Source organism: Dipodomys merriami, unplaced genomic scaffold (genome assembly GCF_024711535.1).
Source record: "Dipodomys merriami isolate MVZ:Mamm:240054 unplaced genomic scaffold, mDipMer1.0.p SCAF_29, whole genome shotgun sequence".
NCBI classification, from domain to species: Eukaryota; Metazoa; Chordata; class Mammalia; order Rodentia; family Heteromyidae; genus Dipodomys; species Dipodomys merriami.
In genome coordinates this window covers 5,233,576-5,355,471 of record NW_027204381.1, presented here as the reverse complement: position 1 = coordinate 5,355,471, position 121,896 = coordinate 5,233,576, and the positions used below count along the sequence as shown (strand labels likewise).

Genomic DNA, 121,896 nt, shown 5'->3' with positions numbered 1-121,896 from the left:
TCCAGCTTCCCCTCGCTAAACATGGGCGCTGCAATTAGCCTCTCTCTGAATAAATTGCAATTGAAGTAACCCTCACTTAGTAAGAATATTAGGTGTGATTTACTTAGCAATGGCTCCATCTACAGTTCTCCTGTTTTCTTTTGTTGTTGTTGTTGTTTTCCTGGAAGCAGCTTACTTGCTCATACTTCTGTCTCCAGGCCAGATCCCTTATGACCAACATACTTGGGGTCCTCAGACTATAGAGTCTAGTATTAAATGAATCTGCTATTTAAGACCAAGGTTTTAAAAACCCAAGTGCCCAGATCTTTCCATCTCCCTTGGCTTACTTATACCTTCCTCATGGTGTTGCAGTCATTGTGATGGTAACACTGACTGGAGCATCAGTGGCTTCTTGCCCAGGATCCAAACTTGAAGAGGTAACCGGTGTCTCTATGCCTACCAAGAGCGTAGATGGACAGAGAAGAGATAGAGAGATAGATGCCTTAGTGAGGGGTGGCATGGCTGATTTTTCTCAGAGAACCAATCAGTCCAACAGCATGTGAATGAAAGTCAGCTGACCAAGACTCAAAACTGGGGATCTGTCTTTCATTCATTGGCTGGTGCTCCACCACCTGAACCACACCTCCAGCTTCCAAGGGTTGGTCGTTTCTTTTTGCATTCTTCTGGATAATCTTTAGTATAAAATTGTGCTTACCTGTGTGTGTCTCTGGGTCTTCTGAGCCCCTCTGTTGGTCCCTGTGCTCCCTGTGGAGAAAGAACAAGAGGAAAGTTGGTAGCAACTGTTTTCCTAGCCTTCCCTTGTGGTGAAGACCAAAGTCCTCCCCTAGAGTGACCAGGGCCCCCTACTCACAGGGGAATAAGCAGCTGCCCGAAACCTGCAGGAAGAAAAGGAGAAGAGTTACTTGACAGACTTGACATGGGTCTCATGAGAACGATCCTCCTTTGCCTCCCTGTGGTCTCCATTCCTGGTCTCCAGGAACCAGAAGGAGATGAGCCCAGAACCTGAAGCTGGGGTCCGGAGACCCAGAAGACAGCATCAGCCTTAGGGAAAGGGTCACAGATATTAGGAAGAACCTAATTTCTCCTTTGGGTGTGTGTCTACCAAGGTTTCAGACTCACAGGGGAAAGTCTGTGGGTGCCGCGCTGCATACTGGAACACCAACAGAGAAGCCACTGTCGCCACCACCATTCCTGTACCTGCTGCACCCAACACTGCTGGATAGGCACTGAAAGGAGGGTCCACTGGGGAAGAGAGGGGAGCAGAGCGTGGGTTGCAGGGGTTAGAGCCACACAGGGTGAAGGAGGTGGGTATCCTGATCAGCTTGTCGGCCAGTTGCCATGGGACCCCCAGAGAACCTGGCAGTCAGTTCCCTCCCAAGGGGAGAGGTATTCTGGCTGCCTGGTGCTCCTGATCATTTGAGTCCTCAGCCAAATCCCCTATTTCTGGCCCAGAAAGCAGAAGGCTGCTTGTCTTGGCAGTCTAGCCATAAAATGAGAGTTTCCCAGAACAGAGAGAGAGATCAACAGGAAACTGAGAGTGCTCTACAGCCCAGGAGTGAGACTGAGGCACAGAGTGGGCTTCCTCTCCATAAGAAATCTCCACCGCCTTCCTCCCTTCTCCCATGTTCCTTCTGATTCAAGCTGGGTTGAGTTCTGCCCCTAGGCCTGGATCCTCTTGAATCCCCAGGAAGGGGTTGGAGAGAGTAATAGATACTACCCAAGCACCCCCAAAGAGAGGGCAGAATACAGGACAGACTGAGGTTGGGGAACCCAGCAAGAAGGAAGCAAAGGAATGGAGGGGGGTGGGGGCATTGTGTGGACGAGGGTGGAGAGGAAGATGGCCCAGCTTTGAGGAGGGGGGAAGGTGAGTCCCTCCCTGCCACCAGCCCAGCACCTGGCGTCTTCACCTCGGAGGGATGTCCTGCGGTTCGGTGATTCAGAGCCAGGATTCGGAAGGCATAAAGGACCCCTGGGTCCAAGCCTCCCAGAAGCCGGTCCCTGCTCTCTGGCTCAATGTCTCTAGCTGCTGTCTCCCAAGCCCCTGTTCCTGGGCTGGGGACACTGGCCCTCCGCTGCACCAGAAAGCCAGTCAGGTTCCCAGGGCCCTGAATGGCCCACTGCAGCTGCACCTCTCTCCGGTGCCGCCTGTACATCAGGTGGCTGATGGTAACATTGGGAGGAGCCGGATACCCTGGAGGTGAGTGGGGTGGGAAGAGAGGCGGGAGGGAACACAACCAGCCACATTGGTTCCTGTGGAGAGACTTCCTGCAGTGTGGAAGATGGACTAGATTGGGGATATGCTAGATTGGGGTTCGTACTCCTGAGTAAATCTACCAAGTCCTCTTTCTCCATGAAATGAGGACAAGGAAATGGTTCAGATGGCATGGAATTCTGCATGCCTGTATTCAAGATGGCATGAGATGCAAACTCAGCCTACCCAGGAATCGGCATCCGATTCATGACTCACCTCACCCACCAGGATTGTACTGGCTTGGGAGGAGGGAAAGGGGGTTCTTCTTGAAGCCCGAGGGAGCCCAGGATGTCCAAGTTTTAGAGCAAGGAATTTCTAAGGCTTTCTGCAAAGGACTCTGGGACTGCTAATGTCCCATCATCCTCTTTGCCACCCAAGCACACGCCCGCTGCACTCACTCAGAACCTCTAGCCGCACATCCTGGCTGCTGTTACCCACAGCATTGTGGGCCACACATTGGTAGGTGCCCCTGTGGTGTGCTGGGTCAGCGTCTCGGATTCTGAGGTGCAGTTGGGCACTCATGGAGTAGAGCATGTATCCAGAAGTGCTCTGTTCCACCTGCTGATGCTGAGGTGCCAGCCAGAGGAGCTGGGCAGGGGGCACGCCCCCCTGAAGAGTGCATTCCAGCCAGGCCTCTTGCCCCTCCAACACTGACACCTGGGACTCAGCCACTGCCAGCTGAGGGGCTTCTGCAGGGACAGAAAGTGAGGATGGAACAAGTGATTGTCCCCAGCTCTCCAGAAGGCTTGAGGGAGAAATGTTGGCCAGTAGTAAAAGGAGGTAGAAAGCAGAAGAGAAGATAGAGGTCAATGAAGCATGTGCTGGGCCCGTCCACCCTCCTGCCAAACTCCAAGTCTATACCAAGTGACCTTCACATCTGGTTAGCTGACAATAGCAATGCTTTTTCACCTTCCTGCCCCCTCTCCATGCTTCCCCAGCTCCACTCTTGCAGAGAGGGGGTCTTGCCTTACTCATGTCTACACAAACCCCCCTCTAATACCTGGAAGGGGCCTCCTTCCCCCTTACGCCCTCCCTCGCCTGGCTCCAGGCAGAGTGCTGGGCTAGAGCAGGTGTTCTGTTTTTATGGACAGACGCTTATTAAAGACCCAGACTCTCAGGTGTTGATGAATCTCCTATGATGGAATTTCCGGTCCTGAAACTGAGTAATAGGAAAGGAACTGTTTTGAGTTGAGGACCTCCTTGGAGGTCACCTCCATGCCTCACTCCCCGCCCCCCCCGCCTACCCCCAAAGCATGCTAGTCACAAAGCCTCTGGAGACCAAGAGGTAAATCATTTTGTGAGAGCTGTTGCATGTGCCCACCCCTGTGTTTGCTTTTTCCACATTTAAACATTTCTTAACAAGTAATTTCTTTTTTTTGTCTCCAGTTGCTATTAGAGTAGCTGATCAGATGAAGACAGAAGGAAAAAGACCACAAGCAAAAGAAGGGAGGGAGACCTTTGACATCTGAAATATTAACGTCAGTCAAGAATATAGCAGAAGCACCTCCCTATGCAAAGAGATGTCATTGAGAGATGCAATCGGCATCCCCACACCCACTGTCTAATACCACAGTCACATGTGACCACTGAGAACCTGAAATGGAGCCAGTCCAAACTGTTGTGCTTTTTGTGGGGGTTTTGTTGGTTGGTTTGTGCTGGTCCTGGGGCTTAAACTCAGGGCCTGGGTGTTAGGAGAGGGTTTTTTGCTGAAGACTAGCACTCTACCACTTGAGACGCAACTCCACTTTCAGCTTTTTTTGGTGCTTAATTGGAGATGAGAGTCCCACAGACTTTCCTGCCTGGTGTTGGCCTGGTACAGTGATCCTCAGATCTCAGCCTCCTGAGTAGTTAGGATGACAGAAGTGAGCCACCAACACCCAGCTATATGTTGTGTTTTATTTATCAATACACTGGATTTCAAAAGAGGATGAAAAAAGAGAAAAATAGCTCATAAATATTTTTATTATTGCATGTTAAAATTAGAATACATTGACATTAACAAATTTAATTCAACATATTGAATTAAAATTTTATTGTAACTAAATATTTTAAATATGTTTAATATATAATTAGATATGATTAGTATAAATTAAAATGTATAATTATGTATTTTAAATATATTGTAATATGCATAATAAAAATAATTTTAATTCAATATATTGAATTCTGTTCAATATAGTCCGTTGTCTTTTCTCTGACTTGCTTTTAATGTGGCTTCAAGATAATTTTAAATCACATGTATAGCTTGCATTATCTTCATATTGGACATTGAACCAGACCAATCTCTCTTATTTTAGGGATCAAAAATCTTTAAGACTGCCAGGTGCTGGTAACTCACACTTGTAATTGTAGCTAGTCAGGAAGCTGAGATGTAAGAATTGCAGTTCAAAGCCAGGGAGGAATGTTCTTGAGACTCCTGTCTCCAATTAACTACCAAAAAGCCAGAAACAGAGCGGTGGCTCAAGTGGTAAAGTGCTCGCTAGCCTGTGTGTGAAGCAGCTCAGGGGTAAGGATCACGCCCTGAGTTCAAGCTCCAGGGCAGGCACAAAAAACACCTTTAGTGGAAGGTGAATCAGTTTCTTTCCATTCCAACACAGTCCCCCTGCCCCCAGGTCTGGGTCCTTCGTTCCTAAGCGCTGCCCCTTTTGCCTCAGCCCCAGAACCAGGCTCTAACCCTGGCTGTAACTCACCCAGCTGGATCTGGCAGTGAAGATCTGTGCTCCTGAGGGGATGAGAGCCCCGGCAGGTGAACTCTTTACCAGACAGACCTCCCTGGGCCTTCAGGAGATGGACTGCCAGCGAATCACTGCTGCCACCCAAGGGCTGCTGCTGCCCATCGAGCCAGCTCAGAACAGCAGCAGGGTGACCTCCAGGCCACTCACAGCTCAGCATGATGAACTGGTCGCCTACTGTAGCTGTGGTCCTACAGGTAGGGCTCCAGGGTGGTTCCCCTAGGAAGGGATGGTGGTTCAGCAAGGGCCTATGCGAGGAAGAAGGCCTTAGCAGGCCTTCCTTCCCCCTCCCCTCTCTTCTTTATGCCTTTCACTCATTCCTCCATTACTCTGTCACTCTTTTATTCATCCATTCTAGGGGCCTGGCCATGTAGTAGGATAGTGAGAGTAGACACTAACAAACATTTAAAGAGTGTAAAAAAGCTGGCTGCTAGTAGCTCAGGCCTGTAATCCTAGCTACTCAGGAGACTGAGGATCATGGTTCAAAGCCAGCCTGGGCAGAAAAAAAATCCATGAGATTCTTATCTCCAATTAATCACCAGAACACCAGAAGTGGAGCTGTGGCTCAAAGTGGTAGTGCCCTAGTCTGGAGCCTCAGGGATAGTGTCCAGGCCCTGAGTTCAAGCCCCATGACTGACAAAAAATAAAAAGTGTCAGGCTATAGGTAGAAAGGGCATACGGAGGAGGACTTTGCAGACGGAATCACGTTGGTCTTGGGTATAGAGGGGCAGAAGTGGAGGCAGCAGAGAAAACTTGGAAAGACATTTCCAAACCAACGTGTCATAGAGTATAAGGCTGATGGGCTGTCCATGGAGGCTGGGGAACAGTGAAGAGGGGGGTCACATGGGCTCTATGCATGAACTAAAGAGGTCAGAACATGGCATCAGATGGAACTTGGGGAGCTAGATGCTGAGGGGTGAGTCACTCATATGTTTCATAGCCTGAGATCTGGAATTCCACCCTAGGCCCCATCCAACCCCACACTGCCTGCAGCCTCCCAGCCCCTGGCTGTTTACTTACAGAGCGTGATCCTGCAGAGGGCTGGCTTTCTCAGGGATGGGTGCTGGCCAGTGCAGGTGAAGACACTGTTGTTGGGGAGCCCAGCGGCTACATGACTCCAGGTGACATTGCTGGGGGCTGTAGGACCTGTCCCCTGGGGCCCTTCCCACTGCAGCTGGGCAGCTGGAAGCCCCCCAGGCCAGGTGCAGAGCAAAGTCACAGCCCCAGGGGTGGGGAGCACAGTACAGGAGGGCTGCCTCTCAGGGGGATCTGGGTGGGGGGGGTGAGGAGAGGAGAGGAGGGGCTAGAACCACATCCAGTGCCCTGCAGGCCTGGGCTAGGAAGGGGCTTGAAGGCCTGGGATGTCAAAGGGGGAGAGGCTGGGAGAAGTGGGTGAGTAGAGAAAGACTGGATTTCTCTGAGAGGATGACAAGGAAAAATACTGAGGCCTTACTTAGGTTAAGGAGCAAGAAGAAAAGGGCTGGCAGGAGTCCAAGCTCCTGATGAATACCAGAGGCCTTGTGGGTAGTCCAAATTCCCATTCTCTCCTCACCAGTCTACCAGTCATCAGTCTACCCTTCCCTGTGCCTCAGTTCAGGCCTCTGGACCATGGGAAGAACTATTTAGGGAGGGGTGGTCATTTAAGGTCAAAGACTTCCCCCAGAGGGTTTCACTATGGCCTCATGTGTGCCCTCCCCCACCCCAGCCCCATAAGTCTACCCAGCTCTCCTGATATACCTCCCGCCCTCATACTGCTGCCAGTTTTACCCCACTTCCCACAGCGTGGTGGGGCCTATCAGCGTCCAAGTCTGGGTAGGCTCCGGCTGTGGGTACCCCCGCCCCTGGGTACCCCCGCCCCTCCCGCACACTCACAGTAGATGGTGAGTCGGATGGTGGTCTGGGTGCGGGTGTCCAGGTGCCTGTTTTGGGCCAGGCAAGTGTATAAGCCTGTGTGGGTGCGGCCAGCACTGGCGATGATGTAGACGGGCCCAGTGTGGATCTGAGTGTCATCATGGAGCCACACGTAGTGACTTGGAGGGTTGGATGCAGCCAGGCAACTCAGGGTCACCTCCTGTCTCTCACTGGCCCAAAAGCCCTCGTCGGTGAATCCCAGGGGCTCCACAGTGATCACCGGCTTGTCTGGACCATCTAGAGGCCAAGGAAGACCCATCACACTTCCCCGACCTAAGTCCTCTCACTCACTCATGTCACCTTTGCTGAATCTGTTCATCCATTCCTGGAGCAGATAATTCACCCCCCCATCCTCCAGTTACTCAGAGTCCAAGGGACCATGGGCACAGGGCCATGCAAGGTGAGCAGGGCTGCTGAGGGTGGGTGGCTGACATGGCGGGGCTCAAGAGGCAAGCTGTGAGTCTAGGGACTCCCAAGAGGGACTGCTTGTGTGGGCTCATGGAGAAGGCATGCAAGAGCTTGCTGGACAGAGGAAGAAAAGTAGGGTGGCCAACCCTCCCAGCATGCTCAGGTCTGAGGTTACTTGGGCCCTAGGCTCTTGGTCTCTGATAACTGCAGAGATGGCATGTTGGACAATATGCTGAGCCCTGAAGACAACGCCTTTTATTTGCTGGAGGGCCTGATACCCGAGGAGACTGAAGTCCCTGCCTGCCTTCATCTCACTCCAAGCTCCTTCCTGAGAGATCTCTCGTTCACCTGGCTCTTCCATATCACTTCACAATTTCCTCACACCACCACCATTAAGACAAACAGGCTGCCATTAATGGCTGCTCCTTAAAACCTCTAGTCTAGAGTCTGTGTAAGCTACAGATAGTGTTTTTAATTCTCTAGTAAGCCAAATCTTAGGAAATATGGCCAAATTCAGTTAGACAACAAAAAGTACCAACTGGTTTTAACTTTCTTGAGACATTTCATTTATCCAGAATGTTACTTTAATATAATTTAATGAGAAGTTATTGATATGCTGGGCACATCTCACATCTATAATCCTAGCTACTCAAGAAGCTAAGATCTGATGATCCTAGATTGGAACCAGCCCAGGCCAACAAACCTGAGAGACTCTTCATCTCCAATTAACTAGCAAAATGCAGGATGTTGATGCGGCTTACATGGTAGAGCAACAGCCTTGAGCAAACCAAGAAGCTAAACTAGAGTGAGGATGTGAGTTTAAACCCCAGTACAGGCACACGCTCATTCACACACATCCGTGCACACATACACACACATAATCCATGAGCTATTTTATATTTTCTCTTTATGATTGGGTTTTCAAAATCAAGTGTGCATGTTACACTTAGGGCTCAATTAGCTGTATTTTGAATCATCAAAGACACACGTGTGGCTAGTCTATTTGAACAGTGAGTTCTAGGCCACCCTCCTCTTCATCTTTCTCTTCTGATTTCTGACTTGGGCCTCTCAGTCCCAGCCTTTGCACCAGTTCTATGCCCTCTCTGCCCATGTGGCCTCCCTCTATGTCTCCATCCATGGTTCAGCGATCACTTTGAACCATGCTTGAACGAAAGACTGACTGTGGCCATCCTTGAGCTTATCAGTAAAATCATGGACATTGATGTACTCACAAGAGCTCATGTCCTGAAAAAGTTAAGAACTCTGGTACATTTGGTTCCAATGGGTAATGTACCCAGGGCCTTTTGCCTGTCAGAGTACTCTGGAAGGTTGGGGCACTCTCCTGTAGAATTTGGGGGAGCCCATGCTCAGGTGGGGAGGGGTGTCAGTTCCTTGGGTTCCACTTACACATGACATCCAGGAAGACTCTGTCGCTGCTCAGTGCATTGACGACATTCTGAGCGCTGCACACATACCAACCCAGGTGTGTCCGGTTGACCGGATCCAGCCAGAGCAGGGGCTCTGTGAACCCAATCAGTGTCTCCCCAGGACCTCGGGGTGGCTCATGATACCAGGCAAAAGTCACCGGTTCCGTGCCCTCACGTACAACACACATGGCCTCCACGGAGACGCCTTCTACTGGGGACGGGTCACTCAGCCGCACCTGTGGCTTGTACACGGGCACTGGGCAGAGGAAGGAAAGACCCTGGGTTTGTGCCTGCAGATCCTGTCCCCTCTGGCTGAGCGCTTGCTTGCTCACTCAAGCCCTGAACATCCCTTCTCTGCAAAACCAGGTTTCCAAGGAAAGCCTTGGATCCTTAGATCCGGCGCATGCAAAGAGAATGTGTAGTCCATGCAGCATGCAGATCAGCTGCGGTCAGCGGCCTCCCTGGCTTGGTGTCTTACCCAGCACAGCCAGTGTGAGGTAGGTGTAGGTGGTATGAAGCTGGCCTGGAGATGTGTGCAGAGCCTGGCACAAGAAGTGGCCCTGGGCACCCTCCTGGAGCTCCTCTACTAGCAAGCTGCTGTTCTTCAGACTCACAACCCCCAGAGTGGAAGCCCCAGCCTCCACCTTCCATGAGGCTCCATCAGTGACTGCCACAGGCCGAGGAACCACAGAATCTGTGGGGATAAAGCTCCAGAGGACCACCAATGAGGTAGGCCCAGAACCACAGGACAGCTCTACAGAGCCACCCCGCACTCCTTGGATGGACACAGCCTCTTCCTCTGGGGCATCTTTGGAAGTCAAGTAGGGCTGGCCTAGGGAGAGAAGGAGCAAGAAGAGAAGTCTGAGCTGCTCTGGGCTCAGCACACCTCATGAGCCTCTGCTTACTGTCCTAGAATCTTAGGCAGCCTGGGCTGGGAACTCAGAGCCTAGGAGCTGTTCCTGAGCCTTTTTTTGCTCAAGACTAGTGCTCTATCACTTGAGCCAGAGCTCTACTGCCAGCTTTTTGTAAATTGGAGATAAAAGTCTCATGGACTGTCCTGCTTAGACTGGCTTTTGAACTGCTATCCTCAGATATCAGCCTCCTGAATAGCTAGGATTACAGGCCATGAACCACCAGTGCTCAGCAGAATCTGTATTTTTCATAAACATTCTAAGGTCAATCTGATCAGCCAGATGACAATGACATGCCTGGGAATGCACAAGGTGAACATGGCTACCGGCATGTCAGAGTCTGGAGGTCACTGGGTAAGGATTCCAAGACAGTTCGAGGACCAGAACCCATCTTGTTCCAGTCCTCTGGCAGCCAGGAGGAAAGGACAGCAGCCTGTGCCAGCCTTCCCAGAATTGTTCATTGGTCAATTAAAATGATGGGTTGCCTGGCATCAGGACCACAGGACAACTGAGACCCTGTTCTTGCTGTTACAGAGTGCTTGGGGCCAGATGTTACTAGTCTTCATGTGCAAGTCATTCAGCATGTGCTCCCTGCTCAGAGCCTAGCCTTCAACCCAGTCTCAGCACAGGGACCCTCTTCCCCTACCCTTAGAAGGTGGCCAGCGAGGGGAGGTACTGAAAGGTACTGAGAGCCTCAGTAGGCATGCCCAAGAGCAACTCACATCTCCACTGACCACACACTTCCCTTGTTCTTGCCAGAACCTGGACTGGACTCTTCCCATACTCTATTGACCTTAATTCAGACAACCTCATAAGCAACTTAACATAGGATACAACTTTGAGGAGCTGACTTATGTGGCCAGAACACATACTGTAGGTGGTAGAGCTGGGGTTGAAGCCCTGACTACTCCAGTCTTAGACAACCCAATGCCAGCATCTTCTCCAGAAAAAAAGACAGGCATGGTGTTCGTGGAAAGAGACACAATTTGGATGGATGTCCCATTACTCTAAAAGAAAATGCTTGACCCAGAATCAGAACTGTCTCCTTCCAACCCTCTGGGTATTGCTGTGGCCCAAGCTGCCAGCACATCTCTCTCTCTCTCTCTCTCTCTCTCTCTCTCACTCTCTCTCTCTCTCTCTCTCTCTCTCTCTCTCTCTCTCTCTCTCTCTCTCTCTCTCTCTCTCTCTCTCTCTCTCCCTTCCTCCCTCCATCCCCCTTTTTTTTCTCTTTCGCTCTCTCTCTCTCACTGGGCAGGGACTTTCTGAAACTTAGATCTGATCGTGTCATTCCCAAGCTTTCAGCCTGACAAATGGCCCTTAGGATAATTGCCTCCTCAGGCCATGCAGAAGGCTGTCTCCCGCTTAGCACGGAGTAGGAGCTCAGTGCGTGCTAGCTAAATGTCTAGCTGATGAAAGGCATAGATAGATGTCACTGAGTATCCTGAGTGTCCTTGCAAATGCAAAAGGAAGCTCCATAAGGAATAAAGAGGATCATGGGAAATAATGGGATGGGATTAGGGAATGGACCAGCCGGGAAGGGGATGTTTCACTTACCTGAGTCCCCTTGATGCAGAAGGCAGAGGTATATTAACAGCTGGAGGCTGAATGGTCTGTGCTGGGCCCACGGATCCACCATGATCCCATCTCCCTGATGGTCACCACCTAGGGCTCCTAGCCTCCCCTCTCTCCAGAGCACAGTGGCCCCGGGAGGATGAGGGTCTGCTCAGGTTGCCAACCTCAGCCCTTCCGATACCTCCACCACTCTCCTGTTACCCTCACTGTCCTGATTACTTCTGAATTATTCACCAGATGATGCACTCTATGCAGAGTTGGGAAGGAGGAAGACCCAGGGGAGAAGATGGCCAGCTTCCTATATTTAAATTTGAATGATATTGTGAAATCAGAGTCATTGGATATGAAGAAGTCCTCCAACCTCAAGTCCAACCAACTACAACACAGGGTCCCTGAGCAAAGGGGCCTGAGGTTCAATACCCAGTAAGCACTCTCCTATTTTTCTTGGTTACATTGTGTTTTGTGGCGCCCTGGTGGAATGGTGGTAGGAGCTAGGGAGACAAACATAGATGAAGAACCATGAAACTTCAGGATGTTTGCACACCTCTCAGAGCTCTCATTTCTTTATGGATACATGGCTTAATGGCACTGTTACAGAATATTGTCAATATTAAGTGAAAAAATTTATATTAGTATTATGTGGGTGTTTGCTAATGCTCTACTTATTGATGGCAGACAACAACAATTTTACAACCTTGTTTTGCACACTGGTGTAATTTACACATATGTATGTTTGATTTAATTCATATGTGCATGCACATATACACATAGAGGTGTAATATGCCCTGCTTATAGTAGGTATACTATTTGTCTTCCTGGCTGGATTTGGCCAATAAACTCTGGCCAATAAAGTCTCAATGGAGCCCAGCCTTTCTGTTGTTCAGAACTCTCTGACTCTTCGTGCTATCTATCTCCTACAACGTCCTCCTACTTTAGTTATCTTTGAATGACAGCCTGAGATAGGGTCAGAGTTTTCCATCCTCTGGTGGCAAGGTTGAGGGGAGGGTGAGAATCCTGGACCCGAGTGAGAAGAGGGATCTGATGTCTGGTGTCAAGTTCATTCAGGCTCATCCAGGATTAGAGCTGTCAGAGTTGAGTGTCAGGCAGGCTCCTCCTGGGTTTAGAGGTATTCTCTGTGACATGCTGGCCTCTAACTTGCCCTAGTACAGTGGCCCCATGGACAGTCCCCGTTGTCCTTTCATCCAGCCCATGGCTAAGGCCCACTTCCCCTATTACTCCAAATGGTGACTGGTCTCTGAGAATTAGGCTTTCATGTCTCAATAAAGACGGATTTGACTGACTAACTACAAGTTCATATGGACTACTCTTTTCAGTCCTGCTGTTTTCAAACTAGGAATGTCTTCAGAACTCATTAGATATCCCTTTAGGGACCAAGAGTGAGGAATCAGGCCCTACCATCAGGGTTTTTAGCAGTCATATCTGTAGAGAACAAGATAGAGAGCAAAACTAAGGCAATATGAGTTGGGAGACGTTTAAAGGATGCTTTTACTTTGCAGCAAGGATTGCTGGCCCAGAAGTTACATCTGTGCTGTTTATAGAATCAGTCCCACTGATCTAGGGGTATCAGAATCACAGAAGGGCAATGGAAGAGGCTCCTTAGTCTATCCTTTCTTTTTAGAGTGAAGCAAGAGTCAGGGAGGGAGGAAATATTCATATCTTCTCTGGAGAAAAAGTGCTAATGGTGTGTGTGTGTGTGTGTGTGTGTGTGTGTGTGTGTGTGTGTGTGTGTGTGTCTGTGTGTGTGTGTGTGTGTGTGTGTGTGTGTGTGTGTGTGTGTGTGTGTAGCTAGCTAGGTATTTCTTTTTCAATTTTTAAATTATCCTTTAAATTTTTTGGTCAGGGGGTGGGGGGTGTTGGGAATTGGACCCAGGGCCTCATGCATGCTAGGCAAGTACTCTACCATTGATCTTTATCCCTCAAACCCCTAGAGATTTATTTTAAGGGGTTGGTAGAGCTTTATAAAGAATTGGTAGAGAGTTATTATGAGGAATCGGTTCGTGTGATTATGGAGGCTGACAAGATTGGATGTGTGTAGGCTTGAGACCCAGGAAAGCTATTGTTTTAGACCAATTCCAAAGGCAAGAAGTGGCAGGTATACTGGGTATTTCCAACAACAACTTGAGAAGGTTCTGCTGTGTACATTTTCCCAAAAGGCTCAAATCTTCTCCATTATTCTCATGAAGACGGGAATTCCCACACACCATACTGCTCTCAAGTTCTGGAAATTCTCTAGTTTGGCTCCAGCCCCTCTGACACTGTGGGTCACTGCATCTGATCAAGGGGCTGTGGAACTCCTTCCTTTCAGACAAGAGTACCCAAGATTGTTTTCCAGTTACATATGGTATCTGAGTTTTGTTTATCCATCTAGTTAATATTCTTTGGGTAGCAGTACATCATTTCTTCCTTCCTTTCTTCTTCCTTTTTTCCTCTTTCTTCTTTTCCTTTCTCTTTCTTTATCTTCCTTCCTTCTTTTCCTTCCTTCAGTTCTTCTTTCTCTTTCTTTTCCTTTCTTTCTGTCTTTCATTTTGTACTGTCCTGGTATGAAGGGCCTGACATTCTCCATAAGCATTGTTTCTCAAGGTTAGTGCACTACCACTTGAGCCACAGCTCCACTTCTGGCTTTTTGGTGGTTAATTGCAGACAAGAGTCTCACACACTTTCCTGTCCAGGCTGGCTTTGAAGTGCAATCAGCAGATCTCAGCCTTCTGAGTAGCTAGGATTACAAGTGTGATCCATCAGTGCCTGGCTCAGGGCAACATTTCTCTACTGCTTCTTTAGGCCTTCCCTCGGGCCCATAAAGAATGCTGGGCAGATCTTCTCACCTTAGGAAGAGGCAGTACTTCATACACTTCCCCAACTGATGAGGTAGCCATGGGATTGGCACGGACACCCATATTTCTTACTACTGCCTCCCTCTTCAGGTCCTGTGTCACTGCCAAGTCACTCTTGTCCCTTGGCCTCTTCTTGTCTTACGTTCACCTTTTCCTCTCTGAGGCAATCCACAGGCCTGCTCTTTTGTGCCAGGGATTTGAGGTCAGTTCTAGATTCTTGTAACCATTCAGAATCCTGATTCTGCAATCCCAAGACTTTAGAGAAGCAGAATGTGGACAGAGGAGGGGGACAGCTGGCCTGGAGCAGAGGAAGCAGATGCTCCAGGAAGTAAATGGTTTTTCCATGTGCGTCTTTTGTAGGCCGACCACAGGCCTGAGGGGGGGTCGCCCACAGAGAAGCTGAGGGCTGGAGAAGACATGGGTCAAAAGCTCCCATGTCAGCACATCCCTGACTGGACTCAAGGCCAAAAGGAGGGAGGAGGGCAAAAGGGGCACAGGACCGGCAGGGGTCATTGCTTGTCGCTTTGTAAACTGCTCCTTGGAGACCAGAGAGGAAGTAAAGAAGGCCCTAGATGGCGGGGGCTGGAAAAGGGAGTGAACCTGATCAAGGAAGGAAGGAAAAGGAGGAAGACTGCAATGGAGGGGCTGGCATTCCTGTTGGGGATGTGGGGAAGGAGGCTGGCTTCGGGTGCCAGCTCTAGTTGGCACTGGTCCCCTTCTTCTTGCCTTCCAATAATAGAAGCTTTAGCGCAGTCAGCCCTTCCTGGGCCACTTTGGGCAACACCTTCCATCTCTCCATTTCTCTAGGGTCTGCTTCCTAACCCGTTCCCAATGTGATTGCATGCACCTCCACCCCTGCCAGTGCTGGGACTGTGGATAAGAAAGGAGACCCCCCTGGACAGGCCAGCGAGAGAGGAGGCCTGGGGATCGCACTCAGGTCTATATCTGGGCTCTGTGCCTACTAGCTGAGTGACACGAAAAAACCATCCACTCTGAGTCTTGGTATTTTTCCCTCAAAACATTAGGCTAATTGTTTATTGGAGAATAGACAATTACCATTTGTTTTATCAAGAGAACTAATAGATTTGAGATTATATAATGTTCTATTCCATGTGTGTGTGTGTGTATGTGTGTGTGTGTGTGTGTGTGTGTGTGAACTCAAGGCCATGTATTCTTACTTGGTTTTATTGCTTAAGACTGATGCCCTACCCCTTGAACCACTCCTCCACTTCCAGCTTTTTTTTGTCTGTCATGGGGGCTCAACTCTGGGCCTGGACGCTGTCCCTCAGCTCTTCAACTCAAGGCTAGTGCTCTACCACTTGAGCCACAGCACCACTTCTGGCCTTTTTCTGCTTATGTGGTGCTGGGGAATCGAACCCAGGGCCTCATACATGCAAGCCAAGCACTCTACTACTGAGCCACCTTCCCAGCCCTCCAGCTTTGTTGTTTTTGTTGTTGTTACTGGTGATTTGGAGTTTCACAGACTTTCCTGCTTAGGCTGATTTCAAACTGCGATCCTTTCAACCTCCTGAGTAGCTAGGATTACAGGTGTGAGCACCCCAGTGCCCAGCAATGTTTTTTTTATTATTTTTGTGAATGCCAAGATGTTCAGTGATGAGGTATGATGATGTCTTTCATTTACTCTAAAATACTTCTGCAAAAAATTAAAATCAAAGCCACACATTGGTGGCTCAGTCCTGTAATCCTAGCTACTCAGGAGGCTGAGATCAGAGGATTATGGTTCAAAGCCAGCCTGGGCAGAAAAGTCTGTGAGACTCTTATCTCCAATTAATTACTAATAAGCTGGAAATGGAGCTATGGTTCAGGTGGTAGAGCACCAGCCTTGAGTGAAAGAGCTAGCAGACAGCATCCAAGTCCTGAGTTCAAGCCCCAGTTCCAGAACACACACACGCACACACACACACACACACACACACACACACACACACACAAACACACACATATACATACTAAATAAATAATAAACAAATAGAAAAGCCAATCTTCCAATACTATCACAGCAGCAACATAGCAATAAACTTACTGGATTAATGTGTATCCAGGAGGGCACAGAAGCTCCATGGAATCTTTTTTTTCTTTCTGGCACTGTGGTTTGAACTCAGAGCTTTTTACTTGCTAAGTAGGCATTCTGTGTGTTGAGCCATATCTCTCATCCCTGGACTAAACTCTTGTTTTAATGAAATAAAGGAATATATTTTATTTGGGGACATGTTAAATGTGTGGAGTAAGATTCATATCCATCACACTTCTGTTGTTATTATTATTATTATCAGCATGTCTGGTCCTTTGAACAGATTGGAAGGTGGACTCTAACACTCACTCTTGGTTCAACACATACCAGATGAGCAAAAGGCTCTGATGGCTGAGGTCTCTTCCTAGCCCAGCAAAAGCTACCAGAACCTTCAGCAACCAGGTTTCTCCTTTGCAACGACCCCCCTAGCAACAGGGCTTCTAACCAGGCTTGAAGTGAGAGTACTTAGAGGGACACTTTTCTGTGGCTGAAGGAAGGCCCGAGGCAGATCATGGCTGGATCCAATAGGTAAGTGAACCTGGACGGAGCGGGACACAGAAAGAATGGCGCAACTGTCTCTTATGTGCCTTTGAAGGTTAGATGGCAGCCAAGGTCTGTAGGGAAGCTAAGAGTCCAGAGAAATCTCATCTCCCTTCATCTTCAAGCGGGGTTGGCTTCCCTTTCTCCACTCCCAAAGTCCTTCACCCCAACCTGGCTAGATGCTCCAAGTTCCCTGACTGGGGTTCAGGAAGGAGCGGGGAGTTCCCAGAATGTCTCTGCAGAGCTCCAGGGAAAGGCTTGGCAACTGGAAATCGTCAGCCGTCTCCTTGACAACTAGCAGCCAAATAATTCTGGGAACAGAGGAGGGAGAGGAGCTCCACGCAGGGCAGCCAAGAGAAGCAGCCTTCAGCCCCTAGGACACTTTCATTCCTCATTACCTGTGCCAATCAGGATCCTGTCAGGAGACAGAAACCATGCACGAGCTGAAACAGAGAAGTTAAGATTAAAAATTGATAACTAGAATAAGGTTATTAAGTAGGTGACACGAGAATGAGAAGGCATATGGAGGTCATATCTGCTAGTCCCACTCCTAGGGCTGGAAAAACAAAGGAAGAGTTCCAAGCATCTAAGGAAGGGCTGTAGTTAACCTGTTCTAGCGTCTTGGAGTGCAAACTCATATGCCCAGACCTGTGAAGAAGGGGCTGGTGCTGGGGTGTCCAAGGGCAGGGGTACAGAAGAGATGGGGTATGGGGGTGGATATGAAGCTGTAAGTGTTGCAAAACAACTTCAAACTGGAGTTAGCTGCTTTTGGGGGATGGGGCTGCTGCATCCCGGGTGTAGGAGGGCTGTCAGGGTGCTGCTTAAGGGGAACGCGCAGATGTGAGCAGTCAGAAGCAGGCCTGCCTTCCTCTCAGCCTTCCTTTCTAGCCTGTGGCCTCCCTCTAGTGGTCCTTGTTGTCTGAACCCAACAGGGAGTAGCTAACAAAGCAGACATGGGCTTCTTGTCCATTACAAAGATTTTATAAAGCTGACTATCCTGGATATGAGGTTGGAGTTGAGGAAAAGGAATTTGGAAATAATCATCACTGTATGAACAGAAGTTCTGGCCTTCCAGTTCTATGGTTATTGGAAAGAACAATTCTGAGCTCATAGTAGGTGCTCATTGAATTTAATTGTCTAGCCTCTGGCCTTGGTTGATTCCTGAAAAGACAGGTAGGCATGGGACAGGACCTCCCATTTTCTTCTTGGTCTAATTGGCTCATTTTGAAGGGTTACCACCAGCAAACAGTTAACATTTGAAATACACAAAGGTCCTTACCCACCAATATGACAGAACCTATTAGAGAAATGGGCAAAAGACCTGAACAAGTAATTCATAGAAGAGAAAATCCAAATCATCAATAAACTTATGGAAAGATGCTTCAGCCTCATGAATAGTCCAGGAGATGCAAATTTAAAATAATAAGATAGCGCTAGTCACTTATCGGAACAGTGAGACTGAACAAAGAAAAACCATACCTAGTGCTGGGGAACTTGAAGAAGAAAATAGGTTTTTTAGTTTGTTTTTGTCAGTCATGGGGCTTGAACTCTGGGCCTGGGCACTGTCCCTCAGCTCTTCAGCTCAAGGGTAGTGCTCTACCACTTGAGACACAGCACCACTTCTGGCTTTTTCTGTTTGTGTGGTGCTGAGGAATCGAACCCAGGGCCTCATGCATGTGAGGCAAGCACTCTACCACTGAGCCACCTTCCCAGCTCAGAAATAGTATTCTTGATAGGTGTATTACCATAGACTTTAGAAGAAAGTACATGGCAAGATACACAAAAACTAAAAACATGCATTTCTTTGACCTTTGTAGTTTCCAAGAATTATACTACAGAGAAAAGCAAAATTTGCCAGTTAAGACAATGCAGTAAGCCAGGCACCTGTGGTTCATGCTTGTAATTCTAGCTTCTCAGGAGGCTGAGATCTGAGGATCACGTTTTCAGCCCAGGCAGAAAAGTCTGTGAAACTCTCATCTCCAATTAACCACTCAAAAACCAGAAGTGGGCTGAAGCTCAAGTGGTAGAACACTAGTCTTGAGTAAAAAGAGGCTCAGGGACCTGAGTTCAAGCCCCACAACTAACAACAACAAAAAAGAACATGCATTAAAATTTTATCATGGAGGATTTTTTTTGTTGTTGTTGGTTGTGGGGCTTGAACTCTGGGCCTGGGTGCTGTCCCTGAGCTCTTTAGCTCAAGGCTAGCAGCACCCTACCACTTGAGCCACCGCACTATTTCCAATTTTCTGGTGGTTAATTGGAGATATGAGTCTCACAGACTTTCCTGCCTGGCTGGCTTTGAACCGAGATCCTCAGATCTCAGCCTCCTAAGTAGCTAGGGTTAAAGGTGTAAGCCAGGTCAAGTAGGATTTTTATGTTGGCAAAAATCTAATAATGGTTGAGCAGTACCTCTATATGAATATATGTACTATTATGTAATTTTTAGTAACATCAAGTCACAGAAAGAAAAATGTTGTATGATTTCACTTATAGGAGATCCCTAGAGTCAAAAATCATAGAGACAAAAGTAGAATGAGTTGCCAAGGGTCAGAGAGAAAGGGGTAATGGGGGGATAGTTCAATGTGAAATATATACATATATATAGGTATGTATATGTATATATATATATGTATATATATGCATACACATACTCTGTTTTCTAAGAAGAAAACAATCAGAAGTTGTGTTACACAACAATTGTACAAGTAATAATGTATGATAGCCAAGCACTGGTGGCTCACACCTGTAATCCTAGCTACTCAAGAGACTGAAATCTGAAAATCAAGACTGAAAGCCAGCCAGGAAGTAAAGTCCATAAGACCTGTACCTCCAATTAACCAGCAAAAGCCAGAAGTGGAAGTGTGGCTCAAATAGTACGGCACTAGGCTAGAGTGAAAAAACTAAGCAAGAGTGAGAGGCCATGAGTTCAAGCCCCAATACCAATACCCACCTCCCCCCCCACACATAAACATCTGTAAGATGGTACATTTTACATTATGTACGTAAAGTATCATAAAAGGTAAATTGAAGGGATTTTCATGATGCTTTGTTAGGTGAGAAAAACAACATAGAGAAAGCTATATGGTATCTGTAAAACAACTGATAATAAATGCAAATAAATGCCTGCTTGGTAATCCACACTTGGCAGGCAGTAACCAGAGTTTTCCTGAGTTGGGAGAGTGTTCCATCTTCCTTAGGGCCGAAAGCTCCAGGCAGGAGTGGGTGTGGACCTAAGCTTATTAGCTCTGTCAGCCTTAGGTGCTCGGGCACCCTTTAAACAGGCTGAAATCCTACTATTCCCCCATCTCAGCTCACCTCCCCCAAACACTGGGGCCCCCATCCCCACCCCCAGGCTCCAGCAAGGCCAGCTGAGGCCCACAGCTGTTTCCAATATTCTGCACAAATTTTATTGAAACGAGAAGCCCCGTTTATCATTCCTCAGGCCCCCAGCTCCTCCTGATTAGGTGCAGATGACCCACTAGGCAGTGGGAGGAGTCTGGAATCAAAGAGGAGATTGTTCTGAGTCAGAAGTTGAGGGAGGCCAAGGCTTGGGAGCCCGAAGGAGGCTTCAGCCAACCAGGGGTGGATTCCTAAGCTGAGAGAAGACAGGGAGGGCAGTGAGGAGAAAATCCTTCAAGGGCCATTGCTCTGCTCAACTTCTTGGGCCGTATCTTTTCTCCCTGGTCTCCAAGCCTTCTTCAAGGGGTATTTCCTATGCCAAAAATGTCTCCCATCTCATCTCCAAGCTCAGCCTTGACTTCTTTCTTTCAGTGCTCTGCTCATGAGGCGATTTCTATATGTAATAAAAATAAATAAATACAGGGCATACCCTGGGCCTCCACAATGCCATTCTTCCTGGGGCTATAGAATCGTTAAAGCTCAAATATTGACAATAATGGTGGGCTATCTCCCAAATGAATAGGCTTTCTGATAGCATCCAACCAATGTATAGAGAGTTTATACAAAGACAGGCATTCTGAGCTGTGCTGTTACAAGATGGTAGACGTTGGCCACCTGTGGCCATTTAACATTGTTGAAAATGTCTCTGGCTATTTGGGGTGTCACATAGGAATAAGGTCAGCAACTCGATAGGCAAAGTTTACTTCTGCAGAAGCACATACTACTGATAGGAAACAAAGTAAGCAAGCTCACTGGGCCTTTAATTCATCCAGGTTTTATTTCTAATTCATTACTGCCCTTTGTTCTGATCGGTCAGAACTTAGGTTCACAATCTTGCAGGACTGGCTAGCTTGGAAGGGGTTAAAAGTTTATCAGCAATTAATCAAAACCAGGATACTTGGTCAGAAAAATAATTCTTACTCAGCTGGTGCTCCATTACTTGAGCCATACTTCTAACCACTAGAAAAACAATGCTTTTTTTTGGGGGGGGGTCCGGTCGTGGGGCCTGAACTCTGGGCTTGGGCGCTGTCCCTCAGCTCTTCAGCTCAAGGTTAGTGCTCTACCACTTGAGCCACCGTGCCACTTCTGGCTTTTTTCTTTTTGCTTATGTGATGCTGAGGAATCTAACCCAGGGCCTCATGTATGCAAGGCAAGCGCTGTACCACTGAGCCACCTTCCCAGCCCCTAGAAAAACAATTCTTATAACAAGATATGATTTAATTGAAATAGCTCATATAAGTATATATATATGTATATATATATATATATATATATGTATACACACATATTTATTGGTCATGGAGTTTGAACTTAGGGTCTGGTGACTGCCTCTGGGCTTTCTACTCAACTCTAATGTTCTACCACTTTGAGTCACAGCTCCACTTCTGGTTTTCTGGTGGTTTATTAGAGATAAGAATCTCAGGAACTTTTCTCCCTAGGCTGGTTTTGAACCTCGATCCTCAGATCTCAGCCTCTTGAGTATTTATGGTTACAGGCATGAGCCACCAGCATTCAGTGACTACATACGTATTTTAAGTGCTCAATGTTGCCCTGGGTTGTGATAAGCAATATGTATGTTGAAAACAAACTATACAACTTATGGGTGGAAACAGGAGGGAAAAAGTGGGAGAGAATGAGGGAAAGGGTGACATTGTTCAAAAAGAAATGTACTCATTACCTGACTTAAGTAACTACAACCCCTCTGTACATGACCTTTATAATAACAATAGAGAAATAACAAAATTAAAAAGAAATATGGAAGGGTCTCACATTTCACTCTGCTTTCAAGCTGACAGTTTAGTGTGCCAGTTCCACAGGTGCTGGCAGAAAACATGGGAATTCTAGGAAGAGGAGTGCTCACTTGTTTACTAGGTTTTCTCATCCCTTCTGAATTCTGAGTCAGAAAAACAAGTCTTTTGCAGTTTCTGTGCTACTGTCAAGGAAAAGGTGTGTTTGTCTACATAACATACCCATGAAGAGAGGAGGTAAGTAAGTATAATCCATGCAGGAGCCAAAAGCTTGGACACATCTCCCCAGGTTGGGTTATCAGAGCACGTTGGCTGGAGAGGCTAAGACCCAGAGATCACACAACCAGGACACTTTACAGTGGTCAACACTCCAGCTAAGTGGTTCTCAATAGGTATGAGAATCACCTGGAGGGTCTGGGAAAAGATGGCTAGGTGCTAGCCCCAAAGTTCCAGATTCAGGAGGTTTGTCCTGGGGCAGAGAGTTCTGGATTTCTTTTTTTTTTGGCGGGGGGGGGGGGGTGGGGTCCGGTCGTGGGGCCTGAACTCTGGGCCTGGGCGCTGTCCCTCAGCTCTTCAGCTCAAGGCTAGCGCTCTACCACTTGAGCCACAGTGCCACTTCCAGCTTTTTTCTTTTTGCTTATGTGGTGCTGAGGAATCGAACCCAGGGCCTCATGCATGCAAGGCAAGTGCTCTACCACTGAGCCACCTTCCCAGCCCGAGTTCTGGATTTCTGAGTTTCTACCTGATACTGATGCTACTGGTCTGGAGACCATTGCTTGAATCTGTGGACAGCATGCTAGGTCATTCACAAATTGTTTTTGTTTTAATTTTATGCCGGTCCTGGAGCTTGCATGGTACCAGTGAGCTTTTTCACTCAAAACTAGCATTCTAACCACTTGAGCCACAGCTTCACTTCTGGCCTTTTGGTGGTTAATTGGAATCTCCTGCAATGTCTTGTCCAGCCCGGCCTCCAATTCATTTCTTAGTTCTCAGTCTCCTGAATAGCCAGGATGAAGGCATGAGCCATCAGTGCCCAGCTCTCACAAATAAAGTTTTTAATCTATTGTTTTAATGCCTAAGCTCTCACTAGCACATCAAACTAGTTAAAGTAAAATTAAGTTGAGCTAGGCATCAGTAGCTCACACCTGTAATCCGAGCTACTCAGGGGGCTGAGATCTGAGGATCGCAGTTCAAAGCCAGCCTAAGCAGGAAAAGCCATGAAATCCTTATCTCCAAAAAACCACTAGAAAACCAGATGTGGCACTGTGGCTCAAGTGGTAGAGCACTACCCTTGAGCTGAAGAGCTGAGGGATAGTGCTCAGGCCCAGAGTTCTAGCCCCCTGACTGACAAAAAAAAAAAAAGCTAAATTGATTTCTGATATATTGATATAGTTATATAGGTATGAAGACTACCAAGATGGAAGGTGTTGGACAGAGAGATTGAGATCTGAGTCGTTTTGATACAGGAAAGGTAGGCAGTGGCTGCAGTCTTACCTCTGCTTGAAGGCAAATCACAGCCTTCAAATGATTAAGATGATGATCAGCTCCCTTAGCCTTTCCAGGACAGGTGAGGATCAGGTAACTTGTGCTTCAGGAAGCCGGCACAATCCGTGTGTGTGAATTGCAGAGTCTAGACACATTCATTGTCACTTTGTGTGTGTGTGTGTGTGTGTGTGTGTGTGTGTGTGTGTGTGTGTGTGTGTGTGTGTGTGTGTGTGTGTGTGTGTATTGGTCGTGGGTCTTGAACTCAGAGCCTGGACACTGTCCCTAAGCTTTTCTGCTCAAAGCTAGTGCTCTACCAATTGTGCCACAGCTCCAGTTCCAGTTTTCTGGAAGTTAACTGGAGATAAGAGTTTCATGGATTTTCCTGGCCTGACTGGCTTCGAACCACAATCCTCAGATTTCAGCCTCCGGAGTAGCTAGGATTACGGCCACTATTACTTTTAAAAGCTAGGAACTTATAGAAACTGTCCTTCAGACAGTGATCATCCGTCCACTGCCTCCAGCTGAAGCCCAGAAACTCTGGAAGGGGAACCAGGCCCAGCATTGGGGAGAGAGGAGCATCATACAGCTGTCTCCTGGGATGGGCAGATATAGATCCTGAGCTCCAACATGACTACTTCCCTCTGTTCTTTTGGGGCTTTTCTAACAAAACTTCTAGGTGAATCCTGAGCCTATACTTATAAAGGATAGACCTTGAGACTGGCCCAGAAAAATCCACTAGCTGAAAGGCAGGGGACCCTTGTGCCTTTCTTTTAGAGCAATGGACCCTGTTTGAGGGCCTAGTCCTAAAATAGCTGGGCAGTAGGAAAGAAAAGATAGGGTTTTTCAAGAAGGGCAAAGCCAGATACCTTAGGGATCATGGAGAGACTTTGCTGAAAGGTGCCTCAAAGCTCAGACTCAGAGCAATAGTTCCTGTCCCAGAAACAAGGGGGCGACCAGGCAGGAGAAAGCAGCAGCATTCGAAGAGAGAGAGCCCCTACTTCCATGCCCTTGGCTACATCTTCAGCCCTTCGGCATGGCATTTCCATCACGCCATTCATTCCACAGGTCTCCCTCTGCCCCCTGCCCTCATTTTAATGATCTCAGACAGACATAAAAACGGCTGAGCTCAGCGTAAGTGACTGAGACATGTACATTGCCTCACGTCCCCATGGACCCCAGCTGGGCACCGTGCTGCCCTAGGCTCCCCTTTGACAGGATAAAGTGAACTCATTTATTCAGTTGTTTTAAGTGAGCTAACATGAGGCCGTGCCAGAGGACCAAGACATAAATCTCCCCCAGAACCCAGAGTGCTTGCCAAACACCTTGGATAAAAAACTTTGTGTGCCTATTCAAAATGGTTTTCCCTCCCCTCCAGAAATGAGGAGAGAAAATGTACTTTAAAAAAAAAAAATCCAAGAGACTGGGGGCCAGGGAGGGTGTGAGCAGATTCTGGGAATGACAAATTTGTCAACGCTTTAGCCTCATAAAAATTCTTCCAGTAAGAAAGGAAAACTTCTAAATCAAGAGTTCTTTTTTATTTTCTTGTGGGGCTAGGGATCAAACCCAAGGCCATATGCCTCGTCACCACTTAGCTATACCCCCAGACTCTCAGCAGAAGTTTTTCTTACTGCTCTCAGAGGGTGTGTGGGATATCACTGATCATCTGGTTTGTGGGTTCTCCTGGCTGAGGAACAAGGACTTTTCTTCTGTCTCTGAAGGCTGCATTTGAATCAATGATGGGACAGCTTGTCACATGTCACCCTCTGGGCTGTCGTGGCTGTGCTTCTAAGCTAGAGCAAAAGCCAAGCAGGTGGCTTGAATCTTGAAACTCACCAGCCAGAGACTCCCCCCCCCCCTCCCCATTTCCAGGAATGCAGAGCAGCTCAGAGGAGGGACAATGAACGAATGTTCCTATTCTTTGTGGTTTATAGCAACAAACGTGTGGTAGAAGGTCACTCACAATCCAACTACCCCTATAATATGCCAATTCCCACCTTCCCACTCCCCTACCCTACTGTGGTTTGAATTCAGAGGTTCCTGTTTGCTAAGCAGGTGCTTTATTACTTGAACTATCCCCCACAGCTAGTTTTGTTTTTCCAAGTTTCTTTTTTTTTTTTTTTTTTTTTTGGGTCCGGTCGTGGGGCCTGAACTCTGGGCCTGGGCGCTGTCTCTCAGCTCTTCAGCTCAACGCTAGCACTCTACCACTTGAGCCACAGCGCCACTTCCGGCTTTTTTTTTCTCTGCTTATGTAGTGCTGAGGAATTGAACCCAGGGCCTCATGCATGCAAGGCAAACGCTCTACCACTGAGCCACCTTCCCAGCCCCTCCAAGTTTATCTATATACAATTACATATATGCTTTAAACACAATTATGACAACTATTTTAACTCTTCCTCCCTTTTTTCAGTCAAGAATTCTTCCCTAGATCAGTGCTCTAAAACCTTGTTACTCAAAGCATGGTCTAAAGTCACCAGGCCCACCCAATCTTCTGAACTAGAAACCTGCAGATTTACAGTGAAGTCTGAGGCGTACTGACTCAAACAGAGCTCTTGTACACACTGAGATTGTAATCTGAGTCCCTGACTTGTCTCTTCCCAAGGTTGTGGAACATCAGTAGGGTTGGGTGTTGGTCCCACAGACAGAGAGATTTGTTGGATGTGGTGTGTTGTCTCTAAGCTATCTAGGCTAATCAGAGGCAGAAGTAGTGATGTCAGAGATAAAAGGAGAATTGAGTCCATTTCAGGTGAAAGGCATTTGCAATGGCCAGGGCAGGTTCATGGTGCAAGCAGGTCTTGAATCCTGGCCTCTTGCTCTTCTCCACAGCCACCACTGTCCCATCACATGCACACATTAACCACAAAACCTGCTCCCTGCAGACAAGTGGGCACACAGGCTATGCAGTAATGAAATGGTGACACATCCTGCTGAGACCACCTCCCCTCAAGCACTACCTCCCCAAAGCAATCATAGCTTTTGGGCCCAAGTATCTTCAAGTCTTTGCTCCTAGCATGTCTCCTGACCACTTCCTTGAGATAGCAAAGACCTAGTACTGATCGAAAGTCTTTACGAAGTCAAGGTAAGTGTGGTGGTGCATATCTATGATCCCTGCAACTTTGGTGGCTGAGCTGGAGGATGATGGGTTCAAGGCCAGTCTGGGCCTTGATGAGAACTCATTAAAACCAAATGAAAAAATAAGTCAACACCTCCCCCAAAGTAACTTCTGTGCACAGAATAGTCAGTGCTAAATGGATGAAAATAAAACTCGAGAGTATTTTTTTGGAAATTGATTTTTAAAAATGGTTCTAAAATTAATCTTAAGAATGAGTGTTTTAAAAAAAATACTAAGATACACGGTACTCTTAAACTGATATACTGAATGGAAACCCTTTGTACAACTACCTTAAAATTTTTTAAATACATTATATAACAATAATATTTAAAACTGGTACTCACACGAGAGAAAATAAACTCAATAGATCCCTGGCACCCTATTTATTATATGTGCTTAGGGGTATAAAAATTTAATATGATAAAGGAGACACCAGAAGAAGGGGAACAATAGTGATTTCTCAATAAGAGGTATTGGAATTCTCAGTGATATTTTTTTCCTACCCTGCTGGGGACTGTACCCAAGGCCTATACATGTGAAACAAGCACTCTACCATTGAGCTACAGAGTTATTAACATTTTGAGGAAAAATGCTATTCCCCCTCAAGAGAATTTCTGATGGATTAAAATCAAATGTTATCTTATTGTAACAACATATATTAAAATTGAGTATGGTTTGTAGAGTAGGGCTAACATTTTAGATCCAGTAGACCAAAATGATCAGAAAATTGACACTTGATTACAAAATTAAATTTGTGTGAAACTATAACATAAATACAAAAAGGCAGACACAGTTGGAAATATTTTAAGCAAATGGTTAATATCTTTATTGTATTTAGAAAAAAACAATTCAAACAGATTATTTCACACAACTTGACAAGGAAAACATTTATCTCATGAGATAAATGGGCAAAGGGTACTACTACAGATGTTTTTCAAACAGTGACTCACACACAAAGAAATACTCAGTCTTATTTGTATGAAAAGAAACGTAAACCCAAACAAGTTAGCACACAATCTGAAACTGAAAATATCCCTTGCTGGTAAGATGAGGGACATTACTGGCAGAGCTACAGCCTCAGTCTACTGAAAGCTATAAGAATGCTCCTGGTTTTGGCCTGGTACTCAACTCTCTATTCCTAAGAAATAATTCAAGAAGTTGGTTGTTGTAGTATTACTTATAATGCTGGAAAACTGGTTATCACATAAATGTTGAACAAAGATAGTTATATGCATACTCACCAGGGTAAGATAATCTAGTCTATTATTATTATTATTAATTATTGCTAAGACTATGTAACAGAAAAACACTTGGATATTTCAAGTAAAAGGATATAATAACAAACATGCACTATGACAAGCTATCTTCATATTAAAATGGAATGGACTACATCAAGACAATAATTGTTATGATGAAGTAATGAGATCTCTAACTTGTGCTCCATTTGTTAGCTGTTTTATTGCTCTTGTAATAGAAATATTAAATAAAAAACAATCCACATTCTGTGTAAGCTGACGGAGCGTAGTATAAAGAGATGGTCACATGGGGAAGAAGCCAGTGAATCTGAAAGTTAAGACAGGGTGCAATTAGAAGCTAATCACCCGATTTTCCTTCCATCTGAGAAAGGATCTTCCTCTGTGCACAGGACTCACATTCTTCCACATGTGTAGGGTCATAGAAACATGGTGGCTCAGAGTGGGCAGAGCCCTCAGAGATCAGGTATGCCAACATCTTGCTAAGAACTAGAAGTATAACCCCCATTTCAAGTTAGCTTTGCCTTCTGGTTGAATACTGCCATGAACAGGGAGCTCAGCACCTTCATGAAGTAGCCTGCTCAGTCTGTTCTAATTCATGCTGGAAGCCTTTACACATGACACCTCTGACCTTCACACAAAGCAAGGCTTCCTAGTCAATAGCTTTCTTCCAACCAGGATTTAAAGCCACAAATCACAAACCAAAGGACTGTAGTGAATGGGACTATATTATTCTTTCTAGTAGACCAAATGACATTAAGTTCCAAATAGGAGACTATCTCTATTCATGGTGGAAAAATAGATTCTCAAAATTTGAATGAAGAAATGGATTTTACTGATTTTTTTTAACTGATTAAGATATAGGAGATGGATTCCCCCAAAGAAAGCACAGCTAGTTTGCCACACTTCTCTCTAAAATCTGCAGTCTTGGATTAAAAAACAGAATTTCAGTTCTCCTGAATACAGAAAGAGCTTCTCTGCAGAGATTTAATTAATTAATTTGAGAGTACTAGTGTTTGAACTCAGGGCCTTGGACTTGTTTGGCCCTTGCTTGGACTTGCTACACCCCAGCTCTTTTTGCTCTACGCATTTTTCATTAGAGTCTCATGTATACACCAAGGACAACATAGACCAAAATTCTCCTAATTGTACTTCCTGAATAGCTGGGATGACAAACAGGTACCACCATGTCCAGTGTTTTATTGGTTGAGATGGAGTCTTAGGAACTTTTGGTTGGCTCAGGCTGGCCTAGATCTCCACCTCCTGAGTAGCTAGGATTACAGATGTGAGCCACCACATCCAGCTCATATTTCTTATTCTACTAGTGCTTCTCCTTATTTCTAATCTTGGCAGAATAGGAAGGCTGATGAACTGGTGGTGATGGAGGGCTAGGCAGTTTCAGATATGAACTGCTTGGCTCTTTTATGGGTTGTCTGGACACTTATTTCTCTAGTAAAGAACTTAGTCCATTTTAGGTACATTTGCTGTACTTCATTAGAAGAGAATGCAAGTTGAACTTGGAAGGAATGCACATAAAAATGTACAATAGTGCTTCAGCCTCACACACATTTTGAAAGCAGAAGAAAACTGTGTGGAGATAACAGTCTAACCACATTTTGCAGCTGACACCAGGCAACAAAGTGAAGAGCAAGCAGGGGAGCAGGTCCTAGGCAAGATCGCAGCTCAGCTGCCCTCCTGAGGAACATGAAGGGCATGTCCTTCTCTTAGAAAGTAGAGAAAGCCTTCAGTGAGTGCTGTCGGATTTCTAGAGCAGCCAGCTGGTGTTCCCTAAAGCCTAGAGCAAGTCTGTTTGTGGGCTAATGACTGGAATGAGGGGGTCTTTCGTATGCCTGATTGCTCCCTGAGAGTAGCTGTGGGGTTGGAGTGAGGAGGTTAGAACACAGAGAATCTGGCCCTTTGTTACTCCTCACTGATGGCTTCCAAAAGCAGGCATGGCTGGCTGCACTGGGACAACAAGGCTCCTGGCTCAGAGCACACCTAAGTGGGGGCGCAACTTCCATCTCAACAGCTGGGCTGTCCCTTTGTGTGGGTTTCTTTTTCTAATCTAGGCCCCTACCTGAATCAAGAGGACCCTAAGCCAAACCAAGACTTGGTATAACCGGCCTCTCTGGAAAAGTACCCTATCCCTACCACAGCAATCCTCCAGTAGACAGTTTTCCACTGTTGACCGTATGTGCAGAGACTGGCAGTGACGGCGTGTCAGTGAGGAAGACCAACACTGTCTCCAAGTACAATAACATCTCCTTGAGAAGGAGCTGTCAGACAGCCTACCAGACCACGACCGACTCACTTGACTTTCTTATTATTAACAGCTGCCCACAGCTCATCACGACAGCAGGCCTCAGGCTAGGTGGCCACTCACACTCCCACTACAAATCATAGCCTTGCTCCACGTAGTCGTGAAGTTCAATATGCTAACAGTACTGACCTGGCCAAGATAAACTTAATGGATTTGGCTTAGTTTTTGGTGCCAAGTAATACACAGCTGATTAAGCCAGTTCACAGAGGCACTGAAATAGTCTAGTTATTCCTTGCCCCTATCCTCAGCTAGGCCGTGCTTACATTTCTGAGCAAGGAGCTGTACCCTGCAAAACAGCCTTTGACTTGCCAAAGCAGACAGTTGGTGTTAATACAGCTGTGACCCAGGCAGAAAACACCACAGCTTTCCTGCCCCTTAGGAGGAAAGACAAAGGGAAGTGAGCAAAGGGAAAGGCAGGAGAATGCCCGAGTGTTTGCTGACTGTGGGAACAGTTGCCAAATGGAGCTGAGTGGAGGCATTCCAGGGTAGCTGACAGAGGCCTTACCAGAAACTTGAACGAGAAAGGGAGGTGCGAACTTAGGACAGATACACTAAAGCTGAGTAGAGTAGAAAGATTAAAGCAAATTCTTAGTTACAGAAAAGTATCTTCATATGCACTTCCCACCTTTCCTCATCCTGTGTCATCTTATTAGGATTCAAATCTAGAATGGGAAATGTCAAGGGAAAATGTTAGTGAAGGAGGAAATGGCAAAGAAAAATATTTACTCCATGAAAACAAATATCCATGGAACACCTTCCATGTGCTGGGCCCTACGTCAGGATGGGTCTTCAGTGGAAAAGACTGGCCACCAGCTTCAGTCCAGAGAGGAAGGCAGACAAGGAACTGGAGAGGACATAATCAATTCTCTCTCAGCACCTTTGTCTCCTCCCTAGACAGTGGCCTGGATGACCAATTCCTGTGCGTATGCTGTGAGTGCGCCTCTATGTGTTTCTGAATTCTACCCTCAGAGTCTGGCTCTGCCTGCCCTGGAGAGGCAATCTATAGTTTTCCACCAGACTTTCCAGGTCATGCTTGTGATGAGTTGGGTCTGGGACCCTATCTCTGCTGACTAGAGGAGGAAATTTCTAGGTGGCATGAAGTACACACTGGGAAGGCATTATTGGATATATCCTGGGCTTCTGTCCGAGCCCCTAGGCATCCTCCTTGAAGCTGGCTCAGCATGTGTTAGGGGCTCTCTTCAGTGCGACACTAGTGACCTGAACAATTCTAGATTTTACCATTAGACTCTGAATTCTGAAGTGTTGTTTGCTAGTCATCTCCCATCTCCTGGTTTTGAGTATAAGAATGCACGTACGGCACGTATCTGGGGAGCCTGGAGATTTTTATGTATCTCTGAGCTCGACCCTGGGCTTAATATAGGCAGCATGACATATGAGTTGAACATCTACACAGATATGGCAGAAACCACATCCACATAGAGTGACAAAGACTTGGGCTGGAAAAGACAGAGCTGGAACCTGGCCTCTGGCTGCCAGTTGCATGACTTGCTCTAGCTTAGTGGGAGACTAGTCACTCACCCCATTTTTTCATGCATATGGCCTTACTCTTTTTTTTTTTTTTTTTTTTGGTGATACAGGAGGAGGGCGGGCTGAACTTCGGGCCTCGCACTTGCTAGGCGGGCGTTCTACCACTTGAGCTGTGCCTCCATCCCCTCATAGCTGCATTTTTGAATAGCAAATACAAGACATTTTAAAAGTTTCTCAGTGAGTTTGAAGGAAAATGTCCAGGGTTTTAGATCCACCAATATGTCCTGAAAGCAAAATTCCATGGCTCCCTGAAAATATTGCTTCTTTAATAGAATGAGGGCTTTATTTGATTTTAACTTTCTTCCTATTTTTAAGACATGCCTAGAATAAAGCCATGTTTCCAGGGATTGTGAAAGAACTGATGACAGAATTAATCTCTAACCTAAAGACAGTTAAGAAGCAAAGCAAGAAAGAAGTGACTTGAAATATTTAAAAAGGTCAAGAGCTCTCTCTTCCAAATGTGCTTTTTAAAGGTTTTTCTTCCTACTTTCAACTCAGAACGTGGGTACATGTGGGTGCAGGAGAGGGACAGGAACATTAATCTCTGGAAAAGACAGCCTCTAGGTGAGGCTTAATAAAAACGTGTTTGTTTTTATTCAGTTTGTTCGGCAAGCTCCAATTCCAAACCCAGTAGAGATATACTGCCACCTTGTGGCACTGGCTTACAACAGCCACAAGGCTGCTCCACTTTTACAAACCAAATTCCACATCCCTACAGACCACTCTCAGATTATCCGTAAAAACATCAGAAAGATCCTTAGCTCCCCCCCCTGGGGCGGGGGAGACATGCCTGCGATCCTAACACTTTAATACATCTTATGTCCAACATGAGCGACACATAGTGGGTTTTAAAGGTTCAGGCCAGTCTGGGATAGATAGCTAAACACTGTCTCAAAACGTCATTTAAAAACAAAGGAGGAGGAGGAGGAGGAAAGAATGTTGCTTTCTTATTTAAAGGGATCGTGTGCTTCATGTCATTTTGGTTTCAAAAAGACCTCAGGTTGAAGGGTACCACGACGTTTATTTTGCCATCTGTGACAGGTTCATGTTGCAAGAGTCTAAACATAAAAAATTACCTTCAAAACCTGCCGCAACATTCTCACACAAACTAGGATATCTCACAAACAATAAAGTTCTTTCTTCAATATTCAATCTTTTCAATCTCATCCATGTCTTCAGGGTCCAGCTGCTTAATACTGCTGTCTAAAAGAATAAGAGAAAGAAATCAGTCTTACCCCTGCACTTAAATGGACCTTCATTCCAGCCAACTCTGAACATCTCTGAAAATACATATTCCTGCGGAATCTTGCCTGAGATAGGAACTCGAAGACAGATGGTGACTGAAGAAACCTCCAACACTAACTAAAGTAGCAGCAAAGCTACTAGACCACAGAGCACATACATCCAGCTTCCTTGGGGCAGAAAAAGGCCCCCGTTGCAGACAAGCCTGGGAAGCATGAAGCATTTTCACTTCCCAACAAGACCGGGTCCTCAGCAGCTCACAGTGACACCAGCAGCCTTCATGGTTCCTTCTCCTCTCACACTCTGCAGTTAGCCTAGCACATAGCCAGGCCATAGTGGCAAGGGTGGTGGCATGGCATGCCAGTGAATGGACAGCACGCATCCTGAAAACCTTTTAAAATTATATTCTAAACATCATCTATGTGCTTAGGTGCGCTTCCTGAGAGCATGCCCACTGCTTCCAACAAAGATTAAGCACCACTCCCCTAGAAGGGAGCACTCAATGTTCCTCTTGCCAAGCTCTCTAGGGTCTGAGGTAATCTGAGTAGTGGCCAACCAGGTGAGGTGACCCTTCAGGATCGCCTCAGTCCAGGGCCCCAGCAGGCTAGCCTGAACCCACCTGACTTATCAGATCAGGGGCTACAGATCTCAGAAATTCAGGATGGTTCTGAGAGGTTTTGACAAGAAGAGAGGAACTGAAACTGAAAGAGGAAGTTAAGAAAAAAATAACACTAGAGGAATCTGTTACTTTGATTATGGTACATCTTTATAAGATGTGAAATTTTCCAGACTCCAGAATGAGCTCCTATGAATTCCACTTTAGTATTCATTTATTTGTTTATTTGTCATAGGGCTTGAACTTGGGGCCTGAGCACTGCCCCAAAGCTCTTGTGCTCAAGGCTAGAACTCTACTACTTTGAGCCACAGTGCCACTTCCAGTTTTCTGGTGGTTAATTGAAGGTAAGAGTCCCATGGACTTTCTTGCCCCAGCTGGCTTTGAACTGTGACCCTCAGATCTCAGCCTCCTGAGTAGCTAGGATTACAGGTGTGAGCCACCAGTGCCTGGCTCAGTTTTTTTTTTAAACTATCACATAAGAGTTGTTTAATCGACTGTTCCACAGTAAGACTCTGGACATGTGACTTGGAGGCCCTGTACCATGGCTTCTGCTCCACACTCTCCTGGGCCTCTCCATCTGATCCTCCTGGTACACATGGCTCCATTAGTAAACAGAAGGTCTCAGCCCCAGCTGGGGAAGCAGTGCTACTTACTGAAGTGGTCCTGGATTTTCATGAGCAGGGGCAGCTTTTCCACTTCAATCATGTTGAAGGCAAGGCCTTTTTTCCCAAAGCGTCCTGTCCGCCCTATGCGGTGGAGGTAGGTCTCATAGTCTGGCTCTTCTGCTTGGTTTATGGGGAGATCAAAGTTCACAACAATTGTGACCTGCTTCACATCAATCCCTAGGAGAGGAAAACACTGTAGTCTTGCAATCATCCTCACAGGACACAGCCTCTCAAGAACCACATTTGCCAAAGGAACTGTCATTAATGGAGACAATTTGGAAATCAGACCTGGCTTGATGACACTGTAATAGGTACTTTGGGCCAGGCAGTTGGTACATGCTGTGGTATCTATGGTGCTGCACAGAGTGCCAATAAAGGCAAATTACATGTACAAAGCATGTGTGCATGCTGGAGGCTGGAGGGGGAGGCAGAGGTGCCCTTAACCAAGCCTACAGAGGTCTGTACTTGGGGCTTTTTACCCTTGATGGAATGACTTCTCTGCTCCATTCCGTCATCAAGTCTTTTTTATTCTTTGCCTCAACTGCTCTAACAATCCACATGGGCTTCCCTCCCACCTCTTCCACCATTCCTCTAATCCCTCCTGTGATAATCACTGAAGCAGGGGCTGGTGCGCCTGTGCTCAGTCCCACACACCTGAGCCTGCCTTTAAAAGCTCTCACCTCTACTGTTGCCCAGGAAGACTTCTGTACTCTCCAGACCTTCCATCCACCAACAAACAAGCTGTGTGGGTCATAATCCTTGTCCTGTCCTAAGTCTATCCTAGAGATCTCTGAATTGTCTTTCTTCTAGGGGCTGGTATTGTGCTGTTCAATAGGGTAACCATTAGCTCCATGTGGCTATTTAAATTTACTAATCTAATTCATTAGTCACATTAGCCACATTTCACATGCTCAAGAGCCATAGATGGTAGTGGCTACCAACAGGACAGCACAGAATAGAACACAACAGAACATTTCCACCAGTGCGGAGCCCAGCATCTACTCCCAGCACAGCAGACTGAATTCTATTGGGTGAACTCAGAATGAACCGGGGAACACGACTTGAATGTGGCGTCCAAGAAAGGATATGGAATGGAGGAAGAAAGCAGGAGGCCTAGCTATTAATAAAACAATGACCTTCCTCCCACCAATAGTCAATAGCCTTAAAACGGGAAATACCTCAGAGACATGCCACATTATTATTAGAGAATGAAAATGAGAAGAACAAGGAGATACTACTATATGTCTAGTGGATTGTTAAAGTCATAAACAATGCCATATCAGTTACAAGCAAAGGTGCCTAGCAACAACTCCCTATACTGCCGGGGGAGGCAAAATGATCCAGCCATAGTGGACAAGTTGAATAGCTTTGTATAAGGCTAATCACACTTGTCATATGATCTACAATTCCACTCCTAGGTATTTACCCCAAAGAAACGAAAACATGTCTACACAAAGACCTACACATAAATTTTTATTGCAACTATATTCAAAAGAGCCCAACTGGAAATAATTCAAATATCCAACTGGTGAATGAAGGAACTATCAATGAAACACTATGAGCAATAAAAAGGAATGGACTATTGATATACTGACAATGCTGGCAAAGCTCAAAAGCATTGTTAGGTGGAAAGGCCAGACACAAAGGCTACACAATGTATGATTTAATTTGTGTGGCATTCTCTGAAACAGAGAATAGATACAGAAATCCAAATGGGGATGTGCCAGGGGCCATGTGACAGAAAAGAGACTAACTGCACAGGGGCTTGAGGAAATGATACAATGTTTTGTACTTTGATCACAGCGATAGTTCCATGACTGGTATGTACTTGTCAGAACCTCACTCAACTTCAAGAGTGAATGGCATCCTATGTAAATTATACCTCAACACTTGACTTTAAACACACACACCTCGAGCACAAACATTGGTCGTTATAAGAACCTTCTCTTTCCCATCCCGAAACCTCTGAATGATGGAAGCTCGCTGCTCCACTGTCAACTCCCCGCTTAACAAGGACACCTGGTGGCCATCCTGCATCATCTCCACAGTCAACCACTTGGCATTTCGACGGGTCTAAGTGAAAGACAAAATTGAACACAGTCAAGGCACCCAGATGAGGGGGTGGAGATGGGCTGCAGAGAAACCAGAATGGGGGGGGTGTGCAAAGAAACTAGAATGGAGCTGGGGACACATCTTGCCTGTGCTTCTCAGCATCATACCCTCTTAACCAGTCAACAGGCTTTCCAAGAATGCTCGCCATGAGCCAAGCATCTGGCTAAAATCTTCGCAGGCATTATGGGCATGGCTATCATAACACTTTAACTAAGTAGCTACCCTGAAAAAAATTAAAAAGACAAAACATTTCCATAACATAAGAAATGTTAAGTAGCTTACCCAAGTTTACATGGCTAGCCTGAAGCAGAGCTGAGCTTTCTTTCACTCTATGTTTTCAGTGCTGTCCTTGGGCCTGGCAGGTACCAACCGACTACAGTACACTGGTGGAGGTGGAGGTGAGTGGGAGACGAGGCCCCTCCCACCCCAGGCAGCTTAGAGTAGTCAGATGACAGGGAGAAAATAACTCAAGTAAGCATGACAATGTCAGTCAGCAAAGATAAACAAAAATAAAAATAGACCTGAAAATAAACAGGGTGATGCTACCTACACTAAGGAACATCCTTAAATAAGTGATAAATGGTACCTATAAAAATTATAGTTGGGTGCCAGTGGCTCACACCTGTAGTCCTAGCTACTCAAGAGCCTGAGATCTCAGGAATGTGGCTGGAAGCCAGTCTAGGTGGGAAAATCCAGGAGACTCTTATCTCTAATTAATCACCAGAAAACCTGAAGTAGAGCTGTGGCTCAAAGTGGTAGAGCATTAGCCTTGAGCAAAAAAAGCTCAGGGACAGCACTCAGGCCCTGAATTCAATCCCCATGACTGGCAGCAACAACCAAAAAACTACAGTAACTATCAATCCAAATGGGGATATCAGAAGCAGTCTCTGTAAAATACAGATCTCTGATTAGAGCTACTCTGAAGATGAAGCTAGAGAACATTTAACAAGTGCTGAACACCTCCACCCGAAGGGTACATCTAGGCACAATGAAGACATCCAGCAAGTTTACCTGGCAGAAGATGATGGCCTGGCCAATGGTGATGCTGCCATAAATGTTGCACAGAGCTTGGTATTTATCTGTCCTGTTCTCACACAGCACATAGTACTGTCGGATGTTGTTCAGGGTCAGCTCCTCTTTGCGTAACTTGATAACATTGGGGTCAGGAATGATTCGCTCAGCGAACTGCCACACAGAGTCCTCGAAGGTTGCTGAAAAAAGGAGCATCTGGCATTCGGAGGGCAGGGCTCTGCAGGAGGGAAGGGAAGATGGCTGTCAGCTGCTCCCTACTAACCTGCAGACATGAGATGCTGTCTGCAATGAGAAATTCACCTCTGAATGTCCTGTCCCTCTTTGCTGCCAAGAAAATGCCACAGGGAGCTCAGAACAAAGTTGAGGTACATGTTCTGGAGGGTCTTGAGGCTTCTCATGCCAATTTCCTGCTCAGGTGAGCTGGGGGGAGGGTACAGATGCTCTATGTGGTTATAATTGCACATGAAAGTAAATGGGGGCAATGCTCACATAGACTAGACATTAGATTGCAGATGTTCTTTATCTTGGGAGGGAAAGAACAGCATACACAACAATTGACTTTCAGGAATGGGACAATCAGAAGGGAACCAGTTATGTGCAGTAACTAAAATGTAAAAGGAGCCCAAAATGAATACAGGTACATAAAGTTGAAAAAATGTGAAATGAGCCAGGTGCCAGAGGCTCACACCTATCTACAATTCTAGTTACACAAGAGGCTGAGATCTCGAGATGGCAGTTCAGAGCAAGCCCTGACAGGATATTCCATGAGACTCTTTATCTGCAAGTAACCACCAAAAAGCCAGAAGTGGAGTTGTCTCAATAGTAGAGTGCCAGCCTTTAGTGAAAAAGCTGAAGGACAGCATCAAGGCCGAGTTCAAGACCCCAGAATGCATACACACATATACACATGTGCACATACACATACATACACATGCTATATATATGTATATATATATATATATATATATATATATAGTGCATATATATAGTGTATGTATGTAAAACGGACCCTTGGAGCTAGCAGTCAGGAAGGAGGTTAAGTGTGGGGACATAAAGGGCCAGTGACAGCAGCAACCCTCCAAAGCCTGTGAGGTGCTGTAAATAAAATCCTTTATCTAGGCGTGGTCACACAGCATGGCCACTAGGGGGGATCTCACTGCACCATAGATTGGGGAGTCATATGCATTCTTCTCAACATAGTTTCTACATCAATAAAAATGTCAACGATAGCCAGGTGCTGGTGGCTCACGCCTGTAATCCTAGCAACTCAGGAGGCTGAGATCTGAGAATCACGGTTCAAAGCCAGCCTGGGAAGGAAAGTCTGTGAGACTCTTGTCTCTAATAAACCACTAGAAAACTAGAAGTGGTGCTGTGGCTCAAGTGGTAGAGCGCTCGCCTTGAGCTGAAGTGCGTAGGGACAGCGCCCAAGCCCAGGATTCAAACCCCACGACCGATAAAAAAAAAATGTCAACCATATACAATTTATCTTTAAACTGATACATAAAACATTAAAAAATTATATTAATGGGATACCATGTGAGACCTGTATACACTATATTGTATTTCAATCAGGTTCAACTTAACGATCTCACCATTTTCTTACAGTTGAAAACTTTCAGCATGCTTTTTCCTTTTGAAATGTACAGAAGGTTAGTGCCACCTACAGTCACCAAAAAAGACAGAACTTTTTGGTCCCATCTAGCTATAATTTACCCATTGACCAATATCTTTCCAGCTCTCCCTCCTTGCTATTCTTTCCAGCCTCTGGAAACCACTAGTCTACTCTAATTTTCCATGAGACTGACCTTTTAGTATAGTTACTATGTAGAGCAGTATGGTAGGTCCTCAAAATATTAAAAATCCAACTGTCACATGATCCAGCAATCCCACTACTGTGTGTGTGTGTGTGTGTGTGTGTGTGTGTGTGTGTGTGTGTGTGTGTGTGTGTGTGTGTGTGTGTGTGTGTGTGTGTGTGTGTGTGTGTGTGTGTGTGTGTGTGTGTGTGTGTGTGTGTGTGTGTGTGTGTGTGTACAAAGAAAAAGAAATCTGTCTAAGAGGTATCTATGCTCCCACAGTCACTTCAGCTCTATTTACAACAGCCAAGAAATACAAACAACTAAGTGGCTATCCATGGATGAATCCATCAATTCATCTACTGAGGAAAGGAAGGACAACGTGCTGCACATAACAACGAAATACTAACCATTAAAAGAATGAAGTCCTGTAATTTGTGAAGTAACAAAAATGGTACTGGAGATCATTATGTTAGGTGAAATAACCAGGCATAAAAAGACAGTTATCACATGATCTCACTAAAAGTGCCAATGTCTCAAAACGAAATAAACAAAGGAGTCCAGGGAGAAACTACTTCTTTTGAGACGGAAGAATAAACTACAGCATTATCAGGGAATGAAGAGGTCTATGGTCCACGGATTCCCAAACATTAGTTTAAGGCCTGGGGCACAGATCATCTGGGGGTTTTGAAATAATGATCTGTAAGATCAACTGTGGTAGAGTGTCTATCTATATGCATTATCCTCTCAGCTCCCAACATCTGTTCATGTGATAAAGAGATAAAAAAGACTCTAGTCTACAAAACATGGAAAACACAAGAGGAGAAACTTGTGGACAAGATATTTCAACACATTTTTGGAAGCTGGAAAAGAATGCTAAATGATAAAGAGAGTGAAACAAGAGTATGGGGGGAGGGGGAGTGTAGTTGTGGAGATGGGAGGGAAGGGATGGTAGGGGGGAAAACAAAGGAGGAGGCAACAATGCTTGATAAGAGATGTACTCATTACCTTGCTCATGTGATTGTAACCCCTCTGTACAGCATTTTCACAATAAAAAAACTTATTTTTTAAAAAAAGAGTATGAGAGCTTTAGAGCAGAGAGAGGAAGAAAGGAAGCCAGCAGCTTGCTCAGATGCATGGGGAGTCCTAGAACCTGACACTGCAGAGGCCAGATGACTAGGAGGAAAGGGATGAAAATTAAATACATGTCAGAAGACAGCAAGAAAATTCTGAATACACATTCTGGGACCTCTCAGCCATCTGCTACCTCCTAATTTTCACTGGAAAAAAGATAATAAAGAGCTGGCATTCTAAGGCCTGCCTGGCTAGTTCATTCCAAGGAGATATTTTACACAAATCAACAGAAGGAAAAGAAATATGGGCTATTCTGCAGAACACATTGGACTTGAAGGTTAAGTATGAAAAGTTTAAGACATCTCAATAATTGTTATCAGGCACTTGTTGAAATTTTTGGTCTCTCCATCCCTTCCCCTTTCCCTCCCTCCTTTTCTTGGTGCTGGGGATTGACCCTAGGCCACTGTACGTGCAAGGTAAGGCTCTATCACTGAGGTATTCATTCACAGTGCCGCACCTGCTTCTTTGTAAAATATGGCTATTAGGGTGAGCATTATTAGTACTTAAGGGTAAGGCAGTTAAAAGAGGGTATTTACTTGGGTTGGGCAGGGACTAGTGCTTTTCATGACAAGCATTTCAATACTATTTAGCAGTAGAGACTACTTTATTATAAATAAATGATAGATTCCTAAATTCTCTCCCAGAAATTCTGGTTCAGTGAGTCTGATGTTGGGGCTGGTAATCTTGACAGAGAGGCCTGGGAAAATAATAGGGTTTTCTTACAAATTAGTGGATAAGTCAGGACTAGACCTGATTTCAGTTATTGTGCTATTCTGTTATTCATTACATCCTCAGTAGAACTTTAGAACTTTGCTTAGAATATAAAAGACTACTGGCAAGTGTGGCGCAAACCCACTGAAAATATTTCATCTGTAAGTCTGTGTTGCAAAAATAACAAAGGTAAGATGTAAGCTGAGTAACTGTTATGGGAAGCAGACAAATGAAATTTCCCATAAATTCTGAGAACCCAGGAATAAAGATGAGTCTAAAGGTTACCTTTGAATACGAATGCTCTGATCTGAGAATCCTTGTGTGTCAATCATTACATCGGCTTCATCCAGGACAAACACACGAATCTTAGTCAAATCAATCAATTTTCGCTTGAAACACCAATCTAGGACGGTCCCAGGAGTGCCAATTACAATCTGTTTGGTGACTTCAGTGCCTCTAGGAACTGGGGGAGAAAAGGATTTTTAAGCTCTCTTTTAGATGCAAATAGCTTCTCACAACCAGTTACAGGTCAGGGCAACGCAGTGTGAAGCTTAGAAAGAAGAGCACAGTTCACAGTGACTTTCCAAGTGTAATACCTGAGGTTCACAGGTTGTTTTTGAGTTTTTAAGTTTCAGGATAAATTCCCAAGTTTCTACGATTATGGTAACAGTCCTACATATTCTGCCTACAGTATCAGCTACTCAGGAGGTTTATTTCACAAGTAAGATCTGCCTGGGCACCACAGTGAGATGCATTCTAAAACAAGAAAAATCCACATGCAAGAATTCCACTGGCCCATACTAGCACACCTGTGAAAAGTACAAAATTTTCTCTAAATGGAAAACCAAAATGCCTACCACTCAGTTACATAATTATGGAATATTATGAAATGAAGCCAAGAAGAATGAATAGTGTGAAAAACATTCTGTCATTTTTGTAAACAGTGACACAAACATGTACTTTCTTTTTTCCAGTCCTGGAGCTTGAACTCTGGGCCTGAGAGCTGTCCTTGAGCTTTTGCTCAAGGCTAGCACTCTACCACTTGAGCCACAATGCCACTTCAGCTTTTTCTGATTAGTTTATTGGAGATAAGAGTCTCATGGACTCAGCCTCTTGAGTAACGAGGTTTGCAGGTGTAAACCACCAGTGCCCAGCATTTGTATGTTGTTATATGAGCAAAAGCCAAAGGCTTGCCTGTTTTCAATACTTTTTTCAATACTTTTCGGATTAATTTTTGGGCAAATCAGCACAACTTTCACTTTTGCCTTCTAATCTTCTATCTTTTAGTTTTTCCATAATTATGTAATCCTTTAATTAAAAATAAAAGCATTTCTGCACACATCATGCAAATTTCAAAGGAAAGAATATATAAGGGCATCCTTTTTCAGGGGATAGAAATGACATATCCTTATGTTCCAGGAATGGTGCTCAATGCCTACTCCACCTTGTTTCACTCAAGTCTAACAACTCTACAGTCCAAGTGCCATTAGAGATGAGAAAGCACAGAACTTGTAAAGCCTTATTAGCGGGAAGGCTAGATTTTAAAATCCAGCCAGCATAGGCTTCCTGGCACATACTTCGGTTCCCTCGAATGGCATACATCACTTCAACATCCACGCAGAACTTTCCCATCCGCTCAACTACACGGCCAGTCTGCAGAGCTAATTCGTAAGTAGGAGCAAGGCAGAGGCACTATAAAACAGAGAAGAGGGGAAGAGAAAGTCATAGAAAACACAGTTTCAATTTGAATGACAGTTACAATTTATATAGGGAGAAACTCAAGAGTTGACATTAGAGATTTTGATTGAATAAAATGTTATAAAGTGAATACGATTTAACTGTTCATACAGCTGAGGAAAATGCTGAGAGAAAAGAGTAACTGATGGAGAAAGTCATCTCTTATATATGCCTTCCTAAAGGATTATTTAGAAATGCAAGTTATTCGTTATCCTTTTTACATGGGAAAACAATGGGATATAGAAAGACTGGGACTCAATGAGAGAGAGAAGGAAAGGTAAATCATAGCTTGAGCACAATCCCCATCACCTCTTACCTGCTTTAAGAGCGGAACACTTTCTACTTGATCCAGCCCATTTCTCTCTCCCTCTTTCCCTCCCTCTCTCCCTCCTGGAATAGTATTCCCCAAACTCTCATTTGTTGTTCTATATCCTGTAAAAATGGCAGTGGTTGATGAATGAAGATTCTGATGGGGAAAAAAACCCATTTATGTGCCTCAGCTAGGGACCTGTGTCAAAGTGCAAGTAATACTCTGCACACCAATTTTCCAACATGTGCTCAAGCACAACACATCTGGAATCATTTTGGCTGACAAAATCAAACCTCAGATGCTCAGATATAAATTTCACTACCTTGTCCCCTGGCTTTGACCAGGGACATTTATAGTTTATCTTAGGTACTGGAAATGGAAGTTTTCTGGAAAAGCCCTTGTGTTCCTACAGCCTTAGCATGTATGGGCAATCAGCTTGTGAAATGAATCAGTGAGCACCCTTTGGAAAAAGGGAAGATGACCAGATGTTTTGCATGAGTGGAAGCTAGGTTAGAAAATAACATGCTGAATGCCAGTCTTTGATCAACCAGCTTGACTATGCCACCTCTGGAAAGTGTCAGCTTCCTTGTCTGCTTCAGAGAGGTAGGCTGTGTGACCTTGTGCACCTGGACAGCATCCTTCATGCTTACTTTATGCTAAGCACAAAAATAGGTGCTAAAATACATATTTTTTCTACTGAATCCCAATGATACTTGAAGAAAGCATTCACCCACTCATTCTTTCCTTCAGTGCTTACTGAGTGGTTTCTATTTAGGCACTCTGCTGGGTGTTAAGATTCAAGGACAAACAGATCTACCTTGCCGAATGCCTTCAGACATGCTACATTTGCAGACTAGGAAACAGACTTGCCTAAGCCATTCATCTGGCTGGTCAGTGGAGAGGCTGGGACTGAAACCAGTAAACTATAAAGCCTGTGTCCAATACTCTATGCATTTATGATAAACACCTATTCCACAAACTAATGTATCACATAGTCATCATATACTTGCAATAAGATCACCTGTTACAAAAATCCCATTAACATTACAAGGATTCTCACTTTTCCCACAGCCCTTCCATACCTGGGGGAATAATTCCAAGGCGTTCACTCTGCTTAGCATGGCCAAGACAAAGGCAGCTGTCTTTCCTGTTCCAGACTGGCTCTGTGCTATGAGGTTCTGGGGTCTATACAAAAGAGAAGACCACTGGGCATAAACTGAATACAAGAGCTTGAGCATAAATTGAAGAGACCCAATCAAGTTGAAATACCACTACCCTGGAAACTCACGGATGTGCCAGCATCATAGGGAGAGCCATCTCTTGGATTTTAGATGGCCTATTAAATCCCATTGCATAGATCCCTTTTAGTAACTCTTCCTTTCTGTCAAAAAGAAAAAAGTCAAACTTGAAGCCTATGGTTGGTCATTAATATGCATATTCTAGTAGCCTTCAGAAATACATACTGGAAAGGTGTGAGTCCAACTATGCAACTATAAAAGTAATATTTAGACATACATCATTTAGGTCTGGGAATGTGGCTTGGTGGTAGAATGCTTGCCTAGCGTGCATGAAGCCTTGGGTTCAATTCCTCAGTACCACAGAAACAGAAAAGGCCAGAAGTAGTGCTGTGGCTCAAGTGATATAGTGCTAGCCTTGAGCACAGAGACTCAGGGACAGTGCCCAGGCCCTTAGTTCAAACCCCAGGACTGGCAAAAAAAAAAAAAAAAAAAGAAAAAGAAAAGGAAAGAAGGAAGGAAGGAAGGAAGGAAAGAAAGAAAGAAAGAAAGAAATCATTTATACCTTACAACTTCCAAACATACAATTATGTCTCTACAGCTGGATCATGAAAACAATAAGGCACACTGTGAGCCTAGACTAAAGATAGCAGTAAGGGCCTAAAACTGAATTACTAAATTTTAAAAAAAAAGTCATCTGAAGCTGGGCACTGGTAGCTCACACATGTAAACCTAGCTACTCAGGAGGCTGAAATCTGAGGGTCTCAGTTCTAAGCCAGCCCAGATAAGAAAGTCCATGAAACTCCAATTAACCATCAGAAAACCAGAAGTGGCTCTGTGGCTCAAAGTGATAGAGTGCTATCCTTTAGCAAAAAAGCTCAGGGACAGTGCCTGGCCCAAATTCAAGCTCCTTAATTGACAAAAAAAATCATCTGATAAAAGGAGAATTGTCAGTTTGGCAAAGGAGTTATATTTTCTACATCAGCAGAAAACTAAATGACACTTATGGTTTAATTCCTTTCTAAGAATAACACTGAGCTCTTTAACAGTAATTTTCTGAAAATACAAAATTTTTTTTTTCTTTTTGCTTATGTGGTGCTGAGTAATCGAACCCAGGGCCTCATGCATGCAAGGCAAGCGCTCTACCACTGAGCCACCTTCCCAGCCCCTGAAAATACAAAATTTTATTGAGGTGATTCTTTTATTACTTTTCTCAGACTCATTCATTGTCATATTACCTTATCTTGAGGCAGTAGTATTAAATGTATCTTTCAGTAACTCTGAGAAAAAAGCAGGCAGGACCACTTCTATCTTTAGTGACACACACATGTGGATGTTCCTAAGTTGGTAGATTAACTGGTAGACCAGCAGCTACATTTTAATATAGGTAGGCCACTCCTCTCATTTAAAAAATGGGCATAACGAATTTGGATTTTTACCCTTTTTATAAGTCATATGTTAGCAAAGCAGGGTTTCCTTTTGGGAGTCAAATATTGGGTGTCCCTTCCCCTTGCCAAACTAGGACCCTTGCAATGAAGACCAAGCCTGAGAGAAGGAGAAATAGGAATCAAGTCACTTCTACTATAGTTATCAAATAAGGCATTTGAGACCAGTTCTCTACCGTGAAAATGAACTTATATAACAAAGGTTGGCAGTTGTGAGCTAGGGAAAGTCCTGGGACAAGTAGCCCTGCAGCTGTTTAGACTCATCAACAGGGCCCATGAATCATGGGCAAGAGGTCTGTCTGGACTAATCCCATGGCTGGCTTGCCAAAATATTACTAAATTAGGCTCAACCAGCCCATTGTGCATGATGGACAGAAGGGGTTGATAACACATTTATAACTTTCTCTTTTTGTTAAAATATATTTCTTTAATCCATTTGATAAATTCCCAGAGAATAGAAACACCCTTGCACAAATTACTCGTTTTACTATTATATGAAATAAAGTATCATTAGGAATGTAAAAGCTTCTAACTTATCTACAGAAGGATGAGGGAGGGTGTGTGTGATCGAAGCCACTGAATCTGGAATGGGCTATCGGGAGTTGGCAATATGGCAGTGCCTGACTCAATGTCTTGTTTTACTGCAAGATTAAAATATTTTGACTGTATAAGGAGTGAGAACCAGTGGGAGAGAAGGGTGACAGGAAAAGTATAAGGGTGGAGAATATGAAGTTCCTCATACACATGTATGAAAATCCAGTATCAAAACCTATTAAAATTGTTCATAAAAAGGGGGAGGGAAGAGTAATAGAGGGAGTGAATTTGACCAAAACCCACTATAAGCATGAATGAAAATGCCACAACAAAATCCCTTTATGTATGGTAATAAAATGATTAAAATATTATGTTCTCAATTTGTTAGGAAACTAGGGTAACCTAGTGTCTTTCTTAGCTCTATTTTAATTACATGCAAAACATACACATCCATTTTCATAATGAAGAGTAGAAAACAAGAGATCCTGAGGGCTTTCATTATTAGCATTTACTCACAGCCGCAGCTCTTCAAATGTTTTTACTGAGTAGAGTGGAGAGCTGGGATCTTTTTGCAAGACTTCCACTCGGTGACTGGATTCTATTAAGGACTGGCGGATTAACTTGTTTAAGAGTGAATTCGCTGCTAAATCCACTAGAAAAGCAAAAATAAAAAACAGGGACATCAACCCTCCTGAGTAGCATCTAATGAATTGCCTCTCCTACTCAGTGGTTGCCTATTAAGCTATGGAACCTACTCAAATCTTTCTTCTAGTAAAGGTTCTAGAAAGAATGAGAGTACTTAAAATTCCTTCTTTCATAAAGATCCAGTTTCTAATGTTACTGTACCACACCAGCCACTAACCTTAAGCAAGCGAACATCTATTGCCACCAGACCCAACCATTCCTTGCCAGCTACAAATTTTTAGCCCTCTAGTTCAACTTCCTCTAAAAAAAAGAATATTCCTCTTCTGATTGGACATGACTTCTGATACTACTCACAAACAAGACTTGAAACAACAATAGTTTTTTACTCAATCGAGATATGATTCATTCATATTGCCAAAGGTGATGATAAACTGAAACAGACTGTTAGGAGATACACACAGGTAAATCTGTCTCCTACCTACGTCATCTTCATCATCGTCTTCCGCATTATCAAGAGAGGTATCTAAAAGGATAGAGAAACAATAAATGTAAAGATAAATGCTGATTAGAAATACATACTGCACGCTTCCATTTTTTTTTCTTCCAGATTCTATGGTGTATATAGACAGAGAGTCATCTAGTGCAAGAGTAAAGTGGGAAGATAGGAGAAGGTCATGAATGTAACTTTAAGGGAGCCAAAGGTAGTTCAGCTGGCAGGTACATGATGAAAGTAATGGTTTTTGTTTTTTTTTAAATTAATTGAGGCCAGTCTGCTTTATCCTAACAACACTCACCTATATTTGGGACTGTGGTACTCTTAATACCCCGAAGGTTCTTCCGGGGGTGGATGAGATTTGAAAACTATTAAAAGACACAAATTTCAACCAATATTAGGAAGCAAGCCATCAAGCAGCCCAGTGCTCCCCTGTAACAGGGGCTGGAAGGGGTCAGGGGGGAAAAAAAAAACCAAACACCCCAGAACTTTTTCCTTTGCAATGTTCAGTATTTCCAAATAGGTCTCCTGTATGAATCATATTAATAAAAAAGAAAGAAAGGAGGGGGAAGACTTTCTGTCGTCCCTGCACAAGAAATTCCTCCTTGTAAGGCCTCTAGCTTAAATGAAGGCAGTGCCGGGGGCATGGAGGTGTCTCAGCACCCAGAGGGGTGGCGGCTAGGGAAGCAGCGTTGGCAGACAGGATGGAAGGCCAGCTTTGGTCGAATCGGGTGAACAGAAAACTCCAGTAGAGTCAGGACCAGCAGCTCCTCTCCCTCCCTGGAGGTCCAGGTGTCTCCATTTTCCCCTTTCAAACCCCAAAGGTCTCCTCTCTGGGCATCTCTGCGGCCCTCTCCCCAGCGCCCCCCCCCACCTCCCCACCCCACCATTTAACACCCCCATTCCAAACACTCGCCGGGCTCGCCCTCTCCCAGCACATTCCCCCCGGAGGGTCCCAGGCCCAGCCGTCCTCCCCGCCACCCCCCCAGCCTCCAGCCCCCCTCTCCCCCCCCAACCCCGTCCCCTCTACCCTCCCCTGCTCGGTGGCGGTTACATGGCTGTTCAGCCGCTCGTTCTCCGCCGCCCCGGCGTCGCCTCCCCAAAGTAACGACGCCATAGCTGCTATGCCAGCGCCGCCGCTCCCGCCCCCAGCACGTGCTTCCACCTCAGGCGCGAGGCCGCGCTCGGCCCGGCTCAGCGGCCAATGGGATCGCGCAGGGGGCCGGCTTAAACTCCGCGGCCGCCCACGGCGCGGCGCGCGCAGGCGCAGAGATCCTTCTCCTCCGCGCGGAGGGGGCGGAGGGAGCGGAGAGCGTGGAGGGCACGGGGACGTGCAGGAGCCCCCGCGAGTGCGTGCGGATGGGTCCGCGGGCTTTCGGTTCCGGCAGCTCCTCCCTCTCCCCTCTCCCTCCCCTCTCCATCAGCGGCCGCTGTTTGAGGAAGAGTGCAGCGCTGTCTTCGTGAACCGTTGTCACCTGGTGACCTCTGTGCCAATCCCCCCCCCCCATCCAAGACAGTTCTCCCGGTGCCAAGGCCGCACCCCACTCCCTGCTTCAGGCTTCCCGGCCTCTTCTGTGCGCCGGACATCTTCGGCTTGCACCTTAAGATGCAAGCAAGTCTAGCAAATTGCCTGGGAAAGTGGGACAGCAGCACACACGGACACTAAATTGGGTTTGATCTGACGAACGAACTCGAATGCGAACGTTGCGGAACGAAGGTAGAGCTTAATTTCCGTTCCTGGCCTAGATACTGGGGGTATTTGCCATACACTGGCTTATTTGGATTTCCTCCTGAGATGTGGCCCCGTGTGGAAGCACCCCGAGAAAACTCGTAGGTACAACCTTACTCGATTACATGCATTTATTTACGTCATCCGGGAAGAGCCCTTAGAATTATGCCGAATTTGAGGAAGGAACTTGATTTTTTTGTCTTTGTTTTTAAACTGGAATTTTGAGAGGTCAGTGTTTCTGGAGTTGGGGAGAGAGAGGGGAAAAAAAACCTCAGAAAACAAGAACAGCGGTCATGATCTCTCCGTGGTGCTGAAGTAACAGTTCCCAAGTTCCGTTCCCTCGCAGTCAGGCTCTTGAGCCGTTTGCTTTGAGGCTGTAATGTTTACGTTTAGCCTTTACATTTTACTAGTATGTTTGTCTCTCAATGAGAACATCTAATTAAGCTAGTTATCAAATCAGACCAAGAACTTTAGTCTCTTATAGCAGACATTGGAAAATTACCTCTTTCCCGCTATGTTAACGCAAAACTAGAATTTCTCTTTAAATTTTTGTTGTCGTACTGTCACTGGCTCCAGACTGTGCTTGTCGCGGGGGTGGAGAAAAGGTGGGCGCGATAGGAATCCTCCGGTGCTGTGGGTTACAGGGTCCAGAGGACGCTGGCCTCGAAACTACATTTCCCACAAGCCTCGCTGCATCTCCCGTGAAGCCTTGCGCGCACGCAGGGGACGCTCAGGGAACAGGTTCCGGTGCGGAGCCAGGCAGCGCGGCCGGTCGGGGAGGTGAGTGTGAGAAGTCTGCGGTCTTGGTGGGTGCAGCCGCGGAGCGTTACGGTGGATGAACAGCTGAACGGTTCTCTCCCCGTCCCCTTCCCACCTCCGACACGTTGATTGTTGCAGGAAGTAGATCCTGTGTGTTATTTCTGTTGCGCCTGGTCTTCCGGGACTCCAGGCAGAGAGTTCCCCGCCCGGGCCCCGGTGGGCTCTATCGTGGGAGCCTAGGGGCGCCCCGGGCCTGTGGAGCTCAGGCCGCACTGGTCAGACTCGTTTGTCCGGAAACGTAGCGGAAGGACATGGAGTTTTTGATTCTTTGGGGAGGGGGGAAAGAGGGGATTGTTTCACATGCCACAATTTCAGTATTGATCACGGCGTACATATCCCAGTCCATTGACTTACGAGAAAATATACAAATTTTGCCGATTTCCTTTTAAGGTACCCGTTTTTATCTTCAAAAAACTTCTGAGCGCTTGGTGATGGCTATTGTATAGTGTGCTTAGCACACACAAGAATTCGCGGGGCGGTCCTGGCACGTGTTACATGACTAGGAACTCCTGCTTCACCCTGCTAAGGGTAGGTGTACTGGGGGGCCAAGGAGGTCTGAGTTAGGAGCTGTGAGCTCCTGTTCTTTTTGTTCCATGACTGGACTCGCCCCAGGTTTAATTTTGTTAGCACGTTAGGTTAGGATACTCACTTTTCAGGAATTTTCGACTTTGATAATTTGGACTTTTGAGATTCAGATTAAAAAATCACTTAAACTATTTTAAAAAATTATCTTTGTACTCAGAATTGGGTTTTGTCCCAGTACTTTACGTATGCCTGAGATCATGCTGTATGGATTGCAACCAATTTGCTTCACTTTTAAGTTTACCTTTTCCCATATTAGTTCCCGAGGTAATTCTGTTTTCTCAACAGACATCATTGATGGAGTTTTTAGTTGGAAACATGCCCTGTGCATAAGGTGTCACTGAATACACTTCTAAATGCTTAGTGAAACTGAGTTGAATGCATTATGTAGTCTCAAATACTATATATAAAAGTGTTGGGATGAATCATTCATGTGTCCATTCGTGTCTTCCTAAACAAGCAGACTGTTTATTCTGTCATCCTTAAGACTCCAGATTTTAGATATCCTTCACTACATTAGAAGTAGCAAAAATGGAAGTTCCATTATAAGGAGAGAATTCGTGATTTCATCTCTACCTAGTCTAGATTAATTTTTTTTTTATACATTGTGATGCCAGATATATCTGGAAGGGTTTTGTTTTTTGACAAACTGAGGTGCTAGGCTCATACTCACTAAGCTTGCTTGCTATTTTGAGTCATACCTGTAATCTGGCTTTTTACTCCTTGTTTTGGAGATGTAGTTTCTTTTCTGTATGATGTAGCATCAAGTTATGATCCTCCAGATCTCAGCATCTTGAGTAGCTAGGATTAAAGGTGTAAGCCACCAGTGCCTTCCTGTATTTTAAATTTCTGATGCAGTGTAGGAACAGCCTTTAAGTGATAAGACATAATTCCAAAGAAAATCTGTGGTGAACTATAAAAGATATGGTATTCCAGAAGTGAGAAGTGATAACTATGGTTGAGAATAGAGGGAAATATGTTACTGAAATAATCCTCAAACAAAATGTGGGTAAGAATCTTTCTAATGCTTTGGGGCATCTATTTAAAAGCATTTTACATAATTAACTTGACTTGCTTTAGTTATGGGGGCTGTCCTTTAGGACTGTAAAAAGCAGGGTTTTGTTCTTTCCCCTTGGCTCATTTACATGGTGTGAGTGCAGTGAATAGTCATGCCCTTGTTTTGAAATCATCTTCCTTTGGAATCTGTTTAATAGAAATAAGACTCAAGTTTATTAACTTCTAAAATTCTTTAATAGATGAGCTCATTGCTCACCAACTGTAAAAACACACTGAAAAGCAGTTCTCATTGGCCCATGGTAAAAAGGTTATCAATAGAAATTGTACTTATGAACTAGACAGAATACAAAGACCATGGAGGCTTTTCTTTCTCTAGCATGATTCTCTTGCAATTGCTGTATTTAAGAATGGAAATTCAGAAACTGAGGGATGTCTCATATCTATGTGATAATACAGCTAAGAAAGACCAGTATATAAAATTCTGTGGTTTTTGTTGTTTTCAATTTAAGAGATATTAAGAACCAGGCTATCCTACTCAATCCTGTAGACGGAGAGACAGGTAAAAAAAGACTTAAGAAGGAAAAAGAGGGAAGGGAAGCTTCTTAGGTATAACACCATTTGCAAGATCACAACGCACACCCCAACGAAGTGCAGATCTTTTCTTCTCAGTTGGCACTAAGTAATTGTTTGGAACATATACGTGTTGAGGCTTGGACTGAGGTTCCGTTCTGGAAAGCATCTGTTCTCTGACACCCCAGCGTAGCTCCTTCCTTTGATCTTCACCAGGTAACCGCATTGTGTCCCAGTCCCTTTTGTACTCAAAATATCGGGCTACCCGGTCTATCTTGCTCCGGTTTCGACTTAACTGGTCTAGCTTTGGGAGAATAAAAGACTTAGGTCTGCTGGCAACCATCAGGTCTTGTTCATAAACTGGTGGGCTCATTCCCGCTCTTTGTAAATAGCAAAGCAACTGTTCCTGGGTAATTCCTTCATCTTCATCTGGTAGATTAAGTTTTTGTGAAGTACTATCTTCAGATTCCCTGTCTTCTTGAAATTGCAGATTCATCAACCTTTGTCTTAAGTCCCAGAGATTCAGATCACTTTCTATGCTGCTGGCTGGCACAGAATCACTTTCTGTTTCACTGACAATCGACTCATCTGTCACTTGGACCTCCCCTCCTGGTTTTCTACGTAGCACCTTTCTCTTCATCACTGGCTTTCGGAGCCTTTGAGAGGCCTCTGAGACTGTGTCTGAAGTGACCTCACTTTCTGTGTGTTGGTATTGTGATTGCACAGGAAAAGCAGGTCTCTTTCCTGAAGTTACTGAAGCTTTACTGTAAGGATCATACTGGATAGACTGGGCATCTCTCCCAATATCTCCTTCACCCTGACCTGCACAGATATTGGTAAAAGCTGTAGCAGCTGCTAACATTCGTTCTTCTGGGTCCATATCAGTCCATTTTTGTCCATCAGGTCCCATGAGTTGTTCCATTGCTTCCTTTACACTGTAGGTCTGCCTATAAGATATAACACTTATCAGTTCTGACACATTTCCATTTTACAAATTGCTCATTCTCACCTCAATTTTAAGGAGTCATGCTGAAAAAGAAAGGCCAATGTACTATAAACCCAGTAATCTTTTTTTTTTTTTTTTTTTTTTTTTTTTTTTGGGTCCGGTCGTGGGGCCTGAACTCTGGGCCTGGGCGCTGTCCCTCAGCTCTTCAGCTCAAGGCTAGCGCTCTACCACTTGAGCCACAGTGCCACTTCTGGCTTTTTTCTTTTTGCTTATGTGGTGCTGAGGAATCTAACCCAGGGCCTCTTCTATGCAAGGCAAGTGCTCTACCACTGAGCCACCTTCCCACCCCCCAAACCCAGTAATCTTAACAGATAAAGACAAACAGGATAGTGTGGGAGTTGTTGGTAGGGCATTGATGAGCTCCAGGCAATCAATCTATTACTTGCTTTCATCTTCACTATCTTCTTGCCCATTCCCACTTCCTATTGCTTTGCCACATTTAGTAGCTCTAGAAAGGTAGGTTATGACATAAAAACTTGAGAACATGTGCTGTAGGGCATAATGCTTAATGTACATTATGCAACAGGTGCTTAGAAGGTACTATATGTACCTGGCGTTACTCTGTGTGGTCACAATTGTAGGATGAGATCTTGAGTAAAATAATGCATCAGGGAGCTAAATAACTTGCCCGAAGTTACACAGCCAGTAACTAAGAGAGCTGAAATTTTGACTCAGGCACTTGGGCTTCAGAATGACTTAACCTGAAGAACCATCAAAAAAGGCACTATTATGCTTATACTCACACACAGATGTATACATGCATATTTTTCTGTGCATCATTAATTTTAATATATTCCTATAGTTGCTAAATCTACTCATTCTAGTTACCCTGCCATAGAAATGACTTTTAGTACCCAAATCAAACAGCCAAATACCCAGTGTTAGTTTCATGCCTAGAGCTTAATATCTGCTGCCTGCTATTTTTCTTTTAAAATTAAAAATCCAACATATGCATATAACTTAAAGCAAGGACTTCATGACTATGTTGCACTTAGGATGTCTCTAGAATTTTTCATGTTCATATATACATTTTTATACTAAAAGCAGGAAGGCCATTTGAGCATTAATAACATCATTCTGCAGAGGCAGAAAGCTGGACAGATGACCAGAAGTGTTGGAGAAGCATACATGTCTGTCTAGTCATGTACCAAATGATTTCTCAGTTTTTATATGGCCATGGGCCAAACATTCCCCATTCCTGCTATAAAGGAAAGCAGCACAAAACTCTGAACTCTAAAATGTTTTCAGTTCACAGCTACAGCTGTATCAGCTGGCTTCCAAATATATTGGCACAGGATCTTTTTTTTTTGTCGGTAGTGGGCCTGAACTTGAGCCTGGGTGCTGTCCCTGAGCTCTTCAGCTCAATGCTAGTGCTCTACCACTTGAGCCACATCACCACTTCTGGCTTTTTCTGCTTATGTGGCGCTGAGGAATTGAACCTAGGGGCCTCATACATGTAAGGCAAGTACTCCACCACTGTGCACCACCTTTCTAGCCCCTCAGGATCATTTTAAAGTTGCACTGAATTCCAATACCTGTATAAAAAATTTTAAGTCAGTCCCTTATTAACAGCATTTACGTTTACAATCACTTATTAAAAACTTAAACCAGCTTGTAAATTTTAACATACTTGTGCAAGCACATTGTGAGAATGGGTCAAAAGATGTGTGCTCAGTTTTGACAACTATTGCCAATGTACTTACCTCTAAGGAATAGAACCTACAGTCTATTAACAGCACTCGCTTCTCCATTCCCTCTCTTCATTTTTTTTTTTCTTAAATGGGTGTGCTGGTTCTTTGGTTTGAACTCAGGTTCTGAGCTGTGTCCCACGGGTTCTGGCTTTCTGGTGGTTAATTTTGGAGATATGGATCTCATGGACTTTTCCTGCCTAGGCTGGCTTTGAACTACTTCCTCATATCTCAGCCTCCTAAGTAGCTATAATTACAGGGGTGAGGTCCTGATTCCTGGCCTCATAGTGGTTTTACATCAGACTCTCATCCTTGCTGCCAATTCCATCAAAATTCTCATATACTCTGAATTTATATAACTTCAGTAAACCTTTAGGAAATGGTTGGTCTTTGTCCATTTATCCCAGAGATTGCTGGACTTTGTCTTATTACCCTTTTGTTAAAACAGATTATATATTCATAAATACATATTAAAGCCCTTTGCCACTCATTTTACTTCTCATTCTGTTACTTTTTTTTTTCTTTGAGTAGTGCATGCTAGGCAGGCACTCTACCAATGAGCTATGTGTTTAATTTTGAAAAAAATTTTTTTTTTGGTGGCAGGAGTTTTTCTTTTCAGGTTAAGTCACATTTTGAAAGGGATTCCAGATTTTTAGAGTGCTTTCCATAGAAATATGCTTCCACAAGAAAAAGTTACTGGGGGCTGGGAAGGTGGCTCAGTGGTAGAGCGCTTGCTTTGCATGCTCAAGGCCCTGGGTTCGATTCCTCAGCACCACATAAGCAAAAAGAAAAAAAAGCCGGAAGTGGCGCTGTGGCTCAAGTGGTAGAGCGCTAGCCTTGAGCTGAAGAGCTGAGGGACAGCGCCCAGGCCCAGAGTTCAGGCCCCACGACCGGACCCAAAAAAAAATTATAAAAAAAAAAAAAAAAAAGAAAAAGTTACTGTTTTCTTCCAGTAGTACATGTAAATAGTCTACTCAACATAAACACACAAACTCAAAGGGCAATAACTAAATGACCTACCTAGACACAGATGACCTTGCTTTACAACAGTTGTGGAGATGATCTTCTGTAACTAAGTAACCATCAGTTACAGGTTATCTAGGACTGTTCCACTCTTAAGGATGTTGTATGGTTACTCCTCGATTATTGAAATATACCAGGAATTTTAACATCAATATCCAAATTACATCATTAGACTGACTCTTGGAACTGTTAGAAGTACAGAAATCTTTTATCAAAACATTAAATTTGGCTTTAAAGGGGGAGGGGGAGGGTTGAGGGGGATGAGGGAGGATGATGCAGGAGGTGACAGATCAAAATGCATTGTACTTGTAAACTAATTTTTTGTTTTTTTGTTTTTTTTGGGGGGTCCGGTTGTGGGGCCTGAACTCTGGGCCTGGGCGCTGTCCCTCAGCTCTTCAGCTCAAGGCTAGCGCTCTACCACTTGAGCCACAGTGCCACTTCTGGCTTTTTTCTTTTTGCTTATGTGGTGCTGGGGAATCGAACCCAGGGCCTCAGGCATGCGCAAGGCAAGTACTCTACCACTGAGCCACCTTCCCAGCCCGTAAACTAATTTTTTGAATGGTAACTTTTGTACAGCTGCAAAGATAATTTAAGAAACAAATTTGGCTTTACAAGTTCAGTAATACATAGTTACCTTTTTTCTGTCATCAAAACTTCTTTAAGTACAGCTTGTCTCCAGCCAGGTTCTACTTCCAATGTAAAGTATAATCACTGATAATATTTCTTCAATTAGGCAACTTCTTTTGTGCCACCTCTGAAACAATAAAATATTGGATACTGTAATATGAGCCACTTCATTATCTGGAACACTGGAAAAGAACAGAAACTCAGTAATAGTTCTAAGTAGCCCATAAAAATAACTATTATTAGAAAAATTAGATGGATATGAAAATTCAGAAGGAAATGTGTTACAGGGGGAGAAAGGATCATCTTGGTTAATATAGAGAAATGAAATCTAGATATTTTATCTAATTTTTAAAAGTAAATTTAAAAAACCCCTTATCAACAATAGGTGAATATTTTTCCTTCTCTCCTGTGAACTGGCTACATATAATGTAAAAGAATAATGTCTGGATGATCATCCCACACTTTAGTGCTTGTTTCTAGAATAAGCAAATACTCTGGGCATCAAGTTAAAGATTAGAAGCTACTTGAATATAAGGATACAACACTAAAGAAATGCATACTGAAATGTATTCTTCTGTTCTCTTTTCAGGTAGGGTGGACCTCTATGATTAATTATTCTCGGGGTTGTTCTATCATGGCTGAGAATGACACAGACAGAAACCAGGTTGAGAAACTTCTAAAAAGAGTACAAGAACTGGAGCAGGAAGTACAAAGACTTAAGAAAGACCAGGCCAACAACATCGGAGACTCACACATTAAAGAAAATTCTTTAGGATCTGGAAAGAGTAAGCGTACATTTGACTTCAGTGCACATGGCCGAAGACATGTAGCCCTAAGAATAGCCTATCTGGGCTGGGGGTACCAGGGCTTTGCTAGTCAGGAAAACACAAACAATACCATTGAAGAGAAACTATTTGAGGCCTTAACCAAGACGCGATTAGTAGAAAACAGACAGACCTCCAACTATCACCGGTGTGGTCGCACAGACAAAGGAGTTAGTGCCTTCGGCCAGGTAAGGACCAGGAAACTTTCTCAAAGCAAGCTATCCTATACCAGTACATCTAGGCAGCCATACTGAATGCTGAGATAATCTATCTCTGAAACAGTGTTTTTCTCTGATTCCACAGGTTATTTCTCTTGACCTACGTTCTCAGTTTCCAAGGGGCAAGGATACAGAAGCTGCTCATTTAAACAATGAAACCAATGATCCTGCAAAAGAGATCCGTTACACCCACATTCTCAATCGAGTACTCCCTCGGGACATCCGTGTACTGGCCTGGGCCCCTGTAGAACCTAGCTTCAGTGCTAGGTTCAGCTGTCTAGAACGGACATACCGATATTTCTTCCCTCGTGCTGATTTAGATATTATAGCCATGAATTGTGCAGCTCAGAAGTATGTTGGCACCCATGATTTCAGGAACTTGTGTAAAATGGATGTGGCTAATGGAGTGATTAATTTCCAGAGGACAATTCTGTCTGCTCAGGTGCGGATAGTGGGCCAGAGCCTGAGTGAAGAGAGGTGGCAAGAACCTTTCCAGTTATGCCAGTTTGAAGTGACTGGTCAGGCATTCCTGTATCATCAAGTCCGCTGTATGATGGCTGTCCTCTTTCTGATTGGCCAAGGAATGGAGAAGCCAGAAGTTATTGATGAATTGCTGAACATAGAGAAAAATCCCCAGAAACCTCAATACAGGTAAGCTAAACCAAACCAAACTAAACCATAAAAGACAACAACAAAAAAACTAAACTATAGTCTGTCTAGATAACTTAAGTCACTGATTCTGCCGCATGGAACTTTTAATTTGCAAAATGTTAACATGTGACTGATGGCTTCTAATTTTCTCACTGCTCTAAGCCCGATAGTGATACAACATGTGTAGGCTTCTTAGTTTTTGTAAAAGCACGTTATTACACCATCTTTTCCTTTTTCTGAATTTATGTTACCAGGTAATTAAGTTCTGGTAAAATTAAAACATGAGGGCTGGGAAGGTTGCTCAGTGATAGAGCGCTTGCCTTGCATGCAAGAGGCCCTGGGTTCGATTCCTCAGCACCACATAAGCAAAAAGAAAAAAACTGCAATTGGCGCTGTGGCTCATGTGGTAGAGCACTAGCCTTGAACTGAAGAGCTGAGGGACAGCGCCCAGGCCCAGAGTTCAGGCCCCACGACTGGACACACACACAAAAAAAACAAAAGTTAAAACATGAGTATTGAAACTATTCCTGTTGAACCTCATCTTGTTTCACTCAGTAGTCCAAGCTGCTGAAACAGAAAATGCAGAAAATCAATTTTTTTCTTCTGAGAACAAGCTGAGGTCAGGTAGATACCATTAATTTACCACAAAGCTGTGAAAAATGCCATAAACATTTGGATAAATGCTACCATTTAAAATTGTGCAGCATCATAGGGTCGTGGCAGTACACCTCCTGATGACTTGTTACCTAATATAGATAAAATTGGCCCATAAAGGGTGTATGTATGTGAAATAGTAATAAAGTTGTTCCAGGTTAAAATTATCTTCTTAGCAATGACAGTGGTGACTTCTCCCACCAAAGCCCCTTTTTACCCAGTTAACATCAGTTTTTAAAAGAACTAATAGACTGCTGCTATGTATTCTCATACTTCTTCTCTTTCTAGTATGGCTGTGGAATTTCCTCTAGTCTTGTACGACTGTAAGTTTGAAAATATCCAGTGGATCTATGATCAGGAGGTTCAGGAATTCAATGTTACCCATCTACAACAACTCTGGGCCAGTCACGCAGTTAAGACCCACATGCTGTATAGTATGCTACAAGGACTGGACTCTGTTACCTTGCCCTGTGGGACAGGACCAGGTATGGATGACGCAACAGAATGGAAAGACACTAAGCCCTCTATCATAAAGCAGACCAGTGCCTTCATAGAAGGAATAAAAATGCGCACGTACAGGCCCCTCATGGATCGTCCTAAATGCCAAGGATTGGAATCCCGGATCCAGCATTTTGTACGTAGAGGACGCATTGAGGACCCACATTTACTCCATAAGGATGAAACAAAAATCAGAAGAGACTGTAATGACACACTAGAGGAAGAGAATACTATTTTGGAGAAACCAACAAAGAGAGTCTGTGTTGATGCAGAAATTAAAAACATAAGTTAATCATGTATGTAGATAGAAAGTACATACAAAAAGTTTCATTGCAAGAAGTCTTAGGGATTCTGATCACTTTTTTAAGTAAAAGTAAGGCCTGATAAAGGAAATTCTGACATGACAAGACTTAAAACGTTGTATTATCACAGTCCAAAAGTATTAAGAGATGGAAGAAAAAGGTCATCGCAAATTATTTATATGTGGGCACTTATGTTCAAATTCATTATTTATATGTGTGCCTTATGTTCAAATTCATTAAAACCTGTGGCAAGTATCATGTTTGTGGTGTTATTCCTTTCCCTGGCAATGAAATAATCACTACTCATCTTGAGTCCTCATGAAGAGCTTTGGAGTGTGTTTCCTAAGAGAATTTAAAAATATCAAATTCTGTCAGTTAACAATCAGATAAACTGTTTAGTGCTAGGTGTGCATGTACCTAATTGATAGGTGTAGGTACAGGGTGTGTAAGTCTTAAGTGCAGAGGTGTGTATGTAAATGTTTCCGAAATGCAATTGTTATAGGTTGGCTCATGAGCCAGTGTTTGCCAACTCCTGGACTGTCTGTCTTAAAAAAAAAGTCCAGCTGGATTCCTGTAATCCCTAGGTACTCAGGAGGCTGAGATCTGAGTATCATGGTTTAAAGACAGCCCCATGCAGGAAAGTCTGCTAGACTACAAGTTAACCACTAAAAAACGGTTAGTGGATCTATGGCCCAAGAGATAAGATTGCTAACCTTGAGTAAAGCTTAGGGATAATGCCCAGGCCCTGAGTGCAAGCCCTAGGACTGGCACAACAAAAAAAGGTATATACAAGCTGGAATTCTGCACAAGTGAGACCCAGTTAAGTGGGAGAAAGAATGGGTTTTGTTTGTCTCAAAGCAAAGTCACTCCTTAAAATTTATTTATAAATGTCAATATTCAGAAGTGTTTAAAGTTCTTAATACATTCCTGAATCAAAACAATAATGATAAAAATTGCCATTATACTAGTGTTATCCAACTTGATGATAAGGCTCTTGTTTACCAACCAAGAAATAATTACATTTATTCCCACCTATGTTCAAGACTCCAGATGTACAATGGATTCTCAGCTCATGGTGCTAGTTAAAAAGCATATAGGACAACACAAACAACACCCAACCTAGTAAACTGATGCTAAGCCCAACAGAAGCTCAGCAGATGGACTGCACAAGTAAGGCTTCACTAAGAGTTCCAGTTTTAGAAAAATTAAAGAGTGATGTGCCCATCACTGAAGAGGAGGTGCAGTACAATAGCTTTTACATCCCAGCAGAGAGGAAACTAGAAAATATCCCCATTTTAGAGATGGGGAATAGTGATCTTAAACAATTTAAGATTTGTCCCTGAATTTTTAAAATCTTGTTTTTAGTGTTGTGTCATCACTGAATACAGCAGAACATCCTTAAACATGTAAAAACAAACCACTTTCTTTGGTCCAGCCAGTTTAAACTTGGGGCCTTGCTTTCTTCCTAGGCAAGAGCTCTACACCTGAGCCACATCTCCACCCCTTCTTGCTTTAGTTTACCTTTCAGTTAGGCCTCTCACATCGCTGAGATTATAGGTATGAAACCCCATGCTTGGCTCATTTGTTGATAGATCATCTTACTAGCTTTTGGTTTGGGCTGGCCTCAAAACCAGGTTGCTCAGCTGGACTAATGGATTACAGGCATGAGTCACTACACTGACCAAAGTTACTTTCTCAATTTCTTATTTCAATGTGCCTTGATTGGCATTAATTTTGTTTTGTTTTGTTTTGGTTCTGAATAAGAAGTAAACCTAGAAAAGAAAAATAGAGTTTAAGAAATCTTTTCTCATGGGGCTGGGAAGGTGGCTCAGTGGTAGAGTGCTTGCCTTGCATGCTCAAGGCCCTGGGTTCGATTCCCCAGCACCACATAAGCAAAAAGTAAAAAAGCCAGAAGTGGTGCTGTGGCTCAAGTGGTAGAGCGCTAGCCTTGAGCTGAAGAGCTGAAGGACAGCACCCAGGCCCAGAGTTCAGGCCCCACGACCGGACCCGAAAAAATAAAAAATAAAAAAGAACCTTGCGGGGGAGGTTTGGGTGGGGGGGGGGAGGATGGGAAGGGATGGGAAGGGGAAACAAAGGAGGAGGCTACACAATGCTTGATAAGAAATGTACTCATTATCTTGCCCATGTAATTGTAACCCCTCTGTACAGTATTTTCACAATCAAAAAAAGAAAAAAAGAAATCTGTGGGCTGGAAGCATGGAAGCATAGCTAGAGTGGCAGAATGCCTAACTACTAAGTGTAAGGCTCTTGATTTAAACCCCCCTCCTCCCAAAAGTCAATTCTAAAACAATGACACATAGAACAAAAGCACTAAAAGCTATGTTAACAGATTTCATCTGAAGAGGCAAAAGACAGGATCAGAGGGAGATCTTCAAGTAAAATTATTTCAAATGCTATCAAGTCCTGAAAAAGTAAGCATTTAAACTACCTCTCTCCCTTCTTCCTTCCCGTATACCAGGGTTGAACTCTGGGCCTTGCACTCTTTAACTTGGCTTGCTTGCTCGGCTGGTGCTCTACCACTTAATGAATGGGAGGTGTTTGGACCACTACCCTCCAGGTCTCAACCTCCTGAGTATCTAGGATTACAGGCGTGGGTCACTGGGTTAGTGATTAAACTGGCTTTCCAATCTTATTATTGACAGTTACCAGAGAAATAATCAGGACAGTCAGCATAGATGGAGCAAACGAAAAGCCCCAAATGTCTTTACGAAATTACTTGTTACAGAGGGAGTATTTAAGTGATGCAGTGTCCCCCCAAAAAACTTAAGTGATGCAGTGTCCTTGGTTTAGTTATGTACAAGTGGAAGGATTTCAAGAGTGGAATGGAAGGTATTTTTCAGTGTAGATACAGCAGAATTACAGAGAGGTTACTGCAGTTAGATTCCTCTACCACATAGAAGTGGGCAGCCTAAAGAATCAAGCATTAAGCTGAGTACTGGTTGCTCACACATGTAATTCTAGCTACTTGTGAGGCTGAGCATAGGAGAATCATGGTTTGAGGCCAGCCTGGACAGAAAAGTTAGTGCGACCCCTTTCTCAAAACTATAGCTCAACACAGTGGTACGCACTTGTTATCCTAAATTATGTGGAAGGCTGAGTGTAGGAGGGTCATGATTCCAGGCCTGCCTGGGCAGAAAAGTCTGTAAAACTCCCATTTCAGCAGAGGGAGCTGGACCAGGTTGTGCATCCCTGTGATCCCAGCAACTATGGGAAGCCTAATGTAGGCTCAGTCTAGGCTGCCCAGGAAGGAAACGAGACACTATCTTAAAAATAATCAGGGGAAAAAACCCAAACCAAACAAACCAAGTGGCTCAGTGGTAGTGCCAGACTAGCAAGCTTGAGGCACTGTATTCAAACCCAAATACCATACATTCATTAAAAATACTAGTCTAGCTCTAAGGGTAGTGGCCTATATATATAATCCCAGCTACTAAGGAAGTGGACATGAGGAGGATCAAATTTTGGGGCAAAAGCTCAAGATCTTACCTAAAGAAAAAAACCCAAGGGGCTGGGAAGTTGGCTCAGTGGTAGAGCGCTTGCCTTGCATGCTTGAGGTCCTGGGTTCGATTCCTCAGCACCACATAAACAAAAAAGAAAAAAGCCAGAAGTGGCGCTGTGACTCAAGTGGTAAGAGCGATAAGCCTTGAGCTGAAGAGCTGAGGGATAGCGCCCAGGCCCAGAGTTCAGGCCCCATGACCGGACCCTCTCCCCCCCCCCAAAAAAAGAAAAAAAACCAAAACCTAAAATTGAAAGGACTGCAAGCTCAAGTAGTTGAGCACTCTTGCTGCAGAGTACTTCCCTAAGTGGGAGGCTCTGATTCTAATCCTCTATCCTGACAGGTTAAAAAAAAATACTTCTAGGGGCTGGGAAGGTGGCTCAGTGGTAGAGCGCTTACCTTGCATGCCTGAGGCCCTGGGTTCGATTCCTCAGCACCACATAAGAAAAAAGCCGGAAGTGGCGCTGTGGCTCAAGTGGTAGAGTGCTAGCCTTGAGCTGAAGAGCTGAGGGACAGCGCCCAGGCCCAGAGTTCAGGCAACACGACCGGACCAAAAAAAAAAAAAAGAATTTCTACATTTGATGTAGAAACATATTCTTTGTATATTACTGATGGAATGAGGCACAATGTATTTGGCTAGTACTCAACCATTTGAACCATGCCTCCAGCCCTGCTTTTTACATGTTAATTGGGAGATGGTGCCTTGAAGACTTTCCTGTTCAGGCTGGTTTTGAACCTCAATCCACTAGGTCTTGGCCTTCCTGAGTAGCTAGGATTACAGGTATGGACCACATGCTTGGCAGTATTGGCCACATTTAAGATAGGATCTTGCTTCTTAACCAGAATCAAGCCTGGGCCAGGGCCCTCCTATTTTTTGCTCTCCACTATAGCTCGACTCACAGGCACATGCCACTAACTCCCTGTATTTTCTACTGAGAAAGGTCTCGTGAACTACCCAGGCTGCCTTGGAAGTAGGATCCTCTCCATCTCAGCTAGAATGACATATGCATTATTAATTGGCTTGTGTGATTTTTGTTGTTGTTGTTTGCCAGACCTGGGGCTTGAACTCAGGGCCTTGGGTACTGTCCCCGAGCTGCTTTTTGCTCAAGGCCAACACTTCTACCACTTGAGCCACAAGCACCACTTCCTGCTTTTTTCTGTGTTATGTGGTACTGAGGAATCGAACCCAGGGCTTCATGCAGGCTAGACACACACTCTACCTACCACTGAGCCACCTTCCCAGCCAGTGTGCGGTTTTGTTGTTGTTTTTAAGTAAAGGACTTAAGGCTCCCTTTAGGGTAGGGCTGCACTTGGCCCTACAACCTTAGCTCGCTCCGCGGAGGCATTGTCTGTTAGGAAGTGAGAAGGCTTGTTTGTTTGTTTGTTTTGAACAACAACAAGCCCACCGCCCCCCCCATCCCTCCCTAGGGACGGTCCCCGGCCTCCCCCCCCCCCCGCCCGCATCCCTCCCTAGGGACGGTCCCCGGCCTCCCCCCCCGCCCGCATCCCTCCCTAGGGAGGGTCCCCGGCCTCCCCCCCCCCCCCCCGCATCCCTCCCTAGGGACGGTCCCCGGCCTTCTCCCCCCCATCCCCATCCCTCCCTAGGGACCGTCCCCGGCCTCCCCCCGGCAGCCCGCACGACGTGTGACCTCGAGCGCCTGCGGACACCCCGCGCCCCGCAGCGAGCACCGCACGGCGTTCAGCAAACCCACCCCGGGCTCCTCGGCACTGCGGGTGCGTGATGCCCCGGGGGACCCGGACAGGCCCTTCCCTCACCGCCCCCAGCACACTCGTCCTGTACCACCCAACCCGAACCTGCGCAACCCCCAACCCCGCCGCTCCCCGCGTCCGCCCCGCTCACCCGCGTCCCCGCACTCCGCTTGCCGCGCCGAGTCCTAGAGCCCACCCGGCTCGCCGAGCGCCGTGGGCTTCCGTTAGCGTCCTCCGGCCGCGCAGGCGCAGAAGACACTGCCGTTAACGACCCGGGTTTAAACCCCGCGAGCAAACCCGCGCCCTCGGCCCCGCCCCACGGCCCTCTGATTGGTCTCTAGAGCAAACGTCTTCCATACCTGCATTTTAATTGGTTCACATTTTCTTTCGGCCCCACCTCCCACAGGAACCCGGAAGCCCGGGATTGAGGGCGCCTACTTGGAGCTGTCCAAACCTGCCTGGCCTGCGCGTGTAAACCGTTGCCGTTGGTGTTAAATCTGGAGGTGTGGTTAGGTTTTGGAAGTGGAGTGACTCGGAGATTCCTGGTTAATACATTTCACTTGTATTTGTGCCAGTCCTGGAGCTTGAACTCAAGGTTTAAATGCTGGCCTTTAGCTTTTTGTTCTACTGGGTGCGCCCCCACGTGAATCACAGCTTCACTTCTTGGCTTTTTGCGGGTTAATTTGAGATAAGTGTCTCACCACATCTTTCCTGTCCCGATTGGCTTGGAATCACAGTCCTCTAGCCCTCAACCTCTGGGGTGGTTTAGAATCACAGTCTTGAGCGGCCTCTGCCAGGCGTGATCATTACTGTTTTAATAATTAATATACCTTAAAAACAGCCCCAACAGCAGCGCCTAGCGCCTTGGGAGCTTCTGAGGACAAGATGTAGAAAAGCAAAAATAGGTCCCTAAAGTTCAACATTCCACTCGTTGCCATGCATCGAATCCGAAACTATTTTTATAGTTCTGAGGGTCATACCAACAAGATGTCATGATTTCAATTTATTCCTTAAACCCAGAATTGAGTGGGAGGGGTAATCTCATGGTATCTCTAAGGCAGTTGGGATTTGACTGGGGAAGAAAATAGAAGGAAAGAAATGCAAAAGATGGCAAATGTTGGTGCATGGAGATTTGAATGACTACTGCTAGACTTGCAATGTAACACCACTTGAGTGCACCTATTCTTTTCCTTCCTCAGTAACAAATATCGCATGTCCAGGATTTTGCCATGCCTGCATGACACTTTCTTTGGTGTTGAATCTGCAATCAATGCGTCTTAAAAACAGAAGAGTACATAGATTCATTTTCTTACTGCTTTGGACATCCAGTATTGTTCTTACACACACACACACACACACACACACACACACACACACACACACACACACACACACACACACACACACATATGCATGCATGCATTTTTATCTTTGAAAATCTTTAATACCACCTGGAAAGTTGTATCACATTTTTTTTTCTCTTTGGTTGGATTAGGGCTTGAACTCAAAACCTCCTGTTTGCTAAGACAGGCAACTCTACCAATTGAGCCACTCCATTTTGTTTGTTTCCTGCATTGATATCAGGCTGTGATCCTCCTCTGTATGGCTTGCTAAATAGCTAGCAGCCCATATTTCACATTTTAAATAGTATCTACTCAACCCTGCTTTATTATTTTTTGATGGATCACTTAAATTTGTGTAGATCAGATCCCTGTAGTTTTATGAAATCCATGGACTCAGGTCAAGAAACTTTAACTGAGTTTACCTAACATATAAGGATGAAAATACTATGTTTGCAAAGATTTCAACATTAAAAAGGAATTATATATAATAAAGCAGATTCAACTCAATATTCAGCTCCAGTAATTAACTCATGACCAGTCTTGTTGTATTTATATCATTATTCTCACCTCCTGTAATATTTTGAAGCTAATATCATGTATCTGATGATTATAAATATTTCAGGAAAATCTGTTAAAATTATTATTTTTTAGTTTTCTGAGATGAGCTTTCAATATGTAGCCCAGGCCAACCTCAAACATAAGATCCTCCTACCTCAGCTCCCTGAGTGCTGGAATTAAAGGCATAGGCCATACTCCATTATGCCTGGAAAAAGCACAGCCTTAAGGCTGGGTGCCATTGGCTTATGCCTGTAATCCTAGCTACTCAGGAGGCTGAGATCTGAGAATTGCAGTTCAAAGCTCGCCTGGGCAGGAAAGTCTGTGAGACGCTCATCTCCGATTAACCAACAGAAAACCAGAAGTGGTGCTGTGGCTCAAGTGGTAGAGCACTTGCCTTGAGCTAAAGAGCTGGTGATAGCACCCAAGCCCAGAGTTCAAGCCCCATGACTGACAAAAAAAAAAAAAGGAAAGAAAAAGCATAGCCATAATATTGTGATTATATCTAATGTAACATGGTTTCTATTACCAGTGAAGTTACGTGTTCTATTTTCTATTTCCCTCCCTTCCCTTCTCCTCCCTACCCCTTCCTTTACTTTCTTGAACCAGGATCCAAATTCTCCCATTGTGTTTACTGGTAAGTTTTTCCAGTTCCTTTTATCAATTCCTCCATTTTAAACTAGTATAATTTATTTGTTGAAAGAACCATCGTTTGATTTCATTGACTACATCCTAGTGTGGTTTAACATAGCCTCCTTACCTTCTAATTCTAGCCCAGCTCTCTTCCAATTGCCTTCTTGAAATAGGGGTCGTTGAGTTATTAGTCCATCAGCATCTTTATGGGTTCAAATAGTGCTTTCACCTAGTTATATGGTTATGTTTTGTTAACCCCTCCTTTGTGATATGTTTGCTTACCTCATCCCTTTGTTGACATTTTGAAATTCCTTCAGCTTTAGTTTTCTCTTGTCTAACTACATCAAATCTCTAATTTTTCCACTTCTTCCCTATTTGAGATGAGAAAAAAATACTAAAATGGTAAAAGATAATAAAAAACAAAACCAAAAAAAGCAAAAAAAAGAACAAAAAAAAAAAAACAAATATAGACAACTTACCCTTGACACTGCTGCCCTCTTCTGGCTACTTTGTTTTCCAGCCTCTCTATTTTATTTTATTTTATTTTATTTTTTGTGGGGTTTGAACTCTGGGCCTGGGCACTGTCCCTCAGCTCTTCAGCTCAAGACTAGTGCTCTACCACTTGAGCCACAGAGCCACTTCCAGTTTTCTGGTTTATTGGAGATCAGAGTCTCACAGACTTTCCTGCCCAGGCTGGCTTTGAACTGCAATCCTCAGAATTCAGCTTCCTGAGTAGCTAGGATTACAGGCTTGAGCCATGGGCACCCATCTTTTATTTTCATTTTTAAATGATATTTACTCAACCTTGCTCAGTTTCTCTTTAAACTCTTGTATACAGAATTCAACCACATCAGTATATTTCAACTGTACTTTCTAAGGATACAGTGAGGTTAGTAAACTCCAATTGTCTCAGTCCTATTTTTTATGTTCATTCATTTATTTTTGTTGGTTTGCTTTGGTTTTGTAGCTAGGCTTCCCTGGAATTCACACTCCCTCTGTATCAGTCATTCAAGTGCTGGGATTACAGGTATGTACCACCACATTCTGCTTTTATTTTCCTTTTTGCAAAGAGTATTTGGTGACTGATTCAACACATACTTCTTGAACACCTGTGTTACCATAGTTTGTCTTGATCCTAAATAAAGGTACAGTAAGCTTCTTGTCAGGTAGGAGGAACTGACGTTAATCCAAACAATCACAAATTAGTGTAAAATTGCAGTGGTCATCAGTCAGTGCTGAAGAGTCAATGAAATCTCTACTAAGAGGGTGATTTGGAGAGTGAAAGGATATGGAGAGTAGAAATGGAAACAAAAAAAAAAGACTTTACAAATAGAAGGGGAGATCATAAGGAAAGCTATGGGTTGTGGAAGGTTAGATGACTCAAAAAATAGAAGACTAGCAAAAGACAGATGACCGAGTTAAGGCCAAGAGTATCAAATAATACAGGTCATGTAGGCAAGGGATTTGATCTCTGTGTACCCAAGTCCTATGGCAAATGAAGTGTTTTGTATTTGGCCGCTACCAGGGCTCAGACTCAGGGCCTCATGCTTGCTCAGCTTTCTTGCTCACAGTGGGCCCTCCATCACTTGGACCCATGCTTCCAACCCTGCTTTTGTTGGTTTATTAGAGATGGAATTTTGAGCACTTTGTTTACTGGGCTGGCTTCAACCCAAAAGATCATCTAGTCTCAGGAGAAATAAATGCCTCTTTGAGCCATAGCACCACTTCTGGTTTTCTGGTGATTTGTGGGAGATGAGTCTCATGGATTCTTATGGAATTACAGGTATGAGCCACTGGCTGTCAGTTATGAGATAAAAAAAAAATCTTTCTTTTAACATTTTTTTTCTGCAGCCAATTGAAATGATTAATTTCCATGTAGTATGTATTTTTCAAAATGTGTTATTTATTTATTTATTACTTATTTATTTGTGCTGATCCTGAGGCTTGAACCCAGGGCCTACGCACTATCTATGAGCTTTTATGGTCAAGGCTAGCACTCTACCATTTGAGCCACAGCTCCACTTACAACTTTTTTTTTTTGGGGGGGGGCCAGTCGTGGGGCCTGAACTCTGGGCCTGAGCGCTGTCCCTCAGCTATTCAGCTCAAGGCTAGAGCTCTACCACTTGAGCCACAGCGCCACTTCCGGCTTTTTTTTTTCTTTTTACTTATGTGGTGCTGAGGAATTGAACCCAAGGCCTCAGGCATACAAGGCAAGCACTCAACCACTGAGCCTACTTCCCAGCCCTCCACTTACAACTTTTTAGAGAAAGAATCTCATGAGCTCTTCTGCCTCAGGTGCCTTTGAATCGAGATCCTCAGCTCTCAGACTCCTGAGTAGCTAGGATTACAGTTATGAGCTACCAGTACCTCGCCTGTGATTGATTTCTAGTTTCATGTTAGTGTCTGATATCATTTCATTCCTCTTTACCTTGTTAAGATTTGGTTTGGTGTAAAAATATAGTCCACACTGCAGAATGTACTATGTGTGCTTAAGAAGAATGTGTTTTTTTTGTTTTGTTTTTGTCATTAGGTTTTGTTTTGGTCGTGAGATTGAACTCAAGGCATTGGGGCTATTCCTAAGCTTTTTCTCTCAAGCCTAGTGCTCTACAACTTTGAGCCACATCTCCACTTCTGGTTTTCTGGTGATTCGATGGAGATAAGAGTCTTATGTACTTGCCTGCCCAGGCTGGCTTTGAACTATGATCCTCAGCTCTTAGCCTCCTGAGAAGCTAGGATTATAGGCATGAGCCACCAGCGCCTGACTTACAAGAATATGCTTTTTCCTGCTGTTGGGTAGAATGTTCTGTATGCAGATATTATTGATTTACAGTGCAGTTATATCCTGATAAACTCATTATAAAATGAAAATATGACAAGTTGAAAATGCATCTAGTGTGCCTAACCTACTGTGTTCGTCAGTTTTCCATCATTGTGACAAATATTTGAGATAAACAACTTGAATGGAGGAATGGTTTATTTTGGTCATGGTTTCTGAGATTAATTTGAGCTGCTCATGGGGATAAGTTGAAGGCAGTGAAACCCATTGAAGGGGCTTCCACAAAACTAGGTCGTACTTGTTTTAATTTCTTTATAGCCCAGGAAAGACATAAAACAAATGAGATCCTGGTGAATCAGTTGGTTTTAACCAGCAGCACACACCAAAAAGATGGAAGAAAGAAGGAAGGAAGAAAGGAAGGGAGGAAGGGAGGGAGGGAGGGAGGGAGGGAGGGAGGGAGGGAGGGAGGGAAGGAGGGAGGGAGGGAGGCAAGCAGGCAGGCAGGCAGACAAAGCAAACAAGCAAAAGAAAGGAAATGGCAGAGAGTAAAAGGCTTTTCCTCTAGGCAGAGGGTAAGATAGCGAAACCTGTCCAAGATATTAGAAAAGTAGAGGCATAGAGTGGAAGATCGAAGGAGTTGCCTTTTCCCCAATATGTATTTTTTTTACATTGCTGTCATGAATCAGATGGTTGTCAATGTATTTATTTCTGTATCTCCTGCTTGATTCCATTGTTCTACACACCTGCTTTTGTGCCAGTACCATACTGTTTTTGTTACTATGGCTCTGTAGTATGATTTGAAGTCCAGTATTGTGATGTTTTCCCAGCATTTGTTTATTTAAGGAAAAAAAGTTCACAAGATTCTATTTCAACCAATAACTGGATGTGATGACACAAGTCCCTCATCGCAGCTATGGCTGAAAGCATAAATAGGAGAATCAAGGCCCAAGCAATCCTAAACAAAAACACAGGACCATGTGTCAAAACTAATCAAAGCAAGCCAGGCATAGGTGGCTCATGCCTATAATCCTAGCTACTCAGGAGGCTGAGGCTGAGGATCATGGTTCAAAGCCAGCCCAGGCAGGAAAAGTCCATGAGACTCTTATCTCCAATAAACCTTACTCAGAAAACTGGAAGTGGCGTTGTGGCTCAAGTGGTAGAGCGCTAGCCTTGAGCTGAAGAGCTGAGGGACAGCGCCCAGGCCCAGAGTTCAAGCCCCATGACTGACAAAAAAAAAAAAAAAAAAAAAAAAAAAATCAGAGCGAAAATGGCTGGCTTAATCAATAGAGTGTCTGCCTAGCCAGAATGAGGTTCTGAGTTCAAATCCCAAAACTGAAGGAAAAAAAAGTGAAGTCTCTTTTTTTGTCTCAATATATGATAAAATGGTATCACAAGTCAATGAAGAACATTTTTTTTATAGTAGACAGTAATAGAAAATCTGACTTACTTTATGGAGAAAAATAATACTGGATTCTTTCCCTCATACTGGATTATGGAATCAAATACAAAGCATCACAGGAATAATAAAAATTCTCCACAGAGGGCTGGGAAGGTGGCTCAGTGGTAGAGCACTTGCCTTACATGCATGAGGCCCTGGGCTCGATTCCTCAGCACCACATAAGCAAAAAGAAAAAAAAAAGCCAGAAGTGGCACTGTGGCTTAAGTGATAGAGCACTAGCTTTGAGCTGAAGAGCTGAGGGACAGCGCCCAGGCCCAGAGTTCAGACCCCACAACCGGACCCCCCCCAAAAAAAATCTCCACAGAAAGCCTTTCTCGGGCATCTTCACAGAAGCAAGAGGAGAAAGGTGGGGTCATGAAGACCGGTGAAAACATCAGTTGAGAATAGGAACTAATAAGAAACTGAGTAATTCAGCTCTTGGGACAAGGTTTAATTGCTTTACAAAGTGGTAGGGTATTGTTCACTTCACGAACACATCTAAAGGATTGTCCACTGCACCTTTTCAGGTTTAAACTCCAAAGATCCATCTTTCCAGTGCATGCATAGCACTTGCTTTGCATTCCTCTCCTCTTTTTTTCAGGTCACCCTAGGCCTTGAGAAAAGAATGCTTGCCTTGTACCTGGTCAGGATTATCAACAAGATCGATTCCTGGGAATTTATTTGGATTGTGTTCAATTTGCACTGCTACTGTAATAAATGACTAAAAACTTAACAGCTTAAAGCAACACAAATTTATTCAGTCATGGAGATCAGAAGTCAGAAATCAATCTTACAAGGCTAAAATCAAGATGTCAGCAGAGCTGGTTTTTGAAAGCTCGGAGGGGAATCCATTTCCTTGCCCTTTTTTTTTTTTTGTTGGTTTTTTGGTTTTTTCCTTTTTTTGTTTATTTTTGTTTATTTTTTGTTTTTGTTTTTGTTTTTGGCCAGTGTTGGGGCTTCTACTCTAGGGTTGGGTGCTGTCCTTGAGCTGCTTTTGCTCAAGGCTAGTGCTGTATCACTTGAGCCACAGCATCACTTTCAGCTTTTTCTGTAATTAATTGGAGGTAAGAGTCTCACCAACTTTCCTGCCTGGGCTGGCTTCGAACCATGATTCTCAGATCTCAGTTAGTGGCTCAGGAACCCCTAGTTCCTTGCCCTTTTCAGCTTCTAGTGGCTTTCTGTGTTTCTTGGCTCATGTCCTTTAGGGTCATTTTAAATTACTACTTATATCATCCATCACAATTATCTTTTCCTCTTCTGAAGTCAAATCTCTTTTCCCTCTCTCTTCCAAGTACCCTTAAAGCTGCATTTAGACATCGCTGTTCCCAGATAATTCAAATAACCTCCTGTCTCAAGATCATTATGTCTTCAATGTCTCTTTTGCAATATAAGGCACAATTCATGGCTTCCAGAGATTAAGATATTAAAAAAAAATCTGGGGGATGAGGACCTATTCTGGGGCTAGAAATTACAAATCAAAAAGGGGACACACAGCTGAGAGTGGAATTGTTTTTACAATGCTCATGATTTTATGGGCCTCGGGAGTCTTAGGCCAAGCTGAAATTAAATGGAGGAAAGAAAGTTGCTCATGTTGGCTGCTATGTGATTCTGGATCTTGAACAGAAGATGGCTTTCTGAAAGATCCTGTTCTCCATCTAGTAGATATTACATAAATTTCTATTACAGCACAATGTCACATTCAACTCATCCCGATAGGTGTATTGATCTTCATAGCAATTATGTTTACACATTTGCTGTGAGTATAGATGTCTTCCTTCTAAAAACGAAGAAGCCTGTTGTAAGTGTGGAGGTGGTGATCTTAATACTGGCTCTCTAAAACTCACTGCCAAGAGGAAAACTCCTTAGCACTGCGTTCCCTTCCCTGGCTTCTTGAAGATCATGCTCCCACAGTACAGTACATTCTAACTGATTTTGGAACCAAATCCTTCCATGACAAGCTGGCAAGAACTCCTTCTTGGCTCATCTCCCCTTTTGATTCTTTGGTTTTACCATGTAGAGGGGCTAAACAATGTCAAGTTCTTTATCTCAGCCACTAGCAGCTGTGATGATGCTTTGAGGAAGTTTGGGAGTCTGCATGCGCCCCACTTACCCTTGTAGTAGGATATAGTTGAGCATGACCCATGTTTGGGTGCCAGGCAAGTTCCTTGGCCAGATAAACAGGCAGAGTTATGTGCATACCGGCACTTATAACAGAGAAGACCTATAGCTGTATGGCAGAGAGAAAACAGTATTTAGGCTGGGTTGTGAACCAATAGGAAAAGTGAAGTTATAGCATCAAAAAGAGGCTTCAGTGTTGCATACTGAGTTTATTATTGTCCATTCACTCTATCAGCTGGTATTTGTAGAATTTCTGCTTAAATTAGCTTATCGGGTAAGGAGGCAGATTTTAAAGTGCTAAGACATAGACTCTGTGAGCTGATTAATTTCTACTTATATTTTAAGACAAACACAGGTGAATTAATTAAAGGAAATAAAAACCATATATAGTCAGTTAAATCATAACGAAGATTGATTGGAGTGGTAGAAAGATTTTCCGTGGGCCAAGTGCTAGTGGCTGACACCTGTAATCCTACTCAGAAGGCTGAGATCTGAGGATCACAGTGTGAAGCCTGCCAGAGTGGAAAAGTCCATGAGACTCTTATTTCCAATTAACCACCAGAAAACCAGAAGTGGGACTGTGGCTCACAGTGGTAGAGCACTTGATTTGAGCAGAAAAGCTCAGGGCCAGAGACCAGGTTCTGAGTTCACGCCCTACAACCACCACCACCACCAACAAAAAAGATTACTATGGGATGAAAAGGTAGAGAAATAATTTAGTCAAGCACTTAAAAGCTCTAGACATGTACCAGCAAGGTCAGAGGGGAGCCAGGCTGTGTTCTTCCTTTGGAGCCTGAGGATGAGCTCTGGGAACATGCCAATCACAGTCCCTCAGCCCTGGCCATCTGCCTGTTTTTCCCCAAAATCCACCCCAAGTTATTTGCACTTTCTGTTATTATTTGCTGCAATAAATAAGGCATAACATTATACATTTGAACCTAATGAGGTCATCATGATAGAATTTCATTTGTGTGTGAGCACAATATTATTTTCATAGAAACAGAATTGCTGGAGAAGAAGAAGAGGAAGAAGGAGGAGGAGGAGGAGGAGGAGGAGGAGGAGGAAGAGGAGGAGGAGGAGGAGGAGGAGGAGGAGGAGGAGGAGGAGGAGGAGGAGGAGGAGGAAGAAGAAGAAGAAGAAGAAAGATAAACAACTGGTAATTTGGTTCTTTGGAGGAAATAAAACTATAACCTTGTTATCAATGCTTGGAAAATTCTTCTCTCTGCAGAACTAGGAACTGTAGTAAATTAGCACACTTCTAGATGTTGACAATTTGCTAGGCAAAAATTTGTACTTGTTATTTGTTCTTTTCATTGACACTTCTCTTTTATAAGGAATGAAAGTGAGCAAGTTTTCATATGTCTTTTTGATTTTTTAACAGAACTCATTCCACAGTAGGGATATTAACCATTTTATCTGAGATGTGAGTTGCCTTTTTGCCTTTTATCACAATGACTATTTTAATTTTTACAGAGTCAAATTTGTTTATCTTTTTTTTCTTCAAGAACTTGGATTATTTTGAATCATTGTTTAAAAAAAACACAAAAGGTATTTCTCATTATTAAATTGATAAAAAAAAATGAGCCAAACTCTCTCCAAAAACTTTTATAGTTTATAGCGGATATGAAAAGTTACCAAAATAGAAATTAACATTGTATTTCAAACACATTCAGTAGGTAGAAAACACAAACACTGGTCACTCATTTTAGGGTAGTGATAAGAGAGTGAAGCATATTTGAAGATTGATTTCCAAAAGCAATCCCATTTGTTGATACAAGCTAAAGCTCCGAATAGCCATCTGGCTAGAGATGCAAAATTAAAACTGTTCAACACACAGACTTTAATTGACATGGAAGTGGATGAGCTGACATAGGGTGGCTCTGTCTCTATGGACAGTTTCAAGTCCAATCCCAGAATTTAAAGGTCAGGTACAATAGAGAATTCAGCAAAACCACCATGAAAAGAAACAATTAGAGAACCATGTATGGTGGGGGCATGCCTGTAATCTCCGCACTTGAGAGGCAGAGGTAGGAAAAATATAACTTTGAAGTCAACCCAGGCTATATAGTGAGACCCTATTTATAAATAAAATGAGAGAGAAAAGGGAAACTAAGAAAGTAGAACAGAATGCAGGATAAAAGTGTGTTATGAACATGGGAAATGGAAATGGGTTAAGTTTGATGCAAAGACAATAAATACGTAAATAAGGCATCTGAAAATTGTTTTCTTCCTCTTAGTAATGAGAACATTTTTTACTTGATTTAGAATATCATATTTAACCTTTGCAATATCCAGAAGCTCAGGTTGTACTGAGGCTCCAGCTTTGAACTGTAATGCCTGGGTGATGCTTATAGAGTATAAAATAGCACCCCTGAAATACCTCCCTCTCCTCATCCCCCCCTCCCATTGTTGAAACTTACTGTCTGGAAAGCAGAGAAGAAATAAGCTCAAGAAGAGTAGTGTATTCATTTTCTTCCTGGGTTGATGAAAGGTGTTCGGAGTGAGGTGTTGTGAAAGCTAGCCACTAGCTTCCTTTATAAAGCTAGAAGAGGAGGAAAGAGACTCTGGTACAGGCATACAGCAGAACTGCCCTTCTTCTACTTTCTTCTAAGGAAACAAGCTGTGATAATGTGTAAAGTACAGGCTGGGAGGAAAGGCCTCTGGCTAAAGTTGAATTAGATCTCCCAGGGCTTCCTTATCTCTTCTATGTGTATGGGTGTGTGTGTGTGTGTGTGTGTGTGTGTGTGTGTGTGTGTGTGTGTGTGTGTGTGTGTGTGTGTGTGTGTGTGTGTGTGTGTGTGTGTGTGTGTGTGTGTGTGTGTGTGTGTGTGTGTTGTGTTTCTCTAGAAACATTTATCTGTGTCCTGAGAGGGAAATGTTTGTTTACCTGAGGGCAATAACTAATAAAATAGGATACAACATGACAGGGGAATCTTAGAATATTATGTATGTTTATTGATAAAGTTATCCCAATCCCAGAAAAATTTCTTCCATGTTTTGGGGTGATTTTTTCCCTGTACTCCTTGGGATGTTCAAAAGCCTCCCATACCTGGGAGATTGGAAGGCTCTTGGAGCTTCCCAGAAAATTTTATGGAGATCAATTTAGAGACAGGGGAGGAGATAAAGAAGTTTCTCTGAACTTATTTCAGGTGAACTCTTCCTTGGGATCTGAAGCCCAGTTTCTGAAAATGTTCTCACTCTCAATTCTTCTAGTATCAGAGCCAGGATCATATCTCAACCATAGTCTGCTTTGTTTCAAATAAGGTGCTCACTGTTTACTCTCTAAGGAAACTAAACCATCTAGCCACAACCTTACCCCGTGTCCTTCATAAGAAACATCTCAACTTCTCAGGGAGATTTCATCCTTCCAAGGCTGCTACCATCTTTGTAGATGGTCCCTCTTCTTCTTCTTTCTACTTGTAACCATTATCTCACTGTTTTTGTACCGGTATCCATGTTGTGAATGGCTTCATCTAGATATCTACCCTGGCTAAAGGGTTTGGATTTCAGCCACCATAGGCTGGAGGTAGGATTCAAATGGTAGAACACTTGCCCAGCAAGTATGAGGCCCAGAGTTAAAGCTCTACTACTATAAAAAACAAGAAACAAAACAAAGCAAAACAACAACAAAATATATAAGCAAACAAAAAACCAAGTCCCACTCCAAACCCAACAACCATGAAGGTCTTTTCTCTTTTCACTTCAGCAATGTTTTTCTTCTTAGGGAAAGCATTCTCTTCCTTTTGTAACACCCTTTAGCTGATTGAATCCTAAAACAATTCTGTGAGTTATGTGTAATAATTCTCATTTCTGTGGATGAGAAAATAATCTGAGAGAGACTTAGTAACAGTCACACTTAACAAGTAATAGAGAATTGAATGTGTGGTTATCTGTAACAAAGTTGTGTTTGGAATAAAAACATTCTTTCTAGAAGTCATAGTTCATGCAGAATTCATTTTTGTTCCCTGTAAACAATATTTTTTAATCATTAGCTTCTTGGAAATGCATCATAGTAAACAAAAAGCTGAATTCTATACTCTTTGAGTTCTATACTTTGAATTATTTTCCTTTTGCTATTGTAAAATCAAATCATAGCCATGTGCCAGCGGCTCATGACTGTAATCTTACTTATTCTATTCTAAAAGCTGAGATCTGAGGATTGTTGTTCCAAAGAATCCCAAGCAGGAAAAGTCTGTGAGAATCTTATCTCCACTTAACCAGCAAAAAGTTAGAAGTAGAGCTGTGGTTCAAGTGGTGGTAGAGCATCAGTCTTTAGTGAGAAAGCTAAGGGATAGTACCCAGGTTCTGAGTTTCAGCCCCAGTACTGGAAAAAAGAAAGTCACAAAATTCAGATGACATACATTTATTATCTTAAAGTTCTGGAGACTGGGAGTCTTACAGGGCCAAAATAAAGATGTTAACACCTTCTTGCAGTTCAGAGAGAGAAAAATGTGTCAGCTTCCAGCAGCCTCATGAGTTCCTTGGCTTATGGTTCATTTCTTCATCATGTCAGTAGCTGCTAGCATCACCATGTATACTTGTCCTTCTGTGGTCAAATCTTCTCTTACACCAGGACTTGTGCGATTGACAGTTAGCACAAGATAACGTCTTATCTCAAGATCCTTATTGTAATCCCATCTTTGAAGTCTCTCTGACCCTGTGGTAACAATGGTAGGTTCCAAAGATTAAGATGTAAAAATCTTGGAGTGGGAGTTACTATTCAGCCTACTACATATTCACAAAAGCAAGACCAAGTTGCCATTCCCTGGGGCCCTTTAGTTGCCCACATGCACTATCCTGTCCTTTCTAACCCCACTTTAGTCAGGTCTTAACAAACACCTACTTACCTAACAAACTGTCAGATTATTTCACATTTCTATTCTTTTACATTATCATTTTCTTTCCTGGTCCTTCTTCAATCAGCTACCTCCTTATTGGCTTTTACTTTCCTTTTTCTCTTACCCACTATTCCTTCCTTCCTTTTTGGTACTGGGGCTTCACACTCTTGTTTGGGTTTTCCACTCATATCTGGTGCTCTGCCTCTTGAGCTGAAGCTCCATTTTCAGGATTTTTCTGATTAATTGGAGATAAAAGTCTCACAAGCTTTTCTGCCAGGGTTTGTTTTGAATTGCAATCTTCAGGAATCAGCCTCTTATGTGCTAAGATTACAAGCTTGAGCCACCAGCACCTGGCTTTATTAGCTTTGAAAGTCCTTTTCAGATATCCACCTTTTAAGGGGACCTTCCTTAGCACTTTAATTTGAATGTCTTCTAGTTCCCTTCTAGTGATCTCTCTCACTAGATCCCAATCTCTTTTTGAGATCCTCAACTAGCTCATGGTAAAGTGGTCAATGATGGTTTCTTGAATCATAAATTTGTTAACAAATTAGCCAATGAGTACAAACTATAGGAATAAAGATAGTAGTTCAGCTTTGGGGAACTTCTATAATGAATGAGAGATGGAATAGAGGCCTTTGGGTAATAACTCTAGTTATGAGGGAATTGAGGTGCACACTCTCCTGGGAATGCTATGGGAGACTTGGGGAGGGTGCTTTGGGTCTTGGTTGAGTCTTGTTTGCTATGAGATTTTACAATTACATGACAGGTAAACAGGCCAAGGACATACCACAAGAAAGGAACAGTCAGCACCTCCCACAGAGAGCTACAAGGGACAAAATGTCCTAGAATGTTCCGTGCCTCTGCCCCTGCTGGGCATAGTCATTCTGTCCTGTCCATTTGAAGATAATTCCTGAGAACAGGGGATGGTTGGGGGGAGACTGAGAGAATGATGCTGATTTCAAAGCAGCACATAAGGAAATACCAAGAGATGAATGTGGGATTGTAACAAGGAAGAATTTTCTTTTCTTCCAGGGAGGCCTACTGAATGCAAATAAGAATAGTACTTGCACAAATTGGTTCTGTTATGAAATGTTTGAGAGTAAAGAGGAATGATCTATAAGGTGATTTTGCCTACCTTTGAAGGGAACTATGTTTTGCAGCTTCACTACAAATATCTGGGTTCTCTTCATTCTCTTTCCTACTGCCGAATCTCATCTTCCTTCATTTCTTTCTCTTCCGTTTCAGAGCTTGATGGGTAACTTGTGATCCTTGGATGGTCTTGCTAACAATTCTGATCACCTGAAACTGTTGATAGCCCTGCTTTTTATATCTGCATAGATTCTTAAGTCATAGGATACAAAACTCCACAAGTCATAAAAGACCAGTAAGTTAGGTCATATCAAAATTAAGAATATTATTCACCAATGGAATTGAGAGTGGAAAAGGAAGTCCCACAGTGGGAGAAGATGTTTTGAAATTTGAATACTAGCAAGAACACGGAGTAACTAAGACATGAACTAAGACATGGTTAGGAGTATAAGGGAAAACACCAGTTGAAAAATGGCTTTGTCTTGTTTTGTCTATTATCCTATGACTGCCTTAGACACATTCCCAGCACACATATAGGCATATTTGTACCAAAACATGTACAAGAATGTACCTGTTCTCTTTATTCATAATAGTCTTAGTGTGGAAGATATCTTCTAATAGGAAAATGGATATCATACATATGAAACCCATAATTTGTATGAAATTCAATGAAAATAAATTCTACTACTGATATTGTGGAGAAACCTTACAGTGCTGAGTGGATGAAGATATGTACCCCACATAAAAACTAGAAATTAATTTACTATAAGTCCCAAGATAAACAAAACCAATCTTTTACATTATCTTTGCAATTTGGATACTAGTGTAGTTACATTTGGAGAGAAGAAAGATGTGCAATAAGGGGGAAGGTAGGGCAGAAGGTGTGGCTTAGGTGGTAGAATGCCAGCTTGTGAGTGAAAGCATCAGACCCTGAGTTCAAGTCCAAGTCCTGCAAGAAATCAGTGGGGATGAGTATTCTAATGCTTCCTAGTCTCTAATGATCGCTAATCCATTCCAGTTCACAAGATTGGACTGTCAGATAGTTTAATTGCATGTGCATATTTAAACTATAGAACATGATGGTTTTTGCATGTTAATATCAATGCCATTGTATATTTATTTTTGTTATTACTTAGCTTAGAAATAAACAATGATCTTACTTACATACTTTTTGAATAAAACAGGTCTTAGAGATCATTCAAAATGTCCTATTGCTGGGCACCAGTGGCTCCTGTCTATAACCCTAGTTACTTTGGAGCTTGAGATCTGAAGATTATGGTTTGAACCAGCTCATACAGGAGAGTCCATGAGATTCTTACATCCAATTAATCACCACAAAGCCAGAAGTAGAACTATGGTTCAAGTGATAGAGCACTGGTCTTAAGCACAAAAAAGTCAGGGACAGTGCCAGGCCCTGAGTTCAAGCCAAAGGACACACACACACACACACACACACACACACACACACACACACACGCACACACTACTAATTTTTAGAGATTTCTACACAACATATTACCCTATCAGTTTTAGTTCTCAGCTATGAAATTGATTTCATTTTCTATGGGGAAGATAATTCTTCTCATTTTGCAGACACACAGGATTTTCTCTAACACAGGGTAATCTCTTTGATATAGCACCAAGCCCTTCAGAGGCTGGTACCATGTTCTTGGACTTCCCAGCACCCAATATCATGATACTCCACCATCATGGGCCAACATCTTTCTTTTCATAAATTTTTTTTACATTTTTATTGTAAAAATGCTGTGCAGAGGGTTTACAGTTACATGAACAAGGTAATGAGTCCATTTCCTATTGAGCATTGTTGCCTCCTCTTTGTTTTCCCCCTACCATCCCTTTCCTTCCACCTCCACAACTACCCCCACCCCCTCCCACCTAAGTTGTAAAGTTCATTTTCAACATAGTGTCTTGTACATCTCATTGTTACAATGGGTCAACCTGTATCCTTATTTAAGCATTTTGTTTCTTCCCTTCCCTTCCCCGAATTAGAGAAGTGTATGTACAAGATGCAGGGCACCAACATCAAATATAGTGAAAGCAGGGGTAATACCGTGGGGGCACTCCTCCTCTTTATTAGGTCAAAGACACAATGCTGGGAAGACTTGGTTACCTCCAGTCTCTTGGTTTCCGGGCCGTCCATGGTCTGTGATCAGCAGGATGAAGATTTCTGCTCCCCGTCAATTCTTGGTGGCAGTGAGTAGAATTCGCTCGCAAACCATGTCTGGATGAGCCAATTTCTTTTTTTTTTTAATTTTATTTTATTTTATTTGTGAACATACTGTACAGAGGAGTTACAATTACATGGGCAGGATAATGCGTACATTTCTTACCAAGCATTGCAGCCTCCTCCTTTGCTTACCCTTCACATCCCTTCCCAGCCTCCCCCCCCCCCCATGAGCCGATTTCTTTATGAGGTACCCATTCTCAGGCATTTTGGTACCGTAGAAGAAAATTGAGTAATATCAGCTGAAATTACAACTCCATTATGTCATGATTTTATTTGTTATGAAAGAAATAAAAATTAAACCCATTTCTCACATGAAGTTCACAGGTGTTGCTTGTTCTTACTTGTTGTAATCATATGAATTATATACTTAAAATATACACTGGCTTTTCTTTCCTTTTTTTTTTAGGTCCTAGACTAGAAATGGAACTTGGTGCCTGCATCTTTTGCTCATTGGCTATTGCTGTACCAACTGAACCATGCTTTCCAACTTCATATTGGTCTTAAAGTTACATGCTCGAGAAAATTGTTAGTAGTTAGTGTATAACTTCTATCTTTTGCCACAAAATAGAAGGGAAATTGTGAGAGTAATATTCAACAGGCTTCAGGGTTATTAAGAGAAATTTGACCAACAATTTTCTTTATGGTGTTTTTACAGGTATTTCATGTCTGACTCTTTTTTGATCCTTTGCATATTTTATGGCTAGGTAATAATAATGGATTTTCATTTTTATTTTCTTTCTGGCTTTTTTGCTAGTTAATTGGAGATAAGAGTCTCAGACTTGTCTGCCCAGGTTGGCTTTGATACAAGACCCTCAGATCTAGCCTCCTGAGTATCTAGGAATACAGGCATGAGTCACCAGCCCCAGCTTAATCATGGGGCTTGAATTCAGGGCTTGGACACTGTCCTGAGCTTTTTGTTTAAAGCTAGAATTCTACCACTTGTGCCACTGCCCCATGTTTGGCTTTTCAGTGATTAATTGGAGATAAGAATCTCACAAGCTTTTCTGCCAGGGTTTGTTTTGAATTGCAATCTTCAGAAATCAGCCTCTTATGTACTAAGATTACAGGCTTGAGCCACCAGCACCTGGCTTTATTAGCTTTGAAAGTCCTTTTCAGATATCTACCTTTTAAGGGGACCTTCCTTAGCACTTTAATTTGAATGTCTTCTAGTTCCCTTCTAGTGATCTCTCTCACTAGATCCCAATCTCTTTTTGAGATCCTCAACTAGCTCATGGTAAAGTGGTCAATGATGGTTTCTTGAATCATAAATTTGTTAACAAATTAGCCAATGAGTACAAACTATAGGAATAGAGATAGTAGTTCAGCTTTGGGGAACTTCTATAATGAATGAGAGATGGAATAGAGGCCTTTGGGTAATAACTCTAGTTATGAGGGAATTGAGGTGCACACTCTCCTGGGAATGCTATGGGAGATTGGGGAGGGTGCTTTGGGTCTTGGTTGAGTCTTGTTTGCTATGAGATTTTACAATTACATGACAGGTAAACAGGCCAAGGACATACCACAAGAAAGGAACAGTCAGCACCTCCCACAGAGAGCTACAAGGGACAAAATGTCCTAGAATGTTCCGTGCCTCTGCCCCTGCTGGGCATAGTCATTCTGTCCTGTCCATTTGAAGATAATTCCTGAGAACAGGGGATGGTTGGGGGGAGACTGAGAGAATGATGCTGGTTTCAAAGCAGCACATAAGGAAATACCAAGAGATGAATGTGGGATTGTAACAAGGAAGAATTTTCTTTTCTTCCAGGGAGGCCTACTGAATGCAAATAAGAATAGTACTTGCACAGGGGCTGGGAAGTTGGCTCAGTGGTAGAGTGCTTGCCTTGCATGCATGAGGCCCTGGGTTCAATTCCTTGGCACCAGAAAAAGCCAGATATGGCACTGTGGCTCAAGTGGTAAAGCACTAGCTTGAGCTGAAGAGCTGAGGGACAGCACCCAGGCCCAGAGTTCAGGCCCCATGACTGTCCAAAAAACAAAACAAAACAAAATCAAGAATAATACTTGCATAAATTGCTTCTGTTATGAAATGTTTGAGAGTAAAGAGGAATGATCTATAAGGTGATTTTGCCTACCTTTGAAGGGAACTATGTTTTGCAACTTCACTACAAATACCTGGGTTCTCTTCATTCTCTTTCCTACTTGAGCTTCAAGGCTGCCGAATCTCATCTTCTTTCATTTCTTTCTCCTCCATTGCAGGGCTTGCTGGGTAACTTAACTTGGACATGGCCTTGGAGAGTCTCATGGACTTTTCTGCCTGAGCTGGCTTCTAGCCATGATCTTCAGATCTCAGTGTCCTAAGTAGCTAAGATTACAGGCATGAGTCATGAACACCTGGCTATAGTTCCTTTTTATTTCTAAATTCTTCCTTTAAAGAACCTTTTCATTCTGTGTGTTTTTCCTCACGTACAAAAATCCAGATATGAAAGTAGAGTATTATCAGGGAAAGGAAAAGAGATAATGAGGGGAAGGGACAAAAGAAAAATGGGATGAATATGAGCAAAAGGCATTGTATGCATGAATGAAAATGTCACTATGAAACCATTATTTTATACAGGTAATGCACACTAATAAAATAAATAAATATATAAAAGGTAAAAAAGAACTTTTGTATCTCCATGGTTATACCACTATATATCATCTATATGTTGATAATCCACCCTCCTGTTTCTATTTCCTAGTTCAATTTCATCCCCAAGGCTTAACGATTGTATATTTGGTCACTTTTACTCAACTCTTTTACTACACTTTCGGTTATAACCTTTACTCAAAGAGCCTTAAGGACATGTGGAGAATGCCTTTTATGCACTGGCATATAGACATTTCCAGAACCCATTGTTTTGTGGACCACAGATTTCTATTTCCTAAAATAAGACACTTGTGAACATCTCCCCTCCCCTAGAATGATTTTTTAAAATCTAACTCATTGGTACCTATTTTGCTGATCTATCTTACAATCAACTTGAGGATTGAGCATATTTTTCATAGAAGTAGTTTTGTTGAAGTTTTCATAAGACCGACATCACAAGAGAATGATTATTGAAATCCATATGTGAATGCAACCAATTGATCAACATAAACAAACAACAAATGGAAGGATGGCCGTCATACCCTGTGGCAATTAGCACAATCCAGCAGGGAGCAAAAGAGAAAGTGTTTCAGAGACCAGCTTGCTGGAATCTTCATTCCTTCACTGCACAAGGACTCTCACGACAGTTAAAGTCTGCTTAAGACCTTAACCCTAGCCATTGTAATGTGGTATGGTCACATTATGAGCTGACTATCTTGAGAGTGTGTGTTTGAGGGTAGGTGGGCAAAAACATCAACTTCTTATTTTGTTCCTGTATTATTTCCCAATGGAAAAAAATTAAATAGAAGCAGGGCACTGGTGGCTCACATCTATAATCCCAGCTACTCAGGAAGCTGAGAGCTGAGGCTCATAGTTCTCAGCCAGCCCAGGCAGGAAGTCAGGAGACTCTTGTCTCTAATTAACCACCAAAAAGTGGAACTGTGGCTCAAATGATAGAGCACTAGTAACCTGAGCACCAGGACTAGCATACTTACACAAAATTAAATAGAAATCTCAATACATTTCAAAATAAGAAATACAATTTGGTTGGGATACCTTTTTAAATACGGTCCCAAGCATACATAACTTCTTTGAGGAGATTCAGATTATTCTATTCTATTCTTATTTTTCTTCCTAATATTTAGTCCTATGAATTGTCCGTCTCTTCATATTTTCATTTGCTTCTGCCGTTTGCTCTCGTGGGACATTTATCTTTACTTAGATCTGACTTAATCTTCCCAATTCTGAACTCTCACTATAGCAAAAGCCCAGCTTACCATTTCCTCCTAGATTCATAGATCCATAGTTTTTGGGTTTATCTACATTTGATTCAAGCATCCACTCCTATTCAGTCACCTAGAGATCATGGGTACTTGTGACATGGATAGCTCCTTTTCTCTCCAAAGAGAAAGGCTTCACAAAGCCCTATAATGTCAGTTTCTTGATCTTATACTTCTAGCAAACGATGAGAAGATAAATTTCTGTCGAGTAAATGGTATTGTGTTATGCCAGCCTAGCAAACTAACATGGAGTCCTGTTGCAGATAACTGAATCACAGACATGATTGCAAAATGATCAGGGCTAGTCCCTGACTCTCGTACCCTCTTCTAGGCCCTTGCTATGCGAAGAGTTAGAGTTGAGTTTCTGGATTTCCCAAATGGGAGCACCCAGGATGCGGCCTCTGGGAATACATGGGGGAAGTGGAGGAGTCGCTGGGGGGGGGGGGGAATTCACAGACATGACTTAACTTAGCATTATAATCTTAGAAGTTGTGCCTGACTCTGGGTTTGGTTTGGGAATCTCTTCTAAAGGTTCTAGATCAGGGCCTATCTGCCTTCTAAAAGAAAACTACTTGTCTGAAGAATTTGCATCTAGAAAAAAAAAGTTCTTACAGGACTGGAAATTTGATCGAGTCAAAATATTATAAAAAAAAAAAAAAGCACTTGGAGACTCCCAGAAGAAAAAAAAGGGGGGGAGCATCCATGACACAATTATGGTTACTTCTTGGCAGCTACCGAGCCATCTGAGTAAGTCTTTAGCAGTTCATTCCTCTGGTTAGAGCAGCCCAACTCTAACCCCTGGGTCTGGGACTCCCATCTCATCTAATCTCATGACTAGCCACCCATGTGAGAGAAATCAGTCTGTTCTGAACCTTAGGCCCTCACTTCAAAGGCCATCTAGGAGACACTGTTCTCTGCCTCCTGCCCATCCAACATGCAAGCCAAATCTAAGCTGTAGGGGAGTGGCCACTTCCAGGGCAGCCCCTGCAGGCTCTGTCTTGTTGCCTTGCCTAGAAGGTGAGTGGCCACTGCTTGACGGAAGCATCTGTAATCTACTCTGCTGAGGGCTCCAGGTGGCTTCTGAGAATCCCAGACTTCACACCTCTTATGATTTCCTCCATATTGGGGAACACAGACAGCACAGCACTTGACCTTGGGGCAATGTAATGAATCCCATACAGTTGGGCTGTGTGGCAGTAGATCTTTCTTTACCCAGGTAATCCGATAAGAAATGTCATAACAAATGCTCTGTAAGCATAAGACCTATACACATGGTGGTTCTCCTGGTGGTTCATTCCATATAGGTTTCTTTGCAGGAGAGGCAGGCAGAAGTTGCACTGGAGAGCAATAACATCCATTCCCTCTTTGCCAGCCTGATTTCTCACTCCTGCCATAGGAAGGCACCAGAGGAGCATTTACTGTGCTATGAGCTCAGCCTGTAGGATGAGGCAGAAGTCTGGGGGTGTTGGGATGGTTTGAGACTCACAGTAAAACCTCTCACATCCTTGAGATCCTTGTAACCTAGTTGGGACAATGTTTCAGGAGGGGGCTGCCGAGAAACGCTTCAGAGTCCATCTGAAGAAGTTTGCCATTGTGGTTTTAAGGCCTTCCTACAATTCTGTCTTCTCCAAGTTTGATCAGTGAAGCTACTTACTATACCAGGCACATGACAAGAGATGATCTGTGAGAAGACGCAAAGTTCTGTTCTATACATCTCTCACCTGGATGTTCGTGTCTCTGGCTTGATCACCAAGAGCAAGATGGATCAGTATCTCCCTCTAACTTTAATTGCGATGTCATTCTAACCAACTCCTGTTTCTTGTGTAGGAACAGGTGCTGAACTGTATGGCTCTTAGGATCAATTCCTTTATTTTGTACATGTGGTAAACTAGGACCTTCCATATCAAGACTGTGCCAGGTTAGTGTGGAGTGCAATTAGGGAGGGGATCAATGGGTCTCAGGCTGAAGGCTACCTTGGGTTGGCCATACAGAAGGAGATGGAGAGTTAATGGTTTCCCAGTAGGAACCAGGAAAGCAGGACAATGTCCTGCAATGGCTCCTGCCTCATTATCAAGACTACAGGACATTTCCTTTTAAGGACTTTGTTTTTATCTTATTTTCCCCCTGCTCCCCTAGAGAGGGAAAATAAACATAATTCTGGGCTGACTACAAAGAAGCCTAACCCGACATCAAACCACTGCCTTCCCTTCCCTTTTTAGGGGTCAGGGGGAGGCTCAGGTTGGTGCCTCTGGGCAGGACAGGAACAGGACATGACAGGACAGCGTGTCCTTTAGCCCTTGGAGTAAGAAAAAGCAGTAAAGAATGATATGGTTTTGGATAGGAGCCAGGGTAAGAGGGGAGAGGGCTACAGCGCTAGCCTCAGGAAAAGACTCAGGGAAGTTCTAGAGGTTCAGATGCCAGAAGTCGGGAACAGAGTGCAGGTTGGATACTACGTCCTCATCTTCCTGATGGGCAGAGGGAACCCAGCATGTGTCTGGCTTATCTGTAGTTCCAAGAAGTTGCTAGAGTTGACAAGTGTTGAAAGGCTGGCTGACATGGTGGCTGATACTGAGAGGTAGGCATACAACTTTCCTTCGATTTCTCCAGTGACTGACTTCTGTATTTTCTTTCCAGTTCTAGGCCTCACCTTCTATATATAATGTCACATATACATGACATTAACACACACACAGACACACACACACACACACAAATCACAACCCACACCTGATGTCAACCATGATGCTTGTTGGCAAGAATGTGCAATTTTGATGGGCTGGCCTCAAATGATGACTCTCCCCTTCCAGCCTCCTGGGAAATTGGATTAACAAGGGTGTACCATCACACCTGGCCCAGAATGAATACCCTACATTCTAAAGTTACAATAGTTGCTCTGGCAGCATCGATGCACATAAGTCCGATTGTTGAGGTCGTATTTCAAGTTATTGCAGAACTTCTGACACACCATATATGATACTTGGAGAACATCATCTGAAATAGGGGAAAAAAACAGAGGGGGGAAAAAAACCAGTGATCTAGTTCTCCAAGGCAGACAAGATCTGGCACCAAACAGGTAAGCATAGGGGAAGCTTCCCAGCATATATCCAAGAGGGTAAATATCTATATTCCAAGAGGTCCAGTGCCAAAATCGCTGGCTAGGTGCAGGATCGACTTATTTGTATGATAACTCCTTAATTTTTTGTGCTTTGTTATATATTAGTTGTACAGAAAATTGTGTGGTATTTCCATACATATATATTAACCATATGACTCTGTGCATCTTTTACATCTCTTTCCCTCCCCCCCCCCCCCTCACCAGAAGATTAGCAAGAGTCCTGTGAGGTCTTCAAAGGCCATCTCTATTTGACCATCTTTCCTGGGAATATAAAATCCTCACCTCTTTCTCCTTTCCCATTTTCCCAGATCCTCTTCTGTCTGTGTGCAACCACACCCAGAGCCTTTTGTATCTTGGTTCGTCCCCCAAGATGGCCTCAGTTTGAGATGTAAAACTGCTGGAGTGCTGTGCTAAGAATTCTAAGGTTTGTATACTACCTCCCCTGACCCTCTGACTTACCCTTGTAGATCTTCAGGCTCATGCAGGACTCGTGCTCCTGAGCAACGCAGATGCCATAGCCTCTTCTGCAGTGGTCTGTCAGGGTGCGAAGGTGGCATGTTACACATATCAGTGGTGTTGCTGCTGGAGAGACCATAGAGCTTGATGTGAGACTGGGAAATTGAGATTGGAGATACAGCTGGAAATAACAGATTTGCAGAGCTGGGGGGTCTGTGGAATGACCAACAGGTGGATAGTAGATGAAGAGCTGGTGGCACAGTATCTAGATAGTAAATAGAAGGACCTTTGAGCAGCTCCTCATCTTACCGTGATGGCCAGAAAGTGCCATAAAAAAGATTCCAGTTCTAACTTCAGCCTTTTCAGTGGACATAACTGAGCAACAACCTCCCTGTAGTTGGTTTCTCTTGCTTAAAAATGGTGCTATTAGCTGGGTATCAGTGGCTCATGGCTGTAATCATAGCTACTGAAGAGGTTGAGATCTGAGGATCACAGTTCAAAGCCAGCTAGATTCTTAGCTCCAACTAACCACCAAAACAAAAAGTGGAGATGTGGCTCAAGTGATGGAATATTAATCTGGAGCTAGAAAGCTCAGGGATGGCAGTCCAGGCTCTGAGTTCAAGCCACAGAACCAGCACACAGACACAGACACCAATACAGACACAAAAATAAACACACACAGACACAACACACACACACACACACACACACACACACACACACACACACACAAAATGCTATTAATGTTGACCTGGCTTATTTAACCGGGATGTAAACAGGCATTAGTATAGGCTGGGAAGGTGGCTCAGTGGTAGAGTGCTGGCCTTGCATGCATGAGGCCCTAGGTTTGATTCCTCAGCACCACATAAACAGAAAAAGCTGGATGTGGTACTGAGGCTCAACTGGTAGAGTGCACAGGCCCTGAGTTCAAGCCCCAGGACTGGCAAAAATTTTTTAAAAAGTATATATTAGTTGAGCACTGGTATAATCCTAGCTATTCAAGAGGCTGAGATCTGAGGATTAAGGTTCAAAGCCAGCCCGGGCAGGAAAGTCTGGGAGAATTAATCACCAGAAAACCAGAAGTGGCTCTGTGGCTCAAGTGGTAGAGTGCTCGCCTTGAGCTGAAGAGCTGAGGGACAGCGCCCAGGCCAAGAGTTAAGGCCCCACGACTGACCAAAAAAAAAAAAAAAGAGGCATTAGTATGATCATGTGAGCAAGTACTTTTTGTGTGTGGGTGTGTGTGTGTGTGTAAGTACTTTGGTGTGTGCATGTATGTGTGTGTGTGTGCGCCCACATGTGTGTATACATATGCACTCACAAGCGTGTCCTAGGACTTGAATTCAAGGCCTGGGCACTGTCCCTCAGTTTTGTTTTGTTTTTGTTTTTGTTTTTTTTTGCTTAAGGCTGGAATTCTACCACTTAAAACACAACTTTACTTTTGGATTTTATTTAACTATATTTTTATTATCTTTAAGTCATTGTTCAAAGGAATTGCCATTCAACAAGTTAATTTATAAGAACAATGCATTTTGATCCGTCACCCCTTTCATCATCCTCCCCCATCTCTCTCAACCCAGCCTTGCCCCTCAATCTTCTTACTTTCATAGGATATGCCTTGAATATCGTAACTGCATTCTCTCTTCCTCTTTCTATTTTTTAAATTTAACTTTAGTTTGTTGTAATAGTGATGTCAGAGGGGTTGCAGTTACATAAGTAAGGTAATGAGTACATTTCTTGTTGAATATTGTTACCTTCTCCCTCTTTTTTCTCCCACATTCTCTCACCCCTTCTCCCCCTCCCCCAATGGTCAAGTTCGTTGCCAACATAGTGTCTTGTGAGTATCACTGTTGCATTGGTTCACTCTTTGTCCTTTACCTCACCATTTTGTTATTCCCCTTCCCATTCCCAAATCAGATAAACATATATACAAGACATGGGGTACACAAATCAAAGACAGTGACAACAGGGGATAAACCAAAAGGGGAAAAACAAAAGAAAAAAGAAGTAACTTCATAGAGTACATCAAAAACAAAACAAAAAAACCCTCTTGTTTCCACATCTAGGAGTTCATTTCAATTACCATCATTTTATATGGTCAGCTATTGAGCTGTTGTGATACTCTGCTGGAACTGTCCTAGGCTTATACTTATTAATACAAATGAGGGAAACCATGGAGCCTATGTTTCTTTGGGTCTGGCTTACTTCACTTAGTATGATTCCCCTCCCCACCCTGCAAGCCTTTACAATTCCTCATGAGTGGGTCAATGTCATTCTTTCCAATGGAAGCATAGAACTCAATTGTGTATACACCACATTTTCTTGATCTATTCATCTACTGAGGGGCATCTAAGATATGGTAAATAATGCTGCAATGAACATAGTTGTAGCTGGTTTGGTTCCTCTTTTTATTCCTCTTCTCCTCTCCCCTTGACCTCTTCCACATCTTTCATGTGCCTGCCTGGTATTCATTTTGTTGGACTGTGAGGGTTTGGGTTTAATTTTTTTTTAAAGTAAGTCTCACAGATTTTCTTTCCTGCGCAGCCTTCAAAGCACAATCCTCAGATCTTAGCCTCTTGAGTAGCTAAGAGCCACCAGCACCTGGCTTGAACTTTGAAACCTGTCTCCTAAGCTAGTGACTCTATGATGCTTTTTGTTGAATATGGCTGCTTGGATATTGTTAGTGGATGTATTTTGAGCTTCAAATGGATTTTTAAAAAAAGTTCTTATGAGTTAGAGCACCGCTTGTGATACCCTTCATGAAGGTCTGTGGAGGAAAATCATTGAAGTACACATTCAATTAAAGAAAAATTCCCTCCTCCCCCCACTAAAGTAAGAAAGAAAAAGAGTATTTTACTGAACATCTTATTTGATCCATGTTCTGTCAAACTGTATCTGATTTAACCTCTATAAAACCATTGTCTAATTAACAAGCAATAGAAGAGAACAACAGAAAGAGTAACACTGCTCAAGCAGAATTGTACTCATACACTGACATGTGGAATTGGAAACCCTCTGTATAACTACTTAAAGGTAATAAGAAATACCAATTAAAAAATAAACCAAAAAAACCCAGCACAGAATTAAAGAGTGACTGAGCCATATTTTACAAAATCTGATTAGAGGGCATTCAGAAGTCTCTTTCCAAAAATATAATTGTAATACAAGATCCCTGAATGAGTATCAGAACAAATGTCCAAGACTAAACCAACCACAGAATTATCCATTCTAGAGTGGCTAATTTACTCAGCAAGTGGGTATAAATATATCCACAGAAAGAATGTAGATTGATGAGCAGAAAAGATGATCTAAGAGAAATTTCACTCATGTTTTGGATTGTGAGAATGGTAGGAATCAAGGAGAGAAGCAGGATACAGGGGAAGTGATGTAGAAGCTTGCACACTTGCTTGGGAATAGGGGGAAGGTGAAAAAGCACAGGAAAGTTGACCGAGAAATCAGAAGGGACATCCTCAGTTCAGGCTCTGCTTCCTGCTAGCCCAGGGTGATCCAGGCCTACTCCTGAATGGCTCTGGCTGTGCTGTGGGCTCTCGACCCCCTGCTACTGAAGCTCACTCCTCAGGCCTTGACTTACCCACAATGAGGCAGGAGAGGGAAAAGAGCAACAGGAAGGGTTTGTTCATTCTGGCCCAGCAGTCTCTTGTGCAGAAGAAAAGAAACCAGGGACAGCAAGCACAGATCTTTAGGCTTTGGGAGGAAGTTTTCCCCTTTGCCATAAGAGAGTGATTAATTATTCATGCCTCAGGGATAGTATGGAGTTTCTAGTCATACAAGGTTTTCTTCTCGGAGCTCAGGTTCATTGGTTATCCTTCCCACAACAGGCAACAATTAATAAATAATTAATAAATGCTGGAATTTTCATTGAGCTAACGTTGGTATTTAGTACTACCTTTTTTAGTTTTTATTTTTTGGTCTTGGCTCTGGGGCTTGAATGCAGAGCCTGGGCCTGGTCCCTGAGCTTTTGTGCTCAAGGCTAACACTCTATCACTTGAGGCACAACTCCACTTCTGGCTTGTGTGTGTGTACGCACACGCGGGTATGTGCAGTTAATTGGAGTCTCATGGACTTTCCTGCCCAGGCTGGCTTCAAAATTTGAGCATCAGATTTCAGCTTCCTGCGTAGTTAGGATCGCAGATGTGAGCCACCAGAACCTTGCTTATAATCTTTATCTTAGTAATTACAGTTGTCCCTGAATATGCATGTGATTGGCTCCACGAGTTTCCAAAGATACCAAAACACAGATTCTTACCATATGAAACATGTAGCATTTTCATAAGTATATATGCACATCCTTCCATATCCTTTTTTTATTTTTACTTTTTCTTGTCAGTAGACCATCAGCCTTGAGCAAAATGCTAAAGGAAAGCTCCCAGTCTGAGTTCAAGTCCCAGTGCCAGCACAGAGAAAATCACTTATTTGTATTAACAATATCAAGAATGCCATTTCACCTCTTCTGTCTCTTGTTCTCTACTTCCCCCTTCCCCTTACCAACCTCTTCTTCCACTGTCTTGACCATTAAGTGACATCATGACCACTTAAAATGATCATGTCACTTCACTGTCTGGCTGTATTATCTAGGTGGTACAAGGGCCTGAGATATGGCTTTCATCTCATTTCTTTGTCGATCTGCCTAAAGAGCACATTCCATTTTTTTAATTTTTAATTTTTTATTGATATTATAAAGATGACGTACAGGGGCTGGGAAGGTGGCTCAGTGGCAGAGCGCTTGCCTTGCATGCCTGAGGCCCTGGGTTCGATTCCTCAGTACCACATAAGCAAAAAGAAAAAAAAAGCCGGAAGTGGTGCTGTGGCTCAAGTGATAGAGCGCTAGCCTTGAGCTGAAGAGCTGAGGAACAGCGCCCAGGCCCAGAGTTCAGTCCCCACGACCGGACCCAAAAAAAAAAAAAAAAAAAAAAGATGACGTACAGATGGTTACAGTTACATAGTCAGGTAAGGAGTACATTTCTTTTTAGACAATGTCACCCCTTCCCTTGCTCTCTCTCAGCTTTTCCCTCCCATTGCCACCCCATAGTGCTTTTCTTTTTTCTTTTTGCCCATCCTGGGGCTTGAACTCAGAGCCTAGGCACTGTCCCTGAGCTTCTTTTGCTCAGTACCACTTCTAGCATTTTCTGTGTATGTGGCATTGAAGAATCAAACTAAAGACTCCGTGCATGCTCTGCAAGCACTCTACCACTAAGCCACATTCCCAGCCCCACATTTCATTTTAAAATGTAGAAACACTTGTTTCTTATTGTTTTAGGATCCTAGCAAATGAAGAATCTCATTTCCACATCTTTATTATATATTTTTCTAATCAATCTAGGAGAATGGACTGGGGCCATTCAAAATAGGATGTCATTAATTTATCCAACAAATAGTATTGGTATTTTTCTATGTTCAAAGTTTCCAGCTGCAGAGAATGCTGTGGTAAATAAAACAAAAACCTCAGAAAATAGGAGAAAATGAGAGAGGAGTGTTCAAAAAGAAATGTACTAAAATAAAATTAAATAAAAAAGAAATGTACTTACTACTTTACTTACATAACTGTAACCCCTCTGTATGCCACTTTTACAATAAAATTTAAATTAAAAAAATAAACAAAACCTCTGCTTTGTTTTATTGGAGGTGCAAGGAAGTGAGCGTAGGTAATGAGATTGTTACAGAAATATAAAACAAAGCCAGGTACTGGTGACTCACACCCGTAATCATAGCTATCCAGGAAGCTAAGGATCACAGTTTGAAGTAGCCTGGGCAGGAAAGTCTATGAGACTCCAGTTAGTCAACAAAAAGCCAGAAGTAGACGTATAATTCAAGTGGTAGATCAAGTCTTGAGTGAGAAAAGCTAAGGGACAGTGCCCACTGAGTTCAAGCCCCAATACGAGCAATAAAATAAAATGATAAAATAAGAGGAAGGATGGAAGCCAGAGGCTGACATTTTTCTAGAGACCAATGAGGAAGTGCTGTTCTGTTCTAGAGGGTAGCAAGCACAGAGAATGTGTCTTGGAGATGTGGCCATTGTCCAGATGTGGGAAGGCCCTGTAGACTCTGAGAGCTTGGGCTTTTCTTCTACGTGTGATGTGGAGTCACTGGTAGGTTATAAGCAGGGGTGTAGTCACGTGACTTATAAAGTGCTCTTTAACAGCTTCATGGAGAAATCATTATAAAGGAACAGAGTGAAAAGAAGGAGGCAAAAAAAAAAACCCCAGTAAATAAGGCTGTTGTTTTGTCTAGACAAGTGCTGGTGATAGATTTGATTATGGTAGTGGCCGTAGAGATAGAGAAAAATGGACCCAGGTGTGAAGTTAGTTGTTAGAATAAATAAAAATTTCCTGTTGGATGAGGCAAAAGGTCTTATACTAATATATATATATATATATATATATATATATATATGTATATATATATATATATTTAGGACCTGAGACTGGGATGTAGGAGAAGGAGCAGGAAAGTCATAATGTTACCTTCCTTCCTTTGAGGACCTGGGCAAAATCAAAGTGAGCATACTCTTTGGATTGCTGGGAGAGAATCAGACATGATAGTCTGGTTCTGGGAATGTGGAGGTACTGTCTGTCCTCAGAAGCTTATGATTCTGATTCAGATGAATAGCCCAAGGATAGATCACAGGAGGAAAACAACCAGTACCTTCTGAAGGAGGCTGCACATATCAGAAGTCCCAGAATGCGCTTTCTGTTTCTGCTGGGCACAGTCTTCCTGCTCTGCTCAGATGAGGGTAAGTCTTAGAAGCAACGAGGGGTCTGAGGGTTGGTTATGAACACACAGATGCTGGGGAAAGAGAGATCCCCCAAATTGGATCTTGGGGCTGTAGCAGGTGTCTGTGAGAGGATAACACCACAGATTTTTCTCTTCTCTTCACAGGTGAGCCCCACAACGCTCACAAAGGTATGGCCGTAGTTGGTTTCAAGACTTTGGGGAGCAGATAAGCCTACTGTCCGTGGTAACATCCTGTTTTTAGACATAAACTTAATTTGTAAGAGAAGGTTATAATCCATTCTTGCTAGAGAATCCCTAGGAATTATCTTTGTCCAGACATCTTTAGTCTAGTTCTTGAAACTAGGAGGTTAAAAAACAAAAAAAAAAAAACATTGTTTCCTTCTTTTTTGCCCATGCCCGGACAAAATCATCAGCCTAGAAAAGGGATTTATTATTTGAATTCCACAGATAAATTCTCCAGGAACCTTGAGCTCTTGAAAATGTTAAATAACATTTGATTTCTGTTCATACAGGTGACCTCTCACAACATTCTAATTATAATCCTAATCTAAGAAGATTAAGAACCACTAGGCCAGACTAAACTCCTGCAGACAAGCCTCTAAGTCCAGAGAACCTTCCAGACCATCTCCTCTAAGCATCTCTTTCTGTATCTGGCAGAAACTTCACTCATGTGCTTCAGATGTAAGAGGTATCATCTTGGGTGGTGCTATGATTTCATGAGTTCCTGCAAGCTACAACATAAACAGTCCTGTGCTACTGAGAACTTTTACATCCTCACACATAAAGGTAACAGATGATGGTGTACAGCATCATGGGGAAAGACTGCTTCCTTCAAGTGGGAGGCTGTGACACTCTCTTGAGTGGGTGAACGTGAGAGTTTTACTAGAAGGCTGGCCTGCATTGGCTTTTCCTCTGGACAACATTGATCGGAGGCAAAGTTCACATCTGTTACATCTATCCTCTGGGTCTGTAATTGGTCGACTCAGCTTTGTAGCTATTTGGGGATGAGAGAAACGTAAGTGAGGATCTGCAGATAGGTCATTCTAGGAATACAACAGTAGAAAATGGAATCATTCCAATTGTATTCTTTCTTCTTTCATCTCCTCAGGGCGAAGTATGTATCATTATTCAAAACTGTCTTGCATGACCAACTGTGAAGACATCAACTTCTTGGGTTTTGAGAAGAGGATAGAACTCATCTGTTGTAAACACAGCAGCTACTGCAACCTCCCTGAAGGTGTCTAGTTTTACACTGGTCCTAGATTCGCCTTCATTCTTTCACTCACTACTTCCTTTAATCTTTCCCTAAAGCCTGTATTTTGCTCCTCCTCTCCTAATCAGCCTTGGGGGTGGCGGGGAAAGCTAGCTAGGAGTAAAACAGAGAAGCAGTCATAAGAGAAACAGGCAGGGTAAGAGAGATCAGCCTTGTGTGTGATGAAACACTAGACTGGATCCTTGCCGAGCCCTCTTATTCATGTCTAGAATGGAGTTTTGATTTCCTCTTGATGCTACTGCCACAGGCATGATTACTTAGAATCTCCTATATGGAAATGAAAATTTGGGCCAGAATAACCCAAGATTATACTGAGAATTCTGTAGCCATCCTCTCTTCATCTATAACCATTCTTGGGATTGGGATTGTCTTTGGATCAACCTCATAAGTTTCTGGCATTGATAGGCCCCGGTGGCTCATGCCTGTAATCCTAGTTACTCAGGAGGCTGAGATTTAAGGATCATGGTTCAAAGTCAGCTCAGGGAAGAAAGTCCGTGAGATCAGTGTCTTCAATTAACTAACCCCACTCCCACCCCACAAACAAAATCTGGAAATGGAGCTGTGGCTCAATTTGTAGAGTCTAGCCTTGAACAATAAAGCTCAGGTTCTGAGTTCAAGACTCAGGACAGGCATAATACGTTTGCCCATGGGTTCAGGAAGCAGAAGACAGCTAAACTAAGTTCCCCAATTTGATATGAGCCAAGTCTTTCTCTGGTAGAGTTATTCAGGTAATTTCAATCCAGAAAAAAAAAATGGGCAGACATAGGAAGGGACATGTTGGGCCATGGCAGTTTGTGGAAACTCTGGCCTGAGAGACAGGTTAGTGTGAGTGGAACTGGACTGATCATAGTCCTGGCTGGCAGCTTGACTTGGCATGTGATTGAACTAGGTGATCGGATCGGGGATGGAGGCCTTGTGGGAGGATTGCTACTAGGTTTCTTCTCCTGGGAATGAGGAAAGATGCAAATGACTTCCCATGATAATTAAAGACACCTATAGAACCAGTGTGAAGTTTGGATAACAACCAACTCTGTGTTTGATGAAGCAAGTTATGAACAATTGAAGGTTAAGATAGCAGAAAGGGAACTGCCCTGAGAAGAGCAGCAGGAAGACACTGAAGGAGACAAACAGAAAGAGACAAGAACCAGCTTCCTGGGACAGAGTAACGCTGACATTTCTGGTTAGGAGACCTTTAGCTGTTCCTGGACCTCATTCCCATGAGGTTTTTCTGTTTCTCTTCTTGTATTATGTCACATAAAACTTTTTTTGTGGGGGGGTACGGTCTTGTGGCCTGAACTCTGGGCCTGGGTGCTCTTCAGCTCAAGGCTAGTGCTCTACCACTTGAGCCATAGCACCACTTCTGGCTTTTTTCTTCTTTTTGCTTATGTGGTGCTGGGGAATCGAACACAGGGCCTCATGCATGCAAGGCAAGCGTTCTAGCACTGAGCCACCTTCCCAGCCCACATAAAACTCTTACATGAAACAACTACCCTTTTCCTTGAGGTGTTCTCTCTCTCCTTTCTCTCCTTCCTTCCTTCCTTCCTTCCTTCCTTCCTTCCTTCCTTCCTTCTTTCCTTCCTTCTTTCCTTCCTTCCTTCTTTCCTTCCTTCCTTCCTTCCTTCCTTCCTTCCTTCCTTCCTTCCTTCCTTCCTTGCTTTTATAATTGTGGTACTGGGCTTGAGCTCAAGGTTTTATGCCCCTTGCTTAGCTTTTTTGCTCAAGGCTAGTGCTCTACCACATTAAGCCACAGCTCCATTTCTGGTTTAAAAAAAATTTCTTTATTGAGATTAAGTGATTGTGGGATAGTGATACTTAGCTAAAGTTACAAACACATTCTAACACAAGGAAAATTGTCATTCTCGTGGTCTATAAAGCTTATGAACTCTACAAACTTTGACAATACAAACATTTTTTGAAACTGGGTGATATGTATATTTCTTTCCTTTTGCTTAGTGTAAGCTGTTCCCTCTTTCTCTCTCCATTTCTGGCTTTTTTTTAGGTGTTTAACTTGGAGATAAAAGTCTCATGGATTTTCCTGCTTGGGCTTACCTCAAACCAAGATCCTCAGCTCTTATTAGCTAGGATTACAGGCATGAGCCATTAGTGCCCAGAGGCCCAGCTCCCTTTTGCCTTTTGTTTTTCTGTCAGTCCTTGAGCCACAGCGCCACTTCCAGTTTTCTGGAGATAAGAGTCTCCTGGACTTTCCTGCTCAGGCTGGCTTTGAACCGTGATCTTCAGCTCTCTGCCTCTTGAGTAGCTAGGATTACAGGCGTGAGCCACTGGAGCCCAGCTTTAAAATTGTATTTTTTTAAAAAGAAGAGAGTTCTAATGATAAGGTCTCCTGTTTTAAAAGCAAATTCCGGCACCCTGACCCTCAGAGCACTTCATGTGGGTGGTTTTGATTTGATTTTGGTGCCTCACAAATTCCATCTTCTTAGTCAATGTGTCCAGTTGTGGAGTATTGGCTTCTGACAGCTCATTTGTTTACTTACCTGGAGATTTGCTCTCTGCCAAACAGGAACTGCTTTGTCCACCCACTAAACTCCCATCATGAGTGTAGACCTCAATCCATGAATGTCTGGCCTCTCGAATCAAGGTGGGAGTTAGACTCCAGAGCTGACCTGACCCATGGGAGACAGGGAAAGCTGGTCTCTCCAGCTGACAGTAGATTTGTGTTAACATTTTCTCCACAACTTCCTTTGTTTCCTTTCATTCTTTGTTCAGTTTTTAAATTTTGGTGGCAGGGATCCATGCTAGGCAAGTGTCCTATCTAAAGCCCCACCCTTTATTTTACGTCTTTTTGATTATTACTATTACTAGTTGTACAAAGGGTTTTTATTCAACATGTCAATTAATGAATACAACACATCTGGATCAACATCACCCTTTCCATTGATCACCCCACTCCCCACCCTATCATCTACTCAACATCACCCACCCCCTCAAGACAATCTCTAAACTTTAACTTGACAAGCCCAAGTGTTTCATCTCATTGGGAATGGAACTCAAAAACCAAATGAGGTTAGATTGGAAAATGAAGTTGGATTCTGGCACTCCTGAGTGACAGTTATGTGCAGTGTCCAGACTCATGTTGAAGTAAGGAGGTCAGGTCTGGCTGGCACCATATTGGCCACATGGTGGATGGTCGGGTGTGGAATCTTGTCTTCATGCTGGGGAAGAAAACCCCTTGCCCATCACCTGCCTTCCAGGTGATGAGAGTGCTTGGATCCCTGGTGGCAGGGGTGGGCACTTGGCTGATAGGTTACTGAACCTGTCAGTCCAGTGACTAGAACTGGGAATTTCCTGTGGACCTGCCCCCTGCTTGGACCCTATTTAGGCCCAGCCCAGCCCAGCTGCCAGAACACCATGCCGCTAGTCTCCATGATCCTGTCCTGGGTCCTGTCTCTTGGCTTGCCTCTGGTCGTCAAGATGTCCCAAATCAGCTCTCTATCAGAGCTGAATTGGCTTTTGGTATTGTTTTTGTTCTTTCTTTTCTCTCTAGCATGTTTCCTAACTGTGTTATGTGTGTTTGAGGGCTGCAGGCCTATTAACAATGGGCTGCTTGCAGACTTCTAGTGTTGTAATAAAGATTCCAATATTCCATCTACCTAAGTGTGGCTTCTGGGATGATTCATTTTACGACAATGTATGAGAAAAATCTTTTTTTTTTTTTTTGAGAAAAATCTTTCTTATGAGGTTTTCTTACAACCTAGATAAAGTCTGTCTAATTCTGGAATGTATTTTTATCTGCTTCAGCACATCTGGGGATAGTCTTCCTAGCTTCATTTTCCAATTTCTACAATGGATCAGATAAAATCTAGAAGAAAATTTCTTTTCCAACAGAAAAGCCTAACATGCTCTCATATAGCATTTGTGGACTGGAGATAGACTTGTGTTGCAAATAGTTAACTTGCTATGTTATACAGGAAGGTTTTTGTAAGGTATAAGTAGGTTTCAATAGGTAGCTGATGAAGAAAATACCACATGGTATTCAGACAGGAAAAGAAGTTTATTTACTAAACTGCTGCCCCTGCCGTGCATGGTGGAGGGGCATGGCTGAAAAAGGGAGCCCCACCCCTGGGCCAGGACTTAGCTAGGCCAGGGACAGGAAGAGGTGTGGCCAGGCGGGGGAAAGGTGTGGCCACACCTCAGGGCCTGGGACCCTCCTAAGGTCCCATGGGAGGCATGTGACCAGAGGTGGCTCAGGATGTGATCTAGTAGGAGGGGAAGGTGACTGCTTCCAGTTGTGCCAGTTACCTTAAGTAACAGATACTTAGGTAACAGAAACTTGTCCAAGAGGTATGGAGGTATCTGCTCAGGGTCTGCATGGCCAGGGCAGACCTTACTGTTTTTTTTCATATATCTTTCTAAAATGATAATTTGATCATAATCTGTTGATGATTATCCATATAACATTGTATGTCAAGCCAAAATAAATAGCACATGCATTCAAGATTTAAATGCAATAAACAAAGAAAGATTTGGTTTTTAATTTTGTTGTGACTATCACTATTTCAGCTTTTAGTATATTTCTAGAACCATTCTAAGTATGTGTGTGTGTGTGTGTGTGTGTGTGTGTGTGTGTGTGTGTGTGTGTGTGTGTGTGTTTTAATACATGACCTCATTGCTAAGTCTGCCAGGGAAAATGTCCACTTCGCCACTTTGTTTTCATGAGAAACTGCATGTAGACTCCTTCCCGTTTGTTCTTTCTCCATGCAAAACTGCACATGGCCCTCTCTAGAAGTCCCTGCCCAGCACCTTAAACCAGGTAACTTGTCGCTGCACACTTGAAGGACAGTGGAAGGTTCTCCAGGCTCTGAGGCCACTTCCTCATCCATTCTGGTCACACCTTGTTCCTGCTCTTCCCTATATAATCTCTCTCCTCCATTAATCAGACTGCTACACAATACATCCTACTCTCCAGTGTGGCCCAGCAGTTTGGGTCTCCCAAATAAACTCTTTTCTGCATGAACCACGTGGCGGTCTTCTTTCAGCAAACCTTACACTCATACTTTCACTATTTTCTACAAAGCAACTATGACTTAAGACAATTGAATAAATGAGAAACCTGAAGAAAAGACTAGTCAATTAAGCTGATCAGTATCACATAATGATACTGATACTTTCTATGGCAAGTGGACTATTGCATTTACTAACACTATGGGTAAGAATTCACCAAGAGTTGTTTCTCTTTCCTTGGTGATGCCAACACTTCAAGTAGGAAGACTACTAGAAACAATTCAAGAACTAGACCCTAGAATCATTTGGAAATGTATCCACTCACATTCCTTTGAATTTGATGATGGCATTGTGTGTGTGTATGTATGTGTGTGTGTGTGTGTGTGTGTGTGTGTGTGTGTGTGTGTGTAAGTGGTATTGAACCTAGGACCTCTTTCTTACTTGCTAGGCTAGCACTCTACTACTTGAGCCATTCTGCCAGGCCTTAATGGGTTGGTTGGTTGTGTTTTTAGCTAGGGTCTAGCTTTATGGTCAACTTGGCCCATACGCACTTTCCTGTGTTACTAGAATGACAGCTATGTACTACTGCACCCAGCTTCCATCATAGCTTGGAATGACAGGCGCACACCACTACATCTTTCTTTTTCCCCTAGGATGGCACAATCTTCTTCCTCACTCCCAGGGAAATGAACTCTTAGGCAGATAGAGTACGTAGGCTATAGGCCCTTCATTTCCAGTGAAGAACCTCATACTCTTGTCTCACTCTCCAATGCACTCTTTTTTGGGTCACTCTTTTGGCCAGCAGTACCCCCATTGCTTGCACGTGCGCTCACACACACACACACACACACACACACACACACACGGAAGGGCAGCATCTATGGTGGAAGGAGCTGAGACAATCTGCAAGAGATCCCAGCTAGCTTCCCTCCGCCTGAGCAGTGCTGAGCGTCAGGCCTAGTACCCTGTGTGCATGGGCAATTGCTTGTCTACTGACTACCTCCTCAGTCCAGTGTTTGAAAAGTCCTGAGGACTACCTGTGGAATGGCCGTGGGTGGGTGTTTGCTGCCTGTCTGATCTAAGGCCCTCAAGGTCAAATTGTCCACCTCATTAGGTATCCATAACCTCCTACCCTCTACAAGTAGGTAACATGGTGGGCAGGGTCTGAGGACCGGAAGTCCCTCCTGTAGGAACAGAATCCGGCTATGTTTACTGCCAGGCCAATTTGAGGGGCCCAAGCTTACTTAGGCTCCTCCCCGGCACAGGGAAGTCAACTGCCGATTTCTCTGTGCAAGCACTGAGGCAAGTCCACCTCCAGGAACTGCATCCTGGCTCATGTTAGCTGGCAAACCAGCCTAGGAGCCCTCAGCCCTGACCCTCTAGATCATATGACTTCCACAGCCGCATCCCCCTCTCCTCCAGTGCCAGGAGAGGAACTACTAGGCAGAGCCTGAAAACATTGAGACTTACCTGCAGTAACCACATCCTGGATATTAAAAATATAAACCTCTAGCCAGGCTAGTTAAGGAGAAGCAGAGAAACTGTGCGTCACAAGTATGAGAAATGAAAAGGGGGAGGGACTACCATTCTGGATTCCATACTCATTAAAAGGTAATACAGGAATATTATAAATGACTCTATACTCATACATTTTACAAAACAGGTGAAACGGGCTGATTACTTACATTGAGATATCAGCATGAGTTCACTTTTAGTTTAATATAGATGCAGGGGAAAATATGTGGTACATTTACATACGTACATACACAAATGTGTATTTCCTTGTTCTGTCAGATGAAGGCCTACATACAATGACACCGATGGTTGTGAGCACCTCAGCCCCTACACATTGGTTTCTCAGACCCTTCTGTAAAAGAAGAAATTGGAGGTCCGTGGATGACAGGCTAACTTTAGGAGTAGAACAGGAAATATAAAAGTTGACTCTGAAAACACAGTGGAGACAAATTAAAGGGACACAGGAACAAACTGAGAAATTTATCCATGTCCCCAAACTGAAATAACACAACAAATGTACCTAAAGAATCAAGTGAATGCCCATGAGTTTTTGAGTACCATGATAAAACTAGGTAATTTTTCAAATGACTAAATAGGCAACATGGACAAAACTTTCCTGCAGAAAAGTTACAGATAATTAACCATCAACTATTTCACCCTCAACAAGATATAACTTGAGCCCTTTATTTGTGGGTGTGCACAGTGACTGTTCACTTTTTTGTGGTTGTTGGTCATGGGGCTTGAACTCTGGGCCTGGGCATTCTCCCTCAGCAATTCAACTCAAGGCTAGTGCTCTACCACTTGAGCTACAGTGCCACTTCTGGTTTTCTGTTGGTTTATTGCAGATAAGAGTTTCACAGACTTTCCTGCCCGGGCCGGCTTTGAACTGTGATCCTTGGATCTTGGCCTCCTGTGTAGCTAGGATTAAAGGCATGAGCCACCAGTGCCCAGCAACTGTTGACTTCTAAATGTATAGTATAGAAAGTTGGTGAGGGGGAGGAAAGGAAATAGGGTAGCACTGTAGTAGCAAGATCTGACAAACTCTACCTTAGCCAGAATATCAATGTTGAGTGGTGAGTTGCAAGATAAACTATGTTGGCCATTGCCCTGATATGATTTGAAGAAAATGATTTTTTTGTCCTTTCAGCCTTTCTCTCAATAACAAATGACTCCAGTGTAGCATAATAATGCTATCAGAAAAAGACGGATTATGTAATAAATATTCCTCAAACAGTCAAGAATGGAATCGCTGAGAAATTATGATAGTCTCAAGGAGCCCAAAGAAATTTAATAACTCAGTGTAATGTCATCTCCCACACAGAAAAAGGATATTAAGTACCATGCACTTGTCATCCCAACTACATCAGGAAGGCTTAAAACCAGCAGATCCCATTAAGTAAGGAAGTAGGACCAAATGTAAGAAGTGCAAAATAGGGCTGGAGCCGTGGCTCAGCAGTAAAGCAAATGTCTAACAAGCACAATGTCCTAAGTTCAACTCCTAGTACCACCAATCAATCAATAAACAATTCAAGAAATGGTACATCAAAATGGATGAATGTAATATTTTGAATATATAAAGAATTACAGCTCAACATCCACAAAAAATGTGGTTCAGAGGGATCACACCAATCTAGCAAGTGTGAGGTCCTGGGTTCAAATCACCAGATGCTAGCAAAAAATAAGATACCTAACCAACGTCACAGCCAGATAAGAAGACACATAGTATGCAGAGGCAGATTATAGTTGACAATCTTGTGTTGTATAATCAAAAAAGAGGGTTTTGCATGCTATTGTAAAGAAGGAAGAATAGTTAAGATGATAGAAAACCTAAGGATATTGACTTGATCACTATATTTATTAGTGTACCATTGTATTAGTGTACCAAAACATTGATCTGCATTTTGTTTTGTTTTATTTTGTTTTTGGTGCCAATACTGCACTTGAACTCAGAGTCCCATGTTCTCACTTGGCTTTTTCCCTTCAAGGATAGCACACTGTAGCACTTGAACTACACCTACCTTTTCAGTTAACTGGAGGTAAGAATCTAAAAAGCTAGCCCAAGCTGGCTTTGAACTAAGATCCTCAGCCTCTTGAATAGCTAGGATTACAGGTATGAGCCACTAGCACGCAGCTTAGCATATACTCTTGAGCTAGCAAATGATATATCTGTCTAGAAGGTAATCTAGACAGTCTAGAAGACAGAAAATCTTCCTTTGTACAAGTTCCTTTCTATATCCTAACCTTCTGTTAACTAGGTTTGGGGGAAATATTCACGAATAAAATCCAAAGCCAGGTGCTGGTGGCTCACTCACACCTGTCACCCCAGATACTCAGCAGGCTGAGAACTGAGGATTATAGTTCACAGCCAGCCTAGGGCAGGAAAGAATATGAGACCCTTATTTCCAATTAACCAGCAAAAAGTCAGAAGGAAAGGTGTGGCCCAAGTGTAGAGTGCCATCTTGGAGCCCAAAACCTAAGAGACAGTTCCCAGGCCCTGAATTCAAGCCCCCACTACCAGCACAAGAGCAAACAAACAACAATGAACAACAAACAAACAATGAATGAAATCCAAGAAGACTTGAATCATTTCTTTTCATAATGACATATTCTTTCATGTGAGATCAATATCCTATGTTTTAATTAGCATGATAGAAGGGACAATATGTTGGGGGTGGGAGGAGGAAAAGAAGAAAAAAATCAAAATATCGTGCCACAGAAGGGAAGAAGCAGAAAAGAGAGGAAGGAACTGTCTCTTTGAAATTGAATTATTCTTTCCCTCTTTTTCTGATAACTTGGCTAATAACATAAGTGAACACCCTAGGTTTGTAATCGTCTCTGGGATACATTGATCGTGTTCTCAAGGTTTCACTTTTCATTTATTTTATTTTACTTTTTGGAGTAAGACAGACACTCTAGAAGAAGAGAGAGCTGCTTTCTTGACATGAGAAAGCTGGATCCATGTTTACCGTCCTCTTCAGTGTGTTTTTAGGAGGCTTTGTGGAGATGCTGAGATGTCACCCATCCAAATTTAGGGACCGCTGGAGCCTCCACCATAGTTAAAGGTCGTCGTTGCACAAGTCATAGCCCCGACAGCATTTGAAGGTCACAAAATAGACACTCCATTTTATGTTTTGCACGTTGGCACAGTTCTTCAGGCAGCCCATGAAGCTTAGCCAGAGTGTACGATCCGCTGAATGAGGGAGGAGGAACAGATCAGCAAGCCTGGTTCTCAAGCTTCTGGAAAACCAATTCTCTTTAGCTCTCAACAACACTGTGAAGTTTAGGGTTTGAAGGGCTGGGAGATATTGTAAAGAATACTGGGACTGTTTTACAGGTAGGGAAGTTATGTGAGCAGCAATTTGGGGATTGCCAAAGATGGGTTTCTATAGAAGAAAGGGTTATACATGCCACGGGTGTGTGGAGCACAGAAGGGGAGAAACTAGAGAAATCATGAGCTCTAGTCTTACCCTTGAGGGGCTATTTAACCAGTGTCTTCTGATGGACACTGGTCCCACTATTTGTTTAGTCCTCTATGAGGAAGTTGAGTCAGGTACTGTAGCAGCTAGTTGTTCTTTTCTGGACAAACATTGTTTCTCTCCTTTCACCTCAGTTCAGTCTCCTCTGTTTTTTTTATTGGGCTTCTCAAATACCATTGCCTTAGCTACATACTCCAGTCTCTACTGATCACCTTCATCTCTGTGTGTGTGTGTGTGTGTGTGTGTGTGTGTGTGTGTGTGTGTGTGTGTGTGTGTGTGTGTGTGTGTGTGTGTGTGTATGCCAGTACTGGGGTTTGAACTCAGGGATTGAGCTTTATTCCTTAGCTTTTTTACTCAAGGCTGGTGTTCTGCCATTTGAGCTACAGATCCACTTTTGCTGATTAATTGAAGATAAGAGTATCACACAGACTTTCCTACGCAGGCTGGCACCAAACCATGAGCCTCAAATCTCAGCCTCCTGAGTGACTAGGATGTCAAGAATGAGCCACCAGTGCCCCGCCATCTGTTTTTGTCATGAGGGCACAGGATGAGGGCCAAAGATATCAGTCATCCTAGACATAAACCTGCTGGTAGTAGCCAGAGTCAACCTCTCCCCCCATTGCAGTGGCCCATGGGGCCTCTTGGATTCCCCCACCTTGTCTTTCTTTTCCCCACCCTACAACATACCTTTGTACAGCATCCCAATTGCACAGGCCTCTTCTGCTGTGGTTGTGCAGACTCCTCTTCCTCTAGAGCACTTTTCACCAGGGAACATAAGGTGACACATCCTACATTGAATAAGGTGCCTCTCTTGGACACAGAAAGAGGGAATCGAAGTGAAAGATGGCATGACCATGAAAGGACCCCATCCTCCCTTCCGATTTTGAACTTTGCATGGCGTTGCATGCTTTTACCATAAACTGTGAACGCTCTCCCCTATTGAAATGGACTAAGGCAAGAGAGGGGCTGGAGTTTAAGGTCTGAAGGGTTTTATCTTGAAAGGTGAGCAGGGAAAGAAAGGTCGAGGAGAAGGAATAGAAACCTCCATTGTGAGGTGGTTGGGTTGTGTGTACTCACCAGAAGCTGTGTGTACTCACCAGAATCATGTTTATCAATGGCTACTTGAGTGTCTGTGCTGGCAAAGAAGAGGGAGGGAAAAGTCATCTGCAAATTTGTCTTAGATGTACCTCCTGCCCAGTGCTTCTGTCATTTCCCTCCTCGGGGCTTATTCTCCACTCAGCCTGGAACCAGAACAAGCCAAGGTTCACTCTGTCTTTTCAAAGCTTAGTCACCCACTCGAGATGCTGTCCATCCCTTCTTTCTTTCTAGCTCTCTTCATCTTTTTAGAGCTTCTCAGACTCCCATCCCTGCAGGCTGTAACACAGGCCAGAAGGAAGAGGAGAAAGGCACACTTAACAACTCAATTCTTTTCTTTCCAGTTGACCTTCTGTAGTTGTTCTCACCTGGGACCTGACAAGGGAGACATTCATCTGAGACTCCTGATTGCTACACTTTAGTTTTGGATGGTTGGTGCCTGTAAAGTCAACATTCTACCTCCTCCTTCTTTCCTTCCCATCATAAACATACCCTGTCCGGTGGCTGTTAAGAGTTAGGTTCCTGTTACCCACCCTAAACCACCTTCCTCCCATTCCTGTCTTGCATCCATTTCTACTTACCTGAACTCTCTTTCTCTGCAAATGACCCAGACAGGACTGTTGAAATGACAAAAAAAAAATGATACATCGTCTGAAGATCTCATTTTCCATCCCCCATCTCACAGCTTTTAGGGAAATCCTCTCAGTTGCTCTGTTTCCTACCCTTTTCCTCCCCGTTTCCTACCCGTTTCCTCCTATAAAGGCCTTTCTTTAAAGTCAGGGACATTTCACACATTGTAGGTAAAAATCAGGGCACAGAGTTAACAGTTCACCATATCTGTGTTACCATAAAGGCTCTGAGCTATGGATTACTGGCTCATGTCTAGATCCTGGACACTTCTGACCAGCCATCAGTCCTTGGAACTTACCCCTAAAGCAGGAGAGCAAGGTGAGGAGGCTCAGCAGGAGGGACCTGCTCATTTTAGAGGAAAGAGGACTGGGTTAGGGCAGGAAAGTTCAAAATTACCTATTTATACACCTGCAGGCTGGGCTTCCACAGGAAGGGGTAGGGGTGGGGACACAGAAGATGTCCTTGAAAGGCATCTTCAGCTCCTAGAGAAATAAGTGATGCTGTCATTTCTCTTCTTGGCGACTTGGAGGAAGATAGGTGAGCTAGGAAAGTCCCAATGCTAACTTATTCCAGTCACGCCACTCAAGATTTTGGTTGTCAAGTTTTCTGATCTCGGCAGCAAAGCATACTGTGAGAAGACACAAGGATCAACCAGAGCTGGATGCACAGTTCTAGAGTGATCTACACTAAGGTGCTCATTAAAAGCTAACAGAAGGGCTGGGAAGGTGGCTCAGTAGTAAAGTGCTTGCCTTGCATGTGTGAGGCCCTGGGTTCGATTCCTCAGCACCACATAAACAGAAAACGCCGGAAGTGTGGCTCAAGTGGTAAAGCACTAGCCTTGAGCTGAAGAGCTAAGGGACAGCACCCAGGCCCAGAGTTCAAGCCCCATGACAGATAACAAAGAAAGAAAGAATGAAAGAATGAAAGAAAGGAAGAAAGAATGAAAGAAAGAAAGAAACAAGAATGAAAGAAAGAAAGAAAGAAAGAAAGAAAGAAAGAAAGAAAGAAAGAAAGAAAGAAAGAAAGAAAGAAAGAAAAGCTAAGAGAATATATGCATATACATAATTGGCTGGGTGCTGTTGGCTCAGGCCTGTAATCCTAGCTACTCAGGAGGCTGAGATCTGAGGATCCTAGTTCAAAGCTAGCCCAGGCAGGAAAGTTTGTGAGACTCTCATCTCTAATTAGCCACTAGAAAACCAGAGGTGGCATTGTGGCTAAAAGTGGTAGAGCACCAGCCCTGAGCAATAAAGCTCAGAGACAGTACCCAGGCCCTGAGTTCAAGCCCCACAACCAACAAAACTAACAATTCTTGGATGGAAATTCACCTTCTATTTATCATTATTTACAATGGATGTTCTTTTTACAGGGAATTCAGTAAGAACATACTGCTTGATTGATACCTGAAACACTTTCACATCATGACCTTTTTTGAATTGATTGAACAGGCCGATGGAGAGTCATGATATCTCATTATGGCAGATGTCCCAGCGATAAAGCAATGAAAAGAGAGGAAGAACAGCAGGTGCTGTTCCAACGCACTACCTTAGATTCCAAAGCCAGTACAATGGGTCTTAATGACCCAGGAGAGAAGGAACAGTCCCTACTGCACAGGATTTGAAGCCTGTTCAGATCAGATCAACTTTTCCTCCCCTCAGGCAAGTGAAGAGCACAGCTCCAAGTAACACTGGAGGAAATCAGAGCTATCCTCTGTTTTTGTTTTTGTTTTTGTTTTTGTTTTTTTTGGTTGGTTGTAGAGCTTGAACTCGGGACCTGGGAGCTGTCCCTGAGCTCTTTTTGCTCAAGGCCAGTGCTCTACCACTTTGAGCCACAGCGCCACTCCTGTTTTCTGGTGGCTTATTGGAGATAAGAGTCTCACAGACCTTCCTGCCCAGGCTGGCTTTGAACTGGGATTCTCAGATCTCAGCCTCCTGGGTAGCTAGAATTATAGACATGAGCCACCAGTGCCCAGAGAGAGCTACTTTCTTGAAGGATATGAAAGACAGAGGAAGTATCCAGATGTTCCCATCTGACAAAGAGCTTACAAGAAGTGCCTCTGGGGAGAACTTGTGGACATTCACTTTGTCCACAGGTCCGTAGACAGCCCTTTCCTCTTGTGCTAAGGACAAGGGAATGTATCACAGTGACCAAGGAAGTCTGCCTAAGATTCATGGGTAAAAAGTCCAATAACTTATCCATTGTTCCTATTACAGCATATAGATTAAAAGAAATTTCCTGGATTTTTAATGTACTGTAACACAAATCAAAGAACTTCTCCTCTTTCTTCTTCTTCTTCCTCCTCCTCCTCCTCCTTTCTTTTTTCTTCTCTTCTTTTCTTCTTCTTTCTTCTTCCTCCTCCTTCTTTCTTCTTCTATCTTTAACTAGTGTAAAAAGGGGTTTCAATTCAACAGGTCTGTTTATGAGAACAACGTATCTTGATCAAGTCAGCCCTTCCATTGTTCTTACCCATCTCTCCCAGCCCCATCCGTCCCCTTAAGTTACCTGGCTCCATTTTTCACATATGTATATTGGCTATTATGACTCTAATAGGCCACCTCTCCTCTCTTCATTCATCTGTCAAAGTCTTCCCTTTGACTTCTGCTCCCTACTTCCCCGAACATGTTTCTGCTTCATTTTGGTAAATGATGTTAGTTTCAAAGTGTTGCACCATTGGAATTCTCCACTGCACAAATCATATTTTAATCAGTTTGTTTGTGTATAAATGCACTTATGTGGAAGTGAGAAAAACAAACAAACATGAGCCCTTTGGCTCTCAGCCTGGCTTACTTCACTTAATATAATTTTTCTGAGATCTCTATCTAAGATGAACTCAGCTAAAGAGAAATTTAGTACCCTTCCAGTACTTTCCATGGTACATTCACCAGTAGGTGGAGGCCCCACCCATCACTGCCTGGTAGCGCAGAGCTATTATTTTATGTACTAGATATTTTATAATAGCTTCCTCCGGAATGTTACAGTGATGCCTTTGTTTCCAAAAGATTGTTCTGAAACTCTTATTTAAGCCGTTTCTGTCTTGTTAGTTCCTTGGAGTAAAATACCAACAAACACAAACTTAGTTAAAAAAAATTATTTTGGTCAGTCGTGGGGCTTGAACTCTGCGCCTGGGCGCTGTCCCTCAGCTCTTCAGCTCAAGGCAAGCGCTCTGCCACTTAAGCCACATCACCACTTCCAGTTTTCTGGTGGTTTGTTGGAGATAAAGAGTCCTGCCCAGGCTGGCTTTGACCTGCGATCCTCAGATCTCAGCCTCCTGAGTAGCTAGGATTATAAGCGTGAACCACCCGGCACCAAGCAGGAAAATATTCTTGAAAGGGTTAGATATGGAGACAAAAGATTTATCAGCAAAAGGCTAATCCAGTATGCAAAATTTAATCAATGAGATATGTCATATTAATAGAATAAAATACAATTAGATTGCATCGATAGGATAATAACTGCCACACAAATAGCCCAATAGGTACAGAGAAAAATGTCTGAAGGAATTTAACTACTTTCCCTATAAAAATACTTAGCAAAGAAGTGACAGAAGAGAGTCTAGTTTGATTAAGGGCATTGAGGAAGAACTGACTCTATAAATAAAAGGGAAGATTGAAATCTTTCCTCTGAGATCTAGACCTGGATATAGATATATATTCTTTCCATTTCTGTTCACTGTTGCACTGAAATTTCTGTCAAGGGCAATCAGGTAAGGATAAGAAATTAAAGACATAAATTTTTTTAAAGTAGGAGATAAAACTACCTATTTTAGCAATGGAATAAATATTTATTTAGAAGATCCTAAAGAACCTGCTAAAAGAAATTCTTTACTACTCTCTCTCTGTCTCTGTCTATTATCTGTTGTCTCTATCTGTCTGTCTGTCTCTGCCTCTCTCTAATCATAAATGAACTTCCATATATATCTATACAATGGAATATTATTCAGCAATGTAAAAGAATGAACTATTGATACATGTAACAATAAGTCCTAAGGGAAGGGTTAATGCTGAATGAAAAGCATTCAATCTCAAATGATAATGCAATTTATGATCCCATTTATGTACCACTCTTAGAATGACACAATTGTAGTGATGGCAATTGTTACCAGTGCTTAGCAGGCTCTAGAGTTAGGTGGAGAGTCTGCCTATAAATGATGTAGCATGAAAGAATTTCTTGGTGATAATGAATAGTTATATAACTTTTTCGGTATTTTATACAAACTGTGCATGTGGCAAAATTTCATAGTAATACACATCAAAAAACAAATACATGTCAAAACTAATGAGACTGAAAAAAGATCCTGAGTCATTAATACTGAGTCAATGTCTATTTTCTGGTTTAGGAAATTATTGAAGACGGTATCATGGGAAAGCCAAATGCACAGAAGTCAGGCACCAGTGGCTCATGATTGTAATCCTGTCTACTCAAGAGGTTGAAGTCTAAAGATCATAGTTCAGAGCTATCTCAGGCAGACAATCCATGAAACTCTCTTATTTTACTTTTTATTGTTATTATAAAGGCCATACACAGAGGGGTTACAGTTATATAAGTCAGATAAAGTGTACATTTCTCTTTGGACAATGTCACCCTTTTCCTCATTCTCTCCCAGTTTTTCCCTCCCGTCCTCACCCACAAGTTGTATAGTTCATTTGAAAAATAATGTCTAGTGAGTACCACTGCTGCATTTGTTCACACTTTGTCCCTCCGTTTCTGTGCCCCCCTTACCCTCCCAAAGATAGATAAATGAACAAACAAGACAAAAAGAAAAAAAAATGAAAGAAAAACATCTATTGCTTCCATTTCCTGGAATTCATTTCAATAAATATTACTTTATATGATCAGAGGTACATAGGCATTGTGCCCTTGTGATCCTCCCCTAAGAATACCCTCCTTTGGTCTCACTGTGTGTGAGTCCTGTACAATATACCATGTTCCGGTGCATTTTAGATCTAGTTTCTGCAAATGAGAGAAAACACATGCTCTTTGTCTCTCTGAGTGTGGCTTATCTCATTTCACATGATTTGTTCTAGGTCCATCCATTTCCCTGCAAATGAGGTAAATTATTCTCTCTAATGCATCCATTTCCCTGCAAATGAAGTAAATTATTCTCTCTAATGGCTGGGTAAAATTCCATTGTGTATAGGTACCACATTTTTTTTGGATCCACTCATTTATTGTAGGGCATCTGGGCTGTTTCCACAACTTGGCTATTGTGAATAGTGCAGCAATGAACATGGATGTGCAAGTGTCTTTATATCCTGGCTTGTGATGTCCTGGGTAGATGCCCAGGCTGGGTCATAGGGAAGATTTATATTTAGTTTTTTGAGGAACCTGTAGACTGCTGTCCAGAGTGGTTTACATTCCCACCAACACTGCAATAGGGTTCCTTTCCCTCACATCCCTGCCAACATTTGGTAGACTGTTCTTAATTACATTGTTTTTCTCCCTGGAGAAGTTGTACAGGTTGTATTAGATTTATTCCTAGATATTGGCGCCATTGTTCCAGGAACAGGGTAGGATCCATTGCCTGGGGTCAGGGGAACAGAATACCCTGTCCCTGGGGCCTTAACTGGAGGTGGTTTTGATGATAAAAGAGTAGATGGGCAGCAGATGAAAGGGGGAAAGTTCATTCAGCTGAGAAGAGGGAACACATGGCACTCACAAGCAGCTCAAACTCTTGGCATTTGGAAGTAGGTAGAGAAGACAGAAGAGAGCCTCAAAACATTTAGAAGCTAGAAATGCACTTAAGGAAAAATCCAGCTCTGATAACTTCAGAGATTCAAGCATGTATCCAAATGATGAACATGGAAGGGTATGAAAGGTTGTATACAGAAGTATACATCCTCAGTTGCCTGACCTTGTATATTTTTACATGCTGTGTAAGAAAGCTAGAGTAGAGTCTAGGGCTTGTGTGTGCTAGGAAAGTGTTCTACCATGGCTCTATGTCTCTATAGGACCCTAGAAAGGGAGATTCTCATGAACTTTCCACATTCTCCTCCCCATTCCAGAAAAGTGACTCACCCAAACAGAAGTCTACATGCAGCTTCAAAGTCACCCTTACTAGAACTCTCAGTTTGGGTGCAACCAAAGTTCCAACTCTCCACAGGGTAATAGTTACTACGTTTCAGTATCATCATTCTAATAGGGATGTATTCACAGCATGCTACCATGCTGGCTTTACCGGGGTGCTATGGTTTGGGTATGGATTGAATGTGACCTTGGAAGACTCACTTACTGAAAGCTTAGCCACCCAAGTTGTGTCAAGGTGACAGAATCTCTAAGAGGTGAAAGGTGACCTAGACACTCAGAAGACTGAGATCTAAGGATCACAGTCTGAAGCCAGCTCTGGCAGAAAAGTCTATGAGGCTCTTATTGTTAATTAGCTAGCAAAAAGCTAAAAGTGGAGGCATGGCTCAAATGGCAGAGCACCAGCCTTGAGTGAAAAGCTGAGTGAGAGCATGAGGCTTTGAGCTCAAGCCCCAGTGCCAGCACAGAAGTCAAATGCACAAAGGAACAACAGGAAGGTGTGCTTCCTGTGGCTCAAAGTAATAGAGCGCTAGCCTTGAGCAAAACCAGCTCAAGGACAGCGCCCAGGCCCTGAGTTCAAACTCCATGACTGACAAAAATGAATGAATGAATAAATAACTGATAAAAGGGCTGGAAGTATAGTTCCAATGGTAAGAGTACCTGCCTAGCAAGTATGAAGCTCTGATCAGGTTCAAACCCCCTGTGCCAGAAAGAAAGAAAGAAAGAAAGAAAGAAAGAAAGAAAGAAAGAAAGAAAGAAAGAAAGAAAGAAAGAAAGAAAGAAAGAAAGAAAGAAAGAAAGAAAGAAAGAAAGAAAGGAAGAAAGGAAGGAAGAAAGGAAGAAAGAAAGAAAGAAAGAAAGAAAGAAAGAAAGAAAGAAAGAAAGAAAGAAAGAAAGAAATGAAGGAAGGAAGGAAGGAAGGAAGAAAGAAAGAAAGGAAGGAAGGAAGAAAGGAAGGAAGGAAGGGAGGAAGGAAGGAAGGGAGGAAGGAAGGGAGGGAGGGAGGAAGAATATTGTCTCCATGTGTTTGCATATGTAACCTCCTGTTTTTGTCTGGCTATTGGTGCCTAGTTTTATTTCATTGTGATCTGATAAAATACAAAAAGTTACTTAAATTTTTTAAATGTTCATTAAAATTTAACTTATGTCCAAAAATGTCAGCAATTTTGCAAAGTTCTATGAACTTCCAGGAAGAATGTATCTTAATGACTGTTGGGTAGAATAGACTTTTTAATCCATTTGATCTAGAGGATCATTTAATTCTGAAGTTTCTTTGTTGATTTTCATCTGGATGATCTATCTGTCGATGAGAGTGGAGTATTGAAGTCACTCACTAACATTGTGTTGGGATCTATGATTTTATGTCCAATGTTATTATTTGTTTTATGAAATTGGATATGCCAATGCTTGGTGTGTGTATATATATATATATATATATATATATATATATATATATGTTTTCCATTGTATGAATCCTTCTCCTTGCCAATATGAATTGGCCTTTGTCTCCTATGATTAATGTTTATTTAAAGCCTATTTTTTCCAGGTGTGAGTTTAGCTACCTTAGTTGTTTTGGGCTCCATTTGCTTGGAATACATTTTTAACAGCCCTTCACTTTAAACCTGTATTTGTCTTTGCCAGTGAGGTGTATTTCTAGAGGCAACAAACAGTTGCTAGTCTTATTTTTTTTAATCCAATGAATGTACCAGTCTGTGTCTTTTAACTGGATAATTTGGATCATTAAAATTCATTAAAATTATTAATGGGAATGTAATTCCTATCATTTGGGGCAATGTTTGATTCTTAAGTCTTATTTGCTTATCTAGTGAAATTTATTCTTTCCTCTGTGTGTGTGTGTGCACGCGCGTGTGCATGAGTGTTCTGGTCCTGGGACTTGAACTCAGGACCTGTGCATTGTCCCTAAGCTTTTTTGCTCAAAGGTAGCATTCTACCAAATGAGCCACAGCTCCAGCCACACTTCCAGCTTTTGGTATGTTAGAGATTAGAGTCTCTCAGGCCTTTCTGCCTGGGCTGGCTTCAAATGGGGATCCTCAGATCTCTTTCCTATTATTAATTAAGCCCTTGATTAGAGGCCCTGGGAGAGCTGTGGGCCAGGGAGAGGAAGCAGAACACCCACTCTCCTGTGGGTAAGAGGTAGGGCTTCTTAATACTAGCAGACTCACTTTACAATTTGCAGCTCAGAAGAACATTATTCACAGAACTGGAAACTAGGGAAGAAACTTCAGCTTCATCACCACCTGGCATCCAGGCCAGTGCCCCATTGCTGAACCCTTCCTGGATCTCAACAGCTGGCCTCATCGCTCCTTTCCTTTGTATCTTCCCCACCTGTATGGACCGGCTCCTGTTCTTGATGCTCCCAGGAGTCCTCCTGGTTTTGTGTCAGCCACACATGGAAGGTGAGTTCTGTGGCTGAGAAGCAAAAATGGATTAGGACAATGGGATCTGGAAGAAATGTACCAGTTAAGAAGGACAGTGGGAGCGATGCTTGTAAAAGCCATGTCCCTGAGCCTCTAGCTGGCACACAGACGCTTTTTGCCACGGGAGCTCTTCCTGGGGACCCATCTGTCTAATAATGACTCCACCAAACTCCAGTTCTAGGCTCCAGAGCATTATCAGGAGGGTTCTTGATGAGAAAGGTAATAGAGAATAATGGGGGGGGGGCGGTCTAGAAATGGGTTTATAGGAGAATAGTAGGGCCATTTTCCCCAATTAAGGCCTGAATCTTGATTTTTTTAAAAAAGCAGAAGAGAGATCATCAATCCTTGTCTCTATTGGACCCTCGTTCCGCTCTCCTCCTTGCCCAGCCCTACAAGCAATGAAAAGTCCACATTGGCAGCCCCGTTAGAAATCACAGCTACAGGCTGAGCCTATAGAGAGAGGACAACGTTTCCAAGAAGTCCTAAGAGTTCTAAAAACACATTCCCCAGTAACCTGGGCTTGTTTGGGAGATATACCTAGAATAAATGGACTCCAGATGTCCCAGCGGTATGTCTAGGGATGCCTCTGCGGTCCAGGGTCCCAGCCTCCAGTCAAACACCTGTATCAGCAACTCTCGCGTCAGCTTCTCAGGCTGGTCTGCCCTGTTCTTACTCTATGCTCCTGACCTCATATCCAGATCCTCCGCAGCATTCCATCAGGTGCACCTCCTGTGATGAATTTGTTAGAAAGGGCTGCAAAAAGAATCTAAGTCTCTGTGAAGCCAGACACCCTGACTTCGCATGCCAGTCTAAGCAAGTGTATATGCAGCATATGACTGGAGGTAAGGAGACCGGAAGAAGGGAGCGAAGGGAGATGGCCTAAGGAGAAAAACAGCACTGGATTTGAAATCAGAAGTTTGTCATCCCATGAGCTTTGGCTTTCACTTAGCCAAATTCTCGTCTGTACAACTATTTGGTTTTTACTTTTGAGTCCAGAACTCTTTTATTAGTTGTATGTGTGCGTGCGCATGCCAGCACTGATGTGTGAACTCAAAGCCTGGCATGTTTGCCTGGATTTTTTCACTCAAAGCTAGAGTGCTCTACCACTTGAGCCACACCTCCACATTCAGCTTTTTGCTGATTAATTGCAGACAAGAGTCTCATGGACTTTTCCTGCCTGTGCTGGCTTTGAACTTCAATCCTCAGACCTCAGCTTACTAAGTAGTTAGAATTACAAATATGAGTCACCAACACCCAGCTTGTATATTCAAAAAAAAGTATTATTTAGCCCAGCGCTGGTGGCTCATGTCTGTAATCCTAGCTACTCAGGAGGCTGAGATCTGAGGATTGAGGTTCAAAGCCAGCCCAGACAGGAAAGTCTGTGAGACTCATATCTCCAATAAATCACCAGAAAACTGGAAGTGGCACTGTGGCTCAAGTGGTAGAGCACTTGCCTTGAGCTGAAGAGCTGAGGGACAGTGCCCAAGTCCAGAGTTCAAGCCCCATGACCAACAACACACAAAAAAGCATTACTTATTATTTTGATTGTATCAAGTTATGCAGGCACAATGTAACAAATGCACATAATACAATATGGAATGATCAAATAGAATAGCTAGCATTTTCATGGACTTAAACATTAAAAAAGAAAAATTTGTGTGTCAGTTTGCCAGGCTTGAACTCAAGGCCTTACACTCTTATTTGGCTTTTTCACTCAAGGTTAGGGATTAAAAAAAAGAATTTGGTTTTAGTAAGTACCCTCCAAATTCCTACCCACATTTGATATTCAATGGTTTAAGTCCTATATGCTATAAATGCATGTGTGGGGTACAGGGTGAGCTGCCTTGGGAGACCTGCTTTTGTGGAAGGGTTTTCAAGTCTCAAGCTCTTCTTCAGAGAATGAGAGGGGAGGGAAGAGGAGGGGAGGGGAGGGAAGGGAAGGGAAGGGAAGGGAAAGGGAGGGGAGGAGAGGGGAGGGGAGGGGAAGGGAGGGAAGGGCAGTTTAGACACTGTATCACTGATCTAATCTGAGGCCTCTCTCTTACTCCTCTACTCTACAGAATACGAGTACAAATATTCCATCCTGGGCTGCCCAGATAGATGTATGGAATATGTGCACATCTCTAGGTGGCAGAAAATTATCTTCAACTGCTGTCATGAAAACTACTGCAACAGCTTGCCGATACAACATACTGTCCAGAAAAATCCCTTCTGGTTAAAATATTTTCCCAACACTACCAATTGATTTGCAAGGCCTTCCTCTCGGCCTCGAGCTACTCTTCTTACTTGGTAATCTCAAGATTTGGAAATGTCTTCACTCCCAACCTCTGCCTCCCTGCTGTCTCCTCTCCTGGAGAGGATCATTGAAATGCCATCTAAGCCTGTATCAGATTCCAGAGTCTGGGTCTGCTGTTCTGGCTGGGAGCCAAACCCCAAGTCTAGACGAAAATGGGATGGATTAGGCTGTGCTGGCACATTTGTAAGACCACAAATGCTTTACAAAAGAAGCTGTAATTTAAAATATAATAAACAATAACCACACATAGAGGATTCCTGGGCAGTTTCCATAATGAAATATTCTGGGCAGAGAATTGTCTGACAAAAGTCACTGAATTAGCTAGTCTCCAGTGGCTCACACCTGTCATCCTAGCAATTCAGGAGGCTGAGATCTGAGAATCACTGTTCGAAGCCAGTCGGTGAAACTCTTAGCTCCAATGAATCACAGAAAAAGCCACAAGTGGCTGGGTGCTGGTGGCTCATGCCTGTAATCCTAGCTACTCAGGAGGCTGAGATCTGAGGATCATGGTTCAAAGCCAGCCCGGGCAGGAAAGTCCATGAGACTCTTATCTCCAATAAACCACTAGAAAACCAGAAATGGCGCTGTGGCTCAAGCGGTAGAGTACTCGCCTTGAGCTGAAGAGCTGAGGGACAGCACCCAGGCACAGAGTTCAAACCCACGACCAACTAAAAAAGAAAAAGAAAAGAAAAAGCCACAAGTGGCACTGTGGCTCAAGTGGCAGAGCACTAGCCTTGAGCAAAAGGAGCCCAGGGACAGTGCCTAGATCCAGAGTTCAAGTCCCAGGACTGGAAGGAAAAAAAAGTTATTGAGTTATTTCATTCCTCAAAGGTTTTGGATCCTAATTCCTGGAACACCCTTTATGTTCTGAAAGGGAGGGTCCAGCTTTCCACAGGGATCTTCTGATTTCCGTTTGGGAAGGAAAGGAAATTTTCTGGCAACTGTAGGCTACAACTATTAAAAAGCAGAGTTTTTAAAAGTATTTTTTAATCCCTATTAATTGTGTATGTTGTTTTCTCTGTGTAATTTCTGTACATACATATGCTGTGCCTTGTTTGAATCCATCCTCCTTCACTCTTCACTCCCCTCTTCCTGGTCTCTTCCTCCCCTTATTAGTCCCTCTTCTATTCTCAAACAATCATCATTAAAATTCTTTGTTTACATTCTGCATATGTCAGAAAACATAAAATGTCAGTTTCTGAGTCTGACTTCTTTCACATAACACGATCAAGAGTTCCGTCCATTTTCCTTCGAATCACATGTTCCCATTCTTCTTTGGGCAGTGCTAGGGTTGGAACTCAGAGCTCTGTGAGTGCTAGGCAGCCACTTGACTACTGAGCCAGGCCATCAGCGATTCTATCCTTCTGTATGGCTAACGCTGTTGGGTATGCATAAACCGAAAAATAAATACAGCATACTTTCTTTCTCTTTACTTATATTGTTATAGTACTGGGGATGGAACTCAAGGCTTTCTGCTTACTAGGCAAGTGCTCTACTAATTGAGCCTTGCCCCTAGTCCTTTTGTCTTTCGTTTGTTTTTCATAGAGAGTCTTTCTTGTGTTAGCTTTGCCCAGGCTGGCCTCTAATGGTGATCCTCCTACTTCTGCCTCCTAAGTTGTTGGGACCACAATTATGTACCACCATTCCTTGCTTGTTTCTGAGATAAGATCTTGATAACTTTTGACCAGACTAAGCACAAGCCATGGTTTTCTGATCTCTGCCTCTAGCTAGGATTATAGGTATGGACCTCCATGCCTGACTTCACAATTTTTTTAACCATTCACCTGATGATGAGTACCTAGACTGATTCCATAACTTACCACTATCAAATAGGGCCACAATAACCATGACTATGTATGTACCAAAGAGCACAAATTCTGGAAGAGATTGTTTGAATATGGATCCTATGACACCCTTTTATAAATCCTAATGACCTTGAACAATTATCTTTCTTGATTTTGGTCAAGTAATAGGAGATCAGCTCATCAGGATGCAATCACCATCAAAAGCATACTTGCTTATAGTTCTCCCAAGGGGAGAAAAATCCCCACACAAGGCAAGCCCAACAAGCAAAGGGAGAGGGCAATGTGGGCAAGGGTCTTTAGAAGGAATGGGATGGCAGCGTAAACAGGTGTGGGATGGGCCACTTGAATAATTCCATAAAACATGTGACACCTGGGTAATTCAGCAGAAGGTGGAGGGGACATTCATTGGAATATGTTACTAATAAATCTTATACAGTTGATGGATGCTGGCATGATACTAGGTGAGAGAAGACGGAAACAATAGCCTTGTGTTATATGATGCCATCACTATGAAATGTTGCGAATAAGCAA

General features: G+C 43.4%; 7 protein-coding genes and 1 long non-coding RNA gene across 29 annotated transcripts; 2 read left to right on the top strand and 6 right to left on the bottom strand.

The window, feature by feature from the left end:
- Positions 1–337: 337 nt before the first annotated feature.
- Positions 338–11,276, bottom strand: LOC138838760 (V-set and immunoglobulin domain-containing protein 10-like 2). Its single transcript, XM_070038093.1, has 12 exons — positions 11,195–11,276; positions 9,208–9,561; positions 8,710–8,985; positions 6,856–7,131; positions 6,004–6,252; positions 4,942–5,202; positions 2,650–2,940; positions 1,895–2,191; positions 1,120–1,242; positions 851–875; positions 695–744; positions 338–435 (listed from the first exon to the last, which is right to left on the bottom strand). The coding sequence occupies exons 1-12, from the start codon at positions 11,274–11,276 to the stop codon at positions 338–340; spliced, it is 2,382 nt and encodes a 793-aa protein (XP_069894194.1).
- Positions 11,277–27,247: 15,971 nt separating this feature from the next.
- LOC138838868 (ATP-dependent RNA helicase DDX25) lies at positions 27,248–48,381 on the bottom strand. 3 transcript variants are annotated; one of them, XR_011375779.1, is made up of 13 exons: positions 48,257–48,381; positions 47,504–47,570; positions 47,188–47,232; positions 46,581–46,716; positions 44,139–44,231; positions 43,933–44,035; positions 42,381–42,495; positions 41,089–41,266; positions 37,145–37,382; positions 35,932–36,094; positions 34,010–34,198; positions 32,575–32,701; positions 27,248–27,940 (listed from the first exon to the last, which is right to left on the bottom strand). XR_011375779.1 is itself a non-coding variant. In XM_070038277.1 (12 exons), the coding sequence occupies exons 1-12, from the start codon at positions 48,317–48,319 to the stop codon at positions 32,640–32,642; spliced, it is 1,452 nt and encodes a 483-aa protein (XP_069894378.1). In that variant the 5' UTR covers positions 48,320–48,381; the 3' UTR covers positions 27,248–32,639. The 3 variants fall into 3 exon arrangements, 2 of the variants coding, with proteins under 2 accessions (XP_069894378.1, XP_069894379.1); XM_070038277.1 differs by having other exon boundaries at positions 27,248–32,701; XM_070038278.1 differs by lacking the exon at positions 47,504–47,570 and having other exon boundaries at positions 27,248–32,701; positions 48,257–48,360.
- Positions 48,382–48,822: 441 nt separating this feature from the next.
- LOC138838867 (tRNA pseudouridine(38/39) synthase) lies at positions 48,823–59,665 on the top strand. Of its 5 annotated transcripts, none has more exons than XM_070038271.1 (5): positions 49,614–49,711; positions 50,141–50,282; positions 56,857–57,275; positions 57,391–57,956; positions 58,899–59,665. In XM_070038271.1, the coding sequence occupies exons 2-5, from the start codon at positions 50,246–50,248 to the stop codon at positions 59,398–59,400; spliced, it is 1,524 nt and encodes a 507-aa protein (XP_069894372.1). In that variant the 5' UTR covers positions 49,614–49,711; positions 50,141–50,245; the 3' UTR covers positions 59,401–59,665. The 5 variants fall into 5 exon arrangements, with proteins under 5 accessions (XP_069894376.1, XP_069894377.1, XP_069894372.1 ...); XM_070038273.1 differs by lacking the exon at positions 49,614–49,711 and adding an exon at positions 49,718–49,781; XM_070038275.1 differs by lacking the exons at positions 49,614–49,711; positions 50,141–50,282 and adding an exon at positions 48,823–48,919 and having other exon boundaries at positions 56,853–57,275.
- On the bottom strand, positions 51,561–64,877 carry LOC138838869 (centriolar and ciliogenesis-associated protein HYLS1-like). 3 transcript variants are annotated; one of them, XM_070038282.1, is made up of 4 exons: positions 64,789–64,877; positions 56,271–56,390; positions 55,634–55,822; positions 51,561–52,866 (listed from the first exon to the last, which is right to left on the bottom strand). In XM_070038282.1, the coding sequence occupies exon 4, from the start codon at positions 52,839–52,841 to the stop codon at positions 51,921–51,923; it is 921 nt and encodes a 306-aa protein (XP_069894383.1). In that variant the 5' UTR covers positions 52,842–52,866; positions 55,634–55,822; positions 56,271–56,390; positions 64,789–64,877; the 3' UTR covers positions 51,561–51,920. The 3 variants fall into 3 exon arrangements, with proteins under 3 accessions (XP_069894383.1, XP_069894380.1, XP_069894381.1); XM_070038279.1 differs by lacking the exon at positions 55,634–55,822; XM_070038280.1 differs by lacking the exons at positions 55,634–55,822; positions 64,789–64,877 and adding an exon at positions 64,152–64,253.
- Positions 64,878–72,119: 7,242 nt separating this feature from the next.
- On the bottom strand, positions 72,120–76,238 carry LOC138838866 (uncharacterized). The gene is made up of 3 exons (XR_011375778.1): positions 75,921–76,238; positions 73,493–73,609; positions 72,120–73,159 (listed from the first exon to the last, which is right to left on the bottom strand). It is a non-coding gene; the product is annotated as an uncharacterized lncRNA (long non-coding RNA).
- Positions 76,239–81,927: 5,689 nt separating this feature from the next.
- Positions 81,928–92,848, bottom strand: LOC138838864 (prostate and testis expressed protein 3-like). Its single transcript, XM_070038268.1, has 3 exons — positions 92,700–92,848; positions 89,114–89,236; positions 81,928–88,530 (listed from the first exon to the last, which is right to left on the bottom strand). The coding sequence occupies exons 1-3, from the start codon at positions 92,839–92,841 to the stop codon at positions 88,406–88,408; spliced, it is 390 nt and encodes a 129-aa protein (XP_069894369.1). The 5' UTR covers positions 92,842–92,848; the 3' UTR covers positions 81,928–88,405.
- Positions 87,975–100,745, top strand: LOC138838865 (prostate and testis expressed protein 2-like). 2 transcript variants are annotated; one of them, XM_070038269.1, is made up of 6 exons: positions 87,975–88,114; positions 88,963–89,078; positions 95,727–95,858; positions 96,005–96,028; positions 96,518–96,646; positions 96,969–100,745. In XM_070038269.1, the coding sequence occupies exons 3-6, from the start codon at positions 95,807–95,809 to the stop codon at positions 97,103–97,105; spliced, it is 342 nt and encodes a 113-aa protein (XP_069894370.1). In that variant the 5' UTR covers positions 87,975–88,114; positions 88,963–89,078; positions 95,727–95,806; the 3' UTR covers positions 97,106–100,745. The 2 variants fall into 2 exon arrangements, with proteins under 2 accessions (XP_069894370.1, XP_069894371.1); XM_070038270.1 differs by lacking the exons at positions 87,975–88,114; positions 88,963–89,078 and having other exon boundaries at positions 95,570–95,858.
- Positions 100,746–104,870: 4,125 nt separating this feature from the next.
- On the bottom strand, positions 104,871–109,365 carry LOC138838862 (prostate and testis expressed protein 1-like). Of its 13 annotated transcripts, none has more exons than XR_011375774.1 (6): positions 109,107–109,185; positions 108,760–108,795; positions 108,380–108,457; positions 108,181–108,218; positions 107,771–107,893; positions 104,871–106,797 (listed from the first exon to the last, which is right to left on the bottom strand). XR_011375774.1 is itself a non-coding variant. In XM_070038260.1 (6 exons), exons 1-6 carry the CDS (start codon positions 109,156–109,158, stop codon positions 106,664–106,666), a joined length of 423 nt encoding a protein of 140 aa, XP_069894361.1. In that variant the 5' UTR covers positions 109,159–109,179; the 3' UTR covers positions 104,871–106,663. The 13 variants fall into 13 exon arrangements, 8 of the variants coding, with proteins under 8 accessions (XP_069894361.1, XP_069894360.1, XP_069894366.1 ...); XM_070038260.1 differs by having other exon boundaries at positions 107,771–107,840; positions 108,161–108,213; positions 109,107–109,179; XM_070038259.1 differs by having other exon boundaries at positions 108,181–108,213; positions 109,107–109,179.
- Positions 109,366–121,896: the final 12,531 nt, after the last annotated feature.

Excerpts from the sequence above, each read along its gene's own strand:
- LOC138838865 (XM_070038269.1), top strand. The coding sequence starts at position 95,807 with ATGCGCTTTCTGTTTCTGCTGGGCACAGTCTTCCTGCTCTGCTCAGAT. Across the intron at positions 95,859-96,004 it reads CCTGCTCTGCTCAGATGAGG|GTGAGCCCCACAACGCTCAC; the intron begins GTAAGTCTTAGA and ends TTCTCTTCACAG. Across the intron at positions 96,647-96,968 it reads TTACATCCTCACACATAAAG|GGCGAAGTATGTATCATTAT; the intron begins GTAACAGATGAT and ends TCATCTCCTCAG.
- LOC138838867 (XM_070038271.1), top strand. The coding sequence starts at position 50,246 with ATGACTAGGAACTCCTGCTTCACCCTGCTAAGGGTAG. Across the intron at positions 57,276-57,390 it reads GAGTTAGTGCCTTCGGCCAG|GTTATTTCTCTTGACCTACG; the intron begins GTAAGGACCAGG and ends CTGATTCCACAG. Across the intron at positions 57,957-58,898 it reads CCCCAGAAACCTCAATACAG|TATGGCTGTGGAATTTCCTC; the intron begins GTAAGCTAAACC and ends TTCTCTTTCTAG.
- LOC138838868 (XM_070038277.1), bottom strand. The coding sequence starts at position 48,319 with ATGGCGTCGTTACTTTGGGGAGGCGACGCCGGGGCGGCGGAGAACGAG. Across the intron at positions 44,232-46,580 it reads ACATTTGAAGAGCTGCGGCT|AAAGGAAGAGTTACTAAAAG; the intron begins GTGAGTAAATGC and ends TCTTTTTGACAG. Across the intron at positions 37,383-41,088 it reads CAGAGCATTCGTATTCAAAG|AGCCCTGCCCTCCGAATGCC; the intron begins GTAACCTTTAGA and ends TCCCTCCTGCAG.
- LOC138838864 (XM_070038268.1), bottom strand. The coding sequence starts at position 92,841 with ATGGCAAAGGGGAAAACTTCCTCCCAAAGCCTAAAGATCTGTGCTTGC. Across the intron at positions 89,237-92,699 it reads CCTCTCCTGCCTCATTGTGG|CAGCAACACCACTGATATGT; the intron begins GTAAGTCAAGGC and ends TGGTCTCTCCAG. Across the intron at positions 88,531-89,113 it reads GAGCCTGAAGATCTACAAGG|ATGATGTTCTCCAAGTATCA; the intron begins GTAAGTCAGAGG and ends CCCCTATTTCAG.
- LOC138838760 (XM_070038093.1), bottom strand. The coding sequence starts at position 11,276 with ATGGTGGATCCGTGGGCCCAGCACAGACCATTCAGCCTCCAGCTGTTA. Across the intron at positions 9,562-11,194 it reads TCTGCATCAAGGGGACTCAG|GCCAGCCCTACTTGACTTCC; the intron begins GTAAGTGAAACA and ends TTCTCTCCCTAG. Across the intron at positions 2,941-4,941 it reads TCACTGCCAGATCCAGCTGG|AAGCCCCTCAGCTGGCAGTG; the intron begins GTGAGTTACAGC and ends CTGTCCCTGCAG.
- LOC138838862 (XM_070038259.1), bottom strand. The coding sequence starts at position 109,158 with ATGAGCAGGTCCCTCCTGCTGAGCCTCCTCACCTTGCTCTCCTGCTTT. Across the intron at positions 108,458-108,759 it reads TGCAGAGAAAGAGAGTTCAG|CCTGCAGGGATGGGAGTCTG; the intron begins GTAAGTAGAAAT and ends CCTGTGTTACAG. Across the intron at positions 107,894-108,180 it reads CATTGATAAACATGATTCTG|AGAGGCACCTTATTCAATGT; the intron begins GTGAGTACACAC and ends TCTGTGTCCAAG.